This window comes from Microcebus murinus, unplaced genomic scaffold, assembly GCF_040939455.1.
Source record: "Microcebus murinus isolate Inina unplaced genomic scaffold, M.murinus_Inina_mat1.0 scaf005_hap2_Mmur4.0, whole genome shotgun sequence".
NCBI classification, from domain to species: Eukaryota; Metazoa; Chordata; class Mammalia; order Primates; family Cheirogaleidae; genus Microcebus; species Microcebus murinus.
Window position 1 is genome coordinate 920,215 of NW_027438951.1, and position 144,179 is coordinate 1,064,393.

At 41.5% G+C, this 144,179-nt stretch overlaps 1 protein-coding gene and 4 pseudogenes across 5 annotated transcripts; 2 read left to right on the forward strand and 3 right to left on the reverse strand.

Annotated features, from left to right (window-relative positions):
• Positions 1-2,558: 2,558 nt before the first annotated feature.
• On the forward strand, positions 2,559-105,833 carry GAB3 (GRB2 associated binding protein 3). Of its 5 annotated transcripts, none has more exons than XM_012742283.3 (11): positions 2,559-2,687; positions 51,007-51,310; positions 55,137-55,356; positions 55,826-56,298; positions 76,309-76,364; positions 76,851-77,070; positions 79,375-79,456; positions 80,424-80,526; positions 102,686-102,802; positions 104,096-104,208; positions 104,643-105,833. In XM_012742283.3, the coding sequence occupies exons 1-11, from the start codon at positions 2,616-2,618 to the stop codon at positions 104,710-104,712; spliced, it is 1,830 nt and encodes a 609-aa protein (XP_012597737.1). In that variant the 5' UTR covers positions 2,559-2,615; the 3' UTR covers positions 104,713-105,833. The 5 variants fall into 5 exon arrangements, with proteins under 5 accessions (XP_012597737.1, XP_012597738.1, XP_075855895.1 ...); XM_012742284.3 differs by having other exon boundaries at positions 55,140-55,356; XM_075999780.1 differs by lacking the exon at positions 104,096-104,208.
• LOC105858888 (large ribosomal subunit protein eL6-like) lies at positions 11,798-13,425 on the reverse strand (annotated as a pseudogene).
• LOC109730275 (large ribosomal subunit protein uL30-like 1 pseudogene) lies at positions 33,616-34,391 on the reverse strand (annotated as a pseudogene).
• Positions 105,834-114,935: 9,102 nt separating the features above from the next.
• Positions 114,936-115,826, reverse strand: LOC105858886 (large ribosomal subunit protein eL6 pseudogene; annotated as a pseudogene).
• A 7,842-nt stretch (positions 115,827-123,668) lies between these two features.
• Positions 123,669-124,527, forward strand: LOC142866404 (olfactory receptor 1N2-like; annotated as a pseudogene).
• Positions 124,528-144,179: the final 19,652 nt, after the last annotated feature.

The window sequence follows — 144,179 nt, forward strand, 5'->3', positions numbered from 1 at the left end:
TCCATTGAACCCCACTTAATTATAGAATAAGAAATGAGCCATGTCATTCTTTTTTTTTTTTTTTTTTTTTTTTTTTTGAGACAGTCTCACTCTGTCGCCCAGGCTAGAGTGCCATGGCGTCAGCCTAGGTCACAGCAACCTCAAACTCCTGGGCTCAAGCGATCTTCCTGCTTCAGCCTCCTGAGTAGCTGGGACTACAGGTGCTCGCCAGCATGCCCAGCTAATTTTTTGTTTCTAGTTTTAGTTGGCTGTCTAATGTTTTGCTGGTCTCAAACTCCTGACTGCAAGTAATCCTCCTACCTCAGCCTCCCAGAGTGCTAGGATTACAGGTGTGAGCCATTGTGCTGGCCCAGCCATGTCATTCAAAATACTCATCTCTGTAAGGTTTTTCAGCAGTGGCAAAAAGAAAAGACAGAGAGAAAGAGTGGGGCCAAACCACATGGCCTTTTTTTTACTGCTCCCGGATGAGGTTCTAGGGCTTCAAGAGAGGAGGGCCCCAGAAGTCATTCCTGCTTGAAGGGGGTGAGGCCTTTTATACCGTTTGGGCTGGGCTATGGACTTTTGGCGGGAAGAGCTGGGGCAACCTTTGGTGGTCATTGAGAAATAGGAGGGGCTGGCGGTATTTTTGGAATCCAGGAGCCAAAACTTTCTTATCCTCGTCTGGTAGTTTTCAGTGGGCAGTCGTCCTTGGCAGGTCCTTGTTGGGTCTGGTCTCATGAGCCTTTTCTTTTTTGATCTAGGGAAGGGGGGAGGGGGCCGCCACCAGCCTTACAATATCTCCTTGCAAATTTCGGATGTATGATAGCAGGTTGAGAAGCCTCTTTGTAAGTCATTTGTTTCTTCCAAGTGTGACTTACAAGTTAGAGACATCGCACCCAGGGGAAAGAGCACTCTAGATCAGGGAGCTGGCAGATGCCACCGAGCATTACATAGATGGTACCCACAAGGAATGGAGGGAGGTGTGTAAGAGGATAGGCTCTTGAGACAGCCTTTGCTGTCTATGGATGACTTCCAAGTTATATGGCTCTGGACAAGTGACATTATCATCCCGTTTTTCATGTTACTCACTTGCAAAATTGAGATAATAATAGGGCCCATTTCATAGGGTATTTGTGTGGATCAAATGAGATAATGCCTGTAAAGTGCTTAGCATAATAACTGGCACTGAGGAAGGTCATGATAAATCTTAAGTGTTTATTATTGTTATTGTTATTATTTAGAGTGCTCAGCACACTGCCTGACACAATCAACCTTAGAGTCATCTTTTTTTTTTTTTTTACTTTTATTTTTTTTTCATCCCAATGAGCAAGTTGCATAGAGTCATCTTTTTAAAATCTTACAGTCAAAGAGACTGCAAACCTTTTGAATCTGGGTCATTTGGGTTCATTAGGACATTTAAACAGTTTTGCCAGCAAAGCTTATAACTAAACACAATGATCTTTGTAGGAGGGGCATAAAAACACAGTACTCTGCAAACAATCAAATGGAACAGGGAAGTCCAAGAGGAATCTTTCTTTTCTTCCTTACTGAATCCGGTACACAGCAGATGCGGGTGGTAGGTTTCAGGGCTCTCCTTCCCCTGAGACTTCAGGGAGGAGCCCTTTTGAAGTGCTTGGTGTCAATGGAAAAAAAAAAAGCCAAACTCTGTAAAATAATTTTAAACAGATATACTCTGAGCCAAATTTGAGGACCATGACCCAGAACCACTCCCAATAAGCCTTGAGCAAGTGGACTCGCTGTGGCTGGGTTACCAGTTTGGTTTTATACATTTCAGGGAGATAGGGGTTACAGGTAAAGTCATAAATCAGTATGTGGGAGGCATACATTGATTTGGCCCGAAAAGGTGGGCCATCTCAAAGGGGGGGGGGAGTTTGCAGGTTATAGGTGAGTTTAAAGATTCTTTGGCTTGTAATTGGTTAAAGACTTGAAGCTTTGTCTAAAGGCTTGGAATGTTTTAACATAAGGAGCTGTTATCAGAACCAAGCCACGGAACATAGATTTGTTGTGTAAATTGAGGGCCTGCAGGTTTGTCTTGCATGCCCTTAGGCCTGTTAATGGGTTACAAAGGAAGTCTCCAAGAAGGGAGGGGAGCATGATAAGGCATATTTGATCTCCTTCCTCCTGGCAGGCAATTTAGTTTTAGGATATTCCTTTGGCCACAAGGAGGTCCATTTAGTAAGCCAGTGTGTGTGGGGGGATGGGCCTTAAAATTTTATTTTAGTTCACACGGGTCAGAGATGGGGAATTAGGTCTCAGGGTTCCTTTTGTGCGCTCTCTCACCCGCCACTCAAGCTCAACTCTTAGAACAGTCTCCTGGGCCCCCGGGTGAGAGGGGCAGGGCGCCCTGCATAGAGTCCCCCAAAGCACTGCCGCTAGCGTCACTGCACTTGTTCGAAGGAGCTACCCGGTGTCCGCTCCTTTTCCCATCATCTTGGGCTGCCTGGCTGTGCTGGTCTCCTCCCGGGACCGCGGAGGCTGGAGGCGGGGGTCTCAGCGGCCGCTCGGGGCGGTGCTGGGCAGGCGGGCGCAGGGCCCGCCCCACCGGGATCCCTGGCCCGACTTCCTCCTGCCGCGGGCGGCCGGCCCAGGAGGAGGAAACGGCGGCGGCGGCCACGATGAGCGCTGGCGACGCGGTGTGCACCGGCTGGCTGGTCAAGTCGCCCCCCGAGAGGAAGCTGCAGCGCTATGTGAGTAGGGGCGCAGCCGCTCTCCCGGTCTTCGCGGCCCTGGGCGCTCGCCCGCGGGGTGGCTGCGCGGTGGCCCCGGGCTCTGGGCTAGCCAGACGCAGCCGCTTCCAGCTCCCGGGACTGCAGGCGAGGCCGATTGACAGAAAGCGAAATCGTACGTCGAGCCAGCCTCGCCGCGGTACCCGGGAGCGGGCCGGGGCAGGGTAACTCTTGCCCGCGTGGCTAGGCGGATCCAGACCACCGCTGGCTGTAGTGGAGGGAGGCGGGTTGGAGCTGAAACCCCAGGAGTCAGGGAGACATCTCGAAAGAGTACCACTGTCTTTGGCGGGAAGTGGCTCTGAGTCCCATTGCCCAGCGAAGGGGACTGACAGCGGGAGGGGACTGGCCTGGGCCAGGCGGGCAGGGGGGCTCCTGCATTACCCTTGGACAGTAAGGAGTGCTGTCTCTTGTCGCTGTCTCCAGACACTCCTGTCTGGAGACCTCGGTGTACCTCGTCTCTCATCGTGTTGCTTTTCAGCTTTTCTTTATGTTGACAGCGCGCTTTTCTAGTGCCAGCAGGAACCGTTGACTTTTACTAGTATGAAATTAGGAACACTTGGAAGAGCACATATTCCTACACGTTCTATTACCGTTTTTAAACGTTCTACAGACAGCTCAAACGTTCATTATCTCCATCAGCATCCTCGGGAAGACCTCTTTGCGACTTAGTATTTTCCAGCCATTAGGAAGAACCACTTCAGTCCCCAGGGAGTTGCATATAAATAGATATTAGAGCTTCTTGCCTTTTTTACACTGGGAGTAACTTGATGGATTCATCTTGTTCATAGTTCCTAATTTCTCTGCAACTCCATAGCATGGTGGTAGGAACAAACTCGTGCATGTCTGCACTCATGTTCTGCTGAACAACATTTTACAGGAATATTGTTGTGTTTAGCATGTAGACATCACAGATGTATAAATACCAATATTTCTCTGATTAATTGCCAATGTGTCCCTACATCACTTTTTTTTTTTGAGTCCATGAGTCCATAAGCACAGGGTCCAGTATCTCACTACTCCTTTGTCCTGCATGGGCAGGTGAGGCTTTTGTCACAGAGTGGTACTTGCAGTGCTGACTCAGGGTGGGTTTCCTTGTAGTCTTTTGGAATGAGAGATATTGGAAGAGTGACACTTTCTGGTAGATAATTCGGAAAGATGATGAGCCTGGAGGGCAAAGTTTATGGAAGATTTTTTTCCCAGTCTTGTTTTGTATCTTCTGAGCAAACTGGCCTGGGAATTTATTCGTGTTTTGTAAACTTTGGAGAGGCATGGTTGTGCACACCTATTATCACACGTGGCTCATTCTTTTTAGGTAGTACAGAGGTGTGGCAAGAGTGGACCCTGCACAGCTTAGAGATGTGTGGGGTATGTAATGATAAGGTTGTCATAGAGGAAACATGACACAAAAGATCCCAGATGTCATCTTACACTACAAGACATAAATCTTGGGACCTTTTTTTTTTTTTTTTTTTTTTTGAGACAGAGTCTCACTTTGTTGCCCAGGCTAGAGTGAGTGCCGTGGCGTCAGCCCAGCTCACAGCAACCTCAATCTCCGGGGCTCATCGATCCTACTGCCTCAGCCTCCCGAGTAGCTGGGACTACAGGCATGCGCCATCATGCCCGGCTAATTTTTTGTATATATATTTTTAGTTGGTCAATTAATTTATTTCTATTTTTGGTAGAGACGGGGTCTCGCTCAGGCTGGTTTCGAACTCCTGACCTTGAGCAATCCGCCCGCCTCGGCCTCCCAAAGTGCTAGGATTACAGGCGTGAGCCACCACGCCCGGCTGATTGGGACCTTTTTAAAGGTGGATCATAGTCTTTTAGATAGTCACTGTTTTTTTTTTTTTTTTTTTTTTTTGCTCAAAGGTATCTTTCCCTGGAACACACCTCAAAAAGAAAAGTCCATACATAATGAGTGACATGTGCACTATCTGAGGGATGGTCATGCTGGAAACTCAGACTTGTGTGTGGGGGAAGGGCATTTATTGAAACCTTAAAATCTGTACCCCCATAATATGCCGAAATAAAAAAAAAAAAGTCCGTTTCTTTTCCTCGCTAAATTCTGCAGAAACCCTTTTTGCCACTAGATGGCGATCATATGTCACTTTGACGCGACTTGGAAAGTTGGTTTATATTAGGCTCCTCGGGTGAGGAATAACTAACTCCTTTCTCCTATTAATTTGGCGCTAACTCCCAACTAGGCCTGGTGTTATCAGATGGGAGGACAGAGAAAAAAGACTTGATCCCAGTCCTCAAGGACTCCATAATCTATCAATTATAATACAGTACATAACAAAGCTAGTTAGTAGCACAACCAGGGCAATAACCTAGTTCTTTGTGCTGTTAGGCCAGCAAGCAGCACCCATCAATGTTTGCTGTTACAAATAGAAGCTCAGTCTGTTTTTAGGCAAATCTTTCAGTCCAAGGTAAGCTTGCACTTCATCCACTTTGAATCCATCAGCCAAGACAATCAGAAAGTTATTTATCATTGCTCTTTTAAAAGATAGTTGGTTCTTTTCTTTTGTATATTTTTGTTTCACAAGTAATACAGAAATATATTTATTGTAAAAATTTAAACAATATAGGAATAAATAGAATGAAAAGTAAAGACTCCTTTCAGATTTTGCCCACATCCTACCCTCCCTTTGTACTCCTCCTTATTCTACTCTCCTCCCCAGGGACAACTGTTAGCAGTTTAGTCTAGAAAAATTTCCAGAAAATATATAATTTTCTCCTTGCACAAATGGGATCATATTATACTAATTGTCCTGCAATCTGCTTTTTTCAAAATTGTGGACATCTTTCCAGGATAGTACAAATGGATAGATTTACTCCATTTTTTTAAACCATTGCCAAATATTCCTTATAAAAGATGTAACATAATTTAATAATTTCTCTGTTGATGAACATTTGGCTTGCTTCTATTTTCCCAATTTTAAAGAATACTATAATAACAATGATAATAAAGTTATAATAGTTCACATTTGATGAATGTTTATATGTGCCAGGCAATCATGTTTATATGTGCCTTACTTGTATTAACTCATTTAGTCTTCAAAACAATGCTAAGAGCCTAGTACTATTTTTGTCTCTGGATACAAATTCTTTGTTGAATATGTAATTTTCAAACATTTTCTAGCAATCTGTAGTTTATCTTTTATTCTCTTTACAGTATATTTTGTAGAACTAAAATTTAAAAATTTTTATGAAATCCCAAATATCAATTTTTCTTTTATAAATCATACTTTTAGTGTCAAATCTAAGAAGTCTAACCTAGTCTAAGATCCTGAAGATTTTCTTCTGTTTTTTTCTAAAAGCTTTGTAATTTTACATTTAGATCTATGATCCATTTTGAGTTAATTTTGTACAAGTTGTGAGGTTTATGTCATGGTTCATTTTCTCGTATACAGATTCCATTTGACTTACTTTTGAAACTTTGTCAAAAATCAATTTACCAGATTTATGTAGGTCTATTTCTGGATTCTCTAGTCTGTCCATTGATCTATTTGTTCATCTTTTTTCTTTTTCTTTTTTTTCTTAATTTTTTTCTTTTTACTTTAAATTTATTAATATTTATACTTTTTTTTCTTTGTTTTCTCCATGATCATGTGGAATTTCATATTTGTTCATCTTTATGCCAATACTTGATGATGCTTGATGATAGTAGTTTTAGCCCTCCAACTTTGTTTTTCTTTTTCAGAGTTGTTGTGATTATTTTAGGGCCTTCGCTTTTCTATATCAATTTTAGAACTAGTTTGTCAATTGATTTTATTGATTTTTGTATCCTGTAGTTTTGCTAAACTCACTTGTTAGTTCTAGTAGCCTTGTTTGCAGTTGGAACCTGCAGTGTTATAAATATTATATAGAAATGATGACAGCAGACTTCTATAACTTTTTCTTGATCTTAGGGGGAAAGCATTCAGCTTTTTGCCTTTTAAATATGTTGGCTGTAGGCTTTTTTGCAGGTGCCTTTTACCAAATTGAGGAAGTTCCCCTGTATTGCTAGTTTCCAGAGACTTGTTATTATGAATTAGATTTTGTTAAATGTTTTTCCTACATCCATAAAAATAATAATGTCCTTTTTTTTTAGTCTGTTATTGTGGTGATTATACTGGTTGATTTTTCAATGTTGAGCCAGCTTTGAACTCCTGGAATAAACTTCAGTTAGACGTGATATATCATTCTTTTCATATATTGCTGGATTTGCTTTGCTAATGTTTTGCTGAAGATATTTGTGTCTCTGTTCATGGGGGATACTGATCTGCAGTTTTCCTTTTTGTGCTATCTTTGGTTTTGACATTAACATAATGCTGGCCTCATAAAATGAAATGGGAAGTGTCCTCTCCTCTTCTATTTTCTGAAAGATATTGTGTAGAATTGGTATTCCTTCCTTAAATGTTTGGTAGAATTCACCACTGAAACTATCTGGGCCTGGACTTTTCTTTGTGGGAAAGTTATTAACTATAAATTTCATTTCTTTAATAGGTAAAGAGCTACTCAGGTTATCCGTATCTTTTTGACCGAGCTTTAGTAGTTTGTATCTTTCAAGGATTTTCTGTTTCATCTGTTCTTGAATTTATTGGTGTGAAGCTGTTTTTTTTTTTTTTTTTTTTTTTTTTTTTTTTTTGAGACAGTCTCGCTTTGTTGCCCAGTGAGTGCCATGGCATCAGCCTAGCTCACAGCAACCTCAAACTCCTGGGCTCAAGCAATCCTCCTGCCTCAGCCTCCCAAGTGGCTGGGACTACAGGCATGAGCCACCATGCCCTACTAATTTTTTGTATATATATTAGTTGGCTAATTAATTTCTTTCTATTTATAGTAGAGACGGTCTCACTCTTGCTCAGGCTGGTTTCGAACTGCTGACCTGGAGCAATCCACCCGCCTCGGCCTCCCAGAGTGCTAGGATTACAGGCGTGAGCTACCGCGCGCCTGGCCATGTGAAGCTGTTTGTTATGTTCCCTTATTATCCTTTAATGTTTGCAGGATTTGTAGTGAGGCCTTCTCTTTCATTTATGATACTTTCATTTATGATAATTTATGTCGTCTATGTGGTTTTTTTTTTTCTGATCTGTTAGGATAGAGTTTTATCATTTTTTTTCTGTTATTTTCTAAAAACCAGCCTTTGGTTTCATTAATCTTCTCTACTTTCTCCATTCAATTTCATTGATTTATCCTCTTATCTTTATTATTTCCATCCTTTTGATTGCTTTGGGTTTAATTTGATCACTTCTTCATCTAGTTACTTAGTGAGGAAACTCAAATTACTCATTAAAGACCTTTCTTATTCTCTAATATAAGCATTTATGCTACAAACTTCAAGTACTGCTTTTAGGTGCATCCCACAAGATTGGATATGTAGTGTTTTCATTTTTATTCATTTGAAAATATTTAATTTACCCTGAGAGCTCCTCTGTGACTCAAGGGTTATCTAGAAGTTCTTTAATTTCAAAATATTGGATTTTCTACATGCCTGTTATTAATTTCTAGTTAAATTCCATTATGATCTAAAAACAAAGTATAATTTATAGTCTTTAAAATTTGTTAAGTTTATATTATGGGTCACAATATAGTTTCAGTTCATGAATATTACATGTGTACTTGAAAAACTGTGTATTCTTCTCTCAGTGGGTAACATGTTCTATAAATGTTAATTATGCCAGGTTGGCTGATATTGTTCAGTTTTTCAATATCCTTATTGATTTTCTGCTTACTTTTACTATCAATTACTGAGAGAGGACTATGAAAATGTCTATCTAATTGTAGATTCATCAACAATTTGTCCATTTTTCCTTATAGTTCTATTTGTTTTTCCTTCATGTATTTCAATGTTCTGTAGTTTGTTATACACATTTAGAATTATTATGTTTTCTTAGAGAATAGAAGCCTTTCTTTATCCTTGATGGTATTTCTTGTTTTGAAGCCTCTTTTTCTCATATAAATATAGCTATCCCAACTTTCTTTTGATATGTGCTTGCATGGTATATCTTTTTCCATTCTTCTAACCTATCAATGTCTTCATATTTAATGTGGGTTTCTTATATACAGCGTATAATTGGTTCTTGCTTTTTTAATGCATTCTTACCTTCTTCGTTTTAATTGGCATGTTTAGTTCATTCACACAAAGTATGGTTATTGAAATGTTTCTGTTAAAATCTACCATCTTGCTAGCTATTTTCCATTTATTCTATCTGTTCTTTGTTTTGTGTTTTTTGTTTGTCCTCTGTTTCTGCCTTTTCTTGGGTTAATTGAGCCTTTTTTATTATTCTATTTTATCTCTATTATTAACTTACCATCATAGCTGAGGGCCTGTGTCTATAAAAAAATACTTACCACTCTACTAAAAATAAAAAGAAATTAATTGGCCAACTAAAAATATATAGAAAAAATTAGCCGGGCATGGTGGCGCATGTCTGTAGTCCCAGCTACTTAGGAGGCTGAGGCTGGAGGATTGCTTGAGCCCAGGAGTTTGAGGTTGCTGTGAGCTAGACTGACGCCACGGCATTCTAGCCCGGGCAACAGAGTGAGAATCTGTCTGAAAAAAAAAACAAAAAAAACCTTACCAATCATAACTTTTTAATTTTTTAGTCGTTGCCCTGGAGTGTAAAACATATATCTTTAATTAGTTAAAGACTTCCTTTAAATAATATTATACCATTATAATATTAGTGGTGTAAGGACATTACAACAGTATGTTCCAAATTTCATCTTTACATTCTTTGTGCTATTGTTGTCATGCATTTTACTTTTACATATGCTATAAACATGATACATTGCTACTAAATTTGCTTTTAGACAATCAGTTATCTTTTCAAGCAATTAGAACTAAGCAGAAAAAATAAAATTTATTTCCTTTTATTTATTCCATTTCCAGCATTCTACATTTCTTTGTGTAGGTTCAAGTTTTTGTCTGCTGTCACATTCCTTCTTGGGATCCACCCGCCTGGGCCTTCCAGAGTGCTAAGATTACAGGCGTGAGCCACCAGGCCAGGCCCTTATTCCTTCTGTCTGAAGAACTTTCTTTAACATTTTGTGTAGTTAGGTCTGCTGGCAATGAATTCTCTCAGTGTTTTTTTGTTTTTTTTTTTTTCTTTTTGGTCTGAGAATGTCTATTTCTTCCTCATTTTGAAAAGTATTTTCACTAGGCATAGAATTATGGATTGGCAGGTTTTTCAAAATTTTTGTTTTGTTTTTCTTTCAGCACATTAAATATATCACTCTGTCAGGCAAACTGTTAGAACACTCAGTGTTTGAGCTAACACATTAAATCTAGGCTCTCTGGTAAGCCTACTCTTATCAATACATTTAGCTTAATCCAATATTATATTGTCTTCCTTGGCCTAACATCCTTAGAAGCCATTTCCATACATTCCAGTGATTTTTTTTTTTTTTTTTTTTGAGACAGTGTCTCACTTTGTTGCCCAAGCTAGAGTGAGTGCCATGGTGTCAGCCTAGCTCACAGCAACCTCAAACTCCTGGGCTCAAGCAATCCTCTTGCCTCAGCCTCCCGAGTAGCTGGGGCTACAGGCATGCAACACTATGCCCAGCTAATTTTTTCTATATATATAAGTTGGCCAATTAATTTCTTTCTATTTATAGCAGAGACGGAGTCTAGCTCTTGGTCAGGCTGGGGCTCAAGCAATCCTACTGCCTCAGCCTCCCGAGTAGCTGGGACTACAGGCTTGCGCCACCATGCCCGGCTAATTTTTTCTATGTATTTTTAGTTGTCCAGCTAATTTCTTTCTATTTTTTTTAGTAGAGACAGGGTCTCGCTGTTGCTCAGGCTGGTTTCAAACTCCTGACCTTGATCGATCCGCCTGCCTCAGCCTCCCAGAATGCTAGGATTACAGGCGTGAGCCACCACGCCCAGCCTCCCATATCTGTCTTAATCTACCTCATTTTTACTCTTACCCCTCAAATAAGCATTTTATTAGTTTTTTTCCTCCATTTTAAAGTATTTCTTTATATAAATACAGGGAAATATGTATATAGCTTCTTAGTCCTCCTTTTTTTTACACAAAAGATAGCTTACTCTATACACCATTCAGCATCTTAGTCTGTTTATTTAAAAATTTGTCCTAGAATTCTCTCCATGTCAGTAGCCAGAGTTCTTCATCGTTTTGGATAGCTGTATAATATACTGTTGTATGGCTGTACCACAGTTTATTCAACCATTTCCTTATTTGGACACCTGGGTTGTTTCTACTCTTTTAATGTTACAACCAATGGCACAACAAATGACATTGCATGTTTGACATGGTGAACTTGTGCAGGTATATCTGTGGGATAGATTTCCAGAGCTGGGTTACTGGTTCTATATTAAATAAATTTATAAATTTAGTAGATATTACCAAATGTCCATTTTACATTCCCATCAGCAATATAAAAGAATGCCTTGTCAGAATGTATTGCTAAATTGGGATTTTTGCCATCTAATAGGTGAGAAATGGTATTTCTGTGTAGATTTAATTTGCAGTTCTTTTATTTGGAGGGAGATTGAACATTTCTTTATATGTTTATTTATTTTCCTGTGACCTGTGCTCTTCCTCCATTGCTGGTCTTTGTAGCCTCAATTTCTGGGAGATGGTTATCTTTTGTAGGTATTTTTCCCAGTTTGTCATTTGTATTTTGACTTTGCTTATGTGTGTGCAAAAAAAAATGTATCTAGTGAGACTTGTCAACATATTCTTTTATAGCTTCTGTATTTTATGTCATGTTGGGAAGGCCTTTCCCACTTCGTAGTTATAAAGGAATTCACCAATGCCTTCTTCTAGTGCTCATGTGACTTTATTTTACTGTTTTTGTTGTTGTTATTGTTTGTTTGTTTGTTTAGATCCATTTGATTTTTCCTGGTGCAGACATAGGGGATGGATCCAATTTTATGTTCTTCCAAATGGCTATACAGTTGTCCTAACACTACTTATTGAAAACTTCATCTGTATCCCACTGATTTTAATTTAGGTGCTACCCTTCGTTATCAAATACGAAATTTCCACATTTACTTTTAGTTCAATTTCTGGACTTTTCTGTTCCATTGGTCTTCTCTGTGTATTCATGTGCCAATATTACACTTTTTTTTTAATCTTTCAGTTATTTAATTAAGTTCTTTGTAAAAATTTAGAATACCAATCTGTGAGGATAAATTCCATTTGTCAGGGCAAACAGAGATCACAGATAGCCCTGGAGCTGAGGAATTGCCTTGATTTTTGGTAAAATTTGGGAGTCCACAGCTTTCTGATCCACTTTGCACTGTTCTGTAATCTCGTATTTCTCCTTTTCTGTGTCAAAGATCTCACCCTCCTGGTGTCTGGGCTTCCGCAGCTTCTTCTTCTTTTTTTTTTTTTTTTTTTTTTTTTTTTTTTTTTTTTTGAGACAGAGTCTCACTTTGTTGTCCAGGCTAGAGTGAGTGCCGTGGCGTCAGCCTAGCTCACAGCAACCTCAATCTCCTGGGCTTGAGTGATCCTTCTGCCTCAGCCTCCCAAGTAGCTGGGACTACAGGCATGCGCCACCATGCCCGGCTAATTTTTTTTTATATATATATCAGTTGGCCAATTAATTTCTTTCTATTTATAGTAGAGACGGGGTCTCGCTCTTGCTCAGGCTGGTTTTGAACTCCTGACCTTGAGCAATCCACCCGCCTCGGCCTCCCAAGAGCTAGGATTACAGGCGTGAGCCACAGCGCCCGGCCTTTTTTTTTTTTTTTTGAGACAGAGTCTCGCTTTCTTGCCTAGGCTAGAGTGAGTGCTGTGGCGTCAGCCTAGCTCACAGCAACCTCCAACTCTTGCGCTCAAGCAATCCTCCTGCCTCAGCCTCCCGAGTAGCTGGGACTACAGGCACGAGCCACCATGCCTGGCTAATTTTTTCTATATGTATTAGTTGGCCAATTAATTTCTTTCTATTTTTATGGTAGAGACGGGGTCTCGCCCAGGCTGGTTTTGAACTCCTGACCTTGAGCAATCCGCCCGCCTCGGCCTCCCAGAGTGCTGGGATTACAGGCGTGAGCCACCGCGCCGGCCAGCTTCTTCTTGAAGTAAGCATCGGTGAGATGCTTAGGGATTTTCACATTGCTGATATCAATTTTTGTGGTGGTGACGATGACAAATTTCTGGTGTGTCCTTCGCAGAGGAACTCGATTAAGGGACAGAGGTCCAGTCACAAGTAACAAGCCACTGCCCAGTTGCTTCAGGAAAACCACCCTCTTGCCTCTGTGGCGTCAGGTGAGGATGATGAGGATGGTCCCGGGAGTGATGATGCTAGCTCGCAGTCTTCTCACGTGTTGGCTAAACGGTTTTTTGCCGTGGCTCAACAGCTTTCGAGGCACATCTTCTGTTGGATAGTACCTAGGCATTTTGCGAAGTTTAACCACCTGAGTGCCACCATTCTTGTCACCACCAACTGGTTTTGTAACAGTGGCGAGGACCTTCTCCTTCTTTTTCTTTTCAACCTTGGATTTAGCCACTGAGTATTTCCTCTTGTACATAGCCTTCCTAGAGTACATGGCAGATTGGGAATATCTGCCGATTCCTCTGACGAGAACAGGATTTTGGCTGCAGTGTGGCTTCCCCTTCTTAACCTTTTTAGCCTTGAGGTTAGCCTTTTTCACTTTGCCACCGGTATCAGCCTTCTTGGCATCAGCCTTCTTGGCTTCAGGTTTCTTCTCTTTAGTATCCGGCTTGTTCTCAACTTTTTCACCCGCCATCTTGCAAGATGGGAAAGAGCTACACTTTTTAATTATAAGGGCTTTACAGTTTATTTTAATACTGGTAGGTCTAGTCCCTTTTTATTGTTCTTTTTTAGAGCTTTCCTAGCTATTTTTGCTTTTTTATTTTTTCACATGAACTTTAGAATCAGCTTGCTTAGTTTTAAATGAAAATCTGTTATTATTGGGGAGGGGAGGCAGATGTTAAATTAGATTTCTAAATAACTTATAGAAAATTGACATAGTCATGATGTTGAGACTTTCTGTCCAAGAACATGATGTGTCCTTCCAATTGTGTTCAAGTGTAATTTTATGTCTTACAGGAGCATTTCCAAGTTTTCTTTACATTGCATTTTATACATTTCTTATTAAGTTTATGCCTAGTATTTTTTCAGTTTTGTTGTTATTGTAAATGGAGCTTTTTCTCCATTATATCTACCAACCGGTTGTTGTTTGTATATATTATATAAGGCTATTATTTCTGACTTTGACTAGGTTCCATAGAAAACAGACCTTGAGTCCAAGTTTATTTGCCAATGCTTTGTTGCAATAATAATCCCAGTGCATTGAGAATGATGGAAAAAGGAAAGGAGGGAAGGAAAATACAAATTGATGCATTACTGCCACAGCTTCATAAGAAACACAGCCAGTTGTTGGGTCATATAAGATGTAGTTGGACAGGCTCTGTAGTATCACTGCACCTCAGAATGGTCTTTTGCAGCAAGGAAGGGAGAGAAATTTATCTACCAGTTCTGTTATGGATCGTGTCTCTTATTGTCTCTTTGGGCAGCCACTGGGAAAGTCAGATCTCATATTCTGTGGTATGCTGTCTTATCTGAATCTAGAAGTGGCAGAAGTAACAAAGATTTTGAGGGTTTAGTTGGGTTGAGCCTGGTCATAGGAGCTACTATAACTGCTACCATGGTAGACATGATGGGAGCTATGCCACAGCCCAGCTTTTATCCCAGGGAGACTAAACTAGCCAGGATAGGAGGCACTATCAACAGAGGTCATTGCTCTCCACTGAGTGAGCAGCCAAGACCTGGAAGGTAGGTGGGGCCAAATTAATCTGGGAGTGTACAAAATCTGACCCAATATAATTTCCACATATTAATATTCTACCCCTTACCTTCAAATTCTCTTACAGTTTGTAGTAGTTATTCAGTTGATTCTTTTGAGTTTTCCAGGTATATCATCATGTCATCTGAAATTGAACTTTTTTATAATACCCTTTTTTCCAATTGTTACATATCTCATTTTTTTCTCTTGTCTAAATGTGTTGCTCAACACCCCAGTATGAAACAGTAGTATTGATAATGGACAATCCTATTTTGATCTTGTAAAAGGTGGTTCAGTATTAGATAATCTATGAATAGAATTCATTGCTTTACTATTAAGAAAGATTGGCTCTGGGGCAAAGAGAATATATATTTTTTTCATGTTAGTGAAGTATTCCATTGATTTCTTTATTATTGAGTGTCTTTTTTAGCGTATTATGGGGGTACAAGTGTTAAGATTACATATACTGTCCATGCCTCCCCTCACCCCTCGTATTATTGAGTGTTTTTTAATCAAAAATCATTGTTGAATTTCATTGAAAGGTATTTTAACATTTCTAGAGATGATGACATGACATTTTCATTGAATTTAGTAAAGCAATGAATTCTATTCATAGATTATCTAATATTGAGCCACCTTTTACATTTCTGTAAGAATGCCCAGTTGGTTAGGGTATTTTTTTTAATTTTTTTGTTGAATTATCCATGCTAATACTTCATATTGAATTTTTACATCAATATTCATAAGTAAGATTGATCTTTGGCTTTATTTTCTATATAATCTTTTCTTTTATTTTTTTTTTTTTTTGAGACAGAGTCTCGCTTTCTTGCCTAGGCTAGAGTGAGTGCCGTGGCGTCAGCCTAGCTCACAGCAACCTCAAACTCCTGGGCTCAAGCGATCCTGCTGCCTCAGCCTCCCGAGTAGCTGGGACTACAGGCACGAGCCACCATGCCCGGCTGATTTTTTTTTATATTATATATATTAGTTGGCCAATTAATTTCTTTCTATTTTTATGGTAGAGACGGGGTCTCGCTCAGGCTGGTTTTGAACTCCTGACCTTGAGCAATCCGCCCGCCTCGGCCTCCCAGAGTGCTAGGATTACAGGCGTGAGCCACCGCGCCCGGCCATATTTTCTATATAATCTTTAGCAGATTTTGGCATAACTGTTATACTTGGTTCATTTAAACTTGGTTCATTTAAACTTTGCAAATTTGCCATATTCTAGAATTTTTTTTTTTTTTTTTGAGACAGAGTCTCACTCTGTTGCTCCGGCTATAGTGCTGTGGTGTCAGCCTAGCTCACAGCAACCTCCGACTTCTGGGCTCAAGTGATCCTCCTGCCTCTGCCTCCCGAGTAGCTGGGACTACAGGCATGCACCACCACGTCTGGCTAATTTTTTCTATTTTTAGTAGAGATGGGATCTTGCTCTTGCTTAGGCTGGTCTTGAACTCCTGAGCTCTAGCAATCCTCCTACCTTGGCCTCCCAGAGTGCTAGGATTGTAGGCATGAGCCACCATACCTGGCCCCCAGAAACTTAAAAGGTGGGGAATTTTCCAAATATAGAAAAAGGTGCAAATTCTGGGTGACCAAAACATATGACGGTGTTACTCCAGGTGGCTACTTAGAATCTGGAAGTCAGGGTGATTGGGATGGAATTTAAAGGTGTCCATTTTTTTCTCTACTCTCTTTCCTGGGCAAGGGACTTAGTCCAGAGTATTAATGTGAAGGCAGCAGAAGGGAAAATTATGAGAATGATTTTAGAAAAAATGATCAATGGAACTTGTCGATTGCTTAATTATAAGGTATAGCAAGAGAAGGAGTAGTAAAGTTTTTGAGTTTGATAGGAGTGAGGACATGGAGAAGGGGAATTGGCCCAGGCTGAGTTACAGTAATGCCAACTTTGGCCACATTTTTGACCAATTGTTATCTGGATACTTCTAGTGACAGGAAACCAGTTACATAATGTGCTTCCCAAATATTAATAATTGTGTGATAGCTCTAACTGTGAGAATTTGGTCCTGATGCTACCTCTTTAGAATATACAGAACCCATCTAATTTATTTTCAGTTTGAGAGCCCTGCAAATCTGTAGTCTAAATGCTGCCAGTTTTTCCAGCCATTACTTAGGATAGAACAGTGCTATGACTTTCCTCACTGTACTGTATATTTCCTCTGAACTGGTACCAGAACTGAATAAACTCCTCCAGATTTAGACTGTCCAAGGCAGAGCAGAGCAGGACAATCACTACTTATCTGGATACTGTGCTTTTGAGAAGGCAGCTGGAGATTCCATTAGCTTTGTTCTGGCAGCCGTACCACACCATTGACTCACATTGAGCTTCCTGTCAAGTGAACTTAGTTCTCCTCTGTGTTTTTGCTAAGCTATCTTTTCTCCAGTCTGTTCATGTGTTATTGGTGTTTTGTTTAAGCCCAGGAACAGGACCTTACACTATTATTCTTAAATTTCATCTTTTATTTATTTATTTGCAATTCTTTCGTCACACCACTCTGTCTAGATCTTTCTGGACACTGTCTATGTCATGTAGGTGAAAGGGAGCATGGGAGAAAAAACATAGTTTGAGAGCAGATCGGTGAGACCGGTACATTCAGGCTGGGACATACTGAGTTTGAGGTGACTGTGGGATATACAGCAATCATTTGGATGAATTTGTCAAGAGCTGAAGGGAGGGACCTGGGCCTGACATGGAATTTTGGTTGTCACTGGGGAATAGGTAGTAGTTAAAATCATGGGGGTACATGAAATTATCCAAGAGGGATGTAATGAGTAGGAATGACCTAGGGCAGGACTTTGGGAGATACCCACAGTTAGAGATCAAGAGGAAAAGTGTCAGTGAAGCTGAGCAAAATAAGAGGAGAGCACTGTTAGAGGTCTGCTTTTGTGAGCGGAATGCCAGTCACTCCTTCTTCCTCCCAGAGCTCCAACCAATAGGGCACAGACAAGCAAGAAGAATGCAAAACAGATGTTTCATCACTGAAAAAGCTGAATTGGAGAAAGCTATTTGTGCCTGCAGTCAAATTGGGGCTTCCTACTCTATCTGGTGAAGCCAACTCCCAATATTAGTGATTTAGGAAGAAGTGGGTAGTGAGAACAGTAAGAAATGTGATAGTGGAAGACAAGAGAGACGAGATGGTAGTTGAAAGTGAAAGAGAGCAAGAACAAAGAGGAGGAAAACATTTTATTCATTTGCAATTTAAGTAACCAGAAAACCAGTGACCCAGGCTATTAGACCAGGACCTCATAGAGAAAGAAATACAACCAAGTGATGAGAAAGAATCTAAGTAAATCATTTTCCAAAAGGCTAGCTAGCTACATCTTCTGGGCCTGAGATGACTGTTTTAGATGAGTTCTGCTCATAGGTATTTTTGAGATGGAGTGCAGTAGTTAGAAGCCTTAATGGGAAACCCCCCTGGAAAAACCTGTCCACAGTTCTTTCTCAGAATATAAGTAACCACTTGTTCAGAACCTGGAGCAATAGTGGAGAAGTAAGGCAGTAAACTGGTTCTTCCATGGGCCAAATGCTTTGGGGCAAGCTTTCTAAAAGGCAGAGAGGTTGCTCAGAAATGGGTCCACTCCTGGCCTCCTCTTCCTGTCTTTGCATTTGGTCAAGAACTTAAAAACCTTTATCATAAACAAACAACAACAACAAAACACCTTTATCATGAATCCAATGTAACCCTTTAAGAAAATTTCATGAGAATAATGACTCTTAGCACTAAAATACATATACACCACAGAAAAGCAAAAAGAAAACTTCAATGCTAGCATCTTGTTCTTTTTAAATTGGAAGATGGCAGAGTATGGATCCACCTACCTCTAAATTATAAATAACAGTCAGCACTTTGAATATATTGTTATTTTCTGAGAGAATAATATAATGAACCCTTCCTAGGTACTTCCATTAGGAGGAAAATCATATCTAATTGTCTCTCTTTTTGTAATTGTAGCAGTCACTGATGCTTAATGCTTAAATTGATGAACTAATTAAGGATTGAAAATGGGGATATTCGGCTGGGCATGGTGGCTCACACCTGTAATCCTAGCACTCTGGGAGGCTGAGGCGGGCGGATTGCTCGAGGTCAGGAGTTCGAAACCAGCCTGAGCAAGAGTGAGACCCCCATCTCTACTAAAAATAGATAGAAATTAATTGACCAATTAAAAATATATAGAAAAAATTAGCCAGGCATGGTGGTGCATGCCTGTAGTCCTAGCTACTTGGGAGGCTGAGGCAGGAGGATCGCTTGAGCCCAGGAGTTTGAGGTTGCTGTGAGCCAGGCTGACGCCAGGGCACTCATTCTAGCCTGGGCAACAGAGCGAGACTCTGCCTCAAAAAAAAAAAAAAAAGAAAAGAAAAGAAAAGAAAGAAGAAAAGCAAAGCAAAGAAAATGGGGATATTCTGTTTCTCCTTCACTCCCAATCAGTGTTTGCCCTTGTCAAGGTTGACCAATGTCCTGGCTAATAGGGTTATTCTGAGGATTAAGGGAGATAGCTAGATGTAAAGCAATTCATAAGTAGTCAATAAAGGTGACCAATTCATATTTTACTACTAGTGCTAATACTACAGAAAGATATTGGAGGATGAAAGATTTGAGGGGCTTTCACTTCCAATAGCTGTCACCTGCAGTTCCAATTTAGGGATTGCTCTTGGCCTACTAGAGACCATTTTGCTTGAACTTTAAAGAGCTAAAAGTATCTGGGAATTTGCATACCTGACCCGTTAATCAGGGTAGGGAATGGACAATGTAGTGCCTCTGAAGCAGGAACATGTCTGGAATGTTCCAAGAGCAGTGAGCTTGGCTGGAGCCCAGGGAGTGAGGGATGGAGTAGATGAGGTCAGATTAGTAAAGGGAGGGGATGAGGGACTCGTGTAGGGCTTTGGCTTTTCCTCTGAGTGAGAGAGGAAGACATTGGAGGGTTCTGGGCATAGAAATGGCATGACTGGCAAATGTGTGTGGTTTGCTTATTCGAACTTTTGATGGATATTTATTAATAGCTTCTTTCTGATTTTTAGCCATTATGAAAAATGACATTGACATCCATTGTGCATATATTTGAAAATTTTTTTTCCAATCTTATGGGCAAAGATAAATAATAAATGATAAAAGATCATTTTAAATTAGATATAGATATATGGTTTGGGGCCATTTCTCTTTCTTTTACTGTGAAATGCCCAATTTTTTCTATTAGGTCATTTATTATTTATTTATTTATTTATTTTGAGACAGAGTCTCGCTTTGTTGCCCAGGCTAGAGTGAGTGCCATGGTGTCAGCCTAGCTCACAGCAATCTCAAACTCCTAGGCTCAAGCAATCCTTTGCCTCAGCCTCCCGAGTAGCTGGGACTACAGGCATGCACCACCATGCTCGGCTAATTTTTTTTTCTCTATATAGTAGTTGGCCAATTATTTCTTTATAGTAGAGATGGGGTCTCACTCTTGCTCAGGCTGGTTTTGAACTCCTGACCTCGAGCAATCTGCCCGCCTCGGCCTCCCAGAGTGCTAGGATTATAGGCATGAGCTACCATGCCCAGCCTATTAGGTCATTTATTTTTATTGTAGTGTCTCTTAGAAGTTCTTTATATGTTTTATTTATTAAATATGTAATTCCCTATGTATTGGTCATCTTAGCTTTGCTTACAGGGTCTGTCACCATGTAGATATTTTTGACTCTTTGTAAGTAAATCTGTTCCTTTATAGTTTTTGTGACTTGTTTGGCATCTCACAATTAATTCATGTATAATTAAACATGAAAGATTAAAAGAAAATATAGGAAATATTTTTATAATCTTGGAGTGGGGGAGGCCTGCAAACGTCTTCAGTCAGGCTGGATGTGCCCAAAGCATGCTGGGAAGCCCTGGCTGGGGTGGCTCCAGATCTGCCATCTCTGCAGCTAAGGACAGAGTAGAAACAGGGATCGTAGGCAATTTCCTTCCATTGCGGAGCAGTCCTCTGTTTACTTGTCTGTCTCCCTCCCTGAGCAGTCAGCCTGTGAGCACAGGGGCTGTAGTGGACTTGCTGTGTGCCATGCGTGTCCTCAGGGCCTGGAGTGGGCCACATCAAAGTCAGATTTGTTCCCTTGCACACTGTCTTCCCGTGAAGGAGAGCCTCATGAGAATGCCCCACTGACCTATAAAGTGTATGGGCAAAGACCTTGTTTGCCTTACTCACATTTGTAGTCCCAGTTCTCAGCAAAGCCTTTCACTGGAGACTTTCTATATGAGTAGTAGGGCCCCCTTGCTGTTACTTACTAAGAGGAAACAACAGTGAAATGACAGCTAGGCCCCCAAAGGGGGACAGCTGCTTTTTTGTCCCCTCACATGCCTCCTTTTCTGTAGTTATTTCATCACCAAGTCATGACTTCCTGTTAGAGGCTTTCAGTTCTGGCAGTACTTGGTTCCTATTTCACAAGAGGCAAGCCTGTTACATTGTGGCTTTTAGTGCTGACAAGAAATAAGTGGTTTGGGGGCTTTGGCTATGAGAACTGTGTAATTAGAAATTAAACTAAGCTTTAAATAATAATGTAACTCCACCCAAATTTTTACACCAAATGAGAATTCAATGTTGCCTTGCCAAAAAAGGTACACTCTTTAAAGGCTTAGCCCCTAAAATGTTATCCTGATCAACATTATAAAGTAAATATAAAAGAGATGAAAATTATTGTCAGAAAATTACCTCCAAGACAGATACCTGACTCGGGAAGTTTTTATATTTGAGATCTCTTGAACTTTAAATAAAAGAAAAAGATGCAAACTTCTTTGATTCATTGAATGATGCTAGTAATGACGCTGATACCAACTCAGATAAGAAGATTACAGTACAAAAAGGAAAGGTAGGTGATGGTGGCACACGTCTGTGAATATACTAAAAACCATTCAGTTATGTACTTTGAATTGTATGGTATGTGAATTAAATTTCAATAAAGCAATTAAATACAAAAAAAAGAAAACTATAGGTCAATCTCACTTAATGTAAATATGAGAAATGAATTCCAGATGTCTTATATTTAAATGTAAATAAAATGAAATAATTTCTAGAAGAAAATGTTTAATTTCAATTTGATCTTGGGGCTGGAAAAACCTTTCCAAACATGATAGCAGAAGAAAAACTATAAAGAAAGAGACAGATTTTTGCTACATGAGAACATAGAACATCTTTGTTTATTCATTTATTTACTCAGTCAGTTCTTCAACAAATACCTAGTGAGTATCTTCTATATGCTGAGCACTATTTTAGGTACTTCAAAAACAACATACACTTATAAGGCAAATGATAAAATGTGAAAAATTTCCACATCATGTGTGACAAACCGAGTTCATATCCTTCACCTCTATGAATAATCTTTATTAATTATTTGAAAAAGATCAGCATCACAATTGAAACATGGGCAAAATGCATGAACAGCAGTTTACAGAAGAAGGTTAACAGCAGTTCACAGAGAGACGTGACACATAAAAAATAATATCCAACCTCAATGGACATGAGACCAATACAGATTTAAGCAAGATACACTTGGCCGGGCGCGGTGGCTCACACCTGTAATCCTAGCACTCTGAGAGGCCGAGGCAGGTAGATTGCTTGAGGTCAGGAGTTCGAAACCAGCCTGAGCAAGAGTGAGACCCCGTCTCTACTATAAAAATAGAAAGAAATTAATTGGCCAACTAATATATATAGAAAAAATTAGCCGGGCATGGCAGCGCATGTCTGTAGTCCCAGCTAGTCGGGAGGCTGAGGCAGTAGGATTGCTTGAGCCCAGGAGTTTGAGGTTGCTGTGAGCTAGGCTGACGCCACCGCACTCACTCTAGCCTGGGCAACAAAGCGAGACTCTGTCTAAAAAAAAAGAATAAACAAGATACTCTTTTTCTTTGGTCTATGTGACTACCAGAGCTTAAAAAGAGAGGTTTCTGAAAAAGATGACAGAAAGAAAGTAATAGAGATTTCTGAGTATATATTTGCATAACTCCTCTCATTAAACTCATCAAAAGGAATGAAAAGAATCCAAAATTGAGAAGGAAAAGTACAATCAAGGTATGGGAAGACCCTAAATCAGTTATATATCTCATCTCCCCTTGGGGACAGCACAGTTTTAACAAACTAAGAGAAGGATTTCTGAAGGATTTCAGTGAAAAATCCTTAATTTGGGGAGGAGAGGATGGTGGCATGGGATAATCCTCCCTCCTAGACTCTGAGGAGTCAAGCAGAGAGGGGCAGTGGTGGGAAGACGATTGGGACTTGAGGGGAGAGGAGGCAGGTAATATTCACCTAGGACAGGGAGAGAGGGTGAAGACCAGGGAGCATCTTGCACCAAGACTCACCTGAGGTTCATGCTTATACATTGAACTGAAAATGAGACTGGTTTGTGTCATTGCATCCAAGTGTGCTTGTTGATATGTTCAGGACTAGTGCTCATTGATTCTTTCATCATTTTCTGAACCCTGACTTGCATATGTGTTCTTGCGAGAAAAAGAAGGGCATTGAGTCAGCAGCACAGAGGCCAAGGGAGTTTGCCTGGAACCACAAACAATAAAGGGTTCTTCCTTCTAGCAGATGTGCTTTGAGCCAAGCAAGTAATGAAACCAAGTTGAAATTGAGAACATTCCTTTCTTCTCCAGGTACCTGGGAATAAGTAGGCAGGCAGATGCTCTCTGGTCTCCCATGCTGAGACAGGAGCTTAAGTAAGCACAGGTGCCTCGTGGTCTCCTGCGTGGAGCACCCTCTGTTGATACAAAGTTATGTGCCGGCCAGAGGCTTGTAGGTGGTTTTGGCAACTTCCTCCAGTCAGAGGAGTATTTAGAGCTGATGAACCACCTGGTAAAAATCCATCTGGGCCTGTAGCTGACGGCTGGATTTCCCACTGATCCTGGGGTGCTGGGACTCCTTCCCTTCTCATGTCTTTTCTTCCCTCCCACCTGCAGGCTCATACATAACACTTGGGAGTTTCAAGAATAGACATTTCTACTTTTTAGTAATTAATACATAGCACTATTTTTCTAGCTGCAGTGTCATGTCAGAAAGCCTTCCCTGCTGCCCGTGTTTCATAAATGCCCACCTCTATTTTTTTTCAGCACTGTCATAATTTCTTTATTTAAATATGAATCTTTAGGCCGGGCGTGGTGGCTCACGCCTGTAATCCTAGCACTCTGGGAGGCCAAGGTGGGTGGATTGCTCAAGGTCAGGAGTTCGAAACCAGCCTGAGTGAGACCCCGTCTCTACTAAAAACAGAAAGAAATTAATTGACCAACTAAAAATATATATATAGAAAAAATTAGCCGGGCATGGTGGCACATGCCTGTAGTCCCAGCTACTCGGGAGGCTGAGGCAGGAGGATTGCTTGAGCCCAGGAGTTTGAGGTTGCTGTGAGCTACGATGACACCACGGCACTCACTCTAGCCTGGGCAACAAAAGTGAGACTGTGTCTCAAAAAAAAAAAAAAATTAAATATGAATCTTTAATCCAGGAAGAATTTATCTTGATTATATGTGGAATGAGACAGAGATTTATTAATTAATTCAACAATTTACTGAGTCCCCTCTAAACACCAGGCACTGCTAGGACATTTGAGAAAGATTTTCTTCAGTATTAAACCTCAGACATCTTATATCTAATAACACAAGAAACTAGGTTTTCCAAATGCTTTCCAGATTCATGTATTTTAGGAAAAAGAACAAGGGGACATCTTGGTAGATTATAAGCTCATTTTTACAAAATGATGCTGTATTTTTCTCCTTTCCTAGAATTTTTAATGCAAATACTCTCCCACAATTCCAGTCAATTTAGCTCATTCCTGTCTTTGTGGCGACTCTGACTCCTCATGCACTGCCTCGCCTTCCTTGCGTGCTGAGCTCTTTGACCTACATAGCTCTAGTCCATGGATGACAGCTTCTTCACATCACACATAGCCTGTGGGTTAAGAACCAGGCTGAAGTAGATGATCTGAGTTCAAAGCCACCTCTGCCACATATGTGCTCTTGCCCTTAGGCAACCTCTCTGCACCTCAGTTTCTGCATACTTACAGAATAGTATAAAAAGAGTATTACCTCACATGAATTCTAAATGGGGGTTGAATGATTTAGTTTTATCCATCGGAAGCACTTAGAACAATTCCTGGGATACATATGTTAGCTATTATTTCTGTTGCATATTTTGGAGGTAGTCCCAGGAGCCCTCATACCTGTGTACTCAGCTTCGGCAGTGGGGAGTGTCCCCAGGAGACACCATTGGTATGAGGATAACATTTTTCATTACTTTTATTGTGTTAAAAAATATACATGGCCGGGCGCTGTGGCTCACGCCTGTAATCCTAGCTCTTGGGAGGCCGAGGCGGGCGGATTGCTCAAGGTCAGGAGTTCAAAACCAGCCTGAGCAAGAGTGAGACCCCGTCTCTACTATAAAAATAGAAAGAAATTAATTGGCCAACTGATATATGTAAAAAATTAGCCGAGCATGGTGGCGCATGCCTGTAGTCCCAGCTACTCGGGAGGCTGAGGCAGGAGGATCGCTGAAGCCCAGGAGTTTGAGGTTGCTGTGAGCTAGGCTGACGCCATGGCACTCACTCTAGCCTGGACAACAAAGTGAGACTCTGTCTCAAAAAAAAAAAATATATATACATAAAATAATATTTACCTTTTTAATCATTTGTAAGGGTACAGTTCAGTGGCATGAAATACTGTACCTTCATAATGTTGTGTAACCACTACCACTATTTATACCTAACACTTTGGAGTGAGAGTATGTTAGAAAGTTTATCCTCATGTTTTCATGCCTTTGCAAGTACCTCTGCTTAGAAGAGCCTCCCCTCAACAGTTTTGGTCTAGTGAGCTCTGCTCCTCTGTGTTGAACCTTCCTTGAAACTTCATCCAGACTTGATTACCTCCTTTGTGTTTCCATTGCACTTCTGATACTTAGTCTATCTGAGAACTTAGTAGAGTTTAAGATAATTGTTAATTCCTCAGTTGGTGTGAACCCCTTATTCCAACCCACCATTTTCCATTCTGATCCGGATACCTAATTTTTTTTTTTTTTTTGAGACAGAGTCTCGCTTGTTGACCAGCCTAGAGTGAGTGCCGTGGCGTCAGCCTAGCTCACAGCAACCTCAAACTCCTGGCCTCAAGCAATCCTTCTGCCTCAGCCTCCCGAGTAGCTGGGACTACAGGCATGCGCCACCATGCCCGGCTAATTTTCTCTATATATTAATTGGCCAATTAATTTCTTTCTATTTATAGTAGAGACGGGGTCTCGCTCTTGCTCAGGCTGGTTTCGAACTCCTGACCTTGAGCAATCCGCCCGCCTCAGCCTCCCAGAGTGCTAGGATTACAGGCGTGAGCCACCGCGCCCAGCTCAGGTACCTAATTTATCAGTGACTCTCCCAGGTTTGTGAAACCTGCAGATAAGATTAGCTGATCCTAATGACCTCTAAGATTCTGCCACAAAAGAACTAATGAGAAACCAGCCAGGATAGTCAGTGGCATTTAGGTTGACAATATATGAGGAAGGTCAAGTCCATGTCATGTAGTATGGATGAACATTTTTCCTCAGGATTCTTCCTTCCAGGGCCCATCACACTGCAGAAATACAGGTTTTTTTCCCTCTGTTGACAAGCTATGGAGCAGATCCTGTGGGCTAGGCCATCTTCAGGACAATCACAGGAAGTTATTCCATGCCTGGGACAAGTCCCAACTCTATCTGGCAGGGAGCAGAAGGTTACAGGCCATCAGGCTGAAAAGTCACCAGCAATCCCAGGGCCAGTGGCACTGAGCCAGGACAGAGAGGACCAGTGTAACCTGCTTCTGGAAATTCCCAACCCCCTGTCCTTGGGTCCCATGGCCTTTGTGGTCCCCCTTGGCAAGGAAGTAGAAGGCGGAGGGAAAGGGCCCTCCTGAGTAAAGCTCAGCAGAAAATAGAAGCAGAACTGTGTTTCTTCAATAATGTTCACCTTTTGCAACACATAAACACACCCCAAACTTCCTGATTGTGTTCAAGGTGTAACCACTGGGAAGTGATGGGGATCTTGGTTTAGAGGAGCAGGTCTTGGGAAGTTACCGAAAATCTCTAAGTTGTTGTTTCACGTTATTGGACCACATCCAGGATTCTTTGGGGCCTTACAAATGGCAGTCAGTAATTGAGTTGTTAGGTTTTCTAACACTAGCTAGCATTTACTAAGTATATGTCAATGGCAACACAAGAACCAGAAATACACTGTAGGGGAAACTTGTTCATAGTCAGAGGAATAGAGATAGTGAAGAATGTACAAAGAATGAAAAGTCAGTAAGTCAGACAATAGCAAATCTTATTATTATTTCCTTTTTTCCCCTCTGTGTCTTCTGGACTCCAAAGAAGAATGTTTGTACATGAAGGGACAGAAATATTCAACTTTGGGATACAGAGCTAAATCAGAGGAAACAACTTTGACAGTTCCATGTGATGGAACAGTGCTAAAAGTACCCTAACCCATAACTGTTTTCCTCCAAATACCCTCCAGTAAACTGCAGAGTGTGGTAGGAGTCACAAGCTTACAAACCTGCCTAGTAAAGTTTTAAGCTATTGTGAAGGGTCACCAACCAACTTGAATGGGCATGTACCCTCTTCCTGCTGTGCCTCTATTTTCTCTCTTCTTTAATTTCAACTAATTTGAAACAACGTTCTTGAACACTGAATGGGGAGCCATGATACTTGGGTTCAGATTCACTGTGAGTCAATGAGCAAGCCATTTCATCTGAGTATCAGTTTCTTTTTCTGGAAAACTAGGATAGTAGCTGCCTTGACCACTTCACAAAATTATGAATGTAAGTTGATAAATGTGTACGAGAAAGGAGTGCCATCAATGAACGTTCATTTGCCCTTGTTCCATGAGGGCCTTCATAACGTGTTACACAGTAATATTATCTGTTAATTGCAAACCAGAAGCCTGTGATTCAGCCTGGACTCTTTCATCTCCCTCATTGTCCACATGCAATTGGTGACCCAGTCCTATCAATTCTACCCACAACTTGTCTTCCATCATCTGGCCACTGCCACCTCTCTAGCTTTACCCTCTGTTACTCTAAGCCTCCTGATGGTTATGAAGTTGTCCATGTGGTATATTCCATATTAGTACTTGGCCCAGTGCTTGGTTCACTGGACCACTGTGAGCATCATAGGAGCACGGCCTGGGTTGTATCAATCACCCTAACCCTAACCCTAACCCTGCCCTAGAATATAGGCTTGGTCCACAGTAGGTATTTGATAAATGTTTTTTTAGAAACAAGAACATTGAGTCCATTTTGTACTTTACAGGGTGCACAGCTCTACTTCAGTCTCACAGATAGCAAATGACATCGATACCATCTGAGAGCTATTGTAGGTGTCACCCATTGTGTGTGCACTCATGTGTGCATGTATAGCTCTATGCAATTTCATCACCTGTGTAGATTCATGTAACTACCAATGAAATCAATATACAGAACTGTTTGATCACAAAGATCTCTTGTGTTTTATAGCCACACTCACTTCAGTCGGTCATTCAGACAATAATGTGTTGAGTATGTGTCCCGGCCCGCGGGACCTTCTGTTACTCGCGGGGGCGAGGGGGACCGTGCCTGAAAGAGATGGGCGAGAGAAAGAAACGAGACCAAGCAGATGGTTGTCAAGGTCTACTTTACTTGGATTTTTAGTAGGTTTTATATACAGAAAACAAGGAAGTAGAAACAGAAAAATAGAGTGGGGGGATGATGAGGCTTGAGTGTGGGCTAATCAGCCCCAATCAGCATCTCAATGGCACCGAAAGCTGTTATGCATTCTTCTCTGAACTATAGCTAGAGGGCTGGGTGCTATTTTCATCTTAGGCTATTTTTCATGCGTAGGACAAGTCAGGACAAGTCGTTGGAATGTGGAGGGTCTTAGTCTCCAACAAGTATGTATTATAAGCCAAGACTGTTAAAGGTGTTAGAAGTACTTTGGGGACCAACATAGGTGACATTCCTGCCATCCCATAGCATACAATCTTGGTCAACACAGGCTGAGGTCCCAGGGAGAGTTGGAAACTAGTTGATTGATGTTCATTGACTATGGCTTGATTTCTAGGGTTTCTGTTTCCTGCTTGTAACTCCAACTGCTCCCCAAACTAGTTCCATTCCAACTTTGTGCCTCTCTTCATATGTAATAGTGAGAAATCCTTTTTTTGACACAGAGTCTCGCTTTGTTGCCCAGGCTAGAGTGAGTGCTGTGGCGTCAGCCTAGCTCACAGCAACCTCAAACTCTTGGGCTAAAGCAATCCTACTGCCTCAGCCTCCCGAGTAGCTGGGACTATAGGCATGCACCACCATGTCCGGCTAATTTTTTCTATATATATTAGTTGGCCAATTAATTTCTTTCTGTAGTAGAGATGGGGTCTCGCTCTTGCTCAGGCTGGTTTCAAACTCCAGACCTGGAGCAATCCGCCTGCCTCGGCCTCCCAGAGTGCTAGGATTACCAGCGTGAGCCACCACGCCAGGCCATGAGAAATCCTTTATCAGGCCAATTGACACTCAACTTGAAAGCTTTTCACAATTGGTCCATGTGGGTTCTTAGCAACATTTTTTCCTCTTTGTCGTTCCCTAATCTGAGGCATCTCTTGTAGCCTAGCCAATAAGGCCACTGCAGAAGCAGCTCAGGAGACCAACAACTCTAAGCAATCAGAATCTGAGCACCAAAATTCTGGAGCTCCAGATGCTCCTGATCAGGACAGTATGAAGCTCATCCATGGGTCAGGTGGGGAAGAAGCCCACATAGTTCCTTCTGGAAGTTAAATCAAAAACTGCTATTGCTGAAATGACAGCAGAATTGAAGGATCAAAACCTAGAGCTCGCCGGGCACGGTGGCTCACGCCTGTAATCCTAGCACTCTGGGAGGCCGAGGCGGGCGGATTGCTCGAGGTCAGGAGTTCGAAACCAGCCTGAGCAAGAGCGAGACCCCCGTCTCTACTATAAATAGAAAGAAATTAATTGGCCAACTAATACATATATAGAAAAAATTAGCCGGGCATGGTGGCACATGCCTGTAGTCCCAGCTACTTGGGAGGCTGAGGCAGGAGGATTGCTTGAGCCCAGGAGTTTGAGGTTGCTGTGAGCTAGGCTGACACCACGGCACTCACTCTAGCCTGGGCAACAAAGTGAGACTCTGTCTCAAAAAAAAAAAAAAAAAAAAAAAAAAAAGACCTAGAGCTCCACATACAGATAGATATAGGTTCTGCTCCCTCAGCCTGAGTTGGAAAGCCTGGCTATGAAGGCAGGTTGCTGACCCATCCTGTGCACATGTGAAGGAAATGATTTCATAGCTTTGAGATTTCACCAGTGCAGAGGGAGCAGGGGGCCAATTCCGCTGAAACAAAGGGACAGTAATCACTCTGGTCAGAAAGGCAGTTTAAGTCAGAGGTGTCTCTGTACAGCCTCAGAGACTTTCAAGATGTTTCTAATTCATTTCAGTGTCTTTCGACAATGGATACAATCCAGAAGGGGCCCTTCAATTTTATTGGAGTGAATTATGGAGCCAAAGAAGTGAAACTTGCTATAACCTAGCCAAGTTTATTTTACTGTGCAAATAGAATTGAGTGTGAGAATAAAGTGGCCAAACCTCTAAGCTTTGTTCATTTTAAATTTCAGCCTTGATAGTCTAACTGATAAATGCTCATCTTACATATGCTCTGGCAAGTCATTAGCTGATCACTCTCATACCCCAGTTTAATACTGAACAACATGCTGTAGCAATGTCTGGATTTGAGGTAAAAGTCCAGTACCAAGCCTTGCCTGGCAGCTCAGAGACTGTGTCCATCTGGTTCACCATTGTATTCCTGGTTCCTAGCACATAAATATGTGATGAGTAAATCCTGGTGATTAGGTTTGTTGCAAACCACAAAACTAGTCATGTTTCTAAAGAGTAGTGTTTTAAACCTGCTTCTATAACACCATGAAATCATGTGTGGAATTCATTCATTCAACAAGTGTTTACTGAGCACCTATTATGTGGCAGGCACTAATTGATCCAGAGAAAAAAGCAGTGATCAAGACAGACAAGGCTTCTGCTGCCCAGGAGCTCACATTCTAGTGTGTGTCAGGGTAGGTATGGGCAGGGAAACAGGCAGTAAACCTCAAACAAACAAGAAAGAAAAACACCAGGCATTGAGAAGTGGTATATAGGAAATTAAGATAGGGTGATGTGGAGAATGACTGTGGCTGGCCACTTTAATTTGGATGATCAGAGAAAGTCTCCCTGAGGAGGTGACAATTAAGCTGAGGTCTCAGTGACAGGAAGCTGAGATCTGAATGACAGCGTTGGAAAGATCTGGTGAAAGAGTATTCTGAGAAGAAGGAACAAACAGGGCAAAGGCTTCAAGATGAAGATGAGATTTTTATATGTTCAGGAACAGCAAAAAGACCAGTGTGGAATAGCAAGAGAGTTGTTGAGATGAAGTGAGATGAAGTGGCAGGGCCAGTTCACATGGGGATTTCTAGGTTAAAGAGTTTGGATTTTGTTATTAACATATCGGGAAGCCCCCACTTCCCGATACATTAAAAATAATATATTAATATTATTGTTTCAATTATCCAGGCCAGAGACCATGGTGACTTGGACCAGGGGGATTATGGGGCATTGGTGGTCATTTGGAATGTTTTGAAAGTATAGTCAATGGAACTTTATAATGGTTTGGGTATGGAGAATAGAAGCAAGGATCACTCCAAGGTTTTTGTATTTAGAAATTGAGATACATAAGTGGAGATGTCAGTTAGATGGTTTGTTTTATGGGTCTGAAGTTCATGGGAAAGATCCAGGTTGAAAACATGATTTTGTAAGTCTTAATCAAATAGATGGTAGTTAAGGGAAATGAGACTGAATGAGGCCATTACTAAGGGAGAGTGTATGTAGTTCGGTAAGAGCAGGGGGTCCAGAACAGTGTGTGTGTGCGTGCACACACACACACACACATACATTCATGTTTCTGATGAGAGAAGGTTCATATATTTCATCATGTTCTTTATTTCTTTTTTGTGATAACCTTTTATTTATATAGAATTATAATTTTTTTTTTTTTTTGAGACAGGGTCTCGCTTTGTTGCCCAGGCTAGAGTGAGTGCCGTGGCGTCAGCCTAGCTCACAGCAACCTCAATCTCCTGGGCTCAAGCAATCCTCCTGCCTCAGCCTCTCGAGTAGCTGAGACTATAGGCATGTGCCACCATGCCCGGCTAATTTTTTCTATATATATGTATATATATATATATATATATATATATATATTAGTTGGCCAATTAATTTCTTTCTATTTATAGTAGAGACGGGGTCTCGCTCTTGCTCAGGCTGGTTTCGAACTCCTGACCTGGAGCAATCCGCCTGCCTTGGCCTCCCAGAGTGTTAGGATTACATGCGTGAGCCACCGTTCCCAGCCTAGAATTATAAATTACAAACTATTATTTTACTCAATTCTTTTAACCACCATGTGAGGCAGACATGCTAGAAGGTATTAGCTCCATTTCACAGGCAAGAATGGAAACACCATTCCCATATTTAGTATAAGACAGCAGGGATCTAAGCCCTGGGCTTCCATACTCACAACTGCTTTTTTCCCCATGGACTTTGCCATACATCGTTTTCTTTTTTTTTTTTTTTTTTCCAGACTTTGATTTTAGGGTACCATACATCGTTTTAAAGTAATCTGATTTCACAATGTTTTAAAATATAAGAGTAACATCTATAACATCTATTGCTGACAGGTTAACTATGGAGCCAACCAACCTAATTAATTACCTCATAACCTGGCACATTTTAAGGCATGTTATACCTCTCAATTTCACAGCTATGTTTGAGGGCCCCATGAGCCAATATTGTAGCAAACCTGACCCGAAAGGACCAGGAACAAACTGGTCAAGCCTATTTCCAAATTTAACCTAGGCCTGGCACATCTTCACCAATTGCTCAGATGGCAAGCTGAGGCAACTAAGTGAAGGCCTGCTTAGAAGTGGACACTGATGAAAAAACACAAGCAGTATCAGACTGACTTCTTTAAGGCTAACATCCTCAGAAAGCCTATTGCTAGTCTACGACAGTACCAGCAGGACAAAGGGCAATACTTCTGGAGTCCAGAATATGAAAGAAAAAGGCCAATTTAGCTGCCTGCCAGATGCCTAAAAAGCCAAATAGCGCTAAGTTCATCCATGCCAGACCAAGAAAATGGTTCGTTCCTTCCTGAGCTTGGTTTTAAGGAGGAAGATGATCTTCAGAGAAACCAGAAAATCCCATCCTGAACCCCCAGGAGGGGAGGGGCGGGGAAGGGGGAGAAATGGTGGGCATTTCCCAGACTGACAGTGCAAGGAGCAACACAATCTGCCACTGTGAAGGGAAAAAGCTATCTTGGTTAGCTTTGCTCTTCCACAAGACAATGGAACCAGAGACTAGAAAGATCAGGGCTTGGGTGACCAATCCTGGGAAAAGCAGGACTTCCTCATATGAAGTGCAAAGGTCCATGGAGAGAAGAGTCTATGCACAAATTATAAGCAAAAGTTTGAGTATATGCGTATACCCATCAAAGGGGTCATTTGTTCTCAAATCCTGAACTAGAGAAAGGGACTAAACTGGTTGCAGGCTAGGATAAAAAAGCCACCAGATGCACTTAGAGCCAGCCATGTCTGAGAGCTCTCAAAGCCATCACTGAAAACTTGGGACATGGATTCAAAGAGACAGCTGAGTTTTGCGTTCTCCTTCCCAATTGTATTTCAAATCTTTTCAAAACAAAGCCCTGGGAATACCCAGATTCAAGTATGCATTTGGACTCGGACCACTGTTGCAGGAGTCTTAGGGATCATCATACACATGCTTGAGTCATTCAGTCACCAATGTTTAACACCTCAGGATAGAAATCTGACAAAGCAGGACTCCTTTCTCCATGGAATGTGATTTCAGAGGTGGCAGCAGCCAAAGTGGAACACACTGGAATTTTTCCTTTGAACTGGACTGTGATGAGAGGTTCCTGCCATGAGCATAACCGACTGTCTTTTCCCTGACTCTTCCCTTTGTTTTTGAAGATAGAGTGAAAATAATCTTCTCTGAAGATACTTCATAATTCCAAAACTCAAAAACACATGCTCTCAATGCACTGTGCTTTCAGATATTCTGGGTTTAGTTCAGTTAGCGGATGAGCTGATTGATGTGTTCACCTCAGTAGCCGGGTGAGCCCATCTCCTTGAGAAAGCCCACTTTATTCTTGGTAGCATGACTGGCCACTGAGAGTTGGAAAGGATGCAAGAACCATGAGATCTCCTGGAAATGCTTCCCCGGGAAGGCAATTTCATGAATGAGGTCTTTCAAGCAAATGACACCAAACTTCCCCAGGTGCTCTTCAATCACTGTGTTATCTGTCAGAGGGATGGTCTTATTCTTGACCTTGGCTTGTCCACGTTTCAAGATGAGTTCCCGGACAGACTTCAGATTTGGAAATCCCCAGGTCACATAAGGTTCCACCATAGGCAGCAATTTTAGGCTCTGTGGGGTGACTCTAACAAAGACACCACTGAAAATTTTTTTTAGGAGAAGTCTCCCGATGGTCTTTTGCACCAGTGAGCTCACCCCATTAATCCTTTGGATGCGTACTACAACAAAGGCCAAGGAATGTTTATCCGGCAACTTCAAGGCATGAGATTTTACTTCTAGTCGTCTGAGATGCACCCTGTTGCATTGCTGCCACCGGGAATCATGTAGAAACGATTCCAGTCGCTTAAACCTGGGCCCTTTTCCTTTCCTCTGCTCCTTCTTTGCCAAAAGTGCCTGCTTTGCCCGGGTGGCTTTGAGGGCTTGGTAAGCCTTCCTCTTTTTCAGGAGATTTTTCTGGAACCAAAGGGATTTTTTTTCCTTTCCTCTTGCTCCGCCATCTTTCCAGTGTTGCAGCTACTGATCATCTCATCATGTTCTTTAAGTGGTTCTCAGGAATTCATTGCTGAAATGGTCCACCTTGAGACTAGTCTCTATTAAATGTTACAGGTCTCTCCATTCTGGCTGATTAGAAGAACCCAAACATCTCCCAGTTCTGTATGAGCTCTAGTAGTTATGCAGTTTGTGTGTCCCCAGTAGTTGTTTTTGAATTTGCCTCATGGTGTTTCACTTTGCACCTGTGCATGTTAGTATTCAGCCAAAGTCTCATGGGAGAACCCCAGTGTAGATTTCTGCAGCTCTTTCTCTACATAGCTCCCTTCTCTCTGGTCCTTTTTCTTGCAAATTGCAACTCCCTTAACCACCCAGAATTCTGCTCTCTATTCTCTCAACTCTGTGAGATTGCCATGGTCAAGAATGTGATTACAGGCTAAAAGCCAGGGTAGTCCTAGGGCTCACCTCTTTTGTTTTCCTTGTCATAGAGGCCACAGCCTTGCACTGACTGCCATCCAATGTCTGAGAGCAGTTGTCTCATATATTTGTTTGATCTAGTTTTCTAGTAGGTTTTATGAGTAGGGGACAAGTTCAATGCCAGGTACACTAGTGTGGCTGGAAGTAGAAGTTCTTCCAGGTGATTCAAATGCAGAGCTTATTAGTTTCCTAGGGCTGCTGTAACAAAGTAGCACAAATTGAGTGGCTTAGATAAGAGAAATGTATTGTCTGTCAGTTTTGGAAGCTGTAAGTCTAAAATTAACGTGTCGGCAGGGTTGGTTCCTTGTGAGGGCTGTGAGGGAAGGATGTGTTCCAGGCCACTCTCCTGGGCTTGTAGATGGCCTTCTCTCTGTGTCTCTTCCCAGTGTCTTCATTTTATGAATCTCTGTGTCTCAATTATTCCTTTTTATAAGGACATCAGTCATATTTAATTAGGGCCCGCCCTAATTACCTTGCTTTCACTGTTAATGTTTCCAAATAAGGTCATACTGTGGGGCTGGGACTTCAACATATGAATTTTGTGTGTGTTGAGGGGGGAAGACACAATTTGACTGTAACCGGGAAATTCAGATTCAAGTCTCAATCTCTCTTCTCCAGATATTGTGTCCTTTGCACAGGACCCACCTCAACCTTACAGGTCCTTGCACCTATGTTTACTCTGGTGGGTCAGTCTCCATTAAGAAACAAAAGAGAAACTGTTTGTAAACTGTTAAATCAGCAAATGAGTTTGTCTTAAGGTGAGAACAATGTGTAGATTTTACTCTCAGAAGGTTAGGATTCCATTGTTCCTCTGATGGTTCCATATAAATGAACAAGCCTGTGACTTAGACACACCTTCCGGAAGGAGTTCAGTTTTAGCCTCCCTCAGATTCTAGAAATGAGCACAAACACTTTTCCACAGGTTACAGGACATTGTAGGGTTTTGTTGTTGGAGATGATACTGGTGGGGTAGTAATGAGTCAGCTTGGTGGCTGTGGCAGGAAAGGCTGATGGGAAACAGATCTTTTGATGGTCAGAACTGGAAAAGCCCTCAGAGTTCATCATTGTGCAGTGAAGGGATGTGGGCTCCAGCAGGGGAGAAGCAATTTTCCCAGGGCAAGTGGTGCCATGCACCCTGGGGGCCACCAGTAACACTATCATTTTATAAGTTGCTTTCTTTTTTTTTTTTTTTTTTTTTTTGAGACAGAGTCTCACTCTGTTGCCTGGGCTAGAGTGCCCTGGCATCAGCCTAGCTCACAGCAGCCTCAAACTCCTGGGCTCAAGCAATCCTCCTGCCTCAGCCTCCTGAGTAGCTACAGGGACTACAGGCATGCGCCACCACGCCCAGCTAATTTTTCTATATATTTTTAGCTGTCCAATTAACTTCTTTCTATTTTTGGTAGAGACGGGATCTCACTCTTCCTCAGGCTGGTGTCGAACTCCTGAGCTCAAATGATCCACCCGCCTTGGCCTCCCAGAGTGCTAGGATTACAGGCGTGAGCCACCACACCCAGCCTATGAGTTACTTTCAAATTTATAATGTTTTGTCATCTGTTTCTCATTGGTTCACTACTATTATACCAAAGGAGATGGGGCAAGGCTCACTATCTCCATTTGCAGATAACAGGACTGAAGTTTGCAGAAGTTGAGTTATTTTCTCAAGGTCACACAGAAAGTCAAAAGTAGAAATCAGATTTCAAATTCAAGTCAGACTTTCAATTCAATCCCCCCTTGTTTTTTTTTTTTTTTTTTTTTTTTTTTTTGTGTGTGTGTGTGTGTGTGTTTTTGAGACAGAGTCTCGCTCTGTTGCCCAGCTTAGCTCACAGCAACCTCAAACTCCTGGGCTCAAGCAATCTTCCTGTCTCAGCCTCCCAAGTAGCTGGGACTACAGGCATGCGCCACCATGCCCGGCTAATTTTTTCTATATATATATATTTTTAGTTGTCCACCTAATTTCTTTCTATTTTTAGTAGAGATGGGGTCTTGCTCTCGCTCAAGCTGGTCTCAAACTCCTGAGCTCAAACGATTCGCCTGCCTCGGTTTCCCAGAATGCTAGGATTACAGGCAACCCACTGTGCCCAGCCAATCCACCTTTGTTTTTGTCTTGTTTCCCTAAGTTACTGTTGTGGATACGTGTTTGCATAGTGATTCTGCTTTCTAGATCCTCTTGACTCAGGCTCCTTTCACAGCCTGTCCTGAACTGTTCATGACCTGCCCAGCACAGAAGGCCTGGGGAGAGAATGTGGAGTCCAGTGCAGCCACTTTCAGCCATCAATCCTACACTTATAAATTGTAACCATCTCCTCAGTAAGAAAAGAGGGCAGCTTACAGGTCCTCACATTCTTGCACCCTCTGTGCTGAACTATTCACCTCCATCCTTTGTGCTGTCTACCTCCCAACCCATCTCTGAACTTCTGAGGTCCAGACCCCTCCACTCATCTCTTATTTACTTTGATGCCCCCCTCCCCACATCTGGGACTTGATGTTGGACTTCAAACATGGACCCCTGCCTTCCTCCCTCAATTACTTAATATCTCTGTGTCTGAGGTTCTTTCCTCACCCTGCGAGCTAACCAACTCTCTGACAAATGCAGCACCCTTTTTCCTTATATGCACAGCACCTGGTACATAGTAGGCACTCAGTAAATATTCATTGAATGAATCCATGTAATATGTCCAGAGGAATTGTTTAAAAATATTTTCTATTGTAAAAGAAATCAGATATTGCAAAACACATAAAACAAATGTATGGCTTAATGAACTATTATTCGGTGAGCCCCTCATAACCATCAACCAGCTGAAAAACAGAACTTTGCCACCCACCATAGAATGTCCCCGTCAGGACCACAATCTCCACCTTCTCCCTGTAACCAACTGCTATCTTGACTTGTATGGAAATCTCTTCTTTGCATTTTTTATGTTTCTTTTTATTCAAATGAGCTTCTTCTAGGCACACTTTTAAAATTTTGGTGTGTATATATAGATATATATATATATATATATTTTTTTTTTTTTTTTGAGCCAGAGTCTCACTCTGTTGCCCAGGCTAGAGTGCCATGTGTCAGCCTAGTAGCTCACAGCAACCTCAAACTCCTGGGCTCAAGCAATCCTGCTCCCTCAGCCTCCCGAGTAGCTGGGACTATAGGCATCCGCCACCATGCCCAGCTAATTTTTGTTTTTATATTTTTAGTTGGCCAATTAATTTCTTTCTATTTTTTTAGTAGAGGGGGTCTCACTCTTGCTTAGGCTGGTTTTGAACCCCTGACCTTGAGCAATCCACCCACCTTGGCCTCCCAGAGTGCTAGAATTACAAGCATGAGCCACTGCACCCAGCCTGATATATATATATATTCTTTTTTTTTTTTTTGAGACAGAGTCTCACTCTGTTGCCTGGGCTAGAGTGCCCTGGTGTCAGCCTAGCTCACAGCAACCTCAAACTCCTGGGCTCAAGCGATCCTCCTGCCTCAGTCTCCCTGGTAGCTGGGACTACAGGCATGTGCCACCATGCCCGGCTAATTTTTTATATATATATTTTTTTAGTTGGCCAATTAATTTCTTTCATTTTTAAATAGAGATGGGGGTCTCACTCTTGCTGACGCTGGTCTCAAACTCCTGACCTTGAACGATCCTCCCACCTCTGGCCTCCCAGAGTGCTAGGATTACAGGCGTGAGCCACCGAGCCCGGCCTGGTCTATCTTTTAAGTCTTATGTAATCCACAGATCTTGCCTCTGTCCCTTCTTTTCTTTTTTAAAATTTCTTGTGTATATTTGAGGTTTGCAACATCATGTTATAGATAGTAAAGCAGTTGCTATAGTGAAGCAGTTTAACATATCTATCATCTCACAGTTACTTTTTTCTGACAAAAGCAACTAAAATCTGCTTATTTCACAAAAATCCCTAATACAATTTGATTAACCTTAGTCCTCATATTGTGCATTAGATCTCTAGATTCATTGATCCTACATATCTGCTACTTTTTTTTTTTTTTTCTTGAGACAGAGTCTCACTTTATTGCCCAGGCTAGAGTGAGTGCCCTGGCGTCAGCCTCGCTCACAGCAACCTCAAACTCCTGGGCTCAAGCGATCCTCCTGCCTCAGCCTCCTGAGTAGCTGGGACTACAGGCATGCGCCACCATGCCCAGCTATTTTTTCGATATATATTAGTGGGCCAATTAATTTCTTTCTAGTTATAGTAGAGACGGGGTCTCACTCTTGCTCAGGCTGGTTTCGAACTCCTGACCTTGAGCAATCCACCCGCCTCGGCCTCCCAGAGTGCTAGGATTACAGGCGTGAGCTACTTTGTATCCTCTGACCTACACTTCACCATTTCCTCCCCTACAGCTCCCTGCCCCTGGTAACCACTGTTTTATTTATTTATATTTACAGATATGCCTCTGTATGTTTGACTTTTTATAAGATTCCACATATAGGCCAGGCGTGGTGGCTCACGCCTGTAATCCTAGCACTCTGAGAGGCCGAGGCGGCCGGATTGCTCGAGGTCAGGAGTTCGAAACCACCCTGAGCAAGAGCGAGACCTCGTCTCTACTATAAATAGAAAGAAATTATTGGCCAACTAATATATATAGAAAATATTAGCCAGGCATGGTGGCGCATGCCTGTAGTCCCAGCTACTAAGGAGGGTGAGGCAGCAGGATTGCTTGAGCCCAGGAGTTTGAGGTTGCTGTGAGCTAGGCTGACGCCATGGCACTCACTCTAGCCTGGGCAACAAAGCGAGACTCTATCTCAAAAAAAAAAAAAAAATATTCCACATATAAGTGAGATCATGCAATATTTTTCTTTCTGTATTTGGCCTATTTTACTCAGCATAATGTCCTCCACCTCCATCCATGTTGTGGCAAATGGATCTCCTTTTTTTAAGGCTAAATAATATTACATTGTGTACATGTATCTCATTTTCCTTATCCATTTGTGAATCTACAGACCTATCTTGGCTATTGTGAATAATGCTACACAGAATACAGGCGTGCAGATTTCTTTACAAGGTGGTGATTTCATCTCCTTTGGGTATATACCCAGAAGAGAGATTCCTGGATCATATGGTAGTTCTAATTTTAATTTCTTTTTTTTTATTTCGGCATATTATGGGGATACAGATTTTAAGGTTTCAATAAATTCAATAATTTCAAGTCTGAGTTTCCAGCATGACCATCCCCCAGATGGTGCACATCTCACTCATTATGTATGTATATACCTGCCCCCCTCCCACCTGCCCAATACCCTACTACTGTAGTACCTATGTGTCCACTTAGGTGCTACTCAGTTAATACCAGTTTGCTGGTGAGTATCTGTGGTGCTTGTTTTTCCATTCTTGGGATACTTCACTTAGTAGTATGGGCTCCAGCTCTAACCAGGAAAATATAAGATGTGCTATATCACCGTTGTTTCTTAGAGCTGAATAGTACTCCATGGTATACATATACCACATTTTATGAATCCATTCTTGGATTGATGGGCACTTGGGCTGTTTCCACAGCCTTGCAATTATGAATTGTGCTCCTATAAACATTCGAGTGCAGCTGTCTTTTTTGTAGAGTGTCATTGGATCATTTGGGTAGATGCCCAGCATGGGATTGCTGGATCAAATGGTAGATTCACTTGTATCGCTTTAAGGTATCTCCATATTGCTTTCCACAGAGGTTGAACTAGTTTGCAGTCCCACCAGCAGTGTAGGAGTGTTCCTCTCTCTCCGCATCCACGCCAGCATTTATTGTTTGGAGACTTTTTGATAAAGGCCATTCTCACTGGAGTTAAGTGATACCTCATTGTGGTTTTGATTTGCATTTCCCTGATGATTAGAGATGATGAGCATTTTTTCATGTTTGTTGGCCATTCTTCTGTCTTCTGTAGAAAAGTTTCTGCTCATGTCTGTAAGGTTTTTCGAAAAGAAAAGACAGACAGAGAGAGAAAGAGTGGGGGCCAAACCACGTGGCTTTATTATACACTCGTGGACGAGGTTCTGGGGCCCCAAGAGAGGGGAGCCCCCAGAAGTAGCCGCTGTTTGAAGGGGCCGAGGCCTTTTATATCCTTTGGGCCTGGCTAGGGACTTTTGGCGGGAAGAGCTGGGGATTTTAGGAGGGGCTGGAGGTATTTGTGGAATCCAGGAGCCAAAACGTTCTTATCCAGGTGGACATCTGGGTGTGGATCCTGTCAGCGGGGCCTAGCAGTTTTGTCCTTGGCAGGTCTGGTCTCATGAGACTTTTCTTTTTGATCTAGGGAAGGGAGGGCGCCCACCACCAGCCTTACAATGTCTTTTGCCCATTTTTAAATAGGGTTATTGGATTTTTCTTGCTGATTTTCGTGAGTTCTAAGTATATTCTAGTTATCAGCCCCTTATCAGATGCATAGGATGCAAAAATTTTCTCCCATTCTGTAGGTTGTCTGTTTACTTTCATGACTATTTCTTTGGCTGTGCAGAAGCTTTGTAGTTTGATCATGTCCCGTTTATTTTTGTTGCTGCTGTGATTGTCTTTGGCGACTTCTTCATAAACTATTTGTCTAGGCCGATGTCTAGGAGAGTGTTTCCAACATTTTTCTCTAGAATTCTAATACTTTCATACCTTAGGTTTAAGTCTGTTATCCAGCGTGAGTTGATTTTTTGTGAGAGGTGAAAGGTGTGGGTCCTGCTTTAGCCTTCTACAAGTGGCTATCCAGTTTTCCCAGCACCATTTATTGAAAAGGGATTCTTTTCCCAGCATATGTTTTTGTCTGCTTTATCAAAGATTAGATGGCTATATGAGGATGGTTTTAGGTCAGGATTCTCAGATCTGTTCCACTGGTCAATATTCCTGTTTTTGTGCCAATACCAGATTGATTTAATTACTACAGCTTTGTAGTATAGTTTGATATCTGGCATATTAATACCTTTCATTTTGTTTTTGTTGCCTAGAATTGCTTTTTTTATTCGGGGTCTTCTTTGGTTCCATAGGAAGCGTAAACTTATTTTATCTATATCTGTGAAGAATGCTGATGGGATTTTAATAAGTATTGCATTGAATCTGTAGATCAGTTTGGGTAGTATACACATTTTAATGATGTTGAGTCTGCCGATCCACGATCCACGAGCATGGTATGGATTTCCATCTGATTACATCCTCTGCTATTTCCTTCCTCAGTGTTTCATAGTTCTCTCCCTGTAGAGGTCTTTTACTTCCTTGGTTAAGTATATTCCTAGGTACTTTAATTTCCTTGTTGCTATTGTGAAGGGAATTGATTCTTTGATATGGTTCTTAATTTGATTGTTGTTGTCGTATATGAATGCCTCTGATTTCTGTGTATTGATTTTGTATCCTGAGACTTTAGTAAATTTATTTATCACTTCCAGGATTTTCTTGGTTGAATCTTTGGGGTTTTCTAAATATAATATCATATCATCAGCAAACAGTGAAAGTTTGATCTCTTCTGCCCCTATTTGGATACCTTTAATTCCACTTTCCTGTCTGATTGCTGTAGCCAGGACTTCCAGCACTATGTTGAATAGAAGTGGAGATAGTGGGCAGCCTTGTCTGGTTCCAGTTCTAAGTGGGAATGCTTTCAATTTTTCCCCATTCAGTATGATGTTGGCTATGGGTCTATCATATATGGCTTGTATCATTTTTAGGTATGTTCCTTCTATGCCTATTTTATTAAGTTTTCGTATCATGAAATGGTGTTGAATTTTGTCAAAAGCTTTTTCTGCATCTATTGAAAGAATCATGTGGTCTTTGTTTTTGCTTCTGATTATGTGGTGAATTGCATTTATAGATTTACGTATATTGAACCATCCCTGCATCCCTGGGATGAAGCCTACTTGGTCGTGATGGATTGTTTTTTTGATAAGTGTCTGGATTCGGTTAGCTAAGATTTTGTTGAAAATTTTTGAATCTATATTCATCAGAGATATTGGTCTGTAGTTTTCTTTTTTTGTTGCATCCTTTCCTGGTTTTGGTATCAGAGTAATATCTGCTTCATCCATTCTTCTAGATGTTGTGGGGCTCCGGGACTTCCAGGTGTGTCCTTTTCTCCCCCTCAGTGAGGGCTGGTCTATGAGAGAGTCTGGGCGGAGGTGGGGTGGGGAAGCCTGCCCTCAGGCACCACCAATGTCATTAGCAGGGGTCAAAGTTCTGTTCTCTGCTTCCAGGAAAAGCTGTCAGGGAGGGGCTGGAATGGCCCCACTCAATCAGAAAGTCTAGCTCAGTCAGAAAGTCTGTGTGTGGGGTGGGGCTGTCTGTGACCCACAGTCTGGAGCAGGCCTCGCTTCTTTCCACCCTCCCCAATTCTGCAGCTACTCCTGGGCCTATGCCAGCAGGCCAGACCACACGCCACCAGGCCTCCCCTGACTGTGATGCTGGCGGGGAGGTTCCCTGCGCAGGAAAGCCACCTGGGCTGGGCACACAGCCTCCCTCTGCAGGGAGGGTTGCTCTCTAGGACGGTGATCTGCCCCTGAAGGCACACACACCTCAGTAGGCTGGCTGTTCAGGTATATCCCTTCTGTGTCCCGGGCAATGGGAGACCTCGTTGAGCGGGATCTGGTCTGCAGCTCTGACCTCTGGGCCCCAGAGTTCAAACTATATCCCCACCAGGGAGAGGAGTGCCATTCCCAATTCACCCACAGGGAGCCCACGCTGAGTCTATGTCTCTCAGCCTCAGGGTCTGCACCGTTCTCCTGGGATCACCGTGCCAGCAGCACCTGGGAGGACTGGCGGGTAGAGAGCTCACAGTCTGAGTTCCCCTTAGTCAGCTGTAGGGCCCCAAAAGGCAAGGTCCGGTTCCCTGGAGGTGCCTCCGGCTGGTGGCTGTATTGTCTCTCTAGGCAGCCGTGGGTAGGGTCGGGGGAGAGGAGGCAATATGGCGCCTGCCGCACGGCTCGGGTCTGTGCACATGGAGGTGCCCCGAGGGATTTGGGAGCCTGGTGTCCCGTCCGCTACTGGCTTACCGCTCACTGGCGGCGGCTGTCCCTGGGCTGGTGTCTGCAGGTCTGTCCACCCGCTGCGGAGCCCACCAGCAGTCCGAGATGCAGGGGAGGCGAAAGGTGACTGATCCACCTACCCTTTCCGCTGGGCTCCGGGCTGCTCCGGCGGTGTCAGCTTCCAGTTCTCCTCCGCAGCCTCCTCCCGTGGAGTCTCCCATGGTCTCAGGCACCCCTCCTTCCGGCCCTCGTCCGCTGTATGCTCGTCTTCTTGCTTCTTTCTTCTAATTTCTGCTAGAATCTGTCTTTTCTGCAGAGACACTCTGTCTGGTGGTGTTTCTTGTCCACCATGTTGATTCCCCTCCTATATCAATCTAATTTTAATTTCTTTAGGAACATCTATACTGTTTTCCATAATGGCTGCACCAATCTTCATTCCTACCAACAAACAATGTAATAGGGTTCCCTTTTCTCACACGCTTGTCAACACTTGATGATCAAATGCCAAGCAGATGCTGGTGCCATGCCCTTAGACCTTCCAGCTTCTAGATCCATAAGTGAAATAAACTTCTATTGTTTATAAATTACCCAATCTCGCATATTTTGTTACAATAGCAGAAAACACACTAAGACACCTGATAGCCATTTTTTCTTCTTCTTAGGAGAAATGTCTGTTCAGATCTGTTGTGATTTTAGAATTGGGTAATTTTTTTATGCTATTGAGTTGTAAGAGTTATTTATTTATTTATTTATTTGAGACACAGTCTCACTCTGTTGCCCAGGCTAGAGTGCCATGGCATCAGCCTAGCTCACAGCAACCTCCAACTCCCAGGCTAAAGCAATCCTCCTGCCTCAGCCTCCCCAGTAGCTGAGACTACAGGTGCACACCAATACACCCGGCTAATTTTTTCTATTTTAAGTTGCCTGGCTATATTTATTTATTTTTTGAGCCAGAGTATCATTCTGTCAACCTGGCTACAGTGCAGTGGCGTCATCATAGCTCACTGCAACCTCAAAAACTCTTGGACTCAAGCAATCCTCCTGCCTCAAGTCTCCCTAGTAGCTGGGACTAAAGATGCGCACCACCATGCCTGGCTAATTTTCATATATTTAGTAGAGACAGGATCTCAGTCTTGCTCAGGCTGGTCTTGAACTCCTGAGCTCAAGCAGTCCTCCTGCCTCAGCCTCCCAGAGTGGTAGGATTACAAGCGTGAACCACCACACCTGACCAAGCTATAAGAGCTTTTTAAAAATAAGTTTTGGATATTAACCCCTTATCAGATAATGTGGTTTGCAAATATAGATATATATATTTTTTGAGACAGAGTCTCGCTGTGTTGCCCAGGCTAGAGTGAGTGCCATGGCGTCAGCCTAGCTCACAGCAACCTCAAACTCCTGGGCTCAAGCGATCCTGCTGCCTCAGGCTCCCGAGTAGCTGGGACTACAGGCACGTGCCACCATTCCCAGTTAATTTTTTCTATATATATTAGTTGGCCAATTAATTTCTTTCTATTAATAGTAGAGACGGGGTCTCGCTCTTGCTCAGGCTGGTTTTGAACTCCCAACCTTGAGCGATCCACCTGCCTCGGCCTCCCAGAGTGCTAGGATTACAGGCGTCAAATATTTTTTCTTAGTTGGTAGGTTGCCTTTTCATTTTTTTTTTTTTTTTTTTTTTTGAGACAGAGTCTCACTTTGTTGTCCAGGTTAGAGTGAGTGCCGTGGCGTCAGCCTAGCTCACAGCAACCTCAAACTCCTGGGCTCAAGCGATCCTCCTGCCTCAGCCTCCCGAGTAGCTGGGACTACAGGCATGCGCCACCATGCCCGGCTAATTTTTTATATATATATCAGTTGGCCAATTAATTTCTTTCTATTTATAGTAGAGACGGGGTCTCACTCTTGCTCAGGCTGGTTTTGAACTCCTGACCTTGAGCAATCCGCCCGCCTCGGCCTCCCAAGAGCTAGGATTACAGGCGTGAGCCACCGCGCCCGGCCTGCCTTTTCATTTTGTTGATTGTTTCCTGTGCTGTGCCTTTCTTTTTCTTATTATTTATCTGAACAACCTGGGCCTTTGACCTGGCAAGTTTCCCATTCTGGCCTTTGCTGACTGCGCCCTTATACCAGGCTATCGGAGCGACAGGGTGTCTGCTTGTTTCTCTTACTGAGTTACCGCTGTGGATGCTTAATAGTTGTACATATTAATTCACTGGGGCTAGAAAAATGGGGATATTCTAATTCTATCATTTGCTTTCCATTTATTAGCCAGAATAAATTCATAAAGAGACATCTTCCTTCATCTACCCAGTGGGACAGCTCACATGGGAAAGGTGGGACACACTTGGTTCTTTCCCTTAACTAGTTTTCAAGGTAATGAAGTGGTTCTCTCACATCCTGTGAAGATGACAAGCTCTTTTTGTTTATTAATACCACAGTGAACTCGTGGATTTAAATATATTTGCTGGCCGGGTGCGGTGGCTCACGCCTGTAATCCTAGCACTCTGGGAGGCCGAGACGGGTGGATCATTTGAGCCCAGGAGTTCAAGACCAGCCTGAGCAAGAGCGAGACCGCGTCTCTACTAAAAATAGAAATAAATTATACAGACAACTAAAAAAATATATATAGAGGCCGGGCGCGGTGGCTCACTCCTGTCATCCTAGCACTCTGGGAGGCCGAGGCGGGCGGATTGCTCGAGGTCAGGAGTTCGAAACCAGCCTGAGCAAGAGCGAGACCTCGTCTCTACTATAAATAGAAAGAAATTAATTGGCCAACTAATACATATATAGAATAAATTAGCCGGGCATGATGGCGCATGCCTGTAGTCCCAGCTACTCGGGAGGCTGAGGCAGGAGGATCACTTGAGCCCAGGAGTTTGAGGTTTCTGTGAGCTAGGCTGACTCCACGGCACTCACTCTAGTCTGGGCAACAAAGCGAGACTCTGCCTAAAAAAAAAAAAAATATATATATATATATATATATATATAAAATTAGCCGGGCATGGTGGCACATGCCTGTAAGTCTCAGCTACTCAGGAGGCTAAGGCAGTAGGATGACTTAAGCCCAGGAGTTTGAGGTTGCTGTGATCTAACTGATGCCATGGCACTCTAGCCTGGGCAACAGAGTGAGACTCTGTCTCCAAAAAAAAAAAAAAAATATATATATGTATATATATATATGTATATATATATATATATATATATTTCTGGGGTTTTTTTTGGTGGATTTCAAGCTGCTGTAATTATTATACAGTCACGCATCGCTCAACAAAGGGAACATGTTATGTGAAATGCATCACTAGGAGATGCTGTCATTGTGTGAACATCCTAGAGTGTATTTACACAAGCCTAGATCGTTTAGCCATCACCTACATAGCAAAGAAATCCAAGAACACATCATTTCTGCTTTTTCATAACCACAAGTCTTAGGTAGAGGTTTAAAACCCTAAGGAGGGAGTGCTGGCAATTTTACATATATTAGCATTAAGACCATGCTACATCCTCTTCAAGTGACTATCCTCTTTACTTTTTGTTCTCATGCCTGCCTTTCAGCCCTGCTGAACTATTTACATGACGCTTCATGCCTTTTCCACCTTAATGCCTTCACACATGCTGATTCCTCTGCCCTGTTGTTCCAGTCTCAGCTTAGCTACCACTTCTTCCTGGAAGCTTCTATAGACCACTGATATGACAGCGATGTCTCTCTTGTGTGTTCTGTAGCATCTTGGTTTTCCCTTAGCATAACATTTATCTCACTGACTGCAATTGTGTGTTTATTCATCTGCCCACCTCACCCGCCACCCATGAAACTGTGAGTGGCAGGGCCTGTGGCTTGCTCACCTCAACTTCCCCAGTATCTGCACCGTGCCCAGCATAATAGTAGGTTATAAATAAGCAATTGTTGAATGGATGGATGAAGCCCAAACTGGTCTGTGTCATTCTTGTCCTCGCACTGTCACTACTCCTTGGCTGTTCTGCTAAAGCACTCATTACCCTATGTTAAAATCTACCCATTTCATATTCCTGTGTCCCTCCACATCCTAGCTAGAGAGTGATCAGCTGTAACCCCTTCTCTAGCAAGACATATGGTGCAGAGTAGGCATTCCATAAATAAACTATTGATGTTACTATCTCTCAACATTGTTATTGAATCTATTGTTTCCATAAAACTAAGAGCAGTTAATGTGAAACTTGTTTCTGTGCTCAGTTTGACTTCCCCCTTTAGAATCATTTTTGGGAAGTGTGACAAAGTTCCTCTTCACATTTCCCCACAAAAGTGGCCTTTGGAAAGTTTGGGGTATCCCATGTTCCCCATGAAAGCTTTCCTCATCTCAGGAGGCACTTGGGAATAGACCTTACATTCCTGTTTGCCTCAGTTGATGCCAGAAACCCCAGTTTCCTACCTCCCATGTTCCAAACCTCATGGCCAGACTCAGGCTCCTTCTCACGTGTTTAGTGACTCCACTCTTGTCCAATGCCATGTGTTTGCAACAGGAATTAATTGGATCATTAATTTTTCTCTCCCTCCTAGGTCACCCTCATAAGCATACTACATGCTGTTATTTCTCCTGTCTTAAAACCACAGACTTTGCCGGGCGCAGTGGCTTACACCTGTAATCCTAGCACTCTGGGAGGCCGAGGCGTGCTGATCGCTTAAGGTCAGGAGTTCGAAACCAGCCTGAGCAAGAGCAAGACCCCGTCTCTACTAAAAATAGAAAGACATTAATTGGCCAACTAAAAATATATAGAAAAAATTAGCCCAGCATGGTGGTGCATGCTTGTAGTCCCAGCTACTCAGGAGGGTGAGGCAGGAGGATTGCTTGAGCCCAAGAGTTTGAGGTTGCTATGAGCTAGGCTGACACCACAGCACTCTAGCCTGGGCAGCAGAGTGAGGCTCTGTCTCAAAAAAAAAATAAATAAATAAATAAAAACCCCACGGCCTTAATCACACTGCCTTGTTCATGTCCTGAGTGACCAAACCTCCTCTCAGAGCTTTATGCTGTCTGCAAAGGTGCAACCAAGCCAGGGTTCCATTGCCCCAACCTGACATGGAGTGACTGCCCTTCTTCTCCTTGCTGCTCCTTGCTACAGCCCTGAAAAGAGCTTTTTATTCTGAGACATAATTGTAGGTCATTTGTGACGATTGGCCTTCACTCTTCAGTGCTCTTTTGGCTTTTATGCTACCTCAAATATCATGTTCTCTCAGCAGGGAGGGAGCTGAGAACACTCCAAATACTGGCTTTTTCTTTTTCTCTGTCTCCTTGGTTAAAGCTGGTGGACTTATAAAAATGTCAAGCATAAATGAAGCTACAGAGAGAAAAGACTTCCTGTCCCAGTGGTTGCCATACCTCCTGGCAGAAGCCTGCACATCCTGCTGTCACACATGCCACCGCACAGGAGAGAAAACCACAGAGCTATAAATCTCTCTGCTGCAACATCAAGTGTCTCCAGTGGAGAAAAGCCCTGCAATCAGCCTGTCATCCTTAATTCCCAACTGAGGCTAATGCCACATTTCCCTACAGCAGAGGTTCTACATTGCTCCCCACTGGCTCTCAGAGAGGGCAGGGAAGTTTACAGATTCAGAGGACTCCTTAGGGTTTTGGTCAACTGCAAATAGCTGCTTCCCTAGATCTGTACCCCTTCTCTGTACTAAGCCAAGATGGTACTGTCTACAGCAAACATGCTAGGTCAATGCTGAATGGGGAGCAGAGGAGCCCCAAAAGTCACCTGCCACAGGTTTCTGTGGAATAACATTCTCTTTTCTAAGTATGGACTAACCTTTGCTCATCTTACCTCAAGGCTCAGCTCTTTCCGAGGTTTGTATTCCATCAAGGGAAGTTTCTTTTAGTTCTTATAGTTTTTCACAACAGGGGCATTGATAGCTTTAAGACAGACAATTCTGCCATGCTCTCTCCTTCATGATGAGCAAAAATTACATATTTTCAGGTGCCCCCTAGGGGAATGATACTATTTGTGGCTAAGAAACACTGTGACTCCAAGGGGCTGAATTCTTTTTTTGTGTTTTTTTTTTTTTTTTTTTTTTGAGACAGAGTCTCTCTTTGTTGCCCAGGCTAGAGTGAGTGCCGTGGCGTCAGCCTAGCTCACAGCAACCTCAAACTCCTGGGCTCAGGCAATCCTACTGCCTCAGCCTCCCGAGTACCTGGGACTACAGGCATGCGCCACATGCCCAGCTAATTTTTTCTATATATATTAGTTGGCCAATTAATTTCTTTCTATTTATAGTAGAGATGATGTCTCGCTCTTGCTCTGGCTGGTTTTGAACTCCTGACCTCAAGCAATCTGCCTGCCTCGGCCTCCCAGAGTGCTAGGATTACAGGCGTGAGCCACCAGGGCTGAATTCTTAAGTGCCGCTCATTAAAAAAAAAAAATTTCTTGACCCCACAGCTTTCCGCCTTTGTAATCACACATCTCTAAAGAGTTGGCTAAACTCCTCTTTCTACTTTTTTTACTTCATTATTGACCATTCTATCCCCATCTGAGTTCAGATACATTCCTACAGCTATTTAGCTGCTTGACTTTGGGTACATTACTTGATCTCTCTGAATCTCAATTTTATTATATATAAGATGGAGATGGTAATGCTTACCTCTCCCATAGGGTAGTTCTGGAGATTAAATGGATTACGGTAAAGCACTTAGAAAAGGTTACATAGGAAGTATAACCAGCCGTTCTACTTAATTCTCTTAGAATTCCATTTGTGTTTTAATCATCTGTGGCGTTTTTATGGAAAGACAATTATATTACCTTCAGATAATAGTAGTCCTCTCTCTTCCTCTCTAATGTATATGATTTTTCTTTTTGGCCAATTCTTTAGAACTTAAATAACTGGCCATGGCAGATACTCGTCATTTGTATCTGATTTGAATGTACCATTTGGCTCTTGGACTGAGATAGACAATAGTAACAAAGTTTCCTTTTTCTTCATTACTAAGATTATTTTAAAGCCTGAGCATACATTTAATTTGTATTACAGGCTTTATGCTGCATCAATTATAATGATTGTATAATTCTGGTCCTTGAAACTGTGAGTGTGAATCCCATTACTAGACTCCCCAATGTTGACCCATCCTTAAAAACATCTAATAAAGTATTCTTAAAGATGGTACACTAGTCCTTTATTTAATATAAAGTGTTTGATCATTATAATGGCTGATTTGCTTCCTTCCTGCTGTCCTTGTCATGACATAGGTTCTTGGCAGAACCTGAGAAGCAAGAGCAATTGGTCCAGTAACTTCTTATTGAATTGCCTCTCTGCAGGCCTGGCGCAAGCGTTGGTTTGTCCTCCGGCAGGGCCGCATGAGTGGCAACCCCGATGTCTTGGAGTACTACAGGAACAAGCACTCAAGCAAGCCCATCCGGGTGATAGACCTCAGCGAGTGTACAGTGTGGAAGCATGTGGGCCCCGGCTTTGTTCGGAAGGAATTTCAGAATAATTTCGTGTTCATTGTCAAGACCACTTCCCGTACGTTCTATCTGGTGGCCAAGACTGAGGAAGAAATGCAGGTGTGGGTACACAGCATCAGTCAGGTCTGCAACCTGGGCCACTTGGAGGACAGTGCAGGTAAGAATGGAGTGGGGGCTTCTGTATGCTAAAGGGTAGCCCGGGACACTGCACCTGCACTAGAGAGCTACGGCAGAAAAACGGTTCAAGGTGTCAAGCCAACCTCCCTGAGGGTGCTTTAGCAGGCAAATTTATATCAGAACTGTTCCTACCAAGTACTGGAAATTGCCCCCTTTCGCCTGGTTCTAGGATTCTAGTCCAAATATGGGAAGGCAGGGTCTATCCACACATTGAGCATTGCAGGTAGCTTTGATGGCTTTCAAATCCTTTCGTGTCTTTGCTCTCATTCAGCCATAGTGAAAGTCAAATGTGGGTGAAAATGTCCTACAGGGCTCCGATTTTCCCCAAGATGATGATACTTCATTTTCTAGATATATGAAATATTGCCATCTTTCAAAAATTCGTGGAACTCCAGCTTTTGTGGTGCCTTTTTGGTTTTTCAGCACCAAATGGTAGAAAGACAGAACTTGGCTACTTATCACAGGCAAGAAAGAGTTCCTCATATCTCCAACTGTCTCAAGTTCTCTGCAGGGGAAATTAGTTGTAAGTTTGCTGTGGGCCATTTCTGGGCAGTGGGGGCAATTGACTCATGAAGAGCCCCCCTGCACAAACCTACATACTGTTCTTCCTATGTCATAGACCAGGTATATTGTAACCTAGTGTTATAATTCACTTCCCTGCATGGATTTTGTTGTTGAGTCCCTGGAATTATTGCACCATGCCCTGATCATAAAAATATGGGATTTTTTTTTTTTTGATACAGAGTCTCACTTTGTTGCCCAGGCTAGAGTGAGTGCCATGGCGTCAGCCTAGCTCACAGCAACCTCAAACTCCTGGGCTCAAGCAATCCTGCTGCCTCAGCCTCCCGAGTAGCTGGGACTACAGGCATGCGCCACCATGCCCGCCTAATTTTTTCTGTATATATTAGTTGGCCAATTAATTTCTTTCTATTTATAGTAGAGATGGGGTCTTGCTCTTGCTCAGGTTGGTTTCGAACTCCTGACCTCGAGCAATCCGCCCGCCTCGGCCTCCCAGAGTGCTAGCATTACAGGCATGAGCCACCACGCCCAGCCCAAAATATGGGATTTTTGAGTCTGTTTCTTTTTTTAGCCTCTTAGTCTAGTAGATAAAATCTTGCCCCTAAATCCAGTAGTCTACAGTTAGTTACTTCAACATTTCAACGCTGTTTTTTTACCATCTGCCTCTGAAATATCTACATGCTACCACTAGGTGGCGACAGAGAGTCAGTTGCATTTCCCTCTAGAACAGACACATGAGGGTGTGTACTTCCTGAAGACAAATTCCTTTTCTTTTTATTAACCAGGGAAGCTTATTAAGTGAAGCTATTTAGTAATATTTCTGAACTTTGAGAGCACTCAAATAAAAAAAAATGAAGTGATGGCAAGTTCTTTATTCTTGGTGCAAAGACACAGCTTACATGCAAAGTTACAGTAGGTCCACCATGGCTAGTCTGATGCTATGCAAACCAAGCTTTTCTGTTGGTTCCCTTTTCCCTGTCTTCAGCCCCAACTAGATATATATTCATGTATCGTGTTATATGTCTCCTGTTTCTTTATTCATCTAAGAGTTATCATAAAATACATGTACATAATGTGTTTCCCAGTAACCCAAGAGCAACAGGAATAAGTAAAGCAACCAGGCAATAATTGAAGAGCCCTGCCCTTGTGTAAAGTTGGAAGAAGCCAGAAAATTCCCCTATGACTTCTTTCATTCCTGTAGCGCCCTCCCCACCTCATTTTAAGGGTAGAGTCCTCCTTGAGAATTATACCGAAAGGGCTTTTTTTTTTTTTTTTTGAGACAGAGTCTCACTTTGTTTCCTAGGCTAGAGTGAGTGCCGTGGCGTCAGCCTAGCTCACAGCAACCTCAAACTCCTGGGCTCAAGCGATCCTTCTGCCTCAGCCTCCCAAGTAGCTGGGACTACAGACATGCGTCACCATGCCCGGCTGATTTTTTCTATATATATTAGTTGGCCAATTAATTTCTTTCTATTTATAGTAGAGACGGGGTCTCGCTCTTGCTCAGGCTGGTTTCGAACTCCTGACCTCGAGCAATCCGCCCACCTCAGCCTCCCAGAGTGCTAGGACAAAAGGACTTTCTTATGGCTTTTCATGTATAGTGTTTGGTTCTGTCTCCGGCAACCATAGAGTAGTCAACACATTGTGTGTATCCTGGCCAAGAGCTCTGTTAAAATGCTTTTGCATATTAACTCATTTCATCCCCATACCAGTTCGATGTCACATGTGCTATTATTATCTTTACTCTACAAAGAAGGAAACTTGGCGAAGGCAGGCCCGTAAGTCATGCAGGGATGGGGAACCTGTGGCCTTCTGATGTCAAGATTGTTCTTTTTTAAGCATCAAATGAGGCAATAAAAGCTTCGTCTTCCTCTGCTGAGCCCATTTTAATAAAAGGATTTGTTCTGTAAAATTTGGATTCAGTCAAAAGGCCACACTTAAGGACCTAGAAGACCACATGTGGACTTAAGGCTACAGGTTCCCCACCCCTGCAAGAGCCTAGACTTGAACCCTGGCAGTCCTGGATCACTCTGAATCAGGAATCCTGAAGTACCAACTCAATTAAAAGGGGAAATAAAAGCAGGTTTTTAATTGGCCATTTCTGATCTGGAGTTCTCATTGGTTCGTGATTTAAATTTATCTTAAGAGCCATGTTCAGGCAATGGGGAGAATGTTATGCTCCTTAGGAAATGTGAGCTTTTCCAGCCATCACAACACCCTGTTTCTTTTCCTTCCTTTTACTTATAATAATCATTAACAGAATTCTTTATTTATTTGTTATTTGTCTGTCTCTTCTGCTAGAATGTAAACTCCAGTAAAGGCAGGGTCTATGTCTTCGCTGTATTGTCAATTTTGAACGGCTCTAGGCACACAGTAGATGTAATAGGCATTTTATATAGATATCTCGTGTGTGTGTGTGTGTGTGTGTGTGTGTATAGACACATACATACGTATGTATGCATAAGGATGCATGTAGATATAGACATATACTTGTTATGCATAAATATATATGTAGATATATGTTTGTTGAGTGAATAAACTATGATGCAGGACTACTGCTGAGGGCCATAAGGAAGCAGTGTGCATAAAATCAGATAAAGGAAAAAAATTTTAGAAATAAAGAAGGAAGAAAAATTAAATGTTAAAAGAATAAAGAGCCGGCCATGGTGGCTCACACCTGTAATCCTAGCACTTTGGGAGGCCGAGGCGGGCGGATTGCTCAAGGTCAGGAGTTCAAAACCAGCCTGAGCGAGACCCCGTCTCTACCAAAAATAGAAATAAATTAATTGACCAACTAAAAATATATATACAAAAAATTAGCCGGGCATGGTGGTGCATGCCTGTAGTCCCAGCTACTCGGGAGGCTGAGGCAGTAGGATTGCTTGAGCCCCGGAGATTGAGGTTGCTGTGAGCCAGGCTGACGCCACGGCACTCACTCTAGCCTGGGCAACAAAGTGAGACTCTGTCTCAAAAAAAAAAAAAGAATAAAGAAACTTTAAAAAATTTAGAAAAAAAAAAAAGAAGAAGCAGTGTGCAGACCATCTCACTGAAGATTTTTAGGCCAAGAATGCTTGCTTTTTTTACTCTTAATTGATTCAACACTTTACTGTTGGAGCATTGGCCTTCTTTCCCAGACATTGTTTATAGCTTGGGGAAATGGTCTCGTGTATCAGTACAAACACCAGCTGTGGTTTGCATCTTCTATTTGGCTTCTTAGATGCTGTTTGAGAAATCTTGAGTGAGTGTTATAGCCATTCTTACAACATTAACTTGGGAAATGATTTCTCCAGCAGATTCCATGGAGAGCCTCTCTCACATGCCCTCCTCCCTCCAGCCATCTCCTGCCAGCTGCCTTCATACTGCCCATGCTGTCAGCTCCTCCTTGCCAAGAAATGACCCAAATACTAATGCCATAGCCACTGAAGAAATCAGAAGTGAATCGGAGCTTCTCTTCCTTCCTGATTATCTGGTTTTGTCCAGCTGTGAGACTGGAAAACTGCACCATGCCAGGTATGCCTATGCCCAGGCCTATGTTCACAGAACCCACACTGCTTTCTCTTGTGGAGTCTGTCACTGAGACATGCTCACTGTGCCTCATCAAGTCAGTCCACTTAGCGGTAGCATTTTCTAGTGATGTGTCTGTTCTCACCTCTCTTCCTGCCAATGCCAAGGTAGCGACAGATCAACCCCTGTGAAAGATGAAGCATGCAGTATACTGAACAAAATGAGTCATATATTTCAGCATTGTGGTTTTCACTTCTAACCATGCATTTTCATATGCACCTGATGCTTGTAGAATGAAAAAAAATCACTAAACCATTTTTCTTTGCCTGCACAAAGGGGTTGGTGTAACTGAGGGTTGTAGAGGGAATATAGCTCTATAAGTATAAAAAGGATGATATTAGAGGAATGAGAATGAGGTTTTGTAACGGGTGGATGGCTACATTTCAGTCCAACGTACATGCTTTTCTTCCCTCAGTCTACCCACTAGATGTGACAGCTGGGTAGACTCAGACCGCTCTTTGGAACAGGATGATGTCTTTGTTGACTGCCTGCAGTTGCTACCCTCCAGTCATTTGGTCCAACCCTCACGCCATGGAGATGGATCTCAAGAGACACCTTCCACAAGGCCGCAGGCTGCCCTGATCTGGAGTAAAGAAATCAATGGGCCATCCAGGGACCACCTGTCTTCTTCATCATTGCTGGAAACTTCCTTAAATACCACCATTCAGGTAGATAAAAACCAAGGTTCCTTGCCATGTGGGGCAAAAGAACTAGACATTATGGCCAGCACTCCACCTCCCCGTCCCCCTAAGCCAAGCCATCTCTCTGAACGGTGCCAAGAGGAGCAACTCCTGTGGAGTGGACACAGCAGCAGCAAGAAGCCGGAATGCACTCTGGTTCCAAGAAGGATCTCTCTCTCTGGTTTAGACAACATGAGAACCTGGAAAGGTAAGTGTTGGGTGCTAAGATTAAGGTGCAGAGAGAAGCCTGGGCAAGGGGTGCGTTGCCTGGCTCCTCTTTACTCCTTTGTCCATGTGAGGAGCTTACTCAGTGTCCCTTGCTCTTGTTAGCACAGTCTCCTGATGTGGCTGGGTCCTTGGTGAAAGCCTGAAAGTAGCACTGTCTGCTGCTGGGTCCCCCTACCCCTTTTTTGAGCCTGGCCACAAGGAGAGATACTTAGGTCCCTTTAGATGCTGAAAGAAGTTGGAGCCCTGGCCCCTTGTGATGGACTTACCATGTGAGCGTTTCTCCAAGAGGGGAGGATCCCCACCTGAGACTGAGCTCCTAGTGTTTGTTTAGAGTCACTCAGGGACCCATTTGATACAGAAAGTGACATCTTTTGCTCAGCTCAACCCCATTTCCTTCTTTGCCTCTCACATACATGGTGATGCCTGAGACTATAGAACACAGCTCCTTTCTTCTATTTTTCAACATTCTCATCATGTCACCAGCCTCATTCATCATTTCACCTACTCTTCTCTCTTATGTCAGCCTGTGTCTCTCAGACACAAACTCAACTCATTCTTCCTCTCTATCTCTCTCCTCTCTTCTCTCTCTACTTCCAAATATAATTACCTACATATTGGTACCTATTTTGGCCATGTTTTAAAGGAACTATGGAAAGTATAAAGAATGCAAATTCATTTTCAAATTGTATGAATCTTTCATTCTGACTGAAGTCGCTGGCAATTCTTCCTCCAGTGTCCCTAATGCTGTTAGCAACCATTCCACATATTGTTTCCTTCTGAAAATCCCAATGATACATATATATGCTGATTACACAAAAGGTCTTCATGTGTTAGTATTTGTGAACAGTAGACAAAAAAGGAAAAAGGAAAGACTAGTTAAGCAGATTTTAGAAGGTGAAATGAATAAAACCAGTAGAATAATAGAATATGAAAATGAATCAAAAGTCTGAAATTAAAGAACAAAAAAAAATTGGAATAATTAAAAAATTCAAGATAAACATAAAACAGGTTGCATTCTTTTACATGAAGGCAAACAAAGGTTAAAAGTCAGTAAAATATAGAGTCTGACCATGGAACAGAGACCAGAACAACAGCAGTGACTGGAAGCAGAGTGGCCAGGATGAGGCAGAGGGAACGTATAAAGTTTATCGTCCCGCCTTTGCCATCGCCACCCACCTGGAACCAGTGTTGGGCTGTGGTGGCAGAGTGGGGTCAAGGTTCATTTTTGTCCATCTGGATCTCCTTCTGATGACCCGGCACCCTTTACTGGAAAGGCTGTCCTGTCCCCTCAGCTCTCCAGCTGCCCCTTCTGTCGTAGATGAAGTTCCATGGACGTGAGAGTCAGACTCTGGGTTCCGCTTTCTATCCTACTGGGCCCACTTGGCCAGCTTCCACCAGTACCACACTTAATTTCTGTACCTTTCTATCTTGATATCCAGCAGAAGTCCTCCCAGCTGTTTTTTAAGAATGCCAGGCCTAGAGTCATTTTGACAATCAGCTGGTCAGGTTCTAGACACACATACAAATATATGGGAGATTTGAGGAGAATTGCATCATATCTATAGATCAATTTGTGATGATTTGACATCTTTACAATGCTGAATTTTTCAATCCATGAACAGAAAATACCTTTCCATTTAAATTTTATTTTATTTTATTTTTTTTTATTTTTATTTTTATTTTTTTTGAGACAGAGTCTCGCTTTGTTGCCCAGGCTAGAGTGAGTGCCGTGGCGTCAGCCTAGCTCACAGCAACCTCAAACTCCTGGGCTCGAGTGATCCTTCTGCCTCAGCCTCCCGGGTAGCTGGGACTACAGGCATGTGCCACCATGCCCGGCTAATTTTTTATATATATATCAGTTGGCCAATTAATTTCTTTCTATTTATAGTAGAGACGGGGTCTCGCTCTTGCTCAGGCTGGTTTTGAACTCCTGACCTTGAGCAATCCGCCCGCCTCGGCCTCCCAAGAGCTAGGATTACAGGCGTGAGCCACAGCGCCCGGCCTAAATTTTATTTTTTATTTTAAAATATTTAATTGACAAAGATTGTATATATTCAAAGTATACCATGTGATGATTTGCTATGCATATGCATTGTGTATTTATTATCACTATCAAATTAGTTAACACATCCATCACCACCTGTGCTGTGCATTAGATCCCCAGAGCTTGTTCATCTTATAACTAAAACTTTGCACCCTTTGGTAAACATCTTCCCATTTCCTTGTGTGCCCCACTCTACCATTTTGCTCTCTATTTTTATGAGTTTGATTTTTTTAGATTCTACATATAAGTGGGATCAGACAAGTCCTCCTGGTTCACTCATGTTGTCACAAATGACAGGATTTCTTTCTTTTTTAAGGCTGAATAGTATTCCATTGTGAATATATACCATATTTCTTTTATCCATTCATCCACTGATGGACACTTATGTTGATTCCATATCTTGGATCTTGTGATTAGTGCTGCAATGAACATGAAGTGCAGATATTTCTTAAAGATAATAGTTTCATATCCTTTGGATAAACCCAGAAGAGGAATTGCTGGATCACATGGTAGTTGCATTTTTAATTTTTTGAGGGACCTTCACAGTGTTTTCCATAAGGGCTATATTGATTTACATTCCCACCAACAGTGTACAAGGGTTCCCTTTTCTCCACACTGTCACCAAAAATTATCTCATGTCTTTTTGATATTTGCCATGCTAACAGGTATGAGGTGATATCTCATTGTGGTTTTGATTTACATTTCCCTGATGATTAGTGAAGTTAAACATTTTCTTAATATATTGTTTGGCCATTGTATGTCTTCTTTTGAGAAATGTATATTCAGGTCTTTTGCCCACTTTTTTTTTTTGTTTTTGTTTTTTTTTTGAGACAGAGTCTCACTTTGTTGCCCAGGCTAGAGTGAGTGCCGTGGCGTCAGCCTGGCTCACAGCAACCTCAAACTCCTGGGCTCGAGTGATCCTTCTGCCTCAGCCTCCCGGGTAGCTGGGACTACAGGCATGCGCCACCATGCCCGGCTAATTTTTTATATATATATCAGTTGGCCAATTAATTTCTTTCTATTTATAGTAGAGACGGGGTCTCGCTCTTGCTCAGGCTGGTTTTGAACTCCTGACCTTGAGCAATTCGCCCGCCTCGGCCTCCCAAGAGCTAGGATTACAGGCGTGAGCCACAGCGCCCGGCCTTGCCCACTTTTTAATTGGCTTATTTGTTTTTGTTGCTACTGAGTTGTATGAGTTCCTTATATATTTTGAGTGCTAGCCCTTATCATGTATATGGTTTGCAAATATTTTCTCCCATTCTGTTTGTTTTGTTTTGTTTTTGAGACAAAGTCTTGCTTTGTTGCCAAGGCTGGAGTGAGTGCTGTGGCGTCAACCTAGCTCACAGCAACCTCAAACTCCTGGGCTCAAGCAATCCTTCTGCCTCAGCCTCCCAAGTAGCTGGGACTACCGGCATATGCCACCATGTCCAGCTAATTTTTTTCTATATACATTAGTTGGCCAATTAATTTCTTTCTATTTATAGTAGAGACGGGGGTCTCGCTCTTGCTCAGGCTGGTTTCGAACTCCTGACCTCGAGCAATCCACCCGCCTCGGCCTCCCAGAGTGCTAGGATTACAGGCGTGTGCCACCTCGCCCAGCCTTTCCCATTCTGTAGGTTGCCTTTTCATGTTGTTGATTAGTTCTTTCTGTGTGCAGACGCCTTTTAGTTTAATGTAGTTCCAGTTGTTTATTTTTGCATTTGTTACCTGTGCTTTTGGAGTCATATTCAAAATAACATTGCAAAGACCAATGTAAAGGAACTTTTTCTCTATGTTTTCTTCTGGCAGTTAAATGGCTTTAGATCTTACATTTAAGTCTTTAATCCATTTTGAGTTAATTTTTTTTGTATATGGTGTAAGACAAGGGCCTCATTTCATTGTTTTGTGTGTGGATATCCAGTTTTTCCAACACCATTTGTTGAAGAGACTTTCCTATTCCCTTTGTGTATTCTTGGTGCTCTTCTCAAAGGTTAATTGACCATATATGTGTCAGTTTATTTCTAGGATGTCTATTTTGTTCCTTTTGTTCTATGTTTCTGTTTTTATGCTAATATGATATAGGTATTTAATTTCTGTGAATAATGTTTTATAATTTTTGGTGTAGAAATTTTATATATCTCTTATTAATATATGCATATGTATCTGCTATTTTTTATGTTATTGACAGTGGCACTTTATTTTAATAACTATTTTTGCTGTTATATAAAACTTAAATTGAGTTTTGAATTTTGATTTTATATTTTTCTATATTATAGATTATTTTGCATTTTCTTTGCATACAATCATATCACCTGCACATAATAATAGGTTTGTGTAATCTTTATAACCCTTATATTTTTCATTTACTTTTTCTTATGTCACTGCTTGGGATAGGAAGTCTAGAGCATTGTTGAATAATAGTGGTGATAACAGGGATCCTTGATCTCAGATCGAAAGCTTCCAACATTTCACCATTATAATGTTGTTTACTGTAGATTTTTATAGCTACCGTTCATTAGATTAAGGATCTTTTTTTTTTTTTGAGACAGAGTCTCACTTTTGTTGTCCAGGCTAGAGTGAGTGCCGTGGCGTCAGCCTAGCTCACAGCAACCTCAAACTCCTGGGCTCAAGCGATCCCTCTGCCTCAGCCTCCCGGGTAGCTGGGACTACAGGCATGCACCACCATGCCCGGCTAATTTTTTTTTTTTTTTTCATACTGACCCCTGAACTGGATATTTTTTTTTTTTTTTTTTTTTTTTTGAGACAGAGTCTCACTTTGTTGCCCGGGCTAGAGTGAGTGCCGTGGCGTCAGCCTAGCTCACAGCAACCTCAAACTCCTGGGCTCCAGTGATCCTTCTGCCTCAGCCTCCCGGGTAGCTGGGACTACAGGCATGCGCCACCATGCCCGGCTAATTTTTTTATATATATATCAGTTGGCCAATTAATTTCTTTCTATTTATAGTAGAGACGGGGTCTCGCTCTTGCTCAGGCTGGTTTTGAACTCCTGACCTTGAGCAATCCGCCCGCCTCGGCCTCCCAAGAGCTAGGATTACAGGCGTGAGCCACAGCGCCCGGCTTTTTTTTTGTATATATATTTTTAGTTGGTCAATTAATTTCTTTCTATTTTTAGTAGAGACAGGGTCTCGCTCAGGATGGTTTCGAACTCCCAACCTCCAGCAATCCGCCCGCCTCGGCCTCCCAGAGTGCTAGGATTACAGGCGTGAGCCACCGCGCCCGGCCAGGATCTTCTCTTATATTCCAACTTTGCTAAGTGTTACTTTTTGAAATCATGAATGGATATTGCATTATTTTATTTTATTTTCAATTGACAAATAATGATTATACTATTTATGGGGTACAATGGCCTTTATTATGTTGAGATACATTCCTTCTATGCCTAATGTATTAAGAGTTTTTATTATGAAGGAATGTTGAATTTTATCAAATGCTTTTTCTGTATCTATTGGCATGATCATATGATTTTTGTCCTTTATTCAGTTGATTATCACATCTATTGATTTGCATATGTTGAACCATTCTTGCATCCCTGACATAATTCCACTTGATAGCAGTGTATTATCTTTATGATGTGCGGTTGGATTTGATTTGCTAGTATTTTGTTGAGGATTTTTGCATCTATGTTCATCAGGGGTATTGGCCTGCAGTTTTATTTTTTTGTTGTGTCCTTGTCTGGTTTTGGTATCTGGGTCATGCTGGCCTTACAGAATGAGTTAAGAATTCTTTCCTCTTTATTTTTGGGAATAGTTTGAGAAGAGTAGGTGTTACTTCTTTAAATATTGGGTCGGCAAAGATGGCAGACTAGAAACATCCTGCACATGCCGCTCTCAAGGAGAGGATCACAAGTTGCAAGTAGATGTTCACCTATGGATGAATCATCTTAGAGAGACACCTGAAGTCAAGGAGAGGGAAGCTGGGTGAACCACTTGGCAGGGTTGGAAGGTACCCACATGTGGGGAAGGGTCAGAGAGAGAACCCCAGGGTTGCACGCTCCCCCTGTGTGGACACTGTAACCTGAGCTGTGAGGGGCCCCCGCCACCACCATGGCAGACCTCTGGACTGATCAGGGAGCTTCTTAAGGACTGTGCAGTGGCACTGCTCTGGGGAGCAGACACCAGGGGGTCCCACTGCCTTCTGATGATCCTGGATTGCTGCAACTGATGCCATTTGGAGATCTCAGCCCCAGAGTACCTGCTTTGCATAAGAGTCGGCTCCACTGCAGCTACCTCCCCATTGCCTCTGCTGGTCCGGGGAGGGAATGAAGAGGGCAGGCACTCTTGCATGCCCTATACTTGGGTGCTGTGTGCCCCCCCCCACTAGGGAATCTGAGCAGAGCAGGAGCCTCTACTCCCAGCATCTGCCACTGCCATCTAGTTACTGTTGCAGATGCCACCACCTGAGTAGCACCACAAAAGCTGCCACCATCAGTCCTGGATGGAAAGAAAGCCTCAGCTACTGTAAGCCATCCACAGTGTGCCATGTACCTCCACGGCCCTGCTCCCTGCATTCTGCCCATTCACCACTTCTCCACCTACCATACACCTCAGTGGCTCCACCTGCCAAACCCCACCAAGCCACCATGGCCCCAATCCCCTATGCTCTGTACAGCTGACACAGTCCCTGTGTACCACATGAATCAGTGGCCCACTCCCCAAGCACAGCCTGGCTGCTGTAGCCACACACACTGCTTGCCTCCATGTCCCCAGCCACCACTGCAGTGCTGCTATCCTCAGCTATACACCACTGCATGCTGCCACTGTACCTGGACTTGGGCAGAGCAGGCACCCACAGCCATGGCACCCCTGGCCATCATCTAAATAGCCTCACCCAGCTGCTACTGCTACTGTGAGGAGGCTCCGGCAGAGTAAACTCCCATGCCACTTGCCTCCATAGAGCTCCCTTTTGAGCTCCCAATAGCAGCCTGGAGAGCAACCCACCAGTCTGCATGAAGACCTCCAAGCATTGGCATGGACTGTGACAACCATAGGAGAACAGGATGATGCAGGAGAACATCTGTGTTACAGGCTTTCAGTGCATCTGTCCCTTTCCTGCTGGGTCAGTCTTCCAGAGTAGGACACAAATGTACTATCCAGGGACCTCTCCTCTTATGGACTAAGTAGAAGAGTTCCCAGCAGGGGAGAACAGGTACACCACAAAAGTATCTGTCTTGAGCTGAGAGGCTTGAGATGAGAAGGAACCAGCATAAGAACTCTGGCAACATGAAAAAACAAGGTGTTTTGACATCCCCAAAGGATCATAATAGGTCTTCCACAATGCACCCCAACCTAAAGTAAATTGTCAAAATGTCAGATTATGGAATTCAGAATATGGATGACAAATAAGATGAATGGGATTGATGAGAAAGTTGAAAACCAACACAAAGAAACAAACAAAAAAAATTCAGGATATGAATGAAAATTTATCTAAAGAGGTAGATAGCACGAGAAAAGATATAACAAAACTTAAAGAAATGAAAGAGCCATTTAGGAGATTTCAAAATACAGAAGAAAGCTTTAACAACAGACTAGACCAAGCAGAAGAAAAAGTTTCAGAGCTTGAAGACTAGCCCATTTAATTAACCCAGTCAGTCAAAAATGTAGAAAAAAATGAGGAAGAATGAACAATAACTCAGAGAAATATGGGACTATGTAAAATGAGCCAATATAAGAATAATAGGTACCCCCAAGGGGAAAAAAAGGAAAAGCAAAATGCATGCAAAACCTATTTGAGGGATAATTGAGGAAAGCTTCCCTGGCATGGCCAGAGATTTACATTTCCAGATACAAGATTGTCCTTGAGTGCTTGGAAGATTCATAGCAAATAGGACATCACCAAGACACATGGTCATCAGTCTGGCCAAATTCAAAGTGAAGGAGAAAATCCTACAAGCTACAAGATGAAAGCAATAACTAACTTATAAAGGAAAACCCATTAGACTAACAACAGACTCTCAGCAGACACCTTATAAGCCAGAAAGGATTGGAGTCCCATTTTTAGTATTCTTAAACAGAATAACTGCCACCCAAGAGTTCTGTATCAAGCAAAACTACGTTTCATAAATGAAGGGAAATAAAGTCTTTCCCAAACAAGGAAACACTAAGGGAATTGATACTACTGGGCCTGCCCTACAGGAAATGCAAAAAAGTGGATCAGAGTAAGTGGTACCCACCCAGTTATAAAAATACCTGAACGTTAAAGCTCATAGCACCTTATAGAAGCTCAAGGAGGAAAACAAAACAACAAGGCATCATTCAACATGATGAGTAGAACCGTATCTCACATATTGTTAATGACATTGAACGGTCTTAATGTTCCACTTAAAAGATATAGATTGGCTGAATGAATGGAAAAACAAAACCCATCCAAGAAACCCATCTAATTCACAAGGACTTTCATAGACTCAAAGTAAAGGGACGGAAAAAATATTCTACACAAATGGAAACTAAAAGTAAGCAGGAATAGTTATTCTCATATCTGATAAAATAGACTTTAAATCAACAATAGTTTAAAAAAGACAAAGATGGTCATTATGTAATAATAAAGAGAGCAATTAAACAAGAAGATATAATAATCCTAAATATATATGCACCTAAGAAGGAGCTCCCAAATTCATAAAATGAATTCTATGAGATCTAACCAAAGAAATAAATAGTGACATCATTATAGGTGGGAGCTTCAACACCTCACTGACAGTATAAGACAAATCATCGAGACACAAAATAAACAAAGAAACATTGAAGGCCGGGCGCTGTGGCTCACGCCTGTAATCCTAGCTCTTGGGAGGCCGAGGCGGGCGGATTGCTCAAGGTCAGGAGTTCAAAACCAGCCTGAGCAAGAGCGAGACCCCGTCTCTACTATAAACAGAAAGAAATTAATTGGCCAACTGATATATATATAAAAAAAATTAGCCGGGCATAGTGGCGCATGCCTGTAGTCCCAGCTACTTGGGAGGCTGAGGCAGAAGGATCACTCGAGCCCAGGAGTTTGAGGTTGCTGTGAGCTAGGCTGACGCCATGGCACTCACTCTAGCCTGGTCAACAAAGTGAGACTCTGTCTCAAAAAAAAAAAAAAAAAAAAAAAAGAAACATTGAAATTAAATGGGACTCTACAAATGTACCTAACAGACATTTACACAACATATCTCCCCAAAACTACAGAATATACATTGTTTTCATCAGCATTTGGGGCATCTTCCAAGATAGATCATATATTAGAATTCAGAAAAGTCAAAGTCATACCATGTATCTTCTCAGACTACAGTGAAATAAAACTAGACATCAATTCCAAAGAACACTCAAATCTACACAAATACACAGAAATTAAACAACCTGCTGCTGAATGACCAATGGGTCAATGACAAAATTAGGATGGAAATAAGAAGATTTTTAAAACTAAATGACAGAGAGGACACACGCGTCCAAAATCTGGGACACAACAAAAATATTGATAACAGGGGAAGTTCATAGCTTTAAATGCTTACATCAGAAAGACAGAAAGATCACAAATTAACAACCTAATGTCACACCTCAAGGAACTAGAAAAAGAAGAACAAGCCAGGCCGGGCGCAGAGGCTCACGCCTGTAATCCTAGCATGCTGGGAGGCCGAGGCAGGCGGATTGCTCGAGGTCAGGAGTTTGAAACCAGCCTGAGCAAGAGCGAGACCCTGTCTCTACTATAAATAGAAAGACATTAATTGGCCAACTAATATATATAGAAAAAATCAGCCGGGCATGGTGGCGCATGCCTGTAGTCCCAGCTACTTGGGAGGCTGAGGCAGAAGGATTGCTTGAGTCCAGGAGTTTGAGGTTGCTGTGAGCCAGGCTGACGCCATGGCTCTCACTCTAGCCTGGGCAACAAAGCGAGACTCTGTCTCAAAAAAAAAAAAAAAAAAAAAAAAAAAAAAAGAAAGAGGAAGAAGAACAAGCCAAACCCAAAGCCAGCAAAAGAAAAGAGATAAAGCTCAGAGCAGAACTAAATTAAATAGAAACAAAACAAACAAAAAAACTATACAAAGGATCAACAAAACAAAAAGTTGGTTCTGTCAAAAATAAACAAAATCAATATAATATTATCTAGATTAAACAGAAATATAAGAGAAAGGACTCAAATAAGCTCAACCAGAAATGAAAAGGAAACATTATAGCTGATACCACAGAAATACAAAATATTATCTATGACTGCTATGAGAACCTCTATGCACACAAACTAGAAAATATAGAAGAAATGAATAATTTTTGGAAACACACAGTGTCTCAAGCCTGAATCAGGAAGAAATAGAAATCCCGAACAGACTAAAAACAAGTAGCGAAATTGAAACAGCAACAAAAAATCTCCCACCCCAAAATTTACAGACCAGATGGATTCACAGCCGAATTCTACCAGATCTACAAAGAAGAACTGGCACCTATTTTACTGAAACTGTTCCAAGAAGGAGGGAATCCTCCCTAACTCATTCTATGAAGCCAGTAGCACCTTGATAGGAAAACCAGGAAAGGACACAACAAAAAAGAAACCTACAGAACAATATCCTTATGAACATAGATGCAAAAATCCTCAACAAAATACTAGCAAACAGAATTCAACAGCACATCAAAAAGATAATTCACCATGATCAAGTGGGTTCCAACCCAGGGATGCAAGGATACACAAATCAATAAATGTGATACACCACATAAGCAGAAGTAAAAACAAAGACCATGTGATCATCTCAATAGATGAAGAAAAAAACACCCCTCATGATAAAAACCCTCAACAAACTAGGCAGAGAAGAAACATACCTCAAAATAATAAAAGTGATATATGACAAACCCACAGCCAACATCATACTGAATGGGGAAAAGTTGAAAGAATTCCCCTAAGAAATGGAACAAAACAAGTGTGCCCACTGTCACCACTTCTATTCAACATAGTACTGGAAGTCCTAGCTAGAGCAATCAGGCAAGAGAAAGAAATAAAGGGCATCCAAATAGGGAAAGAGAAGGTCAAACTATCCCTCTTTGCCAGCACTAAGATCTTGTATCTAGAAAAACCTAACGACTCCATCAAAAGACTCCTAGAATTGACAGATAAATTCAACAGAGTCTCAGGTTACAAAACCAGTGCACGCAATTCACACAGCATTTCTATTTACCAATAACAATCAAGGTGAGAGTCAAAATAAGCACTCAATACCATTCACAATAGCTACAAAGAAAATAAAATACCTAGGAATATACTTAACAAAGAAGGTTAAAGACCTTTACAAGGAGAATGACAAAAGACTGATGAAAGAAATCATAGCTGACACAAATGGAAAAACATCCCATGCTCATGAATGGAAAAATCAACATTGTTAAAATGTCCATACTGTCCAAGGTAATTTAAAGATTCAACACAATTCCCATCAAAATACCCATGCAATTTTTCATAGATCTGGAAAAAATAATCCTAAACTTCCTATGGAAACAAAAAAGAGCCCAAATAGCAAAAGCATTCTTAAGTAAAAAGTACAAATCTGGAGGTATCACATTACCTGACTTCAAATTATACTACAAGGTTATAGTAACCAAAAAATCATGGTACAAGTATAAAGATAGAGACATAGACCAAAGGAACAGAATAGAGAACCAAGAAATAAAACCATATAGCTATAATCATCTGATTTTTGACAAAACAGATAAAAACATACACTGGGGAAAAGACACCCTATTCAATAAATGGTGCTGGGGAAATTGATAACCACATGCAGAAGAATGAAACTGCATACCTATCTCTCACCATATACAAAAATCAACTCAAGATGGATTGAAGACTTAAATGTAAGACCTGAAACCGTAAAAATTCTAGAAGGGAACATTCTTATAAAAAATCAGAAAACAGTAGATGTTGGTGTGGATGTGATGAAAAAGGAATGCATACCTACTGTCGGCAGGAATGTCAATTAGTACAACATCTGTGGAAAACAGTATGGAGATTCCTCAAAGAACTAAAAGTAGACCTATTATTTGTTCCATCAATCCCTACTCCGGAGTATCTACCCAAAGGAAAACAAGTCACATAAAAAAGACGCCTGCACCGGAATCTTTATCACAGCACAATTCACAATTGCAAAGATACGGAATCAACCTAAGTGCCCATCAACTAATGAACAGATAAAGAAAATGTGGTACTTATATACCATTGAGTACCAATCATACATAAAAAGAAATAAAATAACATCTTTTGCAGCAACTTTGGTGGAATTGGAAACATTATACTAAGTGAAGTATCTTAGGAATGGAAAAACAAACACCAGGTGTTCTCACTAAGTGGGAACTAAACTGTGGGTACACATGGTAATAAAGTGGTGTAAAGAACATTGGAAAACTAAGAGGGGGGAAGATAAAATCTTATCTATTGGGTACAATGTACACTGTTATGGTGATAGGCACACTAAAAGCCCTGACTTCGCATTATACACTTGATCCATGTAACAAAAGCACTTGTATCCCCTTATTGTTAATATTTTGAAATTTAAAAGTTGTTGGATAGAATTCCACAATCAAGCCATCCAAGCCTGGGCTTTTCTTTCTTGGGAAAGTTATTGTTGATCCTTTGTATTTTTTTAGTCTCTATTTCATTTAGTTCTGCTCTGGTCTTTATTATTTCTTTACTTCTACTATTTTTTTTTTTTTTTTTAAGTAGAATTTTGCATTGTATTTTTTTTTTTTTTTTGAGACAGACTCTCGCTTTGTTGCCCAGGCTAGAGTGAGTACTGTGCTGTCAGCCTAGCTCACAGCAACCTCAAACTCCTGGGCTCAAGCAATCCTTCTGCCTTAGCCTGCTGAGTAGCTGGGACTACAGGCATGCGTCACCATGCCCAGCTAATTTTTTTCTCTCTATATTTTTAGTTGGTCAATTAATTTCTTTGTATTTATAGTAGAGACGGGGTCTCGCTCTTGCTCAGGCTGGTTTTGAACTCCTGACCTCGAGCAATCCACCCGCCTCGGCCTCCCAGAGTGCTAGGATTACAGGCGTGAGCCACCGTGCCTGGCCTACTTCTACTATTTTTGAGTTTGATTTGTTCTTGCTTTTCTAGTTCCTTAGGCTGCATCATTAGATTATTTGTTTGAAATCTTTCTGCTTTTTTAATGTAAGCATTTATTGCTATAACCTTCCTTCTTAGCACTGATTTTTCTGTATCCCATATGTGTTTTTTTTTATATTTTTATATGGATTTTTATGCTCTTATAAGGTCTGTTTCCCCCATTGTCCCCAGAACTGGTTGAGAACGCCACAGAACATCATTGCTGGCTGATTTTCACTCACTGTTTGCCTATTGACATAACCATACCTTCTTTTTATCACTCTCCTTTTTCAATTACAGCTATTACTCCTTTTTTTTCCCTTTCATTATAACCCTCAGAAGTTATTTCACTTTTATGTTCATTATTATTTCTTTATAATCAGCTTTTGATTTCATGCTGATTATTCTTAAATTTCAACTTTATACTACTGGAAAAAAAACAGTACTTGGTGTTACCCTTCTGATTACAAAATCAGTTGGATTAAGTTATGTAACTTTTTCAAAAGGCCTGCAACAAAAGTATTAAAATGTAGCTTTTTTTGCTTAACCTTGCATGAGCTATCTGAATAAAGACAATGGTTAAAAACTAAGTGAAATTTAAAAAATAATAATAGGCCGGGCGTGGTGGCTCACGCCTGTAATCCTAGCTCTCTGGGAGGCTGAGGCGGGCGGATTGCTCAAGGTCAGGAGTTCAAAACCAGCCTGAGCAAGAGCGAGACCCCGTCTCTACTATAAATAGAAAGAAACTAATTGGCCAACTGATATATATATAAAAAATTAGCCGGGCATGGTGGCGCATGCCTGTAGTCCCAGCTACTCGGGAGGCTGAGACAGAAGGATCGCTCGAGCCCAGGAGTTTGAGGTTGCTGTGAGCTAGGCTGACGCCATGGCACTCACTCTAGCCTGGGCAACAAAGTGAGACTCTGTCTCAAAAAAAAAAAAAAAATAATAATAATAATAATAATAATGGGGTTTGTTGGGTTTTTTGTTTAAAAGCAAAATGAAAATAACAGAATTGACTTATTTGAATGAATAGGCCTCACATTTATTCTAATTTCTTTCTACTGTTTAAAATATTTCTAGAACTCCTTTTTGAGAAAGGCATCAATGCCTGAGCCCCATTCCTTCGAACATTCTTCCCAATTGTAACTCTTCTGTCTTAAGTAGATTTCACATTCACAAATGGCCAGAGCTTCTCAAATCCAACACTGGTGAATAACATAGTGGGAAATAGTGTTTTAGTTCAAACACAAAGTGTAAGCATCAATAAGGCAAGACAACTTATGGCCAGGGTTCACGAGCTAGCTCTCCACACAGCTAGGAAGTGTGCGTCTCTAGGGAAAGTTCACAGAAAGTCTGAGAAAGGCAAACGATCATCTATCTGGTCATATAATTTCAGATATGTTTGATCAAAACTTTCATTGTTTCAGTGCAGAGTAGCTCTGGAGTTCTGTGAGGTCAAAACTATTTTCACAATACTAGTAGGACATTTGTCACTCTCATTCTTCACCGATATACAGAGCACATGAAGTTCATCGATATGTGTACTACTGTCCCAGGACTGCCATTACAAGCACCACAGACCGGGTGGCTTACACAGCAGAAACTTATTCTCTCATAGTTTGGGAGGCTCAAAGTCCAAGATCCAGGATTTAGCATGGTTGGTTTCTTCCGAGGGCTGTGAGAGAGAATCTGTCCCATGCCTCCTGTGACTCTCTCCCAGATTCCGGTGGTTTGCAGGCCACTGCTGGTGCTCCTGGCTTGGAGAAGCATCTTCCTATCACTACCTTTATCTTCACGTGGTTTTCGCTCTGGGGGTGTGTCTGAGTCTAAATTTTCCCTTTATATAAGGACATCAGTTGTATTGGATTAAGGTCCAATGTAATGACCTCAGTTTAACTTGCTTCCCTCTGTAATGACTCTCTCTCTAGGTAAGGCCACATTCTGAGGTTCTGAAGGTCAGATTTCAACATAGGAATTTTGTGGAGGACATGGTTCAACTCCAAACAGGCACAATGCAATGAACCCTGTGGAGCTGGGCAGGGCAACAGTTGTGACAACATGAAGTTGCTTCAAATCTCAGCCACGGTTTGCTCTGCTTTAAGATGTGCTCAGCAACAGCAATGATAATACCTGCCTCCTAGGGTTGCCACCAGGACGCGATGTGACTTTCCTCTTGAAGGGCACAGCACCAGGCCTGGCCCACGGAATGTGCTTCATAAATGCCAGGTGTCTATTTTTACCCATGCCCTACTTGAGGTTATCCCATATGTTTTTGGATTTTTTTTTTTTTTTTTTTTGAGACAGAGTCTCACTCTGTTGCCTGGGCTAGTGTTCCGTGGCGTCAGCCTAGCTTACAGCAACCTCAAACTCCTGGGCTCAAGTGATCCTCCTGCCTCAGCCTCCCAAGTAGCTGGGATTACAGGCATGTACCACCATGCCTGGCTAATTTTTTCTATATATTTTTTGTTGTCCAGCTAATTTCTTTCTATTTTTTTTTTATTTTTTATTTTTTATTTTATTTTTTTTTTTTTTGAGACAGAGTCTCACTTTGTTGTCCAGGCTAGAGTGAGTGCCGTGGCGTCAGCCTAGCTCACAGCAACCTCAAACTCCTGGGCTTGAGTGATCCTTCTGCCTCAGCCTCCCGAGTAGCTGGGACTACAGGCATGCGCCACCATGCCCGGCTAATTTTTTACATATATATATCAGTTGGCCAATTAATTTCTTTCTATTTATAGTAGAGACGGGGTCTCGCTCTTGCTCAGGCTGGTTTCGAACTCCTGACCTTGAGCAATCCGCCCGCCTCGGCCTCCCAAGAGCTAGGATTACAGGCGTGAGCCACAGCGCCCGGCCTATTTTTTTTTTTTTTTATTTATTTTTATTTTTTTTTATTTTTTTATTTTTTTGTTTTCCAAAGTCACGTGGATCTTTCTATTTTTAGTAGAGACAAAGTCTCGCTCTTGCTCAGGTTGGTTTCAATCTCCTGAGCTCAAATGATCCGCCTACCTCGGCCTCCCAGAGTGCTAGGATTACAGGCATGAGCTTGGCCAAGATTTCCTTTTTGTTGTTTCTGTTATTGGAGAATTATTATTTTTCCCGTCTTCAGCCATACCACCCTGAACATGCCTGATCTCATCTGATCTCAGAAGCTAAGCAGGATCAGGCCTGGTTAGTACTTGGATGGGAGAATTATTGTGTTTCTTTGGAGTTCCTCAGTGGCTCAGGCTTTATTTGTTAGTGGAGGCGGTGGCAAGGCTTTGCTGGGGACAGGAATGCCAAGTGCTACTCCTTGGGCATCAGTGGTGTTAGCATCTAGCCAGGCATACCAATTCTCAGGCATTCAGGTATTATATGTGGGTGCCAGTGGTGGCAAGTATGGGTCGACCAGTCCTTGGACCTCCAGGCAGCTTTCTTGATTTCTGGCAGTGGTAATGGTAGACTAGATGTGTGGAAAGATTTTTATATTAAAGATTTAATTTCTTTACTTGATAAGACTATTTGAATTTTTCACTTCTTGTGCTCTTTTTTGTAAGTTTTTTTTTTTTTTAGGAATTTGTTAATTTCACCTAATTTTTCCAATCTGGGTTGTTTTTTTTTTTTTGCATTTTCTAGAATGTCATATAGTTAGAATCATACAATATGTAGCCTTTTAAGATTGGCCTTTTCACTTAGTAATATGCACTTAAATTTCCTCTATGTCTTTCATGGCTTGATAGTTCATTTCTTTTTTAGTACTGAATAATATTCTATTATCTGGATGTACCATAGTTTATCCATTCACTTATTGAGGGGCATCTTGCGTGCTTCCTAAAGTTTTAACAATTATGAATAAATCTACTATAAACCTCCATGTGTAGGTTCTTGTGTGGACATAAGTTTTTTAATTCCTTTGGATAAATACCAAAGAATGCAATTGCTGGGTTGTATGGTAAGAGCATGTTTAATTTTGTAGGAAACTTCCAACTTTCTTCCAACATTGCTGTACCATTTTACATTGCCACCAGCAATAAATAAGTATTCCTATTGCTTCACATCTTCTCCAACATTTCGTGTTGTCGGTGTTCTGAATTTTGACCATTATAATAGGTGTGTAATACTATCCCTTTTGTTTTGTTTTTTTTTTTTTTTTGAAACCGAGTCTCACTTTGTTGCCCAGGCTAGAGTGAGTGCCGTGGCGTCAGCCTGGCTCACAGCAACCTCAATCTCCGGGGCTCAGCGATCCTACTGCCTCAGCCTCCCAAGTAGCTGGGACTACAGGCATGCGCCACCATGCCCGGCTAATTTTTTGTATATATATTTTTAGTTGGTCAATTAATTTATTTCTATTTTTTGGTAGAGACGGGGTCTCGCTCAGGCTGGTTTCGAACTCCTGACCTTGAGCAATCCGCCCGCCTCGGCCTCCCAAAGTGCTAGGATTACAGGCGTGAGCCACCACGCCCGGCCTCCCTTTTGTTTTAATTTGTATTTCTCTAATGACATATGATGTGGAGCATCTTTTCATATACTTATTTGCTATCTGTATATCTTTTTCGTGAGGTTTCTGTTAAGGTCTTTTGATTAGTTTTTAATAAAGTTGTTTGCTATCTTATTATTGAATTTTAAGAATTCTTTGTATATTTTAGATTACAGTCCTTTATCAGATATGTCTTCTTTTGAAAATATTTTCTCCCAGTCTGTGGCTTGTCTTTTCATTCTCTCCATTTTTTTTCTTTCTTTCTTTTTTTTTTTTTTTTTTTTTTGAGACAGAGTCTCGCTTTGTTGCCCAGGCTAGAGTGAGTGCCCTGGTGTCAGCCTAGCTCACAGCAACCTCAAACTCCTGGGCTCAAGCAATCCTTCTGCCTCAGCCTCCCAAGTAGCTGGGACTACAGGCACTCGCCACCATGCCCGGCTAATTTTTTCTATATATATAAGTTGGCCAATTAATTTCGCTCTATTTATAGTAGAGACGGGGTCTTGCTCTTGCTCAGGCTGGTTTCGAACTCCTGACCTTGAGCAATCTGCCCACCTCGGCCTCCCAGAGTGCTAGGATTACAGGCGTGAGCCACCGCGCCCGGCCTCATTCTCTCGATAGTGTCTTTCACGGAGTAGAAATGTTTTATTTTAACGAAGTCCTGCTTACCAATTCTTTCTTTCATGGACTACCCCTTTGGTGTTGTATCTAACAAGTCATTGCGAATCCTAACATCATCTAGATTTTCTTCTATGTTATCTTATAGGAGTCTTATAGTTTTGCATTTTACATTTAGGTATGTGATCCATTCTGAGTTATTTTTGTGAAGGGTATAAGGTCTGTGTCTGTATTCATATTTTTGCATGTGGGTATCCGGTTCCTGCACCATTTGTTGAGAAGACTATATATAATATATTCTACTTCGGATCACCTTTGTTCCTTTGTCAAAGATCAGTTGATATATTTATGTGGGTCTATTTCTGGGCTCTCTGTTCTCTGTTCCATTGATCTATTTGTTTATTCTTTCACCAATACTATACTTTCTTAATTACTATAGCTTTATAGTAAGTCTTCAAGTCAAGTAGTGTCAGCCTCCAATTTTGTTTTTCTCATTCAATATTGTTTTGGCTATTCTGGGTCTTTTACCTCTCTGTATAAACTTTATTTTTTATTTTATTTTATTTTTTTGAGACAGAGTCTCACTCTGTTGCCCAGGCTAGAGTGCTGTGGCGTCTGCCTAGCTCACAGCAACCTCAAACTCCTGGGCTCAAGCAATCCTTCTGCCTCAGCCTCCCGAGTAGCTGGGACTACAGGCATGCGCCACCATGCCCGGCTAATTTTTTTTTTCTAAATATTTTTAGTTGGCCAATTAATTTCTTTGTATTTTTAGTAGAGATGGAGTCTTGCTCTTGCTCAAGCTGTTTTTTTTTTTTGAGACAGAGTCTCACTCTGTTGCCCAGGCTAGAGTGAGTGCCATGGCGTCAGCCTTGCTCACAGCAACCTCAAACTCCTGGGCTCAAGCGATCCTCCTGCCTCAGCCTCCCAAGTAGCTGGGACTACAGGCATGTGCCACCATGCCCGGCTAATTTTTTCTATATATATTAGTTGGCCAATTAATTTTTTTCTATTTATAGTAGAGACAGGGTCTTGCTCTTGCTCAGGCTGGTTTCGAACTCCTGACCTCGAGCAATCTGCCTAGCTCGGCCTCCCAGAGTGCTAGGATTACAGGCATGAGCCACAGCGCCTGACCTTGACTGCCATTTCTAAGCTGATAATTCCCCCAAGTCATATCTCATTTCATTCCATGTCCTTATATCTTGTTGCCTTGTGGACATTTGTTTCATTTCAACAATTATTCTAAATTTTTATATCACACTGTCACATCCATCTGACAAGTTTCTAATCCTGGATTAATCCAACTGTCCTCTCTCTCCATGTCTGTAACTGAGTGGATAACTGCTGCTATAGAAAACCACAGTCATCAATTCATGGTCACAGGTCTCAAATGGACACGCAATGCTGCTGCACAATGTTATTGCTTCTCTGTTTACAGGATTCTCCCACTCGTCACAAGGGATATTTCAAACCTTCTCTCATCTCCTCAAACCACCAGCTCTGCCTCCACTATCTCTAAGTAGAATACATAGAATATTTATGTAATAAATGCAATAAGCAATTGTTAATTACTTCTTATATCTCCTCCTAATTCACAGAGAGAACCAAAGCCATCAGGTGGAAACTGCCTCAAAATCTGGTCTGATTTTCCATCTGTTGGGGGAATGTGTTCTGACTGCCCCACTAGATTTAATGGCGAGCCTTGCTTATAGAAACTATGTTTTATACTTTTCTGCCTCACTGGAGCTGAGCACAGGGCCCTGGGATATATGGAGACTTGGACCCTAGTTTCAACTGACATTGTCCTGCATTTCTCACCACCTTGGCTTGTTTCTTGTAGCTGATGTAGAAGGCCAACCCTTGAGACACCAAGACAAGCGGCTTAGTTTAAATTTGGTAAGTTTGGCACTTGGGCTCCTTTAAGCCTCAATTTTACCAAAAATATCCTGACCTATATATAATCCCTTCAAGTCTTTTGAGACCCAGCAATCTGAATCTCTGAGGACTCTTCTAGTCTCCCCTTAACACTTGAACTGTTTGGGAACTACTGGACTTAGTGTTATAAGGGCCTTGCCAGTTCTAATGTTCTAGACACTTGTTCAACTTGGGGTAGCTACTTAAGGCATCACATTATGCTTAAAGGATTTACATAAATTCATAACCTCTGTCTTCCAGCATCATATCTGGGAGAGTCAATTGTATATACACACAATTATTCCAGAGGCAGAATTTGAGCTAGAGGCTTGTCCAACTTTCCTGAGAAAGTTCAGAGTTATTCTTGGATAATTTGGAACTGAAACTATATCTGCAGCCTTGGCTGCCCACTGGTAGCAGTTTCCATGATTGGTCTGTGGTTCCCAATCTGTATGTATTCTCTTGCAGCCAAGCAGGTTCTCCCCGATGTACCCCACAGCTTCAGCCAGTGCTGAAGACGGCTACATGCCCATGAGCCCCCTGGCCGCTGTCTCTGGTCTTGGATCCCTCTGCAGCCCGGATGACTACATTCCAATGAGCTCAGGAAGCATGACAAGCCCGCTACCTGAGCTACCTGCAGACCTGGAGCCTCCTCCGGTGAACAGAGATCTCAAACCTCAGAGGAAACGTAAGGCACTTGACCAGCCCTTCTGTACACGGGGAGGGGAGCAAAGTCCTGGTGGATACATAGAAATGGTTTCCTTCCTGACCCTCTCAGGGAAGGAAGAGCTAGAGAAACCATCCCAGAGGGCTGGAAAATATAAGGGCAAGAAAGAAGTGGCTGGGATGGAATGGGATGTGCTAGGGTACCTTGTTGTCCCAAATTGTCATGGTAAAAGAGTCATAAAACTTATAGGCACTGTGGCCCTGCAAATACAGCCTATGAAGCCAAGTTCATTCCACAGATCTTATCTTTGGCTATTTCTCTAACAAAGGCCCAAGAATAAGTGATGATCGATTGGAATGGAATCCACCTGATGTCTCTTCATTTAGGCAGCACTTGGATATATTCATAGTGTTAGCCTTCTGTAAAGCAGCCAAGGATAGCCTTTGACACCAATTCCTGAAGGCCAGACGTGGTCACATACAATTTATCATTCACTGCTCTGTACGTGCCCGTCAGGCAGCTTCTCTGGTCTACTGAGCAGCATGGACAGACAAGGAGGTAGGAGAAGAGAGAAAAGGGAAAAGCAGGTCAAAGCAACTTGTTAATTTCATTCTTGCCCTACCTCACCTGCCCAGTCGGCTGTGTGAGTACAAGAAAGCCTTTGGTATAATGACTACGATCTGACACTCCATCTGGTCCATTCTATCTTCTCTTTGCTCTGGCAAAACTACCACTTCAGGTGGCCATGCCCAAAGCTGCTACCTAAGCCCTCTTCTCATGCCTGGTCCATTCTCATCACACCCACTTAAATTTGAGTCAAACCACATTTACACATGTGCAGTGTGTTTGCTGTTTGTGTGGTGCTATGCTAGGCACTGGGCGGGATGCAAAGATGAGGTTCTTCATTCTGAGGGGAGGAAGCCATGTAAAAACCACCTGGACGAAAAAGTAGAATTATGAAGTTAGTACTAAATAGGAGAACAGACCTGTCTTATGAGGTTCTGAGGAAATAACCATTCATTCTGGTCAGAAACAATTTCACAGGGTCTTTTAACTTTGAAGTAGATATTAATGTTTCACTCAGTTAATTTTCTATGGCAGTGCCATCCAACAGAACTTTCTTGAAATGTGGCTAGTGCAACTGAGGAACTGAACTTTAAATTTTAATAAATTTACATACGTGTGTAAATAGCCACGTGTGGCTAGTGGTCACTATATTGGACACTGCAGTTCTATATGACCTGGAGATAGGCAGACAGAAGATGTTTGGTGGACTCCAGGTTGGAGATTTAGTGAGTGGATGTAGGGGTGGATGCACAGCCCAGGAGGAGTGGGTTCTGGAATGAACACTGCGGCCCAGGAGAGAGAGAGGGCAGGTGGTGAAACTGGGAGGTAGCTGGTGAGTGACCCTTCTCCCCACGGACTTCATGACACATGTGCCCTTTCCAGCCCAGCCACTTGCCAGGTCTGAGGCTCCTGGCAAACCAGTTGGGCAGCAGGAAGGTTGCTGTCCTAGGCTCTGGTGGCATGGAGGGGAATTAGAAGTCTCTACCCACGTAGTCTAGTAAAGGCGGTGATAAAGGAAGACATGCAAGATGGGCCACTGAGATGGAACAAGGGTCAGGGCAGATGCCACATGCTTCTCTAGATGCCGAGGCTACTGCAGTGAACACACCACATAAACCGTTGTCCTCCTAGAGCACAGTCTAGACCTGAATCAAGTAATTATAGATGAATATATCATCACAACTGGGGGTAGTTCTGTGAAGGGTAAGTACAAGAATCTATGGAGCCCATGATGTGGGGCCTGATCATGTCTGGAGGTCAAAGGCCTCCCTTAGCATGGGACATTGAGCTGAGATCTGAATATGAGTAACTAGGCAAAGAGATGGGGAAGAATGTTCTAGGCAGAAAGACCATTGGGTAAACTGAGTTGGAGGTGGGGAAGACTAGAACCTGGGTGATCATCTCTGTCCCTGATAAGAAGGGTAAATTTTCATTTTAGGTATGTCATGTGTGAGGTAGGTATTGGGATTCCACAAGGTCCAAGACTTTTGTCTGTGCATTACATACAGTGAGTTCCCAATAAATGTATTTAGACTAAATGTGTCACCACGTTGTTACCTCCAGCAGGTAATGCGACCATTTGCTTGGTCTTCACTCTCAGTGGGGCAGGGAAGAGGAGGACAGTGAAATTCACACCCATCATCAGTGCTGCCTGTCAGTAAATTTGGACTTGGTGTGCTAAGAAAGTTTACTGCCTTTAGATTCTGCCCTTGAACTCATGAGAACTAGGCATACTAGATATTGTGTGCTGTCTTGTAGCACGGCCACCTCCCCTGGACCTGAGAAACCTCTCCACCATTCGGGAACACGCATCTCTAACCAGGACCCACACTGTACCTTGGTAAGTTTCTGATTGCTCGAAGGCACCTTGTACAGCATAGATACCCCCAGGGTTAGTTAAGCCTCTTTGATTAAATGTAGGTCAAGCCCACTCTATCTAGCTTAAGCCAAAGGAGGAATGAGGTTTATTATCAAGAGCCAGGGATGTTTTATAGATCACAAAGGAAGAAATATAACTGGGTCACCCAGGATACTGGAACCAGGAACTGGAGTGTTGTCGGGAACCCAACGCATTTGCTTATCTCTTCACATTTGCTCCTTCCTTTGTCTTTGCAGAATTGGGTAGGAGAAGGGAGTTCTCAGAGAAGGAGGGATGGTGATTGTTCATGGGCTGGACAGACAAACCTCAAAATGTACTTGCACTCTCTCATCTCACCTTTTAGAAATTGCATTTTCAGAGTCCTGAGCCCAGGAGTTTCTTGGTTCACTCTAATGCCATAGGACATAATCACTTTGTAAAGCAGAATTCTGCAGTGAGCTGTATTTCCAGCTAAGACTGCAGGGAAACTCAGTCTGTGTTTGACTCTGGAGTAGGATGGTAGTTGATTCACACAGTCTTCTTGTCTTACCAGAGGAATGGCCTTACTTCCTTACTTTTCCTGGTTACTTTGAATGGAAATGAGAGGGCACCAAAGGAGGTTTTTTTTTTTTTTTTTTTTTTTTGTTGCTAAATTATATGATGCCTTGGTCTGTTTCTGGAAAGCTCATTAGCTATGTCTCTTAGAGCCTCATAGAGGCTCATAGAGGGCCTAGAAAAAAAGCAGCCTTTGTGAATTGGGATCCAGTTGCCCCAGAGTGGGAGAGGAACTGCTGGGCAGCCTCTGCTTCTTCAGGAATTGCTCTGGCTGGAGGGAAGCTGTGTCCAGAAGGGAAGGGCAGAAACCCCATGGGGGCCATGTCAGTTTCTGGCTGGCTTTCAGAGCAGCTGTAAGACATTGCTTTGACCTCATCTATATTTTTGTTCTTAGCAATCGAACCAGCTTTCTCTCTCCAGAAAGAAATGGTATTAATCCTGCAAGATTTTTTGTCAATCCTGTTTCCAGAAAAGAGGAAGAAAGCTACATCCAAATGGTAACCTATATTTTTCACACTCTTCTTATTCTTCACTCTAATCTACATTTTTACAAGTTCATTATAAAGGAAACATTCTTCATAAATCCACGTGCAACCTTAAAATGATCGCTTGATTGCAAAACCAGGTCACAAGCTTTTCTCGACTGGGAACAAATTGATTTGAAGCTGTTTTCTTTCCTGCAATATTCAACTCCTCATATCATTTTGAGACCACAGTATTTCAAGAGAACCCAAGGCTGAGGCATGTGAAACAGGAAAATGGAAATGCCAGAAATTCTTTTCACCACGCTTGTGATGTCCCATTTGACCCCAGTAGGTTTGTAGTTCCCTGGGTGTCCAGAGTCTAGGCTGTGAAAACTTACATATTGTGTCCTCCCTTCCACCGAAACACCTGGTAGCCCTGCTGTGATTGTCTCTGAACTTTCCTGAAGGATGAACCACCGAGAATCCCCTTGGGGCATGTACAGTGCCCTAGGCCATGGATATATCTTAGCTTCTAGACACTACTGTTTAGGGCGTCTTTCTGTAGACCTGAGTGGACGCAGACCTGACCTCTCTATCCTTTGATTAATCATTCACAGTTCGAAAGTCTGTGTCTCTCTCCTGCCCTGTTGTGCCTTCTGTTCTCTTCATCTTAGATGCTACTGAGAGCATGGGTTTTTGAAGATGGAGAGGGGCTTCTAGCACCTCTGGTAATTAGCTGCACTTGAACCAGTACTGTGCCCATTCTGCAATTTAGAAATATAGGAAACTCTAGAGAATGCTTCTGCTTGAACTATGAAATTTTGAAAAGAGGTCTTAGAAGGACAATGTTCAAGGCACTGTGCTATGTACTACTCTTGAGAAGATAATTCTACCCTCCTATATGTGAGGATAATAGATAATTGAAAATCTAAAAATAGTAATTGCTAGTAAATCAATAATTAAATTTTTCATTTTGCCTTTTTATTTGATTAAAAATGTGCTGTAAGTGCACTTAACCATATACAGATGGAAAATGACTCATACACAAATCTGCTGTAGTCTTCCCAGTATTTCTCACACTTAGTAAGGGCCCTTGGGAGACTTCTAGAAGAAAACACTCTTACAAAGGATGCTGAACAGCTGCATTCCTTCTCCAGAGAAAAGAAAATGGAAGTGAATCTAAAATCTGAAGGAAGCAAGTGCACAGTCATTCCACACATCAGCAGTTCACTTCTGATCTTTGAGGTTGTGAGAAAGACCAGTGTTTCATTAACAACTCAGTTAGGGATTGAGTGTTTGCCTGGGCTTATCACTGATCAGTGACTGTCCATATGCATCACAGTAGATTAAGAGCCCAGAACACTAGCTGAAGTTAGCTGTGCGGGAATGGCCATATAAAAATGTTTAAAGGCTATTCCATCTCATTCAATTAATGTTTTTGTTAACTTCAGTAATAAGATATGATTTTGATTTACATTTTTTCATTTGTGCCATACAACAGCCCTACTTGGAAGTCAAAATTAGTATGATTTGACTCTTTAATTTTAGCAGGGTTTTTTTGTTTGTTTTTGTTTTGCTTTTTTGAGACAGAGTCTTGCTCTGTTGCCCGAGTTAGAGTGCCATGGTGTCAGCCTAGCTCACAGCAACCTCAAACTCCTGGGCTCAAGTGATCCTCCTGCCTCAGCCCTAGTAGCTGGGACTACAGGCATGTGCCACCATACCCAGCTAGATTTTGCTATTTATGGTAGAGATGGGGTCTCGCTCTTGCTCAGGCTGGTCTCAAACTCCTGGCCTCTAGCAATCCTCCCGCCTTGGTCTCCCAGAGTGCTAGGAGTACAGGCGTGAGCCACTGCACCCGGCCCAATTTTAACAGTTTTGTAAGGATTTATAGAATTCTAGACTCTTAAATTTCACATTAATTTTTTATTATGGTATAATGTTTTTAAGTTTTTAGATTGTACAGTGAAATTTACTTTCTCTTGGTGTGCAGTTCTATGAGTTTGAAAGTATATATCTATTTGTGTAACGATAATCACAATCAAGATACAGAACAGTTCCCAAAGTACTCCTTCACGCTACCTCTTTATAGCCACACTCTCCTTCCACCCCTAAACCCTGGCAAGCACTGATCTGTGCTCCATCACTATGGTTTTTTTTTAATAGTTGGAAAAAGGGAGAATATTTTAGTAGTATATTTAGGTAATTGTGGCTATTATATGATACTACACTAAAAATTGACAAGTGGTAGTTTATTTCTTTGTTTCTCTCTATTTAAATTTCAGAGTATTATGAGGGTACATTTTGGTTACATTTTATGGCTTTGCCTCACCCTAGCAAGGGTTAGGGGCATGCCCTTCCCCTCTACAATGTTTGTCGTCTCCTTTAGTTGTGAGTTTACCTCCCAACCCCCTAATCCCTGAAGAATATTACTAACATGTGAACACCATAGTGTTAATCAGTTAATGCCAATTTGATGGCAAGTACAAGTGGAGCCTATTCTTTTGCTCTTGTGATACCTCACTTCAGAAAATAGGCTCAAGCTCAATCCAGGAAAATATAAGAGGTGCTAGATCACTGTCGTTTCTTATAATTGAGTACTATTCCATTCTTTACATATACCAAATTTTAATAATGAATTGACGGGCACTTGGGTTGTTTCCACAACCTTGCAATAATGAATTGTGCTGCCATAAACATTCGAGTGCAGATGTCTTTATTATAGAATATCTTTTGCTCTTTTGGGTAGATGCCTAATAGCGCTATTGCTAGATCGAATGGTATTTGTATTTTTAGCTCTTTGAGATTCTCCAAATTCTTTTCCACAGAGGTTGCACTAATTTTCAGTCCCACCAACAGTGTAAGAGTGTTCCTGTCTCTCCACATCCTCGCCAGCATTTGTTGTTTTGGGATTTTTTTTTTTTTTTTTTTTGAGACAGAGTCTCGCTTTGTTGTCCAGGCTAGAGTGAGTACCATGGCGTCAGCCTAGCTCACAGCAACATCAATCTCCTGGGCTCGAGCGATCCTTCTGCCTCAGCCTCCCGAGTAGCTGGGACTACAGGCATGTGCCACCATGCCCGGCTAATATTTGTATATGTATATCAGTTGGCCAATTAATTTCTTTCTATTTATAGTAGAGACGGGGTCTCGCTCTTGCTCAGGCTGGTTTTGAACTCCTGACCTTGAGCAATCCCCCCGCCTCGGCCTCCCAAGAGCTAGGATTACAGGCGTGAGCCACCGCGCCTAGCCTGTTTTGGGATTTTTTTGATAGAGGCCAGTCTGACTGTGGTTATGTGATATCTCATTGTGGTTTGATTTGCATTTCTCTAATGATTAGAGATGTTGAGCATTTTTTTATATGTTTGCTGGCCATTATTCTGTCTTCTTTTGAAAAGTTTATGTTCATTTCTATTGCCTATTTATTGATAGGGTTGTTTGATTTTTTTTCTTGTTGATTTTTTAAAGTTCTAGATAGATTCTTGTTATCAGCCCTTTATTGGATGTGTAGAGAGCAAATATTTTTCTCCCATTCTGTAGGCTGTTTATTCGCTCTAATGATAGTTTCCTTGGTTGTGCAAAAGCTTTTTAATTTGATCTGATCCCACATATTTATTTTTGTTGCTGCTGTGATTGCCTTGGAGGTCTTCTTAAACAATTCTTTGCCTAGGCCGGGCACAGTGGCTCACACCTGTCTGTAATCCTAGCACTCTCGGAGGCCGAGGTGGGTGGATCCCTCAAGGTCAGGAGTTTGAAACCAACCTGAGGAAGAGTGAGACTCCGTCTCTACTAAAAATAGAAACAAATTAATTGGCCAACTAAAAATATATAGAAAAAATTAGCGGGGCATGGTGGCACATGCCTGTAGTCCCAGCTACTCAGGAGGCTAAGGCAGAAGGATTGCTTGAGCCCAGGAGTTTGAGGTTACTGTGAGCTAGGTTGATGCCACGGCACTCTAGCCCGGGCAACAGAGTGAGACTGTCAAAAAAAGAAAAATTCTTTGCCTAGGCCGATGTCTGAAAGGATCTTCCCAACATCTTCTTCTAGAATTCTTAAGGTTTCATGCTTTAGGTCTGTTATCCATCTTGAATTGATTTTTGTGAGAGGTGGGGATCCAGTTTCATTCTTCGGCATGTAGCTATCCAGTTTTCCCAGCACCATTTATTGAAAAGAGATTCTTTTCCCCAATGTATATTTTTGTTTGCTTTGTCAAAGATTAGATTACCATATGCAGATGGTTTCATCTCTGTATTCTCAGCCCTGTTTCAAAGATCTATGTCTCTGTTCTTGTGCCTTGACCAGATGGCTACACTTCAGAGTTTTACCTAACATACAAAGAAGAACTCGTACCTATACTACAGAAATTATTTCACAACACTGAGAAAGATGGTATCCTTCCTAACTCATTCTATGTCACTATGATTTTGTCATTTTTAAGAATGCCACATAAATAGAATCATACAGTACCTTTTGAGACTGGCTTCTTTCACTCAGAATAATGTCTTTGAAGTTCATCCAAATGGTTACATGTGTAAATTATTCTTTCTGTTTTCTTGCTCAGCAGTATTAAAGTGTTTGGATGTACTATATTTTGTTTGTCCACTCACCCATTGAAGGATATTTGGATCATTTGAAGTTTTGGGGCAGTTAAAACTGTTATAAGACACCTGCACTTGAATGTTTATAGCAGCACAATTCATAATCACAACGCTGTGGAAACAGCCCAAGTGCCCATCAATCCAAGAATGGATTAATAAAATGTGGTATATGTATACCATGGAGTACTATTCAGCTCTAAGAAACAACGGTGATATAGCACATCTTATATTTTCCTGGTTAGAGCTGGAGCCCATACTACTAAGTGAAGTATCCCAACAATGGAAAAACAAACACCACATATACTCACCAGCAAACTGGTATTAACTGAGCAGCACCTAAGTGGACACATAGTTACTACAGTAATAGGGTATTGGGCAGGTGCGATGGGGGAAGGGGGCAGGTATATACATACATAATGAGTGAGATGTGCACCATCTGGGGGATGGTCATGCTGGAGACTCAGACTTGTGGGGGGAGGGGGATAGTGGGCATTTATTGAAACTTTAAAATCTGTATCCCCATAATATGCCGAAATAAAAAAAAATATTAAAAAAACTGTTATAAACATTCTTTTACAGTTTTTTTTATTTTTATTTTTTAATTTATTTTTTTTTTTTTGAGACAGAGTCTCACTTTGTTGTCCGGGCTAGAGTGCCGTGGTGTCAGCCTAGCTCACAGTAACCTCAACCTCGTGGGCTCAAGCGATCCTCCTGCCTCAGCCTCCTGGGTAGCTGGGACTATAGGCATGTGCCACCATGCCCGGCTAATTTTTTATATATATTTTTAGTTGTCCAGCTAATTTCTTTTGACTTTTAGTAGAGACGGGGTCTCACTCTTGCTCAGGCTGGTCTCGAACTCCTGACCTTGAGCAATCTGCCCACCTCGGCCTCCCAGAATGCTAGGATTACAGGTGTGAGCCACCACGCCCAGCCTCTTTAACAGTTTTTAAAAAATATTTTTACTGGGGTGCCCCTGGCTTAAGTATCAGGAAACACAGGGCTGCTGTGCGCCCTCCAACCTTCTGGGCCCAGAAATGAGATTGAGCGGGGTCTGGGGCGCGGCATTGAGTCTAGCAGGCGGGAGGTAGAGCGGTGTGATGCTGAGGACCTTGTATTAAGTCCGCTGTTGGAAAATCCATGCTGTTGGTAGCACCTACCTCATAAGGTTGTCCTAAGAATAGTAGGATCTAACGCTCAACCTGTAGGAATCAATAAATGGCCCGCTCAAAGGTAACCTCATTCGTGAAGGGGTCCTCAAAATATACTGTAAACTCCTTCTGTTGAGGAGGCTGACTGGCCCAGCCATGAGTTTAAAACTGAAATCAGACTTGGATCTGAATCCCAGCTCCCATAATCGACTTGCTTTGTGGCTTTAGGCAGGTCACTTGACTTCTCTGAACCTCAGTTTTCTTGTCTGTAAATTGGGGATAACAACACCTACATTAAAGGGTTGTTGTGAGGATTATTCTAAAAAATAAAAGGATTTCATCTATAAGACTAACAAAAAAGGAAAAAAAAATTTTACTGTATTAAAATGTACGTGACATAAAATTTACCATTTTAATCATTTTAAGTGTACAATTCAGTGTCATTAAGTACATTCATGATGTTGCATAATCATCACCACTGTCCATTTTCAGAATTTTTTCATCATCCCAAGTAGACATTCTGTACCCATTAAATAATAACTCCCTATTTCCCCACCCACAAATGCCTGCTAATTTCTGTTCTGCTTTCTGTATCTATGAATTTACCTTTGCTAGGTACCTCATGTAAGTAGAATCATACAATATTTGTCCTTCTTTCTGTGTCTTCTTTCGTTTAGCTTAATGTTTTTAAGCTCCATCTATATTGTAGCATATGTCAGAATTTCATTCATTTTTAAGGCTGAATAATATTTAATTATATGGATATACTATATTTTTTGTTCATTCATCTGTTAATGGCCACTTGGGTTGATTTTACCATTTGTCTATTATCAATAATGGTGCTATGAACGTTTGTATACAAATACATGTTTGAGTTCCTACTTTTAATTCTTTTGAATATATATCTAGAAGTGGAATTTCTGGATCATATGGTAATTCTATGCTTAATTTTTTAAGGAACTACCAAACTTCTTTTCCACAGTGGCTGCACTATCTTACATTCCTGTCAGTAATGCACACAAATTCCAATTTCACTGCGACCTCACTAAGACTTATTTCCTTTTTTAAAAATAATAGCCATCCTACTGAGTGTGAAGTGGTATCTCATTGTGGTTTTCATTTGCATTTTCCTAATGATTAGTAATGTTAATCATCTTTTCATGTGCTTATTGGCCATTTGTATATCTTCTTTGTTTTTTTTTTTGTTTTTGTTTTTGTTTTTTGACAGAGTCTTGCTCTGGCGGCCTCTGGTAGAGTGCAGTGGCATCATTATCATTGTAGGTCACTGCAACCTCAAACTCCCGGGTTCAAGCGATCCTCCTGCCTCAGCCTCCCTACCGTGTTACCCCGAAAATAAAACCTACCCATAAAATAAGCCCTAGCAGGATTTCTAAGCATTTGCGCAATATCAGCCTACCCTGAAAATAAGACCTAGTGATGGGTGTGGCTACACAGGGTATCTGCACAACCCATGCATTTCCTGGTGGAGTGGTAAAGAAGACGAACAGCCCTTCTCATCTGAGAGCTCTATTGCTCAACATGAGAGATTGGGGCCAATGGTTCTAAAGGAAATAGAGTTGCAAGAAATTCAGGATGGAATTTGGGGTTTGGAGAATTATAATGATGTTCCAGAAGAAGACAACTTAATTATATTTGAATAAATGTAGATTGTTGTACCATACTTAAAAAAAAATAACACATCCCCTGAAAATAAGCCCTAGGGTGTCTTCTTGAGGAAAAATAAATATAAGACCCTGTCTTATTTTGGGGGAAACATGGTAGTAGCTGGGACTACAGGTGTGCGCCACAACGCCTGGCTAATTTCTCTATTTTTGGTAGAGATGGAGTCTCGCTCTTGCTCAGGCTGGTCTCAAACCCCTCAGCTCAAGTGATACTCCTGCTTCGGCCTCCCAGAGTGCTGGAATTACAGGCTTGAGCCACCGTGCCTGGCCTTTATATCTTTTTTTGAGAAATGTCTATTCAAGTCCTTTGCACATTTTTAAATTGCATGTTTCTTTTTTGTTGTTGTTGAGGTATAGGAGTTTTAAAAAATATATTCTGGGTAGCAACTCCTTATCAAATATATGATTTGCAAATATTTTCTCCCATTCTGTGGAGATTTCACTATCTTGATGGTGTCCCTTGATGCACAGGAGTTTTTGATTTTGATGAAGTCAAATTTATCTTTTTTCCCCTTTTTTTGTTTTCTGAGACAGAGTCTCACTCTATTTCCCGGGCTAGAGTGCCATGGCGTCAACCTAGCTCACAGCAACCTCTAACTCCTGGGCTCAAGTGATCCTTCTGCCTCAGCCTCCCAAGTAGCTGGGACTACAGGCATGCTCCACCATGCCCAGCTAATTTTTTCTATTTTTGGTAGAGAAGGGATCTTACTCTTATTCAGGCTAGTCTTGAACTCCTGAACTCAGACAGTCCCCACCTGCCTTGGCCTCCCAGAGTGCTAGGTTTACAGGCATGAGCCACTGCACCCAGCTTCTTTTTCTCCCTTTATTGCCTTGCTTTTAGTGTCATATCCATGAAATTATTGCCAAATCCAATGCTGTGGAGATTTTCTCCTGATTTCTTCTAAGAGTTTTATAATTTTAGCTCTTATATTTAAGTCTATGATCCTTTTTGAGTTAATTTTTGTATATGTTATAAGGTTAGAGTCCAGCTTAATCCTTTTGCATATGGACTTCTAGTTTTCCTCAGCACCATCTGTTGAAAAGATTGTCCTTTCCCCACATTGAGGGGTGTTGGCACCTTTGTTGAAAATCAGTTGGCCAGATGTGCAAGAGTTTATTTCTAAGCTCTCTATTCTATTCCATTGGTCTATCTATCTGTCCTTGTTGCTAGAGCCCACTGTTTTAATTACTGTAGCTTAGCCTTGTAGTAAGTTTTGAAATCAGAAAGTGCAACTTTTCCAAATCTGTTCTTCTTTTTCAAGATTGATTTTGCTATTCAGGATCCCTGAAGATTCCATGTGAATTTTAGGATAGGTTTGTCTATTTCTGCAAAAAAAATGCCATTGGGATTCTGATGGGGAATACTTTGAATTTGCAGATTATTTTTGTGTAATATTGTCATCTTAACAATATTAAGTCTTTCAGCCAGGCGCAGTGGCCCACGCCTGTAATCCTAGCACTCTGGGAGGCTGAGCCAGGTGGATTGCTCGAGGTCAGGAATTGGAAACCAGCCTGAGCAAGAGCGACACCCTGTCTCTACTATAAATAGAAAGAAATTAATTGGCCAACTAATATATAGAGAAAAAATTAGCCAGGCATGGTGGCACATGCCTGTAGTCCCAGCTACTCAGGAGGCTGAGGCAGCAGGATTGCTTGAGCCCAGGAGTTTGAGGTTGCTGTGAGCTAGGCTGACGCCACGACACTCACTCTAGCCTGGACAACAAAGGGAGACTTTGTCTCAAAACAAACAAACAAACAAATAAATAAATAAATATGAAAAAACAATATTAAGTCTTTCAATCCTTGAACACACATATCTTTTCATTTATTTATATCTCCTTTACTTTCAGCAATTTTTTTTTTTACAAGAGGAACACCAAACATACTTTATTAGCACAAAAAAGCAGCCATAACAAAGCACAGCAAACAGAAACATACATTAGCAGTCAAAGGGTTAGTGTTACATACAAATATAGCTTTTCTTTTTTTAGCCTTGGCACTATCCATAGGGATATAAAATGACATTCTGTAGCAGCAGGTAAGGAAACTATGGAGCATTCACCAGTGGTATATAGAACACATTAACAAAAAGACACAAGAATGGGTTTGGCTACTTTAGTGCAAAATGTCTAGAACAGAACTGTAAATTCAATCCAATTACTAAGAAGCAAACACTAGAACTTGGTGTAAGTTCCAAAAGAGCTCACTCAAGTAGTATTACATATTATTCTAAGTCACAAAAAGGTGCTAATTAAAGTTATTTACAGATACAGTGGTTGTACAATACCTTCTAAATCTGCAATTTAGGTTTCAGATTTTCTACTAAGAATTAACTGCACCGAAATTCTATCAATTATACTTAAGGAATTCAGCTATAAGAGTTTACAACAGGCCAGGCGTGGTGGCCCACGCCCGTAATCCTAGCACTCTGGGAGGCCGAGGCAGGAGGATTGCTCAAGGTCAGGAGTTTAGACCAGCCTGAGCAAGAGTGAAACCCCTCTATACTAAAAACAGAAAGAAATTAGTTGGCAAACTGAAAATATATAGAAAAAATTATCCAGCATGGTGGCACATGCCTGTAATCCCAGCTACCCGGGAGGCTGAGGCAGTAGGATCACTTGAGCCTAGTAGTCTGAGGTTGCTGTGAGCTAGGCTGACCCCATGGCACTCTAGCCCAGGCAACAGAGTGGGACTCTGTCTCAAAAAAAAAAAATAGTTTACAACAAAAAGATAAATGCTTCCATCCAAATTATTAATTACTGTTTAATAAAAATCTCAACATTAGCAACTACTGTAGTTACTATTATCTGACTTGTTTGGGAATCTTCTAGTCTCATTTTCTTCATGGTTCACAAACTTATGATGGGCACAGGAAAAGATCCAACTTTTTTTTTTTTTTTTTTTTTTTTTTTGAGACAGAGTCTCGCTTTGTTGCCCAGGCTAGAGTGAGTGCCGTGGTGTCAGCCTAGCTCACAGCAACCTCAAACTCCTGGGCTCCAGTGATCCTTCTGCCTCAGCCTCCCGGGTAGCTGGGACTACAGGCATGCGCCACCATGCCCGGCTAATATTTGTATATGTATATCAGTTGGCCAATTAATTTCTTTCTATTTATAGTAGAGACAGGGTCTCGCTCTTGCTCAGGCTGGTTTTGAACTCCTGACCTTGAGCAATCCGCCCGCCTCGGCCTCCCAAGAGCTAGGATTACAGGCGTGAGCCACAGCGCCCGGCCAAGATCCAACTTTTATTAAACGATTAGATAGCACGTGTTAACTTAAAAATATCACACGCATGACACTACAGTGCAGCAGCTATTCAAATATCTGTTTTAAATTAAAGCACTCATTGAAAAAATTAATACCTAAGGCCTTTAAATAAAATTCTACTTCATAGGTATGAAAATTTTAAGAGCTACTATATAGAAAACCTGGTTTACTTAACAGTACCTTTTTCAGAAGAGAAAAAGAGTCTGACTATAAACTACATCAACACTTAAGTGAACTGCATTATGCCCCTGTGGCCAGAAATTGCAGTGTTGTCTAAAAGGAAAGCAGTCTTTTATTTCTTGGACTTCCAAAGCTTGATTTATAGTGACTAAAAACATCACTACTTTTGGAAGGTTATAGAGAAACTCTTAAAAAAATAATTTAAAACATTAGTCACACTGTTAAAATACTCATCCAATATTTTTTTTTTTTGAGACAGAATCTCACTTTGCTGCCCAGGCTAGAGTGCCATGGCGTCAGCCTAGCTCACAGCAACCTCAGACTCCTGGGCTCAAGCGATCCTCCTGCCTCAGCCTCCCAAGTAGCTGAGATTATAGGCATGCGCCACCATGCCTGGCTAATTTTTTCTATATATTTTTAGTTGTCCAATTAATTTCTTTCCATTTTTAGTAGAGACGAGTTCTTGCTGTTGCTCAGGCTGGTTTCGAACTCCTGACCTTGACCTATCCTTCCACCTCAGCCTTCCAGAGTGCTAGGATTACAGGTGTGAGCCACTGCGCCCAGCTCTCATCCAATATTAAAATTTGTTCTTTGGTAAGAACTATAATTCTTCACAACAAATGCCCCAAAGTTGCCTAACTCAGTTACTACAGCCATTAAAAACAAAAGTGTTAGCTAAATTAGCAAAATGTTTTTGTAGTCTTACTGAATACCTGTAGCTCTATCCTCTGTTGTTCCAATAGGCACCACGTTTATCTGAATAAGTAACAGCAGACTGCACCTGACAAACACTAACACTAAGCTTACACACTGTATGAAAAAATCTAGCACTGACATGTGTGCTTGCTATCGGTGTATTGTCTGATGCACATGAAAGCAGACCTAGTTGATACCCTTTGGGGACAGAAGCATTTACATTGCCTTAACTGGTTCTCTTTTTAACCAGCTAACCCTAACTTTTTGTTTACAATGATAGTCCTTTAAAAAAAATCCTGTAACATTGATGGTAAAGGGAGCCATCCATTCCATTATAGGTGGTGCACCTGCAGATTACTGTATGACAGATATACTGCAGGCTCAAAGAAAAAGTCCTACTGAGCGATAATAATAAGCAATGGTTGGAAAAACGTGCAAGAACTGGGATCTTTACAATGTCCTAAAAGTGCTGTTACAGTGGAGGAGTGGCATACATACGGGTTATGTGCATCAAAACTAAAGTTCAATTTGGGCATGCAGGGATTTGTTGTAGTGGCGGAAGTTCACAGAGAAAAGGTAGTCCTCTTGCACAGAATCCCTTAGCAAAAATGTGCCTTCAGGCTTCCCTTCCCACCTCAGCAATGTTTTCTAGTTTTCAGTGTACAGTCTGTCTTCTTGGTTAAATTTATTCCTAAGTAATTTATTCTGTTGATGCTATTATGAGTGAAATTGTTTTCTTAATTGCCTTCTGGGATTGTTCATTGTTAGTGTATAGAAGTGCATCTGATTTTTGGATGTTGATACTATATCCTGCAACATTGCTGAATTTATTTTTTCATTTATTATTAGTTTTTATGTGAAATCTTTAAGGTTTTCTATATATAGGAGCATATCATCAGCAAATAGAGATTATTCTACTTGTCTCTTTCCAATTTAGATAACTTTTATTTCTTTTTTCTTCCCTGATTGCTTTGTCTAGGACTTCCAATACTTTGTTGAATAGAAGTAGCAAAAGTGGGCATCGTTGTCGTTTTCCTGATTTTAATGGTTTGTTTTTTTTTTTTTTTGAGACAGAGTCTCACTCTGTTGCCTGGGCTAGAGTGCCCTGGCATCAGCCTAGCTCACAGCAGCTTCAAACTCCTGGGCTCAAGCAATCCTCCTGCCTCAGCCTCCTGAGTAGCTGGGACTACAGGCATGCGCCACCATGCCCGGCTAATTTCCTATATATATTAGTTGGCCAATTAATTTCTTTCTATTTATAGTAGAGACGGGGTCTCGCTCTTGCTCAGGCTGGTTTCGAACTCCTGTCCTCGAGCAATCCACCCGCCTTGGCCTTCCAGAGTCCTAGGATTACAGGTGTGAGCCATGGTGCCCAGCCTTAATGGCCTTTTACAAGTTTTTTCATGGATATAAGTTTTCATTTGTCTAGGGCAGTAGTTCTCAACCAGGGGTGATTTTGTTCCTCAAGGGACATTTGCTAATGTCTAGAGACATTTTTGGTTGACACAACCTGGAGTGGAAGAGCTGGTGCTACTGGGATCTAGTGGTAAGAGTTCAGAGATGTTACTGCACAACCTACAATGTACAACCCCCATAACAAAGAACTCTCCAACCCAAATGTCAATAGTGCCACTGTTGAGAAACCCAGCTCCAGGATAAATACTCAGAAGTGGGGGTGCTGAGTCATCAACTTTATGTTTAATTGGATCATCAATTGTTCATTTAACTTTATAAGATACTACCAAAATGTTTTCCACAGTGACTGTACCATTTTGAGCTCCCACCTACAATTTATGAGAGTTTCAGTTGCTCCACCTCCTTGACGGCATACAAGGTATTACCAGGTTTTTTTCCTTTAGACATTCAATAGGTCTGCAGTGTATTCAGTGTGATTTTAATGTGTATTTCCCTAATGGCAAAGGTGGGTGAACATATTTTTGTGTGCTTACTTGCCATCCATATATCTTCTTTGTTGGAATACCTTTTTGCCCAATTTTTAATCAAGTTGTTTGTTTTCTTACATTGAGTTTTAAGAGTTCTTTATATATTCTGTGTACAGGTCATCCAATGGATATATAGTTTGCAAATATTTTCTCTGAATTTGGAGCTTGTCCTTTCATTCTCTTCTGTCTTTTGCAGAGCAAACATTTTAAAATTTAATTAAGTCTTATTTATTGATTTTGTTTCTTTCATGGACACTTATCATGTCTAAACTCTTTGCCTAACCCTAGTTAATTAGGATTTTCTCCTATATTTTCTTCTCAAATTATCATGGTTTTATATTTAGGCCTATAATCCATTTCGAGTTAATTCTTTTTGTAAGATGTGAAGCTGAAGTTGATTTTTTTGCATAGGGATGTCCAATTGTTCCAGTATCATTTATTAAAAAGACAATCCTTTCTTCATTGAATTGCCTTTGCAGCTTTGTAAAAAAAAAAAATCAGTTGGGTATACTTATGTAGAATCTCTATCCCATTCATTGTCTATCCCTTTGCCTATACCACACAGTTATGATTATTTTAGCTTCATAGTAAATCTTAAAATTAGGAAGTATATTTTACCCAACTTCATTCTTGTTTTTAAAATTTGTTTTTGTTATTCTATTTCCTTTGTCTTTCCATATAAATTTTAGAATTAGCTTTTCTTTATCTACAAAATATCTTTATAAGATTTTTTTATTGGAATTGCACTAAATCTTTAAGCAAAATTTGAGAATTAACATCTTTACTATACTGAATCTTTTTTTTTTTTTTTTTTTTTTTTTTTTTGAGACAGAGTCTCACTTTGTTGCTCAGGCTAGAGTGAGTGCCGTGGCGTCAGCCTGGCTCACAGCAACCTCAATCTCCGCGGCTCAGCGATCCTACTGCCTCAGCCTCCCGAGTAGCTGGGACTACAGGCATGAGCCACCATGCCCGGCTAATTATTTTTTTTGTATATATATATTTTTTTAGTTGGTCAATTAATTTATTTCTATTTTTGGTAGAGACGGGGTCTTGCTCAGGCTGGTTTCGAACTCCTGACCTTGAGCAATCCGCCCACCTCGGCCTCCCAAAGTGCTAGGATTACAGGCGTGAGCCACCACGCCCGGCTATACTGAATCTTTTAATTAACAAATCCAGTATGTCTTTCCATTTACTCAAATTTTCTTTGATTTGTTTCCTTGGAATTTTGTAATTTTACATATAGATCTTATGCATGTTTTATGAGTTTATATGTAAGTATTTCATATTTGGAGCTATTATCATGGCATTTTTGTAATTTCAGCTTCCAGTGGTCCATTGGTAGTATATAGAAATATGATCAATTTTTGTGTTTTGATCTTGTATCCTGAAACATTGCTAAATTCACTTATTATGAGGTTATTCTTTTCTTTAGATTTCTTGGGATTTTCTGTTTACATAATCATGGCATCTGTGAATATAAAGTTTTATTTCTTCATTTTCAATCTGTATGCTCTTTATTTCTTTTGATTGCCTTATCCCCAGGCTAACATTTCCAGTACAATGTTGAATAAATGTCTTGTTTGCCATCTTAAGGGGAAAAGCATTCAGCCTTTAACTATTAAGTACAATGTTAGCTGTTTATAGATGTTCTTTATCAGATTAAGGAAGCTCTCTTCTATTGCTGGTTTGCTGAGAGTTTTATCATGAATGGATGTTGAATTTTATTAAATGCTTTTTTTGCATTCATTAATATGATCATTTAGTTTTCTTTTCTTTTTCTTTTTCTTTTTTTTTTTTTTGACAGTCTGACTCTGTTGCCTGGGCTAGAGTGCCATGGGGTCAGCCTAGCTCACAGCAACCTCAGACTCCTGGGCTCAAAACGATCCTCCTGCCTCAGCCTCCTCAGTAGCTGGGACTATAGGCATGTGCCACCATGTCCGGCTAATTTTTATTCTTATCTTTGTTTTTTTGTTGTTGTTGGTTTTTTTGTTGTTGTTTGTTTGTTTGTTTTTTTGAGACAATCTCACTCTGTTGCCTGGGCTAGAGTGCTGTGGTGTCAGCCTAGTTCACAGCAACCTCATGCTCCTGGGCTCAAACGATCCTCCTGCCTCAGCCTCCCGGGTAGCTGGGACTACAGGCATGTCTTACCATGCCCGGCTAATTTTTTCTATATATTTTTAGTTGTCCAATTAATTTCTTTCAATTTTTAACAGAGATTGGGTCTCACTGTTGCTCAGGCTGATTTCGAACTCCTGACCTTCAGCGATCCTCCTGCCTTGACCTCCCAGAGTCATAGGACTTGGATTATAGGCATGAGGCCTAGCCTAGTTTTCTTTTTTACACTGTTAACATTGTGGATCATACTGCTTTATTTCTGAACATTGAACCAGTCTTGTGTTCACTGAATAAATCCATTTGGTCATGGTATATTATTCTTTCTATATGTTGCTAGATTTGATTTACTAATGGTTTTTGAGTATTTTTGTGCCTATGTTCATAATGAATGTTGAGCTGTAGGTTTTTGTAGTGTTTTTGTGTGGTTTTGTTATCAAGGTAATGCTGTACTCCTCAGGAAGTGTTCTCTCCTGTTGTATTTTTCTGGAATGGATTATGTAGAATTAGTTCTATTTATTCTTTAGAATTTTGGTATAATTCACTAGTGAAAACATTGGGTGAATTCAATTTTTTTAATATTTATAGGAACATTAACTTTATCTGTTTAATCTTGAGTGAATTTTGGTTATTTCCTAGGAGCTTTATAGTTTTACCCTCACATGTGGATCTATAATGCACCTTTAATTAATTTTTCTGTATGATGTGAGATAGAGGTCAAGTCTCATTTTCTTTCCATTGTTCTCAACAGGATGGATGGTCAAAATGACTTAATCCAACATTACTGGAAATGGAACTACATTTATTATATTTTTTAAAAAATGTGATGGGGCACTCTGGTAGGCAGGTAGCATGAAAAATACCCCTCATATAAAGTATATTTATTTTATTTTTTTTAAGAGATAGGGTCTCACTCTGTTGCCCAGACTGAAGTGCAGTCACATGATAATAGCTCACTGCAGCCTCAAATTCCTGGGTTCAAGCGATCCTCCCACCTCACCCTCCCCAGTAGCTAGGACTATTGGCACATGCCACAACACCCAGCTAATTTTGTGTATGTGTGTGTGGAGAGATAGGGTTTCAGTATGCTGCCTAGGCTGGTCTCAAACTCCTGACCTCAAGTGATCGCTCCCACCTTAGCCTCCTAGAGTGCTGGGATTACAAGAATGAACCACTCTATTCTGCCATAAAATATCTTAATGTGATAGAGAATATATTTTATTTGTTTTTTTTTTTTTTTTTTGGAGACAGAGTCTTGCTTTGTTGCCCAGGCTAGAGTGAGTGCCGTGGCATCAGCCTAGCTCACAGCAACCTCAAACTCCTGGGCTCAAGCGATCCTCCTGCCTCAGCCTCCCAAGTAGCTGGGACTACAGGCATGTGCCACCATGCCCGGCTAATTTTTTCTCTATGTATTAGTTGGCCAATTAATTTCTTTCTATTTATAGTAGAGACAGGTCTCGCTCTTACTCAGGCTGGTTTCGAACTGACCTCGAGCAATCTGCCCGCCTCAGCCTCCCAGAGTGCTGGGATTACAGGAGTGAGCCACCGCGCCCAGCCGAGAATATATTTTAAAAGAACATTTTTTTTTTTTTTTTTGAGACAGAGTCTCGCTTTGTTGCCCAGGCTAGAGTGAGTGCCGTGGCGTCAGCCTAGCTCACAGCAACCTCAAACTCCTGGGCTCGAGTGATCCTTCTGCCTCAGCCTCCCAGGTAGCTGGGACTACAGGCATGCGCCACCATGCCCGGCTAATTTTTTATATATATATCAGTTGGCCAATTAATTTCTTTCTATTTATAGTAGAGACGGGGTCTCGCTCTTGCTCAGGCTGGTTTTGAACTCCTGACCTTGAGCAATCCGCCCGCCTCGGCCTCCCAAGAGCTAGGATTACAGGCGTGAGCCACAGCGCCCGGCCTTAAAAGAACATTTTTAAAATCTAAAACTCAGCTGACAAGTACAGAAGGGAAATCTCTAGAACCAAAAATATTGAGAAATGACAAGTCCTGAAAATAAACTAGAATTATAAATAGTAGACTCAAATATAGAAGTAAGTTATTTTTAGAAATATTGGATTTTGAATATAAAATAAGTATGTTTGATATGGTTAAAGAAATAAGATGAGGAATTGAAAGTTGGATTGAGTAACAATATACTATTAAAAATGGCCAAGTAGATTAAAAAATATTTAGAACTTCTAGACATAAAAATAAGGGTGAGAGTAGAAACTCAATGGATAAGTTAAACAGACTAAACATAAAGAGTGATTTAATGAACTGGAAGATTATTATGAAGAAGTTACTGATAAATCAGGACAAGGAGATAAAAACATGGAAAATATCAAAGAAAGTTGACACATAGAATATAGGATGAGAAGGTCAAACATTTATCTACTCAGAGTTGCAGGAGGAACTCATAGAAGAAATAGGAGAGAAGCAATATATAAAGGGATTATGACAGAGTTTCTCACAATTCATGATACCAAACCTGAGAAAGTCCAAAGACTCACAAGCAGGTTAGTGGATAGTGGGAATATATTTTTAATTTGATTAATTGTTTGAAAAAATTTTAAATAATAAGTTGAAAAAACAAACTCTACAAAAGTAGAATGGTCAAGGAGAGAAATTGACAAAACAACAAAATTAGAGAGGATCAACACAGCCATAATTCTCTCTATAAAAAGACTAAAACTGAACACAACTAATCAATAAAAAGATATGGATACAAATTAATGATATTAAGAATAAAAAGGAGATAATTGCAAATACAATTAACTACATGAGAGAATATTATAAACTTTACCCCAATAAATTTGAAAACTTTGGTGAAAAAAATAGGCAAATCTTTGGAATTTAAAAAAAATCAAAGACTGACTTAAGTAGAAATAGAAAACTGAATGGTTATATACCCATTAAAGAAACTAAATCAGTGGGAAAATTTTTACTACAAAGGATCACAAGGCCCAAACAACTTTACCAACAGTTTCTACCAAAAGGAAGAGATAATAACAATCTTATATAAACACCTCCAACAATAGAAAGAAAATATGAGGCTCAAATAGCTTGATACCAAAACAAATAGCAATAACATAAGTAGAAAATTATAGGCCGGGCGCTGTGGCTCACGCCTGTAATCCTAGCTCTTGGGAGGCCGAGGCGGGCGGATTGCTCAAGGTCAGGAGTTCAAAACCAGCCTGAGCAAGAGCGAGACCCCGTCTCTACTATAAATAGAAAGAAATTAATTGGCCAACTGATATATATATAAAAAATTAGCCAGGCATGGTGGCACATGCCTGTAGTCCCAGCTACTTGGGAGGCTGAGGCAGAAGGATCGCTTGAGCCCAGGAGTTTGAGGTTGCTGTGAGCTAGGCTGACGCCACGGCACTCACTCTAGCCTGGGCAACAAAGTGAGACTCTGTCTCAAAAAAAAAAAAAAAAAAAAAAAGTAGAAAATTATAGGCCAATCTCAGTCAAGGATGCAGATTTAAAAACACTAAAGAAGAATATATCCAACCAAATACTTGTACACAAAGGTTCATAGCAGCATTTTTCATAATAGCCCAAAGTGAAAACAACTGAAATATTCATCAACTGATAAATGCATACATAAAATAGAGTATAGCCATACAATGGAATATTATTTCGCCATAAAAGATAAAATACTGATACATAGAACAATGTGCATGAACCTTGAAAATAATATACTGAGTGAAAGAAGCCAGTCACAAAAGACCACACATCATATGATATTTTTCGTATGAAGTATCTAGAATAAGCAAATCTATAGAGACAGAAATTAGAATAACATGGTTGCCTAGAGCTGGGGGAGATGAGGGGACTGGGAGGTGATAACTAAGGGGTACAGGATTTCTTTTTGGGGTGATGAAAATGTTCTGAAACTGATTAAGGTTATGATTGCACAAATGTGTGACTATACTAAACACCACTAAGTTGTATACTTCAAATGGGTGAATTGTATGATATGGAATTTTATTTCAATAAAGTGGTTGCATAAGACATCCTAAAGATGATTTTAGTAAAATGAACTCAGCAATATATAAAACTGATTACAGGCCGGGTGCAGTGGCTCATATCTGTAATCCTAGCACTCTGGGAGGCTGAGACGGGAGAATCATTTGAGTTCAGGAGTTCAAGACCAGCCTGAGCAAGAGCGAAACCCCATCTCTACTAAAAATAGAAAGGAATTAGCTGGACAACTAAAAATATATAGAAAAAAAGTAAAACTGATTATATACACTAACAAGTTGGATTTATCCCAGTTATAACATTAGATAATCTGTTAATAGACATCTCAGTAAAGATGGCAGATTGACCACCAGCCTCTATTTTCTCTCCATTCTAAAACACCCTCTAAAATAATAGTAAAGAGATTTGTTAAAGTCATAAACCCACAAGGATGTGAGGAATTGGAGAAGAAAATAGCAGTAACATACCGGATACTGGAAGGCAGATGGATATGTATAGTAAATGACTTGTAAGACCCAGGACAATTAAATCTTAAATATGCTGGGAGGAAGGAAGAAGCAACAAACCTTATACTACAGAGTACCCAGTTGGTTCAGGAATTGTCCACAATAGGTAGTTCCGGAAGGAAGAAGACAAACAGTGATTATTCACAGATGAAGTGATTGTGTAACCAGAAAACTCAAAATAATCTACTTGGAAATAACTATAATTAACAAGTCAATTAGTAAAATAAATAATGAGAATTAATAAAATATATTATCAATGACATATTTAAAATAAATACATAAAGGTCAGTTGAGGCTGGGCATGGTGGCTCACACCTGTAATCCTAGCACTCTGGGAGGCCGAGGCAGGAGGATCGCTTGAGCTCCAGAGTTTGAGACCATCCTGAGCAAGAGCGAGACCCTCTCTCTACTAAAAATAGAAAGAAATTAGCCAAACAACTAAAAAAAAATCGGAAAAATTAGCTGGGCTTGGTAGTGCATGCCTGTAGTCCCAGCTACCCGGGAGGCTGAAGCAGGAGGATCGCTTGAGCCCAGGAATTTGAGGTTGCTGTGAGCTAGGCTGACACCACGACACTCTAGCCCGGGCAACAGAGCCAGATTCTGTCTCAAAAAAAAAAAAAAAAAGTCAGTTGAATGTCTACATAGTGATAACAAACAGAAAATGGAATTTAAACAGAACATGCCATTTACAGTAACAACAAACTCTTATGTATTTAGGGATAAATCTAACAAAAGATTAGTAAAAACATATGGAGAAAATTATTAAAACTTTATTGAAAACCATTAAGAAGAACTAAATAAATGGAAAAGTGTACCATATTCCTGAATAGAAAGGCTCAGATATTAAAGATGTTATCCTACCAAATCTCTAACAGGTTATTGAGGAACTTTGAAGCTGATTCTAAAATGTGTATATAAGATTAAAGGGTCAAGATTACTCAAGAAATTCTAGAAGAACAAAGTGAAGGGAATTTGTCCTACCAGAGATTAAGACTCATTAACAGCTACAGTAGTCTCCACAGAGTACTACAGAGGTAGTGCAGAGGTAGACCTATATACCAATAAAATACAAGGGGAAGCCCAGAAACAGACCCAAACACATATGGGAGCTTGACCTATGGATGGGGGTTGCATTACTGGGGAAAGGATGATTATCTATCTGGGGTAAGAATAAACAAACAAAAAAGGAATGAATTGTATTCCTATTGCACCACCATACACAGTATTAAAATCGGTTCAAGTGAGATTATTGCTTAAACATGAAGGGCAAAACTTTATAATTTTAGGAGAAAATATAGGGAAATAAATTACGAAGTCAGCATAGAGAAGAATTCCTTAAACAAAATGCAAATATAAACCGTACAAGAAAAGATTGACATGTTACATTAAAATTAGTAACTTCTTCATTAAAAGAAATACCACAAAAAGAAATAAAAAGAAAAGCCACACACTGTGATGGGATATCTGCAACATATATAACCAACAAATGATTACTCTCTAGGCAAAAAATTAAAGCCACCAAAAATACATATGATGTAATTCTGTTGATAAGACACCCAAAATTGCCTAGTTACTTACATATACACAAAACTGTATTTAAAAAGAAAGGGATGATCAGCACAAAATTCAAGATAGCGCTCCACTTCTTGGGACAAGAGGAGGAGATGGCAGAGCGGAAACAATAGCTTCAAAGGTATTGGTAGAATTCCAAGCTGGGTAGTGAGTTTCACTTATGTAATAACTGTTTGTATTGTGTAAGGTATCCTTAAATGCATTGGGATACCTTTACTAGAATTTTAATAACTGTAGTTGATCTTTTGAAGTTTTAATCTCTAAGATATCTTGGGCCTGTCAGATCCATAAAGCAGATTCCTTTTTGAGAGGATTCTGGCAAACTGTTTCAATGGTGAATAATGGTATGGTTTCATAGTAAAGGCCAAACTGGCTATAATATGTTTGAAATGCCAGCTCTCACTCAGATATGCAGGCTGATCTGCTCAGGTCTCATGAAACCATTGTGTTACGATCTCCTTCCCTTGGGCAGCCTGACTAATTATCATTAACCTGAGTCCTGTGATGTTGGTTCCTAGGAGGTGCACCCAACAGCCAGCTCCTTGAGCAGTGGTGCACTCATGTGGACGAAGAAATTCAACCTGGATTATTTGGCCCTGGACTTCAATTCAGTATCGCCAGCCCCCATACAGCAGGTAGGAAAGTGATTCCATTTCCACTCAGACTTTTCTGATTATCAAACCATGCATAGTCTCTTTAGAAGGTGTTAAAAATATAGACATGTATAATGAAGAATATTAAAATCAGTCCTAATCCTGCCTCCTACAGAGAGTGAAATCCTGGTGTATTTCCTTTTAGGGTATGCTCTTTGTGTGTATATGTATAAACATGTCATATTCACACCCTTCAAAATTTGGACCATGAAGTTTATAAAAAAATTTCTCAGGCAGAAATGAGGGTGGGGTAGAGGGCTCTCCAGGCATAGGAAAAGCCTGTTTAGAGAACAAGTAGCAGGCTAGTTTGGCTCAATTTTAGGTAGTGTTGAAAGGAGCTCTAGTTCAGAAGGCCCTTAATAAAGGGCCTCAAATGCCAGCGTGGGCAGTGTTGACTTCCCTGGGTAGTGTTCTTATCTGTAAAGTGAGCATCAGAAATAACAACTGTTATGTTGAGGGCTGTTGTGAGGATTAATTGAATTAATACATGGAAGTAATCTTAGCCATTTTCTAGTATCTCCCCTGCACAGTGTAAGGAATGAGTGAATATGGTGAACAGTAGATGACAATTAAATATTTTTGAGCAATAGATGGTCATAATCAAAGCTGTGCCTAACAATGTATTGTTCAGTGAATAAAAAAGCAACTCACTGAACAGAATGCATGGTATGATTCCATGTGTATGTGTATATGTGTTGGGAAAAACTCTGGAATACTTTCCTCCCCTTTTGCTAAAGTAACTCCTACTTCTCCTCTATGTTTAATATCATTCCAAAAACCTGAACTGAGATTCAAGAAAAGCTGATCAGAAGGGTGGGAGCAACAAGTACTAAAGGTGCATTAGTTAGTTTTGGTAGCATGTGTACTCAAAACAAACAACCCCCAAATCTCAGCTCTTTGCAACAACAAAGGCTCTTTCAGTTGTTACTCATGAGACGACAGTCTATTGCTTCAGCTCTGGATTGAACATAAAGGGCTGAAGCAGGAGGAGTAGCCCTATCTAACATGTGCCATCTTTTGGCAGTGGAAAAAGAGAGATTGCATAATCACAGGATGCCTCTTTTCTCCTTAGGATTGGCATGTCACTTACACTCATGTTGCATCGCTCAAAGCATGTGGTAGAGCAAAGCTGAAGGGAGCAGACACAGACACATGTAAACAAGGAGGAAAGGGCAGCAAATATCTAGTAGCAATGTAACCTACCACAGAAAGGTAGGCATTTGCCTGAAACTTTGCATTAGATGCAATGAAAACCTTTTTGTTCTCCTCCTTCAGAAACTTCTCCTTTCAGAAGAGCAAAGAGTGGACTATGTCCAGGTGGATGAGCAGAAGACACAGGCTTTACAGAACACAAGGCAGGAGTGGACAGACGAAAGGCAATCCAAAGTGTGAGAAGTGTGGGCTCGGGCCGCATGTGAAACAGGGAAGCTCGATTGGGACTCAGTTTGAGTTTATTTTGTTACTATTTTATTTTATTTTATTTTATTTTATTTTATTTTATTTTATTTTATTTTGGCTAAAAACATACTGATGGTCAACACAGGTCAGAACCAAGAGAGGATGTGTAGTTTCCGTGGTCTTGGTACGAACCTTCAGGAGAGAGGGCTTGTGGCAGCAGTTTCCTTCCCCAGTGCACCCTCCATGCCCCACCCCTCAGGGGTGGCTGCAGTGGGCTCTTCAGTCGCAGAGGTAGGGATAGAGGATACCATAGCCACAGACTAGGATGTGAAAAACTCCATTCATTCAGGCAGGGTAGGAAAGATAAAAACAAGACTCGAGAAAACATTTTTTCTAAAAATTGTGTTAAAAATCTCTTAAACAGAGTATTTGGAACGAAGATTGGAACCAGTGTTGCTACCAACAGGATGACATCGTTTGACTCCAATACCTGAAATTTTGACCTCTCTCCTATGCTTCAAGAATCATAAATTATCCTAGTAAAGGGGCCCCTGGAGACCATCTTGTTCCAGCCCCTAAAGTCACAGCAATGGAGGCAGAATCAGATTGACACTTGGGGCTACCAGCTTGAAGATAGAAAAAAAACTGCAGCTGAAATTATGTCAGTAGTGAAATGTCATTCAATTAACCAAAAAAAGAAATATGTTTCTGGAAAACATTTCCAGGAACATATTTACAAAATAAAGCAATACACATATGAGTAGTGTGACCTGTTTGGGTGTGATTAATTAAAAACAGGAATGCTCTGAATAGGAATTCTCTACATTTAAGGTATGAAAGGTGATAATAGGGGTCAGAATAAAAAAAATCATTTTAAAAAAAGGTAACTTCAGCCCTCATTTCCAGGGTATATATGATTATGTTCTGCTTTGATAAAATTGCTAAAAACATAACAATTCAAGGAAACAAAGTACAGGTAATTTTTGAGCTGACAGCAGCATATGCTCCTGAGAAAGGCACCTTAAGTCAAAATGATGCCAGCCAAATCTTGTTTTCTGGTGGAGACAATGATGTGTATGTGAGAAAGGGCCTGGTGTTTGTTACAGAAATGATCCCATGAGATCACTGTGAGTCAAGTGTACACTTTCCTAAAAGATTTGAGAATCAGCATCGCAGGGCAGGGCAGCAATTAACCCCGCATTGTTTTCTGTAGTCCTTTTTGTTTCATTTCCTTCTGTCTCATTTCGTTAGGAAATTCCTCCAGATCAGGGGATGTGCAGTGCAGGACAGGGGACAGCAGGGTCTCAAGCCTGCAAACCCAGAGGGCTATAAAGCCAGGAACCCCAGGAGTGAAGTTTTCCTTAGGGAGGGAGGAAGCCTAGGCCCAGCACGCAGCCTGGCACAGGGCCACACATGGGGAGGGTCGCTGTACCAGCCATTTTACCATGGAACAAGAATCAGCTGAATGAAGGCTCCTCTCAAACCTGGCTTTCTCCTCTTACGGTCTCCTTGGTCCCCATTCACACTGTCTCACCCACAAGCACACTGAGTTTTCAAATTTATTTTGTTTTTATTGTTTTATTTCTGGCATTAATAAAAGTCTTATAAGGAGGAATCATGCCTTAATTTCTTTCTTATTTGTTTTAAATGATGGCACTCAATGTAAATAAAGAACTAGTTTTGAAAGCCAAGTATTTGAAAGTGAAGTTTATTACTGCTTTTAAGTTCAACAAACTCAATCTGACTCACGTGCAGTGGCTTTTGCACATGTTATTTCACTGCAAAAGGTGTTGAGCCGGTGGCTGTAATTAGCACTGCTCGGCCAAACCACATCTTGACATTTTCTTTTTTTTTTTCTTCATCAGAAGCTAGCTTCAATAATTGGCAGTAAAATGCACTGCTCTCCCTGACACCACATATAAACGACCTTTGTCAAAACTCTTTTGCCACCACCTGCCTTTCCTCTGTGGCTGAGGCTCCTAGCTGCCCTGGGTCAGTGGCATGTCTATGTCATGAAGCAACTCGGGGACAAAGTAGGGAGGGGGGTGAGCTCAGGTTTTGAGGAAACAGGCCAAAGGCACAGAGAAGGTAGGTCCAGGGTATCCTGGAGCTGAGAGAAAGGACAAGAAGCCACATTAAATTCCTCACCCCTGCTGAAGTATAAGGCCAAACGTGAGCCCAACACACACTAGACCAAGCTATCACACAAAGGAGAGCAGGTTGGCTTGCAGGGCTACTCAGGGACCTCTAAACCTAAGCTAAAGGGTCTTCAAACCCCTGGCTCCTTAGGCTCTGGCCGCTTTACTCAACCTCCCTAAATTTCAAGCTTCCTGCTTCTACTTTATTCCTCTTGATGTTAAATTGCATTTTTATTACTTCCTCATTTTAATTATGCCATTTGTTTTATAAACTTAGTTTTTGTTTTCTGCAACTGAGAGAATTCGGTATTGGTGGAAGCTGGCCAAGTGGGCCCAGTAGGATAGAAAGCGGAACCCAGAGTCTGACTCTCACGTCCATGGAACTTCATCTACGACAGAAGGGGCAGCTGGAGAGCTGAGGGGACAGGACAGCCTTTCCAGTAAAGGGTGCCGGGTCATCAGAAGGAGATCCAGATGGACAAAAATGAACCTTGACCCCACTCTGCCACCACAGCCCAACACTGGTTCCAGGTGGGTGGCGATGGCAAAGGCGGGACGATAAACTTTATACGTTCCCTCTGCCTCATCCTGGCCACTCTGCTTCCAGTCACTGCTGTTGTTTTGGTCTCTGTTCCATGGTCAGACTCTATATTTTACTGACTTTTAACCTTTGTTTGCCTTCATGTAAAAGAATGCAACCTGTTTTATGTTTATCTTGAATTTTTTTTTTTTTTTTTGAGACAGAGTCTCGCTTTGTTGCCCAGGCTAGAGTGCCATGGCGTCAGCCTAGCTCACAGCAACCTCAAACTCCTGGGCTCAAGCAATCCTACTGCCTCAGCCTCCTGAGTAGCTGGGACTACAGGCATGCGCCACCATGCCCAGCCAATTTTTTTCTATATATATTAGTTGGCCAATTAATTTCGCTCTATTTATAGTAGAGACGGGGTCTTGCTCTTGCTCAGGCTGGTTTCGAACTCCTGACCTCAAGCAATCCACCTGCCTCGGCCTCCCAGAGTGCTAGGATTACACGAGTGAGCCACCGCGCCTGGCCTTGTCTTGAATTTTTAAATTATTTCAATTTTTTTTGTTCTTCAACTTCATACTTTTGATTCATTTTTATACTCTATGGTGTTAGAAGTCAGAATCATGGTTACCTTGTTACCTTTATTAGGGATATTATTATTTATTGGAATGGGGCACAAGAGAACTTTCTGGCATTATGGCAACGTTCTGCATCTCAATCTAGGTGGTGTTTACAAGCGTGTACATATGCAAATTTTTATCAATCTGTAAATTTAATATTTGTATACTTTACTGCATGGAAATTATACTTCAGCAAACCGCTGAGCATGGAGGGAAAAAAACCACCCCAAGGGCATTAGGAAGTTAATGCAAGAAACATGTCTGTAAAAAGTATTAGAAGCTACAGGAAAACTTATTATCTTGGGTGTGGAAGACCTTCAGCATCAAGGCACAAAAAATAGAAGCAAGAAAAGAAACATGTATTAAATTCAACAAATACTTAATGACCACCTGCTGCAGGTACTCTTGTGGGTGCTGGGGGATACAGTAATGAGTGAAACAAAGATGTATTTCTTTCGGGAGTAAGAATGTAAGCTCTGCCCAAATTCTCTGGTACCCCATATTCTGTCTGGTGTGCCTCTTGCCAGCTCAATGCCTCGGAATTGACCCTCCCTGCCATCCCCTCTGAGGTGTGCAGCGTTACCAAATCTCAGCTCCTTTACCTCACATTGGGACAAACTCAAAATAGGAATTACACTGCAGAGTTCTGTGGGACCAGGCTGAATCTTTCCTCCTGAGATTGCACCTTTGCCTGGATTCTTCCCCTTTCCTGTCCTGCTTTCCCCACTAGGGAGTCCTTGCCTTTGGGGGACTCAATTTAGTACATTGCCTTCTTTAAAAATGGTTGCAACAATATTTCCTGTCCTGTTTGCTCTTTGCTCTTCCACAATCTTGCCAGTCCCCATTAAGAGGGGGAATCTATGTCCCCTCCTCTAGAACCTGGGTAGTGATGGCCTTGATCAAAGGCATAGAACAGAGGGGACACTGAGGCTGGGTCATACAAGGTGATACCTCTTCCACCTGGTGCGCATGCTCATGCTCTCTCTCTCTTTCTCGCTCTCTCTCTCTCTCAATGAACTCTTGGAACCCAGCCATTATGCTGTGAGGAAGCACAGGCCATATGGAAAGGAACCAAAGTACTTGGCCCTCACATGCTGCTGAGTGGTCCCAGCTGGTAGCCAGCATAGCATTGCCCACTGTGTTATTGGAAGCAGCTTCTTTCAGCCCTCATTTCAGCCACCTCAGCTGCTGCTGTACCTTCAGTGACTGCTCAAACTGGAGATGCAAATGATTGTTGTTTTAAGTCACTAAGTTTGGGGGTGGTTTGTTATATCACAACAGTTACTAGACCACCAACTGAAGACATAAGTGAGACAAGAAATACCAAACAAACAAAACAGATTTGTACATTATACTGTGTTTTAGAAGGCGGTGAGCAGTATATGGCAAAGAAAAAGAACTGTGTGAGAGGATTGATTTTGATTTTGTGTTAGTCCGTGGGTGGCAGCTGCATGTTGGAGCAGGGTGAGGAGATGACAGCTGAGCAGATTTGAAGGAGATGAGTCATATTTGAGGGAGAACAGAGTGTGCAAAAACCTCATTCAGCAGAAACCCTGGAATGTTGAAGTCATAGCCAAGAGGCCAGCATGGCTGGCGTGGAGTTTGCAATAGAGAGCATAGTAGAAGAGATAGAGAAGTAATGGAGGATTCAGAGATTACAATTTAGGGGCTTGTTAGCCCTTGTAAGGACTTTGGCTTATATTCTAAGTGAGAAGGGAGCCACTGAAGTAAGGGAGACATAGGATTGGACTTACATCTTCAAATGAAGGATTGCTGTAGCTTCTCCGTTGAGGATAGGCTATAAGAGGGTTAAGGTTAGAATCAGAAAGACCAGGTAGGAGGTTATTGCACCCAGACAGCCAAGAGATGATTGTAGCCTGGACTGATGTGGCAGCAGTAGAAGTGGTGACATGTGGTTGCATTCTAGATATTTTGGGTAGAATGACAGAATTTCCTGAGTGATTGGATGTGGTCCATGAGAGTACCCAAGCCAGGCAAACCATTAGGCCTCAATGATAAAGTGACAGCTACTGTTGGAATCATTGCCCTTGGGAAGGATACAGGGCCTAGGAAGGAACATTAGGCTAGATGAAGAGGGGAGGGGAAGGAAGCTGTGCACATTCCATTTTGGAGGAGAGCCATTTTCCTTAGTCCATAGGCTAAATGTGAAGAGAAATGAAAACCAAGTTAGAGGTAAGAATGTTGCCTTCCTTGCTCTGCCACTCAGGCATCCATTACATGGAACCCTTGGGACCCATAGGTGATCTCTGCCTCCAGGGGAAGGAGGGAGGCGCCACTAGGATGCTGGTGGAGATCCAGTTACTGTACCCTCTGCTACTGATGCTTCAGGCCCACTTCCCCTTCCGAGGTCCATCCTCCCCCAGCCACCCCTTCAGGCCATCCACAGCCCTTTCAGGCTGCCCTGAGCAGTCGCACTCTTGTCAGTGTAGCTTCCCCTTCTCCTGGACCCCAATATCCCCTCTTTTTTTTTTTTTTTTTTTTTGAGACAGAGTCTCACTTTGTTGTCCAGGCTAGAGTGAGTGCCGTGGCGTCAGCCTAGCTCACAGCAACCTCAAACTCCTGGGCTTGAGTGATCCTTCTGCCTCAGCCTCCCGAGTAGCTGGGACTACAGGCATGTGCCACCATGCCCGGCTAATTTTTTATATATATATCAGTTGGCCAATTAATTTCTTTCTATTTATAGTAGAGACGGGGTCTCGCTCTTGCTCAGGCTGGTTTTGAACTCCTGACCTTGAGCAATCCGCCCGCCTCGGCCTCCCAAGAGCTAGGATTACAGGCGTGAGCCAATATCCCCTCTTGCTTCTGCTCCTACCCCTCCTCCCAGCCAGTCCCCCTGTGTCCCAGTCCCTGAGAGGTCCTTGGCTAGGATACAAATCCAGCAGTGGCCTTCCCCGGCTTTTGGCATTGGGCGTGGGGTCTCCACATGGCCAGCGAGCCTGTAGAGCCCACAGAAAGGAAAAGCCACCAGCCTTGATGTGCACTGACCTCCGGGTGCTGGGACAGCATGGATGCCAAGGGGCCATCCTGGACGCCATGACCATTGGAGCGACCATGGCTGGGAGCTGTAATATGGCCAGGCCCATGCCATGCAGGCCGCCCCGGCCGATGGCCGCCATTGGCTGAGTCTCCTTCCACAGCTGAGCCTCCTGCGCCTTCCAGACCCCACAACTCTGAGCCATCATCTGTCACCTGTATGGATGCTGCTGCTCTGCCTTCCTTCTCAGAGGCCCCCAGGACCTTATACATTGACAAAAGGATCATCAACACTGAAGACATTGTAATGTGGTCATGAAGAAGACATAACAAGTATAAAAATATACACAACAGACAAAAGACATATACGTGGAGGGCCAGTTCCTGTCAGGAGAATGCTGAGGCGCCCTTCCGAGGTTACGCACTTAAAAGCCGTGCGCGACCAGGCTTAGCAGAAGTCCTCAGAATCCGCTGCTTCCTTCCGCCAGTGGCCCCCGTCGGCGGGTTCTGGCAGCGGGCTGGGCGCCCCTGGGCCAAGCCCATCCGGTCCACGGGTCTCCCCCGCGCGCGCACGTGAGCCCCGGGATGCGGAGCAGTCACTCCCAGTCCCCGCCTGTCCTCAGGGAGCGCCCAGGCCAGTCCCTGGGGCTCAGATGCGCCTTGCTCCTTCAGCGACATGGGTCACTGCCCTTCCCTGGTTCCCGCCTTGCCTGGCAGGGGGTGGGATAGGGTGGGGGCCTGAGGCCTGGGGCTCGGCTGGGCGCCCCACCGCCTCCCGCCAGCCAGGGGCTCCCAGGCTCCAGGCACACCACAGCGCCTGCAGGCCTTGCCCAACTGGACGGGAGGGACCGGCTGGACCAAGGGCTGCAGGAGGGAGGAGCCACGACCCCTCGGGGCAGATCCCAGTGGCTTGGTCGGTCTCCCTCCCCTAGGAACAAAGTCTTGAGGCTGTCTGGAGGCCTGGAGGTGCCAGGGGCCCTCAACTGGGAGGTGACCCTGTGTCTGCTGGCCTACTGGGTGCTGGTGTACTTCTGTGTCTGAAATCCAGGCCACTGTATCCCCACCGCATGGTGGATGATCCTCTCCACCTTCCGAATTCAGGCACCAGCAGCCTTCCCTCTTGTCAATATTTGCTTCCTGGATGCTATGGTTCTTTTGTCTGTTGTGTATAATTTTATACTTGTTATGTCTTCTTCATGAACACATTACAATATCTTCAGTGTTGATGATTGTTTTGTCAGTGTGTAAGGTCCTTCTTTATCTCTTGTAACAATTTTTTGACTTAAAGTTAATTTGTCTGATAATAGTGTAGCGGCCTCAGATCTCTTGGATACAAAGTAAGCCTTTTGTAGATAATATATAGTCTCAGCATAGTTTTTAATTCATTCTATCAATGTCTGTCTTTTAATCAGAGAGTTTTAATCCATTAACATTTAAAGTAATTATTAATAAAGAATGTTTTGTTTCTGCTATTTTACTATTTGTTTTCTATATATCCTGTCTTTGTTCTTTGTGTCCTCCTTGACTGCCTTTGTGTTTAATTGATTTTTATAGTTTTTTTATTCCCTTTCATTTACCTTTATGTATATATACTTTTTAGTTTTCTTTTGAAAAATTGTTTGTTTTAAATTATGGGTAGATGATACTTGTATATATTTATAGGGTACATGTAATGTTTTGGTACAGACATACAGTGTGTAATAATCAAATCAGAGTAATTGGGGTATACATCACCTCAAGCATTTATAATTTCTTCTGTTAGGAACATTCCAATTGTACTCTTTTATTTAAAAATATGTAGTAATTTATTGTTTACTATAGTCACCCTGTTGTGCTGTCAAATACTAGAACTTGTTCATTTTATCTAAGCATATTTTTGCATCCATTAATCATCTCTATACCCCCTTCCCAGTACCCTTCCTAGTCTCTGGTAACTACCATTCTATTCTGTATCTCCAGGGGTTCAATTGGTTTCATTTTTAGATCCCACATATGAGGGAGAACATGCAAAATTCCTCTTTCTATGTTTGGCTTATTTCACTTAACATAATGTTCACTTAACATAATGTTCCATCCATGTTGTCGCAAAACACAGGATTTCATTCTTTTTTATGGCTGAATAATATTCCATTGTGTATCTGTACCACATTTTCTTTATCCATTCATCCATTGATATTCACTTAGGTTGACTCCAAATCTTGACTATTGTTAATAGTGCTACAATAAACATGGCAGTGCAGATATCTCTTCAATATATTGATTTCCTTTCTTTTGGGTATATACCCAGCAGTGGGATTACTGGACCATATGGTAATTCTACTTTTAGTTTTCTGAGGAACCTTCATACTGTTGTCCATAGTGGCTGTATTTACATTGCCACCAACAGTGCATGAGCATTCCCCTTTCTCCACATCCTTGTCAGCATCCATTATTTTTTTTCCTTTTGATAAGTCATTTTAACTGGGGTGAGATGATATCTCATTGTAGTTTTGATTTGCATTTCTCTGATGACTAATAATGTTGAATATTTTTCATATACCTGTTGGCCATTTGTATGTCTTCTTTTGAAAAATGTCTCTTCAGATCTTTTCCTCATTTTTAACCAGATTAATTCATTTTTTCCTATTGAGTCGTTTGAGCTCCTTATACATTCTAGTTCTTAATCACTTGTCAGACATGTAGTTTGCAAAGCAAATATATTCTCCGATTCTGTGGGCTTTCTCTTCACTTGGTTGTCTATTTCCTTTGCTCTGCAGAAGATTTATAGCTTAATATAACACCATTTGTCCATTTTTGCTTTGGTTGTCTGTGCTTTTGAGGTACTACTCAGGCAATCTTTGTCAATGTCCTGAAGCATTTCTCCAAAGTTTTTTTCTAGTAGTTTCATAGTTTTAGGGCTTAGATTTAAGTCTTTAATTCATTTTGATTGGAGTATTGTATATGGCAAGAGATCGGAGTCTAGGTTCATTCTTCTGCTTTTGGATATCCAGTTTCCCCAGCACCATTTATTGAAGAGATTGTCCTTTCCCCAGCATATGTTCTTGGAAACTTTATTAAAGATAAGCTCACTATAGAAATGTAGATTTATTTCTGGGTTCTCTATTTTTGTCCATTGGTCTATGTGTCTGTTTTTATGCCAGTACCACACTGTTTTGTTTACTACAGCTCTGTAGTGTAATTTGAAGTCAAGTAATGTGATTCCTCCAGTTTTATTCTTTTTGCTCAGATGGTTTTGGCTATTCAGGGTCTTTTGTGATTCTGTATAAGTTTTAGAATTATTTTTTCTATTTGTGTGAAGAATGTCATTGATATTTTGATAGAGATTGCATTGAATCAGTAGATTACTTTGGGTAGTGTGGACATTTTAGATAAATTGATTATTCCGACCCATGAACATGAAGTATCTTTTCATTTTTTCTGTCCTCTTCAGTTTATTTCATCAATGTTTTATAGTTTTATTGTAAAGATCTTTCACTTTTTTGGTTAAGTTTATTCTTAGGCATTTTATTTTATTTGTACCTATTGTAAATGGGATTATTTTCTTGGTTTCTTTTTCATATTGTTTGCTGTCAGAATATATAAATACTACTGAATTTTGTATCTTTTGTTTGTTTGTTTGTTTTGTTTTTGTTTTTGTTTTTGAGACAGACTGGCTCTGTTGCCCAGGCTAGAGTGCTGTGGCATCAGCCTAGCTCACAGCAACCTCGAACTCCTGGGATCAGGCGATCCTCCTGCCTCAGCCTCCCAAGTAGCTGGGACTACAGGCATGCGCCACCATGCCCAGCTAATTATTTCTATATATTTTTAGTTGCCCAGCTAATTTCTTTCTATTTTTTTAGTAGATATGGAGTCTCACTCTTGCTCATGCTGGTCTCGAACTCCTGAGCTCAAATGATCTGCCTGCCTTGGCCTCCCAGAGTGCTAGGATTACAGCCGTGAGCCACCACGCCCGGCCTGAATTTTGTATCTTGATTGTATATGCTCCAACTTTACTGAATTTATTAGTTCTAAGGTTTTTGGTGGAGTGCTTAGGTTTCTCTAAATATAAGATCATGTCGTCTGCAAACAAGGATAATTCAACTTCTTCCTTTCCAATTTGGATTCCCTTTATTTCCCCTCCTTCTCCTCCTCCTCCTGCTCCTGCTCTTCTTCTTTCTTCATCTTCTTTTTATTTATTCTTCTTTTCTTTTTTGTCTTATTTCTCTGGCTAGGATTTGCAGTACTATGGTGAATAACAGTGGTGAAAATGGCCATCCTTGTTTTCTTCCAGATCTTAGAGGAAAGACTGAGTTTTTTCCCATTCAATGTGAGACTAGCTGTGGGTCTCCTGTATACAGCTTTTATCATGTTGAAGTATGTTTCCTCTATACCCAGTTTTTTAAAAGTTATTGTCAGAAAGGGATGTTTAATTTTTTTTCTTTCAGTTATTTAATTAGGTCCTTTGTAAAAATTTAGAATACCAATCTGTGAGGATAAATTCCATTTGTCAGGGCAAACAGAGATCGCAGATAGCCCTGGAGCTGAGGAATTGCCTTGATTTTTGGTAAAATTTGGGAGTCCACAGCTTTCTGATCCACTTTGCGCTGTTCTGTAATCTCATATTTCTCCTTTTCTGTGTCGAAGATCTCACCCTCCTGGTGTCTGGGCTTCCGCAACTTCTTGAAGTAAGCATCGGTGAGATGCTTAGGGATTTTCGCATTGCTGATATCAATTTTTGTGGTGGTGGCGATGACAAATTTCTGGTGTGTCCTTCGCAGAGGAACTCGATTAAGGGACAGAGGTCCAGTCACAAGTAACAAGCCACTGCTCAGTTGCTTCAGGAAAACCACTCTCTTGCCTCTGTGGCATCCGGTGAGGATGATGAGGATGGTCCCGGGAGTGATGATGCTAGCTCGCAGTCTTCTCACGTGTTGGCTAAACGGTTTTTTGCCGTGGCTCAACAGCTTTCGAGGCACATCTTCTGTTGGATAGTACCTAGGCATTTTGCGAAGTTTAACCACCCGAGTGCCACCATTCTTGTCACCACCAACTGGTTTTGTAACAGTGGCGAGGACCTTCTCCTTCTTTTTCTTTTCAACCTTGGATTTAGCCACTGAGTATTTCCTCTTGTACATAGCCTTCCTAGAGTACATGGCAGATTGGGAATATCTGCCGATTCCTCTGACGAGAACAGGATTTTGGCTGCAGTGTGGCTTCCCCTTCTTAACCTTTTTAGCCTTGAGGTTAGCCTTTTTCACTTTGCCACCGGTATCAGCCTTCTTGGCATCAACCTTCTTGGCTTCAGGTTTCTTCTCTTTAGTATCCGGCTTGTTCTCAACTGTTTCACCCGCCATCTTGCAAGATGGGAAAGAGAACTAAGCGGGATGTTTAATTTTATTGAATGCTTTTCCAGCATCAATTGAAATGATCATACGGCTTCTAGCCTTCATTTTGTTGATATGATGTATCACATTGATTGATTTGCATATGTTGAAACATCCTTGGATCCCCCAAATGAATCCCACTTGATCATGATTACCTTTTCAATGTGTTGTTGAATTTGATTTGCTACTATTTTGTTGAGGATTTTTGCAATTGTGTTCCTGAGATATCAGCTTATACTTTTCTCTGTGTCTTTGTCTCGTTTTAGTATCAGGATGATACTGGCATAGTAAAATGAGTTTGGAAGTATTCCCACCCCTTCTGTTTTGGAGAAGACTTTGAGTAGGAATGGTATTCATTCTTATTTAAATGTTTGGTAGAGTTCAGCAGTGAAGCCATGAGTTTCTGTGCTTTTCTTTTATGGATGACTTTTTATTACTGCTTCTATCTCATCACTTGTTATTGATATATTTTGGTTTTGGATTTCTTCCTGGTTCGATCTTGGTAGGTTGTATGTTTCTAGGAATTTATCCATTTCTTTGAGGTTTTCCAATTTATTGGCATATATAGTTGCTCATAGTAGTTTCTTATGACCCTTTGAATTTCTATGGTATCAGTTATAATGTCTCCTTTTTCACCTCTGATTTTATTTATTTGGGTCTTCTCTATTTTTTTCTTAGTCTGGCTAAAAGTTTGTCAATTTTATTTATCTTTTTTAAAAAAAACCTAACATTTGGTTTCATTGATGTTTTGTATTTTTTTGTTTCAATTTCATTTATTTCTGCTCTGATCTTCCTTATTTCCTTTCTTCTCCTAATTTTGGATTTGGTTTGCTTTTGCCTTTCTAGTTCTTTAAGATGAATCATTTTTATTTGACATTTTTCTACTTTTTTGTTGTAGATGCCTATTGCATAAATTTTCCTCTTATTACTGCTTTTTCTGTATCCCATTGGTTTTGCTATATTGTGTTTCCATTTTCATTTGTTTCAAGAACTTTTTTCATTTTCTTCTTAATCTCTTCATTGACCTATTGGTCATTCAGGAGAATGTTAGTTTATTTCCATGTATTTGTAGTTTCCAAGGTTCCTATTGTTATTGATTTCTAGTTTTATTCCAGTCAAAGAAAATACTCGATATTAATTCAATTTTTAAAATTTTCTAAGACATTTTTTGTGGCCTAACATGTGGTCTATTACTGAGAATGATCTATGTGCTAATGAGAAGAATGTGTATTTTGTACCTGTTGGATGAAATGTTCTTGAAACTTCTATTAGTTCCATTGGTCTATAGTACAGATTAAGTCAGATGTTTCTTTGTTGATTTTCTGTCTGGCTGATCTGTTCAATGCTGAAAGTAGGATGTTGAGGTCTCCAGCTATTATTGTATTGGTGTCTATTTCTCTCTTTGTTTTTAATAATAGTTGCCTTATATATCTGGGTGCTTCAGTTTTGGGTACACATATATTTACAATTGTTATATCCTCTTACTGAATGTACCCCCTTTATCATTATATAAAGCCCTTCTTTGTCTGGTTTTTGTCTTGAAATCTATTTTACTGACATAAATACAGCTACTTCTGCTGCTTTTTTTGCTTTCTATTTGCATGGAATATTTTTTTCCTTCCCTTTATTTTCAGTCTATGCGTGTCTTTATATGTGAAGTGAATTTCTTATATGACAGCATATCGTTGGGTCTTGTTTTTTTATTCATTGAGCCACACTCTATCTTTCAATTAGAGAGTTTAGTCCATTTGCATCCAATGTTATTATTATAAGTAAGGACTTATAATAATAAGTCTGCCATGTTGTCATTTGATTTCTGGTTGTTTTGTGATCCTCCCTTCCTCCCTTCTTTCCTTCCTTCATATCTTCTTTTGTGTAAAAGTGATTTTCTCTGGTAGTGTTTTAATTTATTGCTTTCAATTTTTTGTGTAACAATTTATATGTTAATTTTATTAGAATCTAGTTTTACTTAATACCAGTTTAACTTCAAAAGTATACACAGGCCAGGCGCAGTGGCTCACGCCTGTAATCCTAGCACTCTGGGAGGCCGAGGTGGGCGGATTGCTTGAGGTCAGGAGTTCGAAACCACCCTGAGCAAGAGCGAGACCCCGTCTCTACTATAAATAGAAATAAAATTAATTGGCCAACTAATATATGTAGAAAAAAATTAGCCGGGCATGGTGGCGCATGCCTGTAGTCCCAGCTACTTGGGAGGCTGAGGCAGGAGAATTGCTTGAGCCCAGGAGTTTGAGGTTGCTGTGAGCTAGGCTGACGCCATGGCACTCACTCTAGCCTGGGCAACAAAGCAAGACTCTGTCTCAAAAAAAAAAAAAAAAAAGTATACACCAATCTGCTCCTATACAACTCTGCCTTTCCCCATTTGTGTTATTATTGTCATAATTTGCATCTTTCTACATTTTGTGCATATTAGCATAGGTTTATAATATTTTTATGCATTTTATTAGGTCATTAAATATGAAATGTCCGATTTCAAATCAAAAGTGTAGTTTATTATATCTCAAACAAGAATCAGTACAATTAATCAAAGTATGCACCTGACATATCGACACAATTTTGGCATCTTAACAGTGCTTGTTTATGCCAGCAGCGAAGAAGCCTGGAGAGTGAGTGGGAGGAAATCTTGAAAGGCATTTTCCACAGCTTGTTGAGAATTGAATATTTTTCCTTGCAAGAAGTGGTCCAAAGCCTGGAAGAAGTAGCAGTCAGTTGATGCAAGGTCTGGCGAATATGGTGGATGACAGAGAGTTTCCAAGTCCAGCTACTGTAGTTTTAGCAGCATTGTTTTTTGTGACATGTGGTCTTGCAAGAGGATTGGCCTGTCTCTATTGACCAATCTTGGCTGGTTAATTGCAAGCATCCTCATCATTTTGTCCAATTGGTTACAGTAGACATCTACTGTAATTGATTGACCAAGTTTCATGAAGCTATAGTGGATAGTACCAGGGCTTGTCCACCAAATAGACACCATTAGCTTTTTGTGATGCATGTTTGGTTTTGCACTGTGTTTCAGCACTTCATCTTTATCCAATCATTGTGCCAAATGCTTGCGATCATCAAAAATAATCCCTTGTTCACCACACATAACAATACCATGGAGAAATTGTTCGCCCTTTATGTTGTGATAACAAAGAAAGGCAAGCTTTGAGATGATTTCTCTTCTGATGCTCGTTTAATTCATGTGGAATCCATCTATCCAGCTTCTTTACTTTGTCCATTTGTTTCAAATGGTCCAATATTGTTGGAATGGTAACGTCAAATTTGGCTGCTAATTTATGCATAGGTTGAGATGGATTCGCTTCCACTACAGCTTTCAGCTTATCATTATCCACCTTGGTCTCAGGTCGCTCACGTAGCTCATTTTCAAGATTAAAATCAACAGAATGGAACTTCTCAAACCATCCACGTACTGTGTGTTCATTAGCCACATCCTTCCCAAACACTTTTTTGATATTTCAAACTGTCTGCACTGCATTGGTTCCATGACAGAACTCATATTCAAAAATAACACAAATTTTTTACCTACCCATAGTTTCACAAAAATTGCTCTAAAAAAATTAGAAAGATAATCAAAGCCAAAACATGTATTTGAAAGAATGAGGATGTATCTTCACAATAAAAAAGAACAAAACACCAAGAAGTGTCAAAGTGAAATGTCAGAAATACCAACTGTCAAACTTAAGGAAATCAGCCATTCCATACTTAATAACATAAAAATTTAAATAATATAGGAAAATAGAGGAGTTACAAAACAAAGATACATTGATGCTGACATTTATGTTTATCTATATAGCTACTTTTGCTAGTGTTCTTTTTTATTTCATCTGGCTTTGAGTTATTGTGCCATGTTATTCATTTCAGCCTGAAGAACTCCTCCTAGCATTTCTTTTTAAGGCAGGACCATTAGTGACTAAATCTCTCTGCTTTTGTTTTGGGGGGGAATGTCTTGATTTCTATTTTCAAGTTTGCTGATTATTTCTTTTGCTTGCTCAAATCTGCTTTTGTAAACTCTCACAAATTTTTCATTCTCATTATTGTAGTTTTTAGCTCCAGAATTTCTATTTGATTCTTTATTTAATAATTTCTACCTCTTTATTTCTATTCTTCATTTGTTGAATACCTGTCTTGTGGTTTCCTTTAGTTGTTCATCCATTTTAGCTCTTTGGCCAAATTTAAGACAGTTGATTTAGATTTTGTCTAGTTAGCCTAGCCTAATGTCTGTACTTCCTTAGGGACAGTTTTTATTCATTTTTTCCTGTGAATGGGCTATTCTTCTTTTTTTCTTTGCATGCCTCATTATTTTTGCTTGTAATTGGACATTTTGAATACTATAATGTGGCATTTTTTATTTTTTTTTTTTTGAGACAGAGTCTCACTTTTGTTGCCCTGGCTAGAGTGAGTACCGTGGCGTCAGCCTAGCTCACAGCAACCTCAAACTCCTGGGCTCAAGCGATCTTCCTGCCTTAGCCTCCTGAGTAGCTGGGACTACAGGCATGCACCACCATGCCCGGCTAATTTTTTGTATATATATTTTTAGTTGGTCAATTAATTTCTTTCTATTTTTAGTAGAGATGGGGTCTCACTCAGGATGGTTTCGAACTCCCAACCTCGAGCAATCCGCCCGCCTCGGCCTCCCAGAGTGCTAGGATTACAGGCGTGAGCCACCGCGCCCGGCCTATAATGTGGCATTTTTAAAATCAGATTCTTCCTCCTTTTAGAGTCTGTTGTGCTTGCTGTGGATTGTAGTTGATTGTAGCTTCTCTGTTTGGTGACCTTTCCAAAGTGTTTTTTTTAAAATTGTATTCTTTGTTATGTGTGATCTATGAAGTCTCTCTTTTTTTTTTTTTTTTTGAGACAGAGTCTCGCTTTGTTGCCCGGGCTAGAGTGAGTGCCGTGGCGTCAGCCTAGCTCACAGCAACCTCAAACTCCTGGGCTCGAGCGATCCTTCTGCCTCAGCCTCCCTGGTAGCTGGGACTACAGGCATGTGCCACCATGCCCGGCTAATTTTTTATATATATATCAGTTGGCCAATTGATTTCTTTCTATTTATAGTAGAGACGGGGTCTCGCTCTTGCTCAGGCTGGTTTTGAACTCCTGACCTTGAGCAATCCGCCCGCCTCGGCCTCCCAAGAGCTAGGATTACAGGCGTGAGCCACAGCGCCCGGCCTGAAGTCTCTCTTAATTTAGCTTATGGTTAGCTAGTGGTCTCACAAATATTTTCTTAAATGTCTGGAGCCAAACAAAACAAAACAATAACTCTTTCAGTTTTTGCAGAATGGCTGTGTGTTGGGGCACTCCTTCAACACTTAAGTCTATTGTACAACTTGCTACAGCCTTATGTTCCTGTTTGTGCACAGCCTAAAGATCAGCTGGAGGTAAAAGTTTACCTTCCTCTTTGGTCCAGCCCTGGGCATGAGTGTGGAATTTTAGGTTCCTTGTCATACATGGAAGCTTTTCAAAGCCCTTATTACATAAAGTAAATCTCTCCTTAGTTCTTTCTCCAAGGCTTTCAGTGTGCTTTTGTTTGCCCCAAAAGTAATCTTTTGCTCCAGGAAGGATCAGTTTATTAAATTATATTTCAGTGTGTTCCAGGAGTGCACTCTGCATAGGTACTTCTCCACACTGAAAGAGTATTGACTGGGTTGAAAGAAACAAAAGAAGCTTGTGTCAGTCCTTCAAGAATTCTCTAGACATGTTGAAATGAATACCTTGGGAGCATGGTCCACTCTACACCTTATAGAACCAAGTGCCCAACCATGAATATGGGCTGTAATATTTAAAACCATCACTGCTCCAAGGAGCAGAGTAGAACAAGGTGAAGTTAAAGCACCACAAAGTTCCCCAACAATGTGAAGTCACCTTTTTCTTAACACTTGATCTTAGCCAAAAGTCTGAGAAGTGATAATCACCTTTCTCTTGATTCATCATTGTCTTGGTTGCTGGAAATTTCTATGACAAAGTTGATTCTGACAGTTTTTATTTATTGCTTCAGCATTTCTGTGAAGGGACAGGACCTTGGAGCTTCCTTTTCTGCTGTTTTCACTGATGTCACTTCTTGGCTTTTCTTTTTGAAGGGTAGAGGAAAGACTGAGTTGGAAAGTAGCACTGGGAGGGGGGGCGATCACTGAATCTGCCTCCTGCCCCTGAGGTATACGGGCTGTGGGTTGTGAGAGGAAAAGACAGTCTTCCCTGGAGAGGGCTGGGAGAAGGCAGTGCCCTCGGGGACAGAGGAGTCAGGTCCCATCAAGGCGGAGGGCAGAGGAATGCCTTGAGAAAAGATCGCCTACACATTATATGAGTTCCAGAGAGCACAGGGAAAGGGTCGAGATGCCAGGGGGAGGTTTGGGTGAGGCGATTTGCATGGGGAGAATACGTTCAGACTCTGGTGCTTTGAGAATAGGCTTTGATTCTAGTTTCACTAAGGGTTTTAAAAATCAAGAAGGAATGTCAGATTTTAGAAGCTCCATTTTAGCATCCATTAGATTTATGATATAGTTTTTCTCCTTCCATCAATTAGTGTGGTTAATTGCATCAGTAGGAGTCATAATATCCATCATTCTCATATTTCTATTTGCTGAAGTGATATCTTCAGCATACTGACTTTTGCCTCATTATCCTTTTGTGCGTACGCTGCTGCTGCTGCTGCTGCTGCTGCTGCTGCTGCTGCTGCTGCTGCCTGGTTTTAGTTTCAGTGTTCTGCTGGCTTGAGGCCCCGGGGATTCAGCAGTGAACCAGACAGATGTGGTTCCTTTCTTTGCAGACTTTTAGAATTTGGGGGTTAGGGAGCTGACAATCTGACAAATGTAAAGACGGTGCTCTTTAAAATACCTGGATTAAAATCATGCAGTAATTATTTTCAGGTGGAGACCGAATACATCTTTTTCAACTTCGTCCATGGGTATTTTTCTGGCCATCATCTACCCTTTCTTGAGTCAACATTTTAAAATAAGATTTTATATTTATGGTTTTCCATTTTATCTGAATTTTAGCTTTATGAGTGTAGATCTGTCCATCTAGTGCAATCACACCACATGAGCATGCGGCCTTTGTGGATTCCATGACATAAACCCAAGAAGGTGGGACAAAGACCCAGGGATGTAAGCTCTTAGACATGCCCTTTTGTATGACAATGCTTTGAGTGTGAGCCCCTAATTGTACCTGTGCCTCAAACGTTGTCCACCACAGAAACCTCTTGAAAGACCCGTTAACATCCACGTAGCACAGTTCAGAAAATTTGTACATGTTTATTGTTGAAAAAAAGTGCAAGTTAAGATCTAACACCCCAGAGATAACCACTGTTAGTTAACATTTTGGTCAATATCCTTTCAGACGTGGGCACGCGCACACACGTTTTACCTTAATGGTCACCACCCAGACCCTGACATAAAGTAAAAAGGCCCATAAGAATGCAACCATGCTCCTCTTGTGGGGGGGAGGGTTCCACTGTGACAATTCCACTGCTCTTGCTGTCTCCCCTACTCTCCCCACGCCCACGGCCTTATTTTCAGTTCTCTGTCTTCTTCTCTGCCTGGTTCTTCTTTCCTCCCAGGGAAACAAGAGGAGGTCCTGACTGAGGTCAGCCACAGAGAGAGCCTCAGCAGCACCCCGCCGCCGGCTCCCTCAGACTCTTGGTGACTGTCCTTACTAACCCCAAGTTGGAGACACTGCTGCAAGCATCACAAAGTATGATTTCAGCCAATGACAGTAAATTTCATGCCATGCATGTTTTCTCGGGTTGCCTCTGCTCTCGTTGACAGATGTATTTCCAATGAATATTCATAGAAACCGGAATCCATGGCAAGAGGCAATGTAACTGTCATCTCGGAATTCCTCCTCCTGGGACTGTCAGAGGTGCCTGAGCATCAGCCTCTCCTCTTCAACCTGTTCTTATCCATGTACCTGGTCGCCGTGGTGGGCAACCTGCTCATCGTCCTGGCCATCAGCTCTACCCCCAAGCTCCACACCCCCACGTACTTCTTCATGGCCAACCTGTCCTGTGTCGACATCTGCTTCACCTCTGTCACCATACCAAAGATGTTGCTCAGCATCCAAACTCAGAACCAATCCATTCCCTACACTGGGTGCCTCACCCAGATGTATTTTCTCATTTTGTTTCTTGAACTGGACAATATCCTCTTGGCAGTGATGGCCTATGACAGATTTGTAGCCATATGTCGCCCCCTTCACTATGCCACAGCCGTGAGCCCCAAATTCTGTATCACCACAGTGTCTGTGGCCCTGATTGTCACAAACATCTACCCCTTGATCCACACCTTCCTTATGGATACGTTGTCATTCTGTGCGAGTGTGAGAATTCACCATATTTTCTGTGAACTGTACGCATTGCTGAAGCTTTCCTGCTCAGATACCCACATCAGTGAGTTGGTTGTTTACACCCTAGGGAGCATTCTTTTTGTCACTCTATTCCTCCTTATTTCTCTTTCCTACACGTACATTTTCTCAACCATCCTGAGACTGCGTTCTCCACAGAGCAAGCGTAGTCTTTTCTACTTGTAGTTCTCACCTTGCAGTGGTGTCCTTGTTCTACGGCACCCTGTTCGGGATCTGTCTGAGGCCTTCCTCCTCCTACACAGCTGAGGATTCTGTGGCCACAGTGCTGTATGCAGTGGTGGCTTTACAGCCTAAGGAATAAGGACATGAAGGGAGCCCTAAGAGGCCTCCTCAGCTGGAGAAAGGTCTGCTCTTGGTGACAGCAACTCCTGCCACCGAGCAAAGATGCCTTGTCTTCTCCTCCCCCCTTCCTGTGGGAAGGGCTGTCCCGAAGGTGGACCCGACAGGTATCCAGCTCTGCCCGGCGTTCCTGCTGCCATCACGTTCCTCGGCTCGTTTCACCAACACTCTCCAAGTGACTCTCGCGTGCCATGCCCTGCGAGACTGCTAGAGACCTCCCCTCCCATTCTTTCTATGTCCTCCGCGGTCCCTCTTGGACCCTGCCTGCCCCACGAATTGCTACGACAAGCCCCCGTCAGCGTGGGAGACTCATAGCCAGTAGCGGAGCACCTTATGGGTGCTGGCCAGTGTTTGGAGCGGTTGTGTGTCTCTAGTCACTCGCTGTCCAAACCGCCCTGTGCGTGAGATGTCATCCCTCCCATCTCCTAGATGCGGAAAGGGAGGCCCAGAGAAGGGAGATGGCATCCCACCCTCTGCTCCTGCAGGAATTCTTTCTTGGACTGAACGGGAGGGGTCATCCGCCTTCTCCAAAGAACGAAATATGCGACTGGGTGCTCCTGCCACTGGGTGGCGGCAGACGCTCGCGTTAGGACTTCACGGCACGCTCGCCGGGCTCCTGAGCCGCGCGGCGACAAGCGCAGGCGCCCGGTGCAAACTCCTGTGCGCACCTGCCTGCGCGCCCTCGGCCTTTCCTGGCCTTAGTCGTACTTGCTGAGTTCACAGAGAACATTACCAGGTGAAGTGAGGACAGTGGCGTCACCACCACGTCCAGACCTATGCCTAAGGGTAGGGATAACGGCGGTGTGGCCTTTCCGGGTGCCTTTCTCTCCAGGGACGGAGGGGACCGTGGCCCGCCCCACGCGCTCCCGTGCACGACGGCCCTGAAGGTCTCCTGGTGCCAGGCGGGGTCTGAGTCCCGTCCCTTGGATCCGGGCGCGCGTGGGACCGCTTCCACCGGTGGAGTACAGTAGAAGTGATGCCGTGTGACTTCGGAGCTCGGTGGCGAACGGCGGTGCAGCTTCTGGAGTGTTCCCTGGAATACGCACTCTGGCTACCCTGAGCTGCCTGAAAGAAGGTGGACGGCCTGGGGCGGGTGGGCTGCGAGGAAGCCACGCTGCGTGAAGGGGCCACGCGGGGCTGCGCCGGTCCACTGGGCCCAGACTTGAGGCCCTTCGGCCGGACGATGGCGAGCGACGAGGGAATGAGACCTCAGTGAGTTCCAGCCCCCACCTGCTGAAGCCTTCCCCGCCAGGCCGCAGACCTTGTGGGGCAGAGACTACACATCTCTACTCATGCACTGCCTGAATTCCTGGCCCGCTGAACCTGCGAGCGCGACGAAACGGTCGTCTGATTAAGGTACGACGGTGTCGCATCTACGCAAAAGAACAAAAGTCATTCTATAAAAAAGACATCTGCACTGGAATGTTTATAGCAGCACAGTTCACAATTGCAAAGATGTGGAAACGACCCAAGTGCCCGTCAGTACATGAGTGGATTAATAAAATGTGGTATATGTATACTATGGAGTACTATTGAGCTACAAGAAACAACGGTGATATAGCACCTCTTGTATATTCCTGGATAGAGCTGGAACCCATTCTACTAAGTGAAGTATCCGAAGAATGGAAAAACAAGCACCACATGTACTCACCATGAAATTGGTATTAATTGATCAACACCTAAGTGCACATATAGGAATAACATTCATGGTGGGGCCAAATGGGAGGGGGAAGGAGGGGATGGGTATATACATACATAATGAGTGAGATGTGCACCGTCTGAGGGATGGACACCCTTGAAGCTCTTAGGGGGGGGGAGGGGGGCAAAGGCAATATAGGTAACCTTAACATTTGTACCCTCCTAATATGCTGAAATGAAAAAAAAGAAGATACAACAGTGTCACAAAAACAGACAAGGTTAGCACGGAGAGAGGGGATGGAGACTAAGTGTTTAAAATGCAAAACAATTTTGAATGCAGATGAAAGGTTAATGTCGTAAGCATATACTAACTTCCAAGATTGACTTGAGATGAGATAGAAAATTTGTTTACACTGAAACCTGAGGGGGGTTGTAGAAAGTCACTAGAGACTGTGAGCTGGAAATGAAATCAGGCCTGGATGATTTCATCAAAATTGCAAGAAAGAGAAAATTTCCTATGTCGTTCAAAATGTTTAAGAGCAGCAGAACACACGGCCTATGTACCAGTTGATTCTTTAAAATCAATGTGACTGACATCAATCTGGACAAGAACAGTACACAGGTGTGCACGCAGAAAGAAAAAAGGAATGAAGACACTAATCGTTTGTTAAAGGAGTGTAACACCGTGATTAATCACTTACTCTGTCTTGTCTTCTTAGCACTTACCACCGCCTGAAATCATAATATTATAGCATTTCCTTTACTTCCTTATTACTGTCTCCCCTACTAAAACGTGAGCTCCGTGACGCCAGAGATTTTGTCTGCCTTACTCGCCTGACATCAGTAGGTGCTCAGTAAATTTTAGTTGAAGGAAGATCTGAGAGAATGCAATTCACCGCCTTGTAATTTACCGCATTGGGAGGTGGATAAATAACATTTGAGGATGTGTATGTATCTATGTTAACTGGTTTTCCATTGCTAATTTAACTGATATCCATTGAAAACATTATTTTAAAAAAACAGTCCATCTTGATATTGACACAGGGAGGAAAAAAATAATAAAAAAATAAAAATAAACAGACCAACACAAAAAGGGGCCACCTTTTTGTGGGCATGACCACAAATTCACAGGAAAAAAAAAACCACAAGTGGCTCTTAAACACAGCAAGAGATATTCTACCTCCCTGATAATTTAAGAAATGCAGATTAAACCTACACTGAGATGTCTTTTTTCAACGCTCAGACACCAGAATTGAAGAAAGTATTAAAACACTTTTCTCTAAAAGGACTCCAGGCTTGCAGTGTTTTATGAACAAAGCTTATATTTTAATGTTCATGAAACATACAATTACCATACTATGGTCTATTCCAAGCATGAAAAACTATGTAACTGATTTTTAAGAAGCTACTCTGATGCTGGTATTGAATCATCTCCAATCTAACAGAGAAGAAATCTGAGATATGGCCAAAGCCATGCACATAGGACAAATAGCAACCCTAAATGATTCAGGTAATTAATTAATAAAAAGGATTCAACATAATTGAACTAAGCATTCAAGTCCAGATGCTAGAAAAACGACAATAATAGAAACACAAAAACAAAACGCAGAAGGGGGAAACCAATACAGATAAAAGCAGTAAGCATCAAAAGCCCGTGAGGGATAGGTCAGTAAAGCCAAGAGCTGGTAGGTCTTTGAAATGACCTACACAAAGAAGGAAAACCCGGACAGACACATTACAAATGAGAAGACAGTCTAACAACAATCTATAAGCATATTTTAAAAAATTACAAAAATACTCGACATGGTTTTATGACACTCAGCTTTAAAATCTAGGTGGGACTGGCAATTTTCTAAGAAAGGATGAAAAATAATACACGTAACTCAAGAAAAGGTAGAAAAACAAACCCAGTCAATCAATAAACAAGGAAAGAAATAGAATCAAAGGTCGGCTTTACCAAAAGGCACTAGGTCCAACTCATTCTATGAAACTGGTAAGCAGAGACGATCCAATGTTATTTAATCTGTTGCAGAGCAGAGAAAAGAGAAATCTGCAAAACTTATTCCATAAAGCTGGCATTACCCCGGCATACTCAAACCTGAGATCGAGCTGGCACACAAAGTGAAAACTTGCTTAAGGTGTTAAAGAACACTCCTTCCCAAGACAATTTGGACAATTTAGGACTCAATGTTAAAACACTATGGGCATTCCCATTAGAACCTGGTCCGCTCTGTCATGGCTGTCATTTCACTTTTTTTTAAAAAAATCAAGATTCTAGCCTAGCAATAAAGCACAGAACAGATGTAGCAGGTACTACTGTCAGAAAGGAAGGGGAGAAAGTTATGATCACATGTAAATATGACTATCTTTCTGGAAAACCCAATCACCCAGAAAACTTACTAGAGCTGAGAGGAACAATCAAATTGATCCAGTGCAAAATAAGTAATGTGAAAGTCAGTAACATTCCTTCGATCTGGAGGAAGGAAACTACTTAAAAGTGGCAATGGAAAAATATCCCAAACACAATAGCAACAATTTCTTAACTAGAAACGAGAGGAACTTATGTAAGGAAACTGCAGAGCTTCCCCAAGGGACACAAATGAGAACCCAGACAGAGGAACAGACTTAACACCCTTTGGGACAGGAAGACTGGGATTAACCTATAGGTTCCAGGCATTTAGAACCAGGATACAATCTTTTATTTTTGAATTTGAGAAAAGGCTCTTATTGCTCACCTGGAAGAATAAATGGCAGAAAAGAGGTGGGGGGGGGTATTGCAATCAGTGAGGACTTTTTCTACCAGACATTAAAAGATAAAATAATTTGGGGGGGGGGGGCGGAGCAAGATGGCGGACGAATAACACCGCCAGACAGAGGGTCTCTGCAGAAAAGACAGATTCTAGCAGAAACTAGAGGAAAGAAGCAAGAAGATGAGCATACAGCGGACAAGGGCCGGAAGGAGGGGTACCTGAGACCCCGGGAGACTCCACGGGAGGAGGCTGCGGAGGAGAACTGGAGGCTGAGACCACCGGAGCAGCCCGGAGACCAGCAGCAAGGGTAGGTGGATTTGCTGTTTCCCCTCCCCTGCATTCGGGACTGCTGGTGGGCTCCCAAGCGGGTGGAGAGACCTGCAGACACCAGCCCAGAGACTGCCGCCGGCTGCCAACAGTGAGCCTGTAGCAGACGTGGCACCAGGTTTCCAACTTCCTCCGGGCACCTCCGTGTGCACGGACCCGAGCCACGCGGCAGGCGCCATATTGCCTCCTCCTCCCCTCCGCCGACCCTACCCGCGGCTGCCCAGAGAGACAATACAGCCACCAGCCGGAGGCACCTCCAGGGAACGGGACCTTCCCGTTTGGGACCCCGCCCACCCTCCCAGGTGCTGCTGGCACCGTGTTCCCAGGAAAACGGTGCCGACTAAGAGGCTGAGAGACATAGACCCAGCTTGGGCTCCCTGTGGGTGAATTAGGACCGGAAATCCTCTCCCTGGTGGGAATACAGTTTGAACTCTGGGACCCAGAGGTCGGACCTGCAGACCAGATCCCCTGCACCGAGGGCTAGCATTGCCCGGGGCACAGAAGGGTTATACGTGAACAGCCTACTGAGGTCTGTGTGCCTCCAGGGGCGGATCGGCGTCCTAGAGGGCAACCCTCCTCCCAGGAGGAGGCCGTGTGCCCAACCCAGGTGGCGTTCCTGTGCAGGGAACCTCCCCGCCGGCATCACAGTCTGGGGAGGCCTGGTGGCTTGTGGTCTGGCCTGCTGGCAGAGGCCCAGGAGTAGCTGCGGAGTTGGGGAGGGTGGAAAGAAGCGAGGCCTGCTGCAGACTGCGGGTCTCAGACAGCCCCACCCCCACACCCAGACTTTCTGGCTGAGCGGGACCATTCCAGCCCTGCCCTGACAGCTTTCCCTGGAAGCAGAGGACAGAACTTTGACCCCTGCTAACGGCCTGAGGGCAGGCTTACCCAACCCAGCTCCGCCCAGAACGAGAGCTGATAACAGGACTCAAAATCAACACCATAGCCTGTTCCTCCAAGCAAACGCCACCTACTGACAGGGACGGCATCTTGCACAGCCTTTCCACGGCACCCACTGACTCAATATACAGGGAGTGGTCCAATTTCACCCACAGGCACCACCTAACGCCTCAGAAACTAAACAATACCCAAACAATAACCTAAGGAAAGAAACAACAACTAATCGACATGGGAAGAAATCAGCGAAAGAACTCAGGAAATATGAAGAACCAAATGGAAAACACACCCCCAAAGAGGAGCACCAGCCCCCTAGAAACGGACACCGACCAAAATCAGGCAACCAATATGACAGAAGAGGAATTTCGTATGTGGAACATAAGAACACTCACCCAGCTGCAACAACAACTCAACAACCAACACCAAGAAACCACAAAAAGTCTCCAGGATATGAGAAAAGAAATAGACACATTGAAGAAAAGTGTAACCGAACTCCTGGAAATGAAGAATCAATTCAAGGAACTACAAAATACAGTGGAAAGTCTCAAGAACAGGGTAGATGAAACAGAAGAAAGAATCTCAGAGCTTGAAGATAACACCCTCCAATTAAATAAATCAGTCACAGAAATAGAGCAGAGAAACAAGAGAAAAGAGCAAAGCCTACAAGAGATGTGGGATTATGTGAAGAAACCTAATGTGAGGGTCATAGGGTTACAAGAAGGGGAAGAAGACAACACTCAAGGGTTGGACAAGCTGTTTGAAGATATAATAGAGGAAAATTTCCCAGGCCTTGCTCAAAATCTCGATATACAAGTTCAAGAAGCTCAGAGGACCCCTGGGAGATTCAACGCAAACAGGAAGACGTCACGACATGCAGTCATCATACTAACCAAAGTATCAACTAAAGAGGCCCTTCTAAGAGCTGTAAGACAAAAGAAGCAAGTAACATAGAAGGGAAAGCCAATTCGAATAACATCAGACTTCTCTAATGAGACTTTACAAGCAAGGAGAGACTGGGGCCCCATTCTCACTCTTTTGAAACAAAACAATGCCCAGCCTAGAAAATTATTCCCTGCAAAACTAAGCTTCGTATATGAAGGAGAAATAAAAACATTCTCAGACAAGCAAAGGCTCAGAGAATTCACCAAGACAAGACCAGCCCTACAAGAAGTACTTAAAACAGCGTTATGCACGGAACATCATAATAACAACCCACGAATATAAAAACAACCAAAACCCAAAGATATTAAAGGCCAGATATTACAATGGCTCAAGACAGAAATCATAGCAACAACATCCAACCCAACAGAATGATCAGTAATCTACCTTACCTATCAGTTCTCTCAATAAATGTGAATGGCTTAAACTCTCCACTCAAGAGACATAGGCTGGCTGAATGGATAAGAAAATACAGGCCAAGTATATGCTGTCTTCAGGAAACACATCTAACCTGCAAGGATGCATATAGACTAAAAATAAAAGGGTGGAGATCAATATTCCAAGCAAATAGAAGCCAAAAGAAGGCTGGTGTGGCAGTTCTAATTTCAGACGATTTAGTTTTTAAACCAACAAAAGTAGTAAAAGACAAAGAGGGTCATTATATAATGGTGAAGGGCACAGTCCAACAAGAAGAGATAACAATTTTAAATATATATGCACCCAACTTAGGTGCACCCAGATTCATAAAGCAAACCTTACTGGAGCTAAGCAAATGGATTAATAGCAACTCCATAATCGCCGGAGATTTCAACACCCCACTGACGGCACGAGACAGATCCTCCAAACAGAAAATTAATAAAGAAATAATGGACTTAAACAAAACTCTAGAACAATTGGGTCTGACAGACATCTACAGAACATTCTACCCAAAATCCACTGAATATACGTTCTTCTCATCAGCTCACGGGACATTCTCTAAGATTGACCATATCCTAGGACACAAAGAAAATCTCAAGAAATTTAAAAAAATAGAAATCATACCATGTACCTTCTCAGATCACAGTGGAATAAAACTAGAAATCAACCCTAACAGAAACTCACATTTCTACACAAAAACGTGGAAATTAAACAACCTCCTACTAAATGATTACTTCGTAAATGAAGAAATCAAGACGGAAATAAAAAACTTCTATGAAGAAAACGACAATGGAGAGACAAGTTATCAACTCCTCTGGGACACAGCTAAAGCAGTTCTGAGAGGAAAGTTTATCTCCATAAATGCCTATAACCAAAAGTCAAGAAGATCACAAATAGACAATCTAATGAAACGACTCAAAGAGCTGGAAAAAGAAGAACAGACCAACCCCAAACCCAGCAGAAGAAGTGAAATCAACAAGATCAAATCAGAACTAAACGAAATTGAAAACAGGAAAGCTATTCAGGAGATTAATAAAACAAAAAGTTGGTTCTTTGAAAAAGTAAACAAAATTGACACACCATTGGCTAAGCTAACGAAAAGCAGAAAAGAGAAATCTCTAATAAGCTCCATCAGGAATAAAAAAGGAGATATCACAACTGATCCCAAAGAGATACAAGATACAATTTATGAATACTACAAAAATCTTTATGCACACAAACTGGAAAATGTGGAGGAAATGGACAAATTTCTAGAAACACACAGCCTCCCTAGGCTCAATCAGGAAGAAATAGATTCCCTGAACAGACCAATCTCAACAGCTGAAATAGAAACAGCAATTAAAAATCTCCCTAAAAAGAAAAGTCCCGGTCCAGACGGCTTCACACCTGAATTTTACCATACTTACAAAGAAGAACTAGTACCTATCTTGCAGAAACTATTCCAAAACATCGAGAAGAACGGAAACCTCCCCGACACCTTTTATGAAGCGAATATTACTCTGATGCCAAAACCAGGAAAGGATGCAACAAAAAAAGAAAACTACAGACCAATATCCCTAATGAATATAGATGCAAAAATTTTCAACAAAATCTTACCTAACCGAATCCAGACACTTATCAAAAAAATAATCCACCACGACCAAGTGGGCTTCATCCCAGGGATGCAGGGATGGTTCAACATACGTAAATCTATAAATGCAATTCACCACATAAACATAAGCAAAAACAAAGACCACATGATTCTTTCAATAGATGCAGAAAAAGCTTTTGACAAAATTCAACACCCTTTCATGATACGAACACTTAAGAAAATAGGCATAGAAGGGACATACCTAAAAATGATACAAGCCATATATGACAGACCCATAGCCAACATCATACTGAATGGGGAAAGATTGAAATCATTCCCACTTAGAACTGGAACCAGACAAGGCTGCCCACTGTCTCCACTTCTGTTCAACATAGTGCTGGAAGTCTTGGCTACAGCAATCAGACAGGAAAATGGAATCAAAGGAATCCAAATAGGGGCAGAAGAGATCAAACTTTCACTGTTTGCTGATGATATGATATTGTATCTAGAAAACCCCAAGGATTCAACCAAGAAACTCCTGGAACTGATCAATGAATTTAGTAAAGTCTCAGGATACAAAATCAATACACAGAAATCAGAGGCATTCATATACGCCAACAACAATCTAATTGAGAACCAAATCAAAGACTCAATTCCCTTCACAATAGCAACAAAGAAATTAAAGTACCTAGGAATATATTTAACCAAAGAGGTAAAAGACCTCTACAGGGAGAACTATGAAACACTGAGGAAGGAAATAGCAGAGGATGTAAACAGATGGAAATCCATACCATGCTCGTGGATCGGCAGACTCAATATCATCAAAATGTCTATACTACCCAAACTGATCTACAGATTCAATGCAATACCTATTAAAATCCCATCAGCATTCTTCACAGATATAGAAAAAATAATTTTACGCTTCGTATGGAACCAAAGAAGACCCCGAATATCAAGAGCAATTCTAGGCAACAAAAACAAAATGGGAGGCATTAATATGCCAGATATCAAACTATACTACAAAGCTGTAGTAATTAAAACAATATGGTATTGGCACAAAAACAGGAATATTGACCAGTGGAACAGATGTGAGAATCCTGATATAAAACCATCCTCATATAGCCATCTAAGCTTTGACAAAGCAGACAAAAACATACGTTGGGGAAAAGAATCTCTCTTCAATAAACGGTGCTGGGAAAACTGGATAGCCACCTGTAGAAGGCTAAAACAGGACCCACACCTTTCACCTCTCACAAAAACCAACTCACGCTGGATAACAGACTTAAACCTAAGATATGAAACTATTAGAACTCTAGAGGAAAAAGTTGGAAACACTCTCCTAGACATCGGCCTGGGCAAAGAGTTTATGAAGAAGTCCCCAAAGGCAATCACAGCAGCAACAAAAATAAATAAATGGGACATGATCAAACTACAAAGCTTCTGCACAGCCAAAGAAATAGTCATGAAAGTAAACAGACAACCTACAGAATGGGAGAAAATTTTTGCATCCTATGCATCCGATAAGGGACTGATAACTAGAATATACTTAGAACTCACGAAAATTAGGAAGAAAAAATCAAATAACCCCATTAAAAAGTGGGCAAAGGACTTGAACAGAAATTTTTCTAAAGAAGACAGAAGAATGGCCAACAAACATATGAAAAAAATGCTCAACATCTCTAATCATCAGGGAAATGCAAATCAAAACCACAATGAGATATCACTTAACCCCAGTGAGAATAGCCTTTATCAAAAAGTCTCCAAACAATAAATGCTGGCGTGGATGCAGAGAGAGAGGAATACTCCTACACTTCTGGTGGGAGTGCAAACTAGTTCAACCTCTGTGGAAAGCAATATGGAGATACCTTAAAGCGATACAAGTGAATCTACCATTTCATCCAGCAATCTGATTGATTGGCATCTACCCAAAAAAATCCAATGACACTCTACAAAAATGACAGCTGCACTCGAATGTATATAGCAGCATAATTCATAATTGCAAGGCTGTGAAAACAGCCCAAATGCCCATCAATCCAAGAATGGATTAATAAAATGTGGTATATGTATACCATGGAGTACTATTCAGCTCTAAGAAACAACGGTGATATAGCACATCGTATATTTTCCTGGTTAGAGCTGGAACCCATACTACTAAGTGAAGTTTCCCAAGAATGGAAAACCAAGCACCACATATACTCACCAGCAAACTTGTATTAATTGAGCAGCACCTAAGTGGACACATAGGTACTACAGTAATAGGGTATTGGACACGCAGGAGGGGGGAGGGGGGCGGGTACAAATATACATAATGAGTGAGATGTGCACCATCTGGGGGTTGGTCATGCTGGAGACTCAGACTTGTCGTGGGATATGGGGAAGGGGCATTTATTGAAACCTTAAAATCTGTACCCCCATAATATGCCGAAATAAGTATATATATTTTTTTAAAAAAAAAATAAATAAAAATACTCAATCCTGCCTATGTGATGAAGTATCCATCAAAACTCCTAAACAACATGGCTTGGAGAGCTTCCAGGTTGGTGAATGCATCCACGTGTTGGGAAGGTGGTGCACCCCAATGCCACAGGACCCCTCTGGGCCTTGCCCCATGAACCTCTTCACCTGGCTGTTCATTTGCATCCTCTGTAATAAATCGATAAATGCAAGTAAAGTGTATTCCTGAGTTTTGTGAGCTGTTAGAGCAAATTATTGAACCTGGGGAGGGGGCCATGGTAACCGCCAATTTATAGCGGGTCTGTCAGAAGTATGGGAGGCCTGGGACTTATGTCGCAAGTGGAGAGAGATCTTGTGGACTGGGCCCTTAACCTGTAGGGTCTCTGCTAGCTCCGGGTGGTTAGCGTCAGAACTGAATTCAATTGAATTGTATTTTTGAACCCCCAGTTGGTGTCCGGAGAATCATAGAATTGGTGGTTGGTGTGGGAAAGCACCCCTTAATTGAATCTTAAGAGCTTGTGCAATAATTTAAAAACCCAATAAGACACAAAGGTAAAATGAATAAAGAATATGAAAGGACAGTTCGCAGGGGAAGAAACAAAATGAATGATAAAAATATGGAAAAAGTCAGCTTCATTAATAGCTAAAACGATGTGGATTGAAACAATCAAGTTACCGTTTTCATTGGCGAAAACAGAAATGTGATAAAGTGGGTACTCTTATATTGTGAGGTGAAGTGCAAGTAGCTTTTCTGCATGCAAGTTTGCCAAACCAATGAAGAAACTTACAATTACGGAATGCCAAGCAGCCAACTCTCTGAAATAAATTTCTAGAAGCAGTATCTGGGGTCGAATGATAGATACGTCTAAATTTTGATAGGCTGGGCTCGATGGCTCAGGCCTGTAATCCTAGCACTCTGGGAGGCCCGGGCGGGAGGATCGCTCAAGGTCAGGAGTTTGAAACCAGCCTGAGCAAGAGCGAGACCCCCGTCTCTACTAAAAATAGAAACAAATTAATTGGCCAACTAAAAATATATAGAAAAAATTAGCCGGGCATGGTGGCACATGCCTGTAATCCCAGGAAGGATCGCTTGAGCCCAGGAGTTTGAGGTTGCTGTGAGCTCGGCTGACGCCACAGTACTCTATCCAGGGCAACAGAGTGAGACTCTGTAAAAAAAATAAATAAATAAAATAAAATAAATTTTTTTTTGATAGATCATGCAAGATTCCTCTTCTCAGAGGTATACAAATGTACCTGCCCATCAGCATTTTGTGAGCATGGTTGTTCCTCTCTCCCCACCCTGTAAGTCCGCACCGTCCGAAATGGTACCCACAAGCCACTTGTAGCTATTGAGTGCATGAAATGTGCTAACTGAGCTGTAGGTGTAAGTGTAAAATACACACCAGAGCTCAAAAACTTAGTATAAATTAAGAATGCAAGATATTTCATCAATATTTTTATATTGATTACATGTGGAAATATGACATGTGTTTTAAAATTAATTTGATCCTCTTCTTTTTGTCTCCCTTAATGAGTACCTATAGTTTTGCTCTCACACATTTTCTTCTTAAGTTATTCTTGGGTATTTCATAATTTTTATTGTTACGGTGAATGGCGTTTTGTTGACCCTCACTAGTTATTGTCTTTAGTGATGAAGCCTCCTGATTTTTCTATATCAGTTATGGACTGGGCCACCTTACTAAATTCTCTTGTCATCTGTAATGTTTTCTCAGTTGGGTTCTCTTGTGTTTTCCAGGTGTGCAGAACTGGCACCATCAGCTAGTGATATATTGACCTTCTCCTTTAGAGTTTTAGACTTACATCTCTTTCTCGTCAGATTTTATTGTTTACCTTCAGAAGTATTAAACCATAGTGGTGCAAGAGAATATCTGTGTTTTGTTCCACGCCTTTATGGAGATGCTTCTAGTGTCTTTCTCTTTAAACTTGGTGCCGGATTTTCAATGGATACATATATATCACGTTAAGGAAGTATCCACTAATCTGATTTTATTGACTCTTTTTTTGGTGAAGCAAGAAAGGGTATTGAATTTTGTTAAATACCTCTTCAATTTCTGTAGAAACGATCATGTGATTTTTAATTTTTGGCCTATGAAAATGGTAAAATATATTCATAGATTTTCCGATATTGAATCATCTTTCTGTTTCTCAAATAAACCCCGCCTGGCTGTGTTGTTTTAATTTTTAAATGAGCTACTAAATTCTGTTTGGCTGTATTTGATTTAGTATTTTTGTAGAGCTATTCTTAGGTGAAGTTCATCTGTAGTTGTGTAGTTTTGTGCTTTTTTTTGGCATCAATCTTTCCTAACCAAAACTTGCAAATTTTACTTTTTTATGCCTTAGAATACTTTACGTAGCATTGGAGTTATCCGCACCTTAAAGGTTTGGTTGAATGCGGTATTTCTCTTTCTGTGCCTGGCTTATTTCACTTAACATGATGACCTCCAGTTCCATCCATGTTGCTGCAAATGAAAGGATTTCATTCTTGTTTATGACTGAATAATATTCCATCGTGTATATGTACCACATTTCCTTTACGGATAAAGGAAACCTATGTGTCATCCGTCGATGGACACATAGGTTGATCCCAAATCTTGGCTATTGTGACTAGTGCTGCAGTAAACATAGGAGTGCAGATATCTCTTCAGTACACTGATTTCCTTCCTTTTGGATATATACCCAGCAGTGGGATTGCTGTATCGTATGGTAGTTTCATTTTTAGTTTTTGGAGGAAACTCCATACTGTTCTCCATAGTGGCTGTGCCAGTTTACATTCCCACCAACAGTGCACGAGCATTCCCCTTTCTCTGCATCCTCGTCAGGATCCGTTATCTTTTGTCCCTTTGATCCAAGCCATTTTAACTATGGTGAGGTGGTATCTCATTGTGGTTTTGATTTGCATTTTCCTGATGATTAGTGATGTTGAGCACTTTTTTCCCCCATATACCTGTTGGCCATGTGTATGTCTTCTTTGAGAAATATCTATTCCGATCTTTTGCCCATTTTAAAATAAAATTATTTGGGATTTTTTCCCCCTTCGCTACTGAGTTGTCTGAGCTCCTTACATATACTGGCTATTAATCCCTCGACAGATGGATACTCTGCAAGTATTTTCTCCCTTTCTGTAGGTTGTCTCTTCATGTTGCTGATGGTTTCCTTTGCTGTGCAGAAGCTTTTTAGCTTGATGTAATCCCGTTTGTCTATTTTTGCTTTTGTTGCCTGTGCGGTCTTGCCAAAAAAACCTTTGCCCAGACCAGTGTCTCGTAGCAGTTCCCCAATGTTTTTTTCAAGTAGTTGCATAGTTTCAGGTCTTATGTGTAAGTCTTTCATCCACTTTGAGTTGATTTGTTTTATGTTTGATGAGAGACAGGGGTCTTGCTTCGTTCATCTGCATACAGTTATCCAGTTTTCCCAGCAGCATTTATTGAAGAGACTGTTGTTTCCCACATGTATGTTCTTAGTGCCTTTGTTGAAAATGAGTTGACTGTTAGAATGTGGATTTATTTCTGGGTTCTTTATTCTGTTCCATTGGTCTATGTGTCGGTTTTTTGTTTGTTTGTTTTTGTGTTGTTTTGTTTTTGTTTTTTACGCCAGCAAAAACCATGCTGTTTAGGTTACTATGGCTTTGTGGTATATTTTGAATTCAGGTAGTGTGCTGCCTCCTGCTTTGTTTTCTTTTCCCAGGATGGCTTTGGCTGTTCCGGGTCTTTTGTGGTTCCATACAAATTTTAGGATCTTTTTTTCTATTTCTGTGCATAATGTCATTGGTATTTTGGTGGGGATTGCATTGAATCTGCAGATCGCTTTGAGTAGTGTTGACATTTAACAATATTAATTCTTCCAATCTGTGAGCGTGGATTATTTTCACAATGTTCTGTGTCCCTTTCAATTTCTTTCATTGGTGTTTTATAGTTTTCCTTGTAGAGCTCTTTCAGTTCTTTGGTCAAATTTATTCCTAAGCATTTTATTTTTCATAGCTAGTGCAATTGGGATTGCTCTCTTGATTTCTTTTTCAGTTTGTTCACTGTTGGCATGTATAAAGGCTACTGATTTCTGTATGTTGATTGCATACCCTGCAACTTTGCTGAATTCATTTGTCAGCTCTAAGAGTTTTTTGGTGGAGTTTTAGGGTTTTCTAACTATGAGATCATGTCGTCTGTGAACAATGATGATTTGATTTCTTCCTTTCCAATTTGGATGCCTTTTTATTTCTTTCTCTTGCCTCATTGCTCTGGCTAGGACATCCAGTACCATGTGGAATAGGAGTGGTCTTGTTCCAGATCTTAGAGGAAAGGCTTTCAATCTTTTCCCATTTGGTATCATGTTGGCTGTGGGTTTGTCATATATGGCCTTTATTGTTCTGAGGTACGTCTCCTCTATACCCAGTTTATTGAGAGTTTTTAATGTAAAGGGATGTTGAATTTTATTGACTGCTTTTCCAACATCTGTTGAAATGATCATATGGTTTTGGTCCTTGATCCTGTCAATTTGATGTTTCACATTTATCGATTTGCATATGTTGAACCATTCTTGCATCCCTGGGGTGAATTCCACTTGATCGTGGTGAGTGATCTTTTTATTTTTATTTTTTTTTTGTTTTGTTTTGTTTTGTTTTTTATTTTGGCATATTATGGGGGTACAGAGTTTAAGGGAGTGATCTTTTTAATGTGCTGTTGCATTTGGCTTGCAAGTATTTTGCTGAAGATGTTTGCATCTGTGTTCATCAGGGATCTTGGCCTGTACTTTGCTTTTGCCGTTGTGCCCTTGTCTGGTTTCGGTACCAGGGTAATGTTGGTTTTGTGATATGAGTTGGGAAATATTCCCCCCTTTTTGGTGTTTTTGGAAGACTCTGAGAATAAGTGTTGTTAGTTCTTCTCTAAGTGTTTGGTAGAATTCAATAGTGAAGCCATCGGGTCCTGGGCTTTTTCTTCTATGGGAGACTTTTTATTATGGCTCCAATCTCATTGCTCATGATTGGTTCTATAATTTCTATAGTTTCCAAAGTTCCTCTTATTATTGAGTTCTAGTTTTATTCCATTGTGGTCCAAAAAGATACTTCATATGATTTTGCCTCTTTTGAGTTTGTTGAGACTTGTTCTGTGGCCTCACATATGTTCTATCCCAGAGGTGAGAAGAATGTGTATTTGTTCCAGCAAGTGTACAGCAAGTGAAACAGCAAGTGTTAATAGCGACTGACCAGGGAAGAACCGAGCGGCACACAGAGGGCCAGAGAATCAGCCTTTATTCCGCAGGCAGGCTCAGAGGGGCATGCCACCAAATTCTGAGCACCGCTTGGTTGTTCTCCTCCGGTTTTATACACTTCTTGGGGTTACACACAACCAATCAACTATGAGCATGCGGAGTTATCCAATCAGCGGTGGGATTCAAAAAGTCTCCAATCAGCAACAAGCTTTACATATCCAATCAGCAATGGGATCCAAAAAAGCATCCAATCAGCAGTGAGTTCAGCCATGGGGCCCTGGGGTGGGGGGTTTTCCCTATCATATTCTGTAGCAGTTGGATGAAATGTACCGTGAATGCCATTCAGGTCTATTTGTTCTAGAATGTAGTTTAACTCCAATGTTTCTTTGTTGGTTTTCTGTCTGGATGGTCTGTCCATTATTGAGAGTGGAGCATTAAATTCCCCTACTATTACAATACTGCAGTCTATCCCTTTCCTTCAGATCTACCAATATTTGCTTTGTACTTTTGGATGCACCGATGTTGGGTGCATATATATCTATAATTGTTTTAGCCTCCTGCTGAAATGACCCCTTTATCATTGCCTTCTTTTTCGCTTTTTACAGTCATTGACTAGAAGTCTGTTTTATCCAATGTAAGTATAGCTACTCCTGCTCTTGTTTGGTTTCCATTTGTGTGGAGTATCTTTTTCTATCCTTTTACTTTCAGTCTATGTGTGTCTTTATAGGTGAAGTGAGGCTTTTGTAGGCTGCATATAGTTGGGTCTTGCTTTCTTAATCCATTCAGCCATTCTGTGTGTTTCAATTGGAGAATTTAGTCTGTTTACATTCAATGTTATCATCGATAGGTAAGGACTTACTCCCGCCATTTCGTTGTGTGTTTTCTGATTGTTTTGTAACTCCTCTCTTCCTTTCTTTCCGTGTTCCTTTGTGGTTGAGTGATTTTCTCTGGTAGTATGTTTCAATTTATTGGGTTCTTTTTAAGTGTATCTAGTATAGGTTTTTGCTTTGTGCTTACCATGGGGCTTACAAACAACATCTCATAGATGTAACAAGTTATTTTAAACAAATGACAACTTCACTTTGATCACAAAGAGAAGAAACAAACAAGGGAAACCTAAAAACCTCTGCAGTTTAACCGCATCTTGCCCACATTTTGACTTGCTGTTGTCTCAATTTATACCTTTTTATATTGCCTATCTCTTAAGAGGCTGCTGTAGTTATTATTTTTGATAGCTTTGACTTTTCATCTTCTTACTGGAGATATGAAGTGGATTACACTACTAGAGTATTCTGAATTTTTCTGTTGTACTCACTTCTACCAGTGAGTTTTGTACCTTCAAATGTCTTCCTTTTTGCACGTTGGTGTCCTTTTCTTTCAGATCAAAGAACTCCCCTTAGCATTTCTTGTAAGACAGGTCTAGTGGTGATGAATTCCTTTAGCTTTTGTTTGTCTGGGAAAGACTTTATTTTTTCTTCCTGTTTAAACAAAAGCTTTGCTGGGTACCACAGTGGTGGTTGGCAGTTTTTTGGGTTCTCTCCTTTGGCATTTTGAACATGTCATTCCATTCCCTCCTGGCCGGTACGCTTTTCTCCGAGAAGTCTGTTGCCAGAGGAATTGCAGATCCTTTGCGTGTTATCTGCTTCTTTTCTCTTGCTGCTTTTAGGATCCTCTCATTGTCCTTGACCATGTAATAAACCTTTGAGAGTTTATTACATGCCCTGGGGTAGTCTTATATGGGTGGAATCTCTCTGGCCTTTCTATACATGGATATTTGCACTTTTTTCTAGGTTTGGAAAGTCTCCTGCTGTTATTTCTTTGAGTAAGCTTTCTACCCCTTGCTCTCTCCCAACTCCCTCTGGGATGCCAATGATTCCCAGACTTGCTCTTTTGAGGTTACTCTCTATATCTTGCGGGCATTCTTTGTTCCCATTTATCCCTTCCTCTGACTGTGCATTGGAACTCAATGACTCATTCTTCTGCTTGATCTCTTCCACTGTTGAGAGTCTCTAATGCATTTTTCAATTCAGGAAATTTATTTCTCAGTTCTAGGATTTCTGTTTGATTTTTAAAAATTATTTCTATTTTCTTCATTAAATTTTTCTGATAAATTTCTGACCTGATTTTTCTGTGTTATCTTGGAATTTGCTGAGTTCCCCTAGAACTGCTATTTTGAATTCTTGATCTGAGAGCTCACACATTGCCATCTGGTTAGGGTTGGTCGCTGAGTCCTTGCTTTGTCCATTTGGGGAGGTCGTGGTTCTCTGTTTGCTGTTGTTTCTTGTGGATACATGTCTGTGGCTTTGCATCAGAGGATTAGTTATTTGTTCCAGCCTTTGCTGTCTGGCTTGTTTTGATCTTTCTAGGATATGTTCGCTTAGAGGTTCTTTGCCTGTGAGTCGAATTAATCCTAGATCGCTGTGTCCTTTTAGGCACCAGATGGCACCTTAAGCCCAGGCTTGCCTTGGCTCTAGCAAATGTTTGGAGTCCCAGTGGGGGGTGGGGTCCCGAAAGGTATGCCCTGGCTATGTGGGAAAGCTGGCTAGGGGTTTCTGCCTAGAAGACCCATAGAGCATGCCTCCTACAGCATGGTGCTGCTAAATGGCCACTCTGACTTGGCACCTCCTTTGGCTGAGATAAAGAGCAGGGTTTTGCAGTCTGGGGATCCTAGTTCTGTCCCCACCTCTTTGTCTCTAGCTGACCTCAGGGTTTTTTTGTTTTGTTTTGTTTTGTTTTGTTTTGTTTTTCACTCTACAGGCACTTGTGATCCTTCCCGTTGGTTGGTTGAGGCAGGAAGAGGTTTCCTACAAGGGAAATCAAGGTGGTGGGGAAGTTGGTTGTCCACCTGGATCTCACTTTTTCCCAGTGCAGAGTCCAAGGGGAGTTTTCTGTGTGCAGTGCCTGGCGGGTTGGGGGAGGGGCATCACGGATAGAGAAGTCTGTTTCTCTTACCATCTGCTCAGAGTTTCTCAGTTCTCTGTGACCCCAGGGATGGTCTCAGCCTCAGATTTTGGTTCTGGGATATTACTGGTGATAGTTCTGGCACTGGATATTTGTTTTTGGTTTTCTGTGGGAGAGAGTGAAGCCACACTGCTTGTACTCCACCATTTTGGTGATGTCTCCTCTGCAGGTTGCCTTTGAGCAACCTTCTCTATCTCTTTTATAGTAAGTGGTTTTTAATTTTTAAAGAGCTCCTTTCTTCTAAGGTGAATTTGGGTAATGTATGCTTTCCTAGAAAGCCAAACTTTTTCTCCAGGTTCCCAAACTTATGTACCTGTGACAAACAGTGTCCTGTCATTCACGATCCATATAGTGAAGTCTGTATCTGTGCTTATCTCCCGCTTTCTTTTCTTGTTTTGTATATGTGTGCTTTCTCCCCCTTTTAACTGATTATGTTAGCTAACG

Excerpts from the sequence above, each read along its gene's own strand:
- GAB3 (XM_012742283.3), top strand. The coding sequence starts at position 2,616 with ATGAGCGCTGGCGACGCGGTGTGCACCGGCTGGCTGGTCAAGTCGCCC. Across the intron at positions 56,299-76,308 it reads CAACATGAGAACCTGGAAAG|CTGATGTAGAAGGCCAACCC; the intron begins GTAAGTGTTGGG and ends TGTTTCTTGTAG. Across the intron at positions 76,365-76,850 it reads AGCGGCTTAGTTTAAATTTG|CCAAGCAGGTTCTCCCCGAT; the intron begins GTAAGTTTGGCA and ends ATTCTCTTGCAG.